A 144,179-nucleotide genomic window follows, 5' to 3' on the forward strand; every position below is an offset into this window, starting at 1 on the left:
CAAATAACCTAATAACCAGCTGCTGTGATGTCTGTTAATCAAAAAACAAAAGAAAAAGAAAAAAAGAGGAAATCGATAACATTTGATCGATAAATATAGATGAATCTTTAAAGCCGCAAAAGTTATCGATTTCCTCTTTTATATATATTTAGTTTAGAATTTAGTGTTTGATAACTTTATTCAATTTCTGTAGCTAGGGCACAGGTAGCTAAATATGACTTTTATTATAATGGGTTTATGTGAAGATTGTTAAATTAAAAGTTGTTAAAATTTACAGCTTTTGTTTATACTGTAATGTTGAATGGTTATAATCAATGGTTAAATATTAGAGAAAAAAATCTGTTTCATAGAGACATCAGTATTAGTATCAGTGATACTTGCTTTTAGTTATAAAGAAGGTGCCACTAAACAAATATTAAAGAATATACTGTCTTTATGTTGTTTCTACATAAATTTGAAGATTGCATGTGAAATTATTGGAATATAAAAGTATATTTAAAAACTTTAATGTTAGGTGAGATTTCAGAAATAAATTGTACGAGTAATTCGTTTTTTTTTTTTTTTTTTTTTTTTTTATCGATTGACAGCTCTACTAAATACATTTTAAATAGAGTAACTTCCAAAGTAACCTTCCTAACACTGTAAACATAAATAATTTTGCAAAATTCAGACTGATAATGGAGCCCAAAACAAGTGTTTATGAAATACTCACCTCAACCACAGCAGTATGGGACTCCTGCAACCTCTGTGAACCTCGCTGAGCTGACAGGGCCATGAAGAATTGAAAACAGTCACGATACAAGATGAAAGCAATTATAATCAGGATGGAATGAACCTCACAGTCATGGCAGGCAACAGCTGGAGAAAGCAGGCCAAACCCCGCCACAATTTCACCATCATGGACGGCACAAGAATTATTAAAAACCTCTCAACTTTGACAAGCCTTTCCAGGAATCAGACGTTAGACACATTGGAAGTGTGTCGTTTACGAAAGAATGACGTTATTTTGATCTGAAGAGCTTTTTGGGTTCATTTTGATACTATAAGTGACCCCTTAGCATTAGTGCACTTGCTTTATCCTCCTTATTTCTTCTTCAGCTTCATATGTTTATACCTTTCAGAGTAGGTCTGCCGCAGAAACCACACTGGCTTCGGTCCTGCCATCCGACTCTCTCCACATCGAGACTCCAGCTCATCAGAGCGTTTAGACAGCATCGAAACAGACAAGAAAACTGTAAGACAAGAACCACAGTGTCATTGCTGGAACATCCAAAGTGTTTTTTGAAGACGAATAGGGTTTCCATTTGCATGTCAGGTACCAATCTTTGCAATTAATAGTTTTAAATGAATACGCTTTTAATCAGAGTCTTGATATTGTGGGTTTGCTCTTGAGATCTCTCGAGACCACATTAATGTGACCGTGGTGTGGCTCTCATTACTCAGTGTCTTGGTCTGGATCTGGGTCTCGGCTTATGGTCTCGGACAAGACCGCAGTCTAATTCCAGCGTATTAAAGGTGAAAATGACCTCAACCGCAAGTCAGCAGGGTATCTTCATCATTCAGCAGGAGTCACTGAAGGTGTCTGGCACGCGGCCGTCCATTGTGAAACCTAAAATCCTCTTGATTTAAATCAGTGATTCTCCATATTTTTTTTAACTTTGTGACCCAGTTTTAGGCTCCAAAATTCTTGCACCTCTTCTACTTTAAGCTGCACACTTCAGGAACTCACAGGCAGCAAATTACATCCTTAAGAAGATTATTATTTATGAATTAAAAAAAAAAAAAAAAATTTGTAAACTTTTTATTACAATTTACTAATATAGCTAAAATAAAAAAAAGTATTTTAAATAAATAACTTAATTAAAAAAATTAGATAAAAATTTTAAGCAGAAGAGAAGCAGCTAAAAAAAGCAGTTAATACATTTCAGTAATAATAATATTTTCATATTGCAATATTAAATAAAAATACAAGTATGAAAAAAGTATGAGTAAAATAAGAAATATGAACAAAAATATACAACAACATAAAGTTGTCACATGTATGTTCCTGTTTAGTTCCTGTTTGTCCTTATTTGATTTAGTTTATTAGTTTCCACCTGTGTTAATTAATCATCTCGTTTGCTCCTTTGTCTTCCCTGGTCTTTATAAGCCTTCAGTTTCCTTATGTTCTTTGTCCTGGTTTAATGTTAACTAATGGAATATGTGAGTTGATGTTTATGAATTGGAATAAAATAATCTTTATGTTTACACCTTTGTGGAGCACAATTACTACAACCATGTTCAGTGACAGAATCCAGGACCCAAAATAAATCAGTAAGCGGCGTCCCTTTTTCCCGTTTTATTTTCCGTTTGTTGAAAGTTTTTGGTTTTTCCTTTTCCGTGGCTATGGAATCCGCCGCTCAGTTCTCCGCCCTGACCCGCCGAGACCTCCCGCTTGTGGAATATTCGCGGGAGTTCTGCAGGCGCGCTGTGTGTACAGTGCTGGATGATGCGACGCTGAACTGTCTGTTCTGGATCGGGGCCCATTACCATCGCTCCGTGGATCTCCCAGACACCACAAGACTGAGCTGGAGGGAAGGGATCCTCCGGTGTCTGGAGAGTGTCCAGCCCCGATCCAGAACCAGCCCGCTGTCCAGCTCGTCAGCCGTTCCCCAGGCAAGCCCGCCATCTACGGCAAGTCAAGCCTGTCGGCCGCCGCACCTCAAAGCTATCCTGAGTCTCCTTTGTCTCCGCTGGTCCCGTCCAGCCCTCCATTGTCCCCATCGTCTCTGCTGGTTCCGTCCAGCCCTCCATCGTCCCCTGAGTCTCCGCTGGTACCAGCCAGTCCCGCTCCTCCAGATCACCCTCAAGTGCCCGCTCCTCCAAAGCGCCCTCAAGAGGCCACTCCTTCTGAGCTCCCTTTAGACTCTCTCCGGGCATTTAAAGACCTAATTTTCCCCAAGAAAATTGGGGGATATGTCCATTGCCATGGTGGTCGGGCCAAAGGCCAAAGCCAAGGCTGCTCCTCCATGGTCTCCCGAGTCCCCTGATCCGCCATGGCCTACCGAGCTCCCAGATCTGCCCTGGAGGCCCTCCTTGTCTCCACCCTATTCCTGCCCTGCACCAGGGTGCCCGCCCCCCCTCCCCGGTGTAACTGTTACAGCGCAGGACGTGCCTTCCGGGAGTGTATGTTCCCATTTAGTTTCCACCTGTGTTAATTAATCATCTCGTTTGCTCCTTTGTTTTCCCTGGTCTTTATAAGCCTTCAGTTTCATTGTGTTCTTTGTCCTGGATTAATGTTAACTAATGGAATATGTGAGTTGATGATTATGAATTGGAATAAAAGAATCTTTATGTTTATGCCTTTGTGGAGCACAATTACTACAACCACGTTCCGTGACAAAAGTACACTAAAATAAAAATATATACTTTTAGTTTTAAAAATATTAGAAATAACTGTTATTATATATATATATATATATATATATATATATATATATATATATAATATTATTCAGAATTATCCCAGTACCCTATTCCACATATTTTGGGTTTTGAAACATTTGTATTTATAAGCAGATTTGTTATTATTATTATTATTATTATTATTATTATTATTATTATTAATTGGTTATTTTTTTCCATTTCAACCTTTATATTTAATATTTTGCATATGTTTTGTAATGTTCATTTTGCACTGAGTAATATTATTATATTTATAAATATTATTTATAAATTATATTATATTATATTAGTGATTGTGAACATGGATTTTAAGAAATATTTTATTTATTTACATTATTTGGGTAAATTACTTCAATACACTTTCTTAGACTTCTGTAATTTAAATTTGTACAGTTAACAGATTTTTCAGCAGTCCAAAACAAAAATGTTAGTAATTTAATTAAAAAAATTGAGAATAAATAAATAAATTAATTAATTAATTAAACTGCTTCATTTTTCTAACTTACTTTTTGTTTTAAGTTCAGTTAACTAATTAGATTGCACAGTACAGCAGGTTTTGATGTATGAAAAAAAAAAAGAAGCATTAATTGAAAATAAAGCGAACTTGGTTGTTGGATATATGAAATGAACTGCATTTTCTTTTTTCTTTCATTTCAATAAAACTGACAGGTCTTGGTTTGGATCTGGTCCTTCAGTGTTTCAGTTTTGATATGGATCTGGGCCTCAAGGGGTCTAATATTGGTCTGAGTCTTGGAGGCTCCAATTTTGGATCCAACTTTGCTTTTTAGCATATAGATGTCTCCAAAAGCCCCCCAATGCACAGCCCGATGTTATCATACTGGCTTGTGGCTAGTTTTACTCTCCTCAAGCTCTTACGATATCAAAATCCACAGCTGTGTTGAGGTTTGCTGGTAAGTTCATGCTGAAGGTGGTTTACGGTGGTCGGGCTGGCACGGACTTTCTTCTTAAATCCGCGGTTTACCTCAGAAAGCATCGAATGAAGGTCTCAGCAGGGCTTTCTGGCCTCCTTAAAGATGACAAACACACCCTGGGGGATGAATAAAAAGCGAAGGAGGACATCGTTTGAGCAATAGAGGAGTGAAAAACCACCTTTTCCTGTTTGCCGAGATAAATGGCCTGTTGACAGACGGCACTCTGGGAAAAACGTTGAGCTTTTTCTTACAGCATCGGCAAAAACAAACCTCTTTCGGTCCTCATACGACCCTCATAAATACACTGTAAAAAATTATTTTTCGAAGTTGTAAATACAGATTATTGGAGTACGTTTTACAAGAAAATACTATTTCGGGTTTTCTTCTTCAAAACTTCACGTTTAATTCAATGTGTCTTTGTAATTGTTTACGAAATTTACTAGCTGTGTCTGAGTGAAAATTGTTTCTACATCAAATTTTTTACAGTCCCCTCAGATTCAGCTTCATTAGAGCAAACCAAACGCCTCCAAATGTCTGTCATCTTTGTAGAGGTAACAAGCACGAGCCCGTAAAAATAAGAAGGAGCCCATTGAACGCAAACCTCTCCAAAGCCATAAATTAACCAGGCAGATCTCATAAGTCACATCAAATACGTCCCAAACAGCTAAAAAGTACCACCCCTGTTAAAAACAGTGACAAGCACCATAAACAAGTTTATACACTCAATGTTCCTTCGGCCAAACAATACAGACAGCGTTTGCCACACCAGCCTCGTCTAATGGGGCATGCTGAATCAGGCTTTTATTACCAGGAGAAAACCTGGATGAAATATCATGTCCTTTTACCACAGCAATAGGCCTCTGAGACCCACGTAGGCCAAGGTAACAGGAATAAACGTGGGCCTGAGGCTGTCCTGACTCTCCTGGTTTATGAGTACATTACTAGCTTGGCCTCAGACCCCATTCAAAAGTCCTATAAATGAACAAACTGCTGCTATAACTTCATATGACTTGAACACCACCAACGCCTCAAAATACAAAACCCCAAACGCTGGTTTTGTAATCGACATGTGATTTGCTGTCGGAGATTTTAGGTGCTTAATCAGTGACATAAATGGACAATTTTTCAGTTAAGGAGAACTTTTCTGTCCTCCTGGAATGATTCAAAACAAAACAAAACAAAACAAAATAAATTTAAGTTTTTGGATAGGTTAATATGCCTTTTTACTTACAGGCTTTAATACTTTTTTATTTGGTTATTTTAATTTTAAATGGTAAAATTAAATATTTAACTTATTTTAATTTTATTTCTTAAAAACAAATATGTTTGTATATAATATAAAATAAAAGCCATTTAAGTATTTGGATAGATTATTATGGCTTTTTACATACTGGCTTTAATGTTTTGTTTTGTTTTTCTTTAACTGTAAATGGTGTAAACTGTATGATTAAATTAAATATTTTAATGATTCTTCACTAAGGGGACGTTTTAATAAAATAAAATAAAATAAAAAAAACTCATTTACGTTGTTGAATAGATTAAAATAGCTTTATACTTTTAATTGGATCTCATGCGTTTTTAAATGCTAAAATTAAATATTTGAACAAGATATTTTTCAAAGGGTTTTTATTGGGTCACTTTAATTTGAAATGCTGAAATTATTTTTATGAAGATATTTTTATTTTATTTCTTAAAATAAATAATTCAATAAGATAAATATAAAAATATATATAAAAAAATAAATTTTAAAATTTTAAATTGTAATAATATTTTAAGAAATGTTTAATTTGATAAGATATTTTCTAAAGGGCTTTATGCATTTTATTGGGTTTGTTTAATTTTAAATGCTTGAAATTATTTGTATTTTTATATTTTTATAATATATTGTTCTTTTATTTTTTTAATAAAATATTTAATATATATACACGTGTAATGTTATATATTTAATATATAATTAATTATATCTAATTTAAAAATTATATTTGCAATTTTACAACCTTACAAAATAAAAATAAAAAATACTTTATGTATGTATGCAAGAATGTACATGTACTGAAACCCCTGCGGGCTCAGTTTGACAGAAGCAGGATTGCAGTGAGGACCAGGAAATTAAACACCATCACTTGTCAGGTGGTTTTAGCCAAGGAAATCTCTCGGCTTTGGAGCCCTTCTCATCTCGCTGTGTTGATTAATACTCACTGAAGCGTTGGCTGACAAGATGCTAAACCAAACCAGAACACAAACAAAGCTCTAATTCTTCAGCTCCACCTGTAAATATCAGTGAGAACCAAAAGGAAACACTGCAAATGAAGTTAGAGCACTGTGATCCATTACTTTTCAGGAGCAGGAAATGAAATTAATTTCCAAGGCATGGTAAACCTTACACCAGCTGTTACAGACGGGAAATGTCACTGCACGTGATATAATCCAGTGCTTCCCAACCTTTCTTCACTTATGGACCTCACAGCCCCTTCAGTCATGTTTGGGAAAATAAATAAATATATATTTTTTTAAATTATATATAAGTCTCTTCTGCTCACCAAGGCTGCATTTACTGCATTTAAATTACAATTAAAAACAGAAATATACTAAAATATTATTATAATATTATTATTTTAAAATGCAATTTATTCCTGTGATGCGATGCTGAATTTTCAGCATCATTACTCCAGTCTTCAGTGTCACATGATGCTTCAGAAATCATTCTAATATGCTGATTTACCGCTCAAGAAACATTTATTATTAATGTTGAAATGTTGCTTAATGCTGCTTAATGTATTTATTTATTTTTCTGTATTTCTGATGAATAGAAAGTTTAAAAGAACATTTATTTGAAATATAAATAATTTGTAACATCATAAAGGTCCTTATTGTCACTTTTGATCAATTTTATGCGTCCTTTTTAAAGGGGTCATAAACTGAGAAATCAAAATTGCCTTGATCATTTGACATGTAAGAGGTCATTGTACAAACGGTCCTGTAAACTTTCAAAACTTTCTCATTAGTCTAAAAACCACTTATATTGAAGACAGTCTGCCAAAACGACAGCTTGTGGAATGTTCTACTCTATGATGTAATAGTGTGGATAAGCACCGCAGAAGATCAACGCCTGCTTCTACATCGCTGCTTGTTTAGCCCCGCCCACTGCTTCTACATCGCTGCCTGTTTAACCCCGCCCACTGATTCTACATCACTGCCTGTTTAGCCCCGCCCACTGATTCGTGCATGTAGTGATTACGAGAGAGGTGAACGCACAGGTCTACGCAGAAACGAAACTATAAAGATGGCTCTGAAGACAACAAGGCCCTGTACAGTGCCAAGTTGTGGAAAAACAGTCTTTGCATCGCCTTCCTTCTGATGCCAATGTAAGGGAAGAGTGGATGAACTTTATTTTTAATGAACATCTAGACCACGTCAGTAAGAACTTGGTCCTTTGTTCAATTCATTTTACCACAGATTCGTTTACAAACAAGGCACAATTCGATGTGGGATTTTCAAAAAGATTGAAACTAAAAGACAATGCTGTACCGACTATATTGGATCTGACAGTAATGTCGCACCACAAGTGAGAGTAACTGTTTTTATTATGTGAACACTGTTGCTTTGTCTCTTCTTACCGATTGGTTGATATGTATTGAGTTTTTTATGCGTTTTTGACCTAAACCACAGCAGTGTTCATCTAAGAGGAATGAATGTACGCTGTTAGCCAATCAAAGCAGTGGGTGTTTATTTCTGAGTCTACAATCTGCCACGCCTATTCCAACAGATCGTTCTGATGAGGGGGGTTAAAAGCAAGATAGAAAATAGACTATTACTTCTAAATAATGATGTTTTTTTTATGTAACATTATAACATTATAAGTGGACCACTGAGAACAGTACAAAAAACAAAACAAAAACAAAGGCAGTTCATGACCCCTATAAATAAAATGAATTTCTTTCAAAATTTCTTTAAAACTTTTGAATGGTTGTGTGTGTGTATATACTGTGGGGAAAATAATTATTTGATCCCCTGCTGATTTTGTAAATTTGCCCACTTAAAAAAAAAAAAAAAAAAAAAGAAGGGTTTATCATTTTTATGGTAGGTTTATTTTAACTGATAGAGACAGAATATCAAACAAAAAATCCAGAAAAAAAAAAAAACAGTATACAAATGTTAAAAAAGATTTGCATTTTAGTAAGTATTTGATCCCCTACCAACCAGCAAGAATTTTGGCTCCCACAGATTGGTTATGTGCACATGTGGAACGCAGATTAGTCCTGTCACTTTAAGAAGATACTCTTAATTTCAGATCGTTGTGTGTATAAAAGACTCCTGTCCATAGAATATGTATCTTCCATTCCAAGCTCTTCCAACCACTACCATAGGCAAGACCAAAGAGCTGTCAAAGGACATCAGGGACAAGATTGTATACCTGCACAAGGCTGGAATGGGCTACAAGACCATCAGCAAGAAGCTTGGTGAGAAGGAGACAACTGTTGGTGCGTTTAATCGGAAATGGAAGAAATACAAAACAACCATCTATCGCCCTCGGTCTGGAGCTCCGTGCAAGATCTTGCCTCATGGGGTAAGGATGATCATGAGAAAGGTGAGGGATCAGCCCTGAACCACACGGAAGGAACTTGTTAATGATCTCAAGGCAGCTGGGACCATAGTCACCAAGCAAAACTTTGGTAACACACTACGCCGCAATGGACTGAAATCCTGCAGCGCCCGCAAAGTTCCTCTGCTCAAGAAGTCACATGTACAGGCCCGTCTGAAGTTTGCCAACGAACATCTAAAGATTCAGAGAAGGCTTGGGAGAATGTGCTGTGGTCTGATGAGACCAAAATTGAGCTCTTTGGCATCAACTCAACTCGTCGTGTTTGGAGGAAGAGAAATGCTGATTATCACCCCAAGAACACTATCCCTACAGTCAAGCATGGAGGTGGAAACATTATGCTTTGGGGCTGTTTCTCTGCTAAGGGTACAGGACGACTTTAAATGGATGGGGCCATGTACTGTAAAATACTGGACAAGAACCTCACCCAGAACACTGAAGATGGGTCGTGGATGGGTATTCCAGCATGACAATAACCCGAAACATACCGCCAAGGTAACAAAGGAGTGCACATTAAAGTCATGGAGTGGCCTAGCCAGTCTCCAGACCTTAATCCCATAGAAAATCTGTGGAGGGAGCTGAAACTTTCCTCTAATTCTAAATCCTCCTGAGATGTGTGCAAACCTGTGTACTAAGTCATGTTTTGCTTGGGGATCAAATACTTATTTGACTTTCTAAAATGTAAATATATATTTTTTAACATTTGTATACTGCTTTTTTTCTGGATTTTTTGTTTGATATTCTGTCTCTATCAAATAAAATAAACCCTTCTTTTTTTTCTTTTTTTTTTTAAGTGGGCAAACTTACAAAATCATCAGGGGATCAAATAATTATTTACCCCACTGTATGTACATGTACGCTATATTTTGTTATATATTATAATGTTATATATTGTTATATTATGTATTTTATAAAATAAATATAAAATACTTAAAAACAAATATTATTAATAAAAATATTTAAAATATTAAATTTACAATTTAAAATATTATTAAAATATTTAAAATATTTAATTTTAATTTATAACTGCATTTAGTTATACTATTGTTTAATTTGCTGAGACATTGTCATGAATTGTCACTGTGCATGTACAGTAAATCAAAGCAAATGCTTAAGGCCAAAGATCTATAAGACTTAATTAACAGCCTAAAGAAACCAATATCTGGAGAATATGATGACAAACACTGACCAGTACTTGATGTTATAGCCGAATTTTCACTGCCACCGAGAAGAACCCCTGATCAGAGATGATTGATGGCGTTTCCCTGTGTTTAAACAGCACAAAAACAGTCCTGGAGAACAGCTGTGCGCAATTACAGCAAATTGCACTGTATCTACAGACTGATTCCTAGAATCACCTCAAACGTCCTTCAAGCTCACAGGCACTACAAGAAAACAAGCAAACAACATATATTACATTTTAATCTCTGACTTTCCCATCTCATTGCTTTACGAAGAAATCAAAGTGAAATCTTGCATTCAGTCCAAGAAAACAGAATGATTGTGTTGGTTTCCAAAAGGGAAAAACTGAGAGAGAGGTTTATCATTAAGCTGAGCTAAGGAAACCTTCAGAGAGAAGAAGTATTGCTGCACTCGGTTGATGGAGGAAGCAGAAAAGCTGGCGGTGGGACAGTGTTGTGTGGTCTCGACTGCGGAGAAGAGCTTCGGAGCAAAGGGTGGCGTAGCATTACATCACATCCATAGGGGCCTCATTCGCATCACATCATGAACAGAAGTGCTGACTTTGTTTTGGAATTAGGAAGATGAGCCGCATGACGCCATAGTCGCCTGTTTTTGTCCAAACAATGGAAGTCAATGGGGTCCAAAACAACACTGAACTCTACTGACCTAAAAAAAAAAAAAAAAACACAGAGAAATTTTCCAAAATCTCTTCTTTTTAAGTTCCACAGAAGAAAGTAAGTGAGGTTTGTAATGACATTAGGGTTAGTAAAGTATTGTACATGATTATTTTCTCAAGTACTGTACATATGTATAGTTTAAGGCAAGACATTATGCACAAAAACCTTTTCATGCACTGGTCAATTTTGATATTTGGAGTTGTTTGGCTTTTGATAACTTGTTTTCAAATTTGTGAAATAAAAACATGCAAAATACACTATTAAAGGTTTATTTATTTATTTTATTTATTTTGCACTTTTTCTATTTACGTCTTTGGATTTCAATTACAATATATATTTTAAAGGCCATTTTTACCAAATAAGTTTTTTTTTTGTCCACTTCAGTAGCACATATTTTTATTTTATTTATGTTATTTTATTTTATTTCTTTAATTATTATTATTATTTTTTTTATTACTGTCTATATTCTGAAGGTTATTACTATTGTTTTTATTTATGGACTGATAAAAATATGTTAACAAAATGAAACAAGAATTTTGAACTAGGCTTTATCCAATGTTCAGATTTCCATTTTGAAAATGTATGCAAATTTATGCAAAAATGCATATTTAATTATATAATGCCCCATTTGATAATTGAAACCTAATGTTTCAGAAAACTTGTCATTCTTAATATAATCAATCAACTGGGTAAGTATGGTGATATCTGTTAGTTACTTTCTAATTAAATTCTTTTAGTAATTCATTTTTAGCCTTTTTAAAAGTTGTTTTAATACTTAAAATTTAAATTTATTTATATATTTTAAAATTTAATTTGACCCTATTCACATGGGGTGTCTTTCCGTAAGGATGTTTGGGGAAAAAAACACCAATGAACAGAATGATTTTTGTGCAACCTCATTACAAAGAAATGCGCTATGAGAGAACATGTGTTTTGCAAACCCAGGTTTTGCGATCACATTTCATCATGTGGAATGCAGACAGAGAAATAATTACCTCCAAATAAATTTTACTTCTTCCCGTGACAAAGTACAACATAACATTTAGCTTAGGGCACAGGTGACCTCGTCTGTTCCTGTCAGCAGAAACCAGATGAAAGAGTGGACTAAACGTAGCCCTGCCAACAGATAAACAGGGGATAACCTGCACACAATGCTATAGTTTTCACGTGAACACAAACAGGTGGCTAATAACACATGCTAACTTGATTTTACAACGTGAATGGACGGGCAGAACAATCCCACCTGCTGCCCATCTGGTAGAAAAGGACTGAAGAATTAAACAAGGCCATTTTGCTGTCTAAATTGTATATATAACTGCATGGCTTCCAGAATATGATTGTTTTTTGGGTTATTATAGTTGTTTCTCATGAAAAGATTCTGGAGAGACATTTGTAATATGCAGCTGGGTCTTTGCACACGGAGAACCACCAAGAGAGACGCCAAATTTCTGTAGGAAAAAAACAACAACAAACGCTACAATGCTACAATGCTACAATGCTAGCAATTCCATGCTGATTTCAAATACTTAACAGGTTGCACAGCGTGTCTGCTAATGTGTCACACAAATTTCACTTCGAAAACTCTTCTGACTCATCCTTACTGCCCGCCAAACTAGTCTTTAGAGGCTTTCTGAGCTGAAGAGCAGAAAACACAACCAGAGGTCTTATCAAGTGCACACGCACATGTAGCGACAACGTGAGCTTTGTATTTTTGTTTTTCCTCTCGCATTGCCGTTAATATACACACAACTGAAGTAACAGAAAAGAAAAAGAAACACAAAACAGAAATCATGTAGCTTGATTCTAGCATTTAAGGCAAATAGCTGGAGTCTTGTAAGGCATTAAATGTTACACAGTGTATCTGGATTAATGCTGCCTTCATGTGCTATACTTCCCACTTCTTTAGTTTTAATTACGAGTTTGTCGCGTTCAAATGATCTGTTGTTGGAAAGAACAGAAATCATAGTGGACAGTCTTGCCTGTTTCTTGGGAAAATGTTATTAAAGCCAAAAGTTATAGATTAGAAGACATTTAGTCAATATCCAACAGGATTTGAATGAAATGTAGCATCCCATTCATTGATAAGCATATAAACATTCACAGCTCTCTCTAGTTATTCACCAGCTGACAATTCCTAAATATCGGTCAAATAAATGCTGCTTTTTAGTACTACAGCTATGTTTCTCTCCTCTGCCATATTTAAAGTTTATGGCTCGCCCAACTTGAAAACTCGGATATCAGAACTATCTCTGAGTTTCCCAGTTGTGGAGAGGCCATTCATGTCCAATTTCTGACTAGGAAAATTATATTTACGATAAGTCCGATAGCACGCAAAGGCAGCATAATATACATAGATTTCTGCGATTTCTGCGAAAACGCGGACAGAATTGCGGAATCCAGTCATAAAAAAGGTATTTACTATATCACGGAATTTGACAAATTTTGGATGAATACATCAAAAATAGGTCAGTATACTTAAATCAATTTAAATTTGAATCCTACATGTTCTGCGTGTCTCTGTGTGACTGAATGGCGCAAACGTGCAGTTTTGTTTACTACACACATACTTAAGCACATGTGACGCTCGCAGTGCTTTCAGCCTCTACCATCTCAATATACTGTAAGTATATAAACATAATAAATAACAAAGTATATAATCCAGAACTGCTGAGAGTCACTTCATGAGCATTTTACCATTCTTTTGAGAAATAGATATCGTCATATCATATACAAACAGAAACCTCTTCACAGATAGGTCTTCACAGCAACCAAAATAAAAGTTTGGTCATGAGAGTACTACTATAATAATAATAATAATACAATTATTAAAACATTATTCTATAAGAATTATTTACCAGAAAATATATAAATAAATAAATAAACTTTCAATAAAATCCATTAATTAGAGATGGAATCCAGAAAATAATGGAAAACACTGAATTCGGTAAAAAATAAAACTGAATTTGACAGGGCATTAAAAAAGTAATCGTTGTTAAATTTTGATGAATTGCTGTTAAATTGCGCAAGTTTCATGATTTCAATTAATTAGACATTCTTTTTGATGAATAAATGTTTTATTTAACCATTAAAACAGGGCCTAGAAAAATTAAAACAGGAAAAAAAAATTTTTTTAAGTTAAATAAAAATAAAACAGAATTTGGAAAAAAAAATTAAACTGATTTCATAAGGCCCTACATACAGAACACAGAGAGGACAACCGCACAATTATCTGTGAAAACCGCAACTCTGAGGTAATTCAGATGAATGAAAAGCATTTGTTCTACCGAAAAAGCTATGAAGAAAGCTATCCGTTAGCATTCCCATCCATCTCTATGGCAGCTGCATGGCTGTTAATCAGCCATTTTTGCTTGTAGGACAACAAACCTTTGAGACAATCACCTGAGCTGTAAATCCCATGTGATCATTCTGAAACTGGAGAAAAATTACCTCATGACATTGGCTGTGTTTGAAATGGCGTACTTACTTACTGCTTACTGGCCAGTTCACAGTGCATACTGCCTACTATTTTTTTAAAGAATAGTGTGTGAAACAGTATACAATAAGCAACAAATGTTTCAGAATAGTATGCTTAATTGTCACATGACAAACACAAACACAAACATTAATTCAGCACAGCTGTCAAGGTTGTTACCTTACAAACAAATGAGCTAACCATTCTTTTTACAATGGCTTGTTAATAAGGCTTCATATTAGTAAACAATTCTATATTGCCCAATTGACCTATCGGTAAGCCCCTCCCCTCGATCACAGACTAGCCAATGGCAGTCGAGTATCAGTTGCACGGGGAGCGGAACTCGGACATCTTTAGGTTTCAGCGCCATAGAGAAACATTGGAAGATCCGAAGCTCGCATCGGTTTTATGGGGTTTATGCTTCAAAAATGGAAAAACGATGTGCCTGGGGTACTTGTAACACTGATATCCTGAGAGGATGGGCGATATAATTAATTTTATTACATTTCCTGAATCCAAACAAAACAGAGCAAAATGTCCCTAAGTATTCACCCCAATTCAAATGAAGACAAAAACGTTCATTTTCTGGTTGTCATACACTCATTTACAATTTTCATCTACTCAAGCAGAACGTTAATGTTATCTCTGGCTAAAACTAGCTAACATTAAAGTTAGTGAGTCCATGCTAACGTACAAACATAAATAGCGGACTGTTCTTGCTTCTTGTACAGAGTAGGTCAAAAACACATAAAAGAAGGTCTACATTTCAGTGCCTCTCCATATTAAACTGGTTAAATGTGCATTAATTTAATCGTACCCTGCGATACATGAACAGTGTTGATCCTGCATGTTGTCATCTGCGATCGTGATGACCGACCGTAATAGGAGACTTCTCCCGCTTGCATTGTGATCTGTAAACCCTCGCTTCGAGTTACCCACCGTATTTATTTTAAAATATTTTATAAATCCCTCAATATTGAATTCCCATTTGGTGGCCTTCTGTGTCCAAAATTGTGCAAAAACATTGCGGGACAAGGTTTTCACACTGCAGCTCTCATTGAAAGACAGTGAGCAACTCGATTTGTTTGTCCGAGGGAGCAACAGTAACTAAGGGGGCTTACCGATAGGTCAATTGAACTCATTTCATAAGTGTCTTTTGCAGTGCTGTTTATCGCAACCAGGCATTGGTGGGCGGAGTTAATGTAAATAGCCTCTGCTAACAAATTGGTCTATTTGTCCTTGGAGTAAATACACTCCGTTTCTTTTTAGAGCTGCTTGACAGCGGAATTTAATTCTGTTTGCATAATTGAAATATTAATTTTATTTATATATTTTATTTATATATTATATTACTGCAATATGAATATTTAATATCTTTGAAACAATGTATAAAGTGCTAGAGATAAAGGTGACGTAATTTGACTTGATCGGAAAAGTACCGTAGAGATTAAAGTACAATTTATGTCCTAATGATATTGTTTTTAGATGCACAGTGATAGATTGTAGTTTACATGTATACGTACAGTGGGGCAAAAAAGTATTTAGTCAGCCACCAATTGTGCAAGTTCTCCCACTTAAAAAGATGAGAGAGGCCTGTAATTTTCATCATAGGTATACCTCGACTATGAGAGACAAAATGAGAAAAAAAAAATCCAGAAAATCACATTGTAGGATTTTTAAAGAATTTATTTGCAAATTATGGTGGAAAATAAGTATTTGGTCAATAACAAAATTTCATCTCAGTACTTTGTTATATACACTTTGTTGGCAATGACAGAGGTCAAACATTTTCTGTAAGTCTTCACAAGGTTTTCACACACTGTTGCTGATATTTTGGCCCATTCCTCCATGCAGATCTCCTCTAGAGCAGTAATGTTTTGGGGCTGTCAAAAAGATTCCCTCCAAAGATTTTCGATGGGGTTGAGATCTGGAGACCGGCTAGGCCACTCCAGGACCTTGAAATGCTTCTTACGAAGCCACTCCTTCGTTGCCCGGGCGGTGTGTTTAGGATCATTGTCATGCTGAAAGACCCAGCCACGTTTCATCTTCAATGCCCTTGCTGATGGAAGGAGGTTTTCACTCAAAATCTCACGATACATGGCCCCATTCATTCTTTCGTTTACACGGATCAGTCGTCCTGGTCCCTTTGCAGAAAAACAGCCCCAAAGCATGATGTTTCCACCCCCATGCTTCACAGTAGGTATGGTGTTCTTTGGATGCAACTCGGCATTCTTTCTCCTCCAAACACGACAAGTTGAGTTTTTACCAAAAAGTTATATTTTGGTTTCATCTGACCATATGATCATCCAAATGCTCTCTAGTAAACTTCAGACGGGCCGGACATGTACTGGCTTAAGCAGGGGGACACGTCTGGCACTGCAGGATTTGAGTCCCTGGCGGCGCAGTGTGTTACTGATGGTAGCCTTTGTTACTTTGGTCCCAGCTCTCTGCAGGTCATTCACTAGGTCCCCGTGTGGTTCTGGGATTTTGCTCACAGTTCTTGTGATCAATTTGACCCCACGGGTGAGATCTTATGGAGCCCCAGATCGAGGGAGATTATCAGTGGTCTTGTAAGTCTTCCATTTTCTAATAATTGCTCCCACAGTTGATTTCTTCACACCAAGCTGCTTACCTACTGCAGATTCAGTCTTCCCAGCCCGGTGCAGGTCTACAATTTTGTTTCTGGTGTCCTTTGACAGCTCTTTGGTCTTGGCCATGGTGGAGTTTGGAGTTGGACTGTTTGAGGTTGTGGACAGGTGTCTTTTATACTGATAACAAGTTGAAACAGATGCCATTAATACAGGTAACGAGTGGAGGACAGAGGAGCCTCTTAAAGAAGAAGTTACAGGTCTGTGAGAGCCAGAAATCTTGCTTGTTTGTAGGTGACCAAATACTTATTTTACAGAGGAATTTACCAATTAATTCTTTAAAAATCCTACAATGTGATTTTATGGATTTTATTTTCTCATTTTGTCTCTCATAGTTGAGGTATACCTATGATGAAAATTACAGGCCTCTCTCATCTTTTTAAGTGGGAGAACTTGCACAATTGGTGGCTGACTAAATACTTTTTTGCCCCACTGTATATACGTACATACACGTCTTACATTTATAATTACTATTCCTCGCCTCCAGTTCACTCACGCATTTGAAGATGAAACGTCACATGGAGCGCGTTGCTTTCTGGGAAACAGTATCCCACGCAGTGTCTTCAGATGCATACATCAAATGTCAGCAAATGTAGCAGGTAATCCGGGCATTCCATGCATACAGAAAATTCACATACTATTCACAGTATTCACACAGCATACTGCAATATAGTAGGAATGGTATGATAGTATGCCATTCGGAACACAGCTTCTGTACTGATTTCAGTGTACTTGAGTTATATTTAGCAGATTCTGGCAAATATAGTAGGTCATCCGGGTATTCCATGCATACAGAAAATTTGCATACTATGCACAGCATACATACTGGATGCTGCAGAAATAGTCAGAGTTGTATGATAGTATGGCATTTCGAACAGAGCCATTGACTTGCTGATGAGTACTAGATAATATACTTTTACTTTCTGACACACAGCTTTTCAGTTTCACATTTTTTCCCTGTCTGACTGAAATACATTCACATAAATATATGTGAATTAATACAAATTTGCCTGATATTTAGGCCTACATAAAGTTGTATCCCCATTGCATATATTAGTTTTGCTGTTCGAAAACAGCCCATGCTAAGGAAAAGTTAATGCCAGATTATTTAGGATTTATTATTGTGACTTTTAGAAAGCAATTTTGTTGCCAACTTGGAAATTCACAATGATTATTCCCAAAATGCACATTCACTTAAGTCATATTAGCTTCTGAAACAACTTGAAAAGTTATGATTGTCTGGAAAGGAAATGTAGAAACTGAAGAATTGAATACTCTTGCTTTATGGGATGCTCAAGATAAAATAAACCTCAGAGATACTGTGCTCACCTCAAAATTACTGGCGAGCAAGCGATAAGGACAAAATCCAGAAGCAGCTATGCAAATCACATGCTGAAGCTCCCTTGTGTCTTTTTCTACTTGTTCATCCATCTATATTTCCAGCGCAATCTGCGGCTCTCCCCTGATGAATGATATGAACACATAAATATTACACAAACATCTGCTTTTCTGTGTCTGACTTCGACATAACCAGCTAAAGCTTGGAAAATCTGCATAGTCCTTAGGTCGACAGGAAAAGACGTCTGTGTTATATCAAGGTTAGTAGTTTAATCCTCCCCTACATCATTTAACTAGAGCAAAATTGAATGGAAAACCTATTTCTGTTCTGGAGGCTTAAAGATAAAGTTAGAAGTAATATGGATATATTATAGCCTATATGTGTCCATTCTGGACAACATTTGTAGACTCGCTCAGTTTGCCAATCTATGTACTACACAGCTTTTTAAACAACTAAGCAGAAGAAAATAGCAGTCAATAGCAGCATTAAACTAAATATTAATTCAGCTATTCAACAGAAGACCTAAAACACAGAGTGTCTGAATCATTTTTTGAATCGTTTGAATGAATTGATTCGCGAATTTCCAGTGCGACATATGAGGAAAAAGATGACAGTTTAGGTTTCATACAACCAAGTCTAAAACATGAACAGCAGAATTTAACTAAACATAGGCATACACCTCTATAAAAGGCCTTTTTTCATTTATTCAATTCTTTATTTAGCTGGTTTATATTAAAGATTCAAGGCCCCAATATACTTCAAACGAAATCGAAGAACGAACTGATATGACATCATTTCGAACAAAATCAGGCCGAAACGAAGTTCGTTTGAGTTTGAGTTCGAAACAGCTCACCAAAGTGAACTTTCTGGGGGAGTTTGCTTTGGCTGCTAAACACCTTTGAGCTACCATTGGTCCATGGTGATTACACAATCGGTGGGTGTGTTCTGGAGCTCCACCTTCTTTTACGCACGTTTTTTTTGTCCCGGTTCGTTTCTCATTCAACAAAGGTCAGGCAAGGGAACAACATCTCCAAGTCACTAGCAACATAAATACACTGTGTAGAATAGCTGAGCTGCCACAAATTTTTTGCACACCTGTACGATCGCGTGTAGAGAGACTTTAAAGATTCAGAGAAAGTATTTAATTCCTAGAAAGAAATTGCAACGAAGCTTGGTGTCGACGACCCGGAGTTATGCAAAAAGCGACGTAGAGAAACATCAGATGCAAGTTTTCCAAAGCCATGAAAAGAATTAAACGAAAGAGTAAAGATATAAGGTAGAAAGTACCAAATTTACGTGTTTCAAATAAATGTTACACTGTATTGCTGCTGCTGCTGTTGTTCTTTCAATAAGCGAATTTCAAAGGTATACAATAAATGAAATGCCAAAAGAACATACAATAATAAACCTTTGTTTTTATCAAATTATGACAGCACATAAAATATAAAAACGTGTAATCATTTATCCAGTTTAATAAAAGACCTAGATACACCTTCATAGCCTCGTTGTTGTGCTTACATTAATCTAGACCCCGCCTCCAGCAGTGCGGGGGTGTTGGAATGTTCGAAAACAGTATACCGTCGCTCAGCCTTTTCAAACTTATTTTTGCCCCCAAACAAAGAACGAAAACGAACTTCGTTTGAAGTATATCGGGGCCTTAAAACAGGCAAGAGTTGAAAATAATCAGCAAAAAATTATTTCATATCACTTTTTTATATCATCTGGAGTAAAACATGTTCAAAAGAATTTTTGTAATATTTGATATATTTTGGATTTCATGAGTTGCATCTCCCAAGTCACGTTGTCTGTTTAGGGTATAAAAAACAGCCCAAGTCATCAATAATTCTATGATTTATTTAATGCAAACAAATATGGATTATTCAAAATATACTGCATGTATGACATGTCTAAGGCTCCTAAAATAGACATTTTTTGTATTTTTACATTTTTTAACTGTCTCATCTTTATCCTCAGGGGTGGGCCCTCCAACCCTTGAGGTCCACTGTCCTGCACGGTTTAGCGCCATCCCTAAACAATCATATGATGTAATTTATGTAACAAAATATAATTTTTTATGTAATCCTGAAGACTTTTGTAAGATTTTTTCAGATGTGTTTGATCAGGGTTGGAGCTAAACACCGCAGGATGGTGGCCCTCTAGGAGCAGGGTTGGACACCCCTGTTCTACCATAAAATTAGCTGTGTGAAACCCTGCAAGAGAAAAATCTTGTTAAAAATGCAAAGATGTAGTCAACTAAATGTAATATTATCCATTTTACATGAAAATATTAACATTTGCACAATTTTATAACTCAAAATGAATAGAAAAGGGAATGTGTATATAAGGCTTCCACTGTCATCTCTACAATTTTGAGCGTGTTCAAGTTGTTGTGACTGCACCAGACAGCCAGTTGCTCAACCTCTTGTCTGTAAGCAGGCTTGTCGCTGTCCTGGATGAGGCTGATGACTGTGGTGTCATCTGCAAACTTCAGGAGTTTTACAGAGGAGTCTTTAGAGGTGCAGTCATTTGTGTAGAGGGAGAATAGCAGAGGGGAGAGCACACACCCCTGAGGAGTTCCAGTGCTGATGGTGTGTGTTCTGAATGTGAGTTCTCCCAGCCTCACTAGCTAATGCCTGTCTGTCAGGATGCTGGTGATCCACTGACAGATGGAGGTGGGTACAGAGAGCTGGGTCAGTTTATTCTGAAGGGTATCCAGGATGATGGTGTTGAAAGCGGAGCTGAAGTCCACAAACAGGATCCTTGCATAAGTCCCTGATTTGTCCAGATGCTGCAGGATGAAATGCAGTCCCATGTTGACTGCATCATCCACAGACCTGTTTGCTCTGTATGCAAAAGGGTCCAGTAGTGTCCTTCAGGTGGACCAATACGAGCCTCTCAAATGACTTCATGACCACAGACTCCTGAAGACTTTGCTTACATCATCTTCACAGATCTTGAGTACAGGTTGAGAAACAGCAGGGGGGCAGGGAGGGTGTTGATGGCTGTGCTGTGAGACGGTCAGAGTGGGTGTGGGGTGTCAGACCAGGCTTTCGCTTTTCAAACCAGCAGTAAAACTCATTCAGGTCTTCAACCAGTTGTTGATTGGCCTCAGTGCTGGGGGATGGGGTCTTGTAGCTGGTGATGGCTTTCAGGCCTTTCCACACTGAGGTAGGGTCGTTGCTTGAGAGCTGTTTTTTTAGCTTTCCAGAGTAGTTTTTCTTTGCCACTCTTATCTCCCTATTTAGTGTGTATTTGGCCTGTTTGTACAATGCTTTGTCCCCACTCCTGTAGGCGTCCTCTTTGGCCTGGCGAAGCTGTTTGACTTTTGTACTGAACTAAGGTTTGTCGTTGTTAAATGTTAAATAAGTCCTGGTGGGTACACACATGTCCTCACAGAAGCTGATGTAGGACGTCACAGTGTCGGTGAGCTCATCCAGATCAATTGCTGCAGCCTCAAAAACACTCCAATCAGTAAGTTCGAAGCAGGCCTGTAAATCCTGCTCTGCTTCAACAGTCCATCTCTTTACAGTTCTTACTACAGGCTTAGCAGATTTAAGTTTCTGCCTGTAGGCTGGTAGAAGATGAACCAAACAGTGATCAGAGAGACCCAGCGCTGCACGGGGGACAGAGTGGTATGCATCCTTTAAAACAGTGTAGCAATGGTCCAGTATATTGCTGTCTCTGGTGGGACATGTGATGTGTTGTCGGTATTTAGGCAGTTCGCGGGTGAGATTAGCTTTATTAAAATCACAGAAAATGATAATGAAAAAGTCCAGGTAATGCTGCTCTGTGTGTGTGATCTGATCGGCCAACAGTTCTAGCGCAGTGCTCACACGCGCATCAGGAGGAATGTACGCACTCACCAGAATAAACGAGGAAAACTCCCGCCGCGAATAAAATGTCTTAAAGTCAATAAAGAGAGTTTCCAAATTTGGGTAGCAGATCTTCTTTAAAACTGTCACGTCTGTACACCAGCCTTCATTGATATAAAAACATAATCCACTGCCTCTCATTTTCCCCGACGACTTGGTGATGCGGTCCGCTCTGAGCGGCTAGAAGCCCGTTAGATGAAGCACCCTTCAACCAGGTTTCCGTGAAGCAAAGCGCAGCAGAGTTTAAAAAGTCCTTTTTTGTGCGGGTGAGGAGTTGTAGTTCGTCTGATTTATTTGCAAGGGAGCGGAGATTCGCCAGATGAATACTCGGCAGCAGAGTCCTAAAACCGCGCTGTCGCATTGACCTGAATATAAGACAATGTTTTTTTTCTTGGAAATACATCTGATAAACCGTGGTCGTGTTATATTCAGGGTCTAGACTTTAACATGTCAATAATACACCCACAACAATAGGTGGCGCTAAATACATGTAAAATGAGTGTGTCATGAAATACGTAATGTAAAGCGTGTTATAAAGATCGCGAGTGAAAACAAAAGAAAAAGAAAAGCTTACAGCTGCATGAGTCGTGACTGTCATGTTAGCCTGATGGGACCAAACTTCCTTTTTAAGTGATTTTAAAACGTAAGACAGTACCCAGATTTGAAGACTACAATAAGATTTTACTTCTACTGTTAATAAAATTTTGGTTTGCTACTATGAGATGGATAGACTAAATGTCCTAATTCAGATGGGCTACCTGTTTTTTTTTTTGTTTTTTTTATGGTCTATCAAAAAGTGTATATTTTTAAATGTGATTGTTGGTACATTTTGCCAGTATTTACCATACTTTCAAAACAAAAATTAAAATAATTTAAGACAAATGTGTTTTACTGAGAAAAAAAAAAAACAGATTTGGTTTTCAAAAAGCCTTATTCCAAAAGGTTCATCTGGAAAAAGGGGGGTCGTCTTATAATCAGGGTTGTCTTATATTCGGCTCAATACAGTATATGAAATATATATGTCAGGATTGGACCTGTTTAGTCATGCGTTTCAGTTTCTGTTTTGCCTTATTTGGTCTTCTTCCCGTCCTTGTTTAGTTTGATTATTAGTTGATTACCTGCACCTGTCTGCCCCTCGTTATCCTGTGTTTTTAAGCCCCAGTTTGTTCAGTTTGTGTTTGTCGGCTCTACTTGTTTCTATGTGTGTTTGCTCAAGCTCCTGTTGTGATTATTCCCAGTGTTTCCTTGATTAAAGACTGTTAAACATTTCCTCAACTCCTGCGTTCTCCCTGCAGCAGCGTTACGTGACAGAAGACCCGACCAAAACAGTTATCGCCGTGTTTTCCCCTCCGTTTGTTTTCTCGTTTTATTCAGTGTCTTTTTTTTCCCATTGTTCCCTGGATGGATGCCCTTCTTCGCCCTGAATACTCCAGAATACTGCTGGAGCAGGGGGACAAAGCTCTCGAGGACCATACAAGACTGTTCCTGCTCTTAGCAAACACCACCAGCTACCTGGACGATGCGCTCTGTGCGTTCTACGACGTCAGTCTAAACATCGCGTAAAGTCTTAACATCGCGCCGTCGTCTGAAGATTCGCTGCCTTTGTAGAGTGGACATCAAACATCACGGACACGGATCCCCATTCACCGTCAGTTCCAAGGGGGATCTCGCCAGTGCCACACCCAGTACCCAGCCCACCATCTCCCCGCGTAGCCCACTGCTGACGGAGAGCCAAAGCACGCCGCGACAGACGAGCCATCGCCGCATGGAGAGATGGAGCCATGGATCGCCGCTGAGCCAGAGCAGCTAGTGACGTCAGCCGGCAACAACGCCTGCCTCGAGGGAGAATGCCACAGACAGGAGCTCTGCCCCCTGCACCGTGGCTGAGGGTAAGCTTGTTATGGACCTGGGTAGAGGAGAGGCAGTAAAGGACCTGATAGACTGGGAAGATGATCCTGCTCCATCTGGATCCCCTTCTCTGCCTTGGTCGCCGGCACCATCTGCTCCGCCTTGGTCCCCCGGATACTCCCCGTCGCCCTGGCTCATCGGCGCTCCGCCTCGGGCTCCTCCGCCACCTGCTCCGCCACCGTTGGTCGGCCCCCTGGAGTCGTCAGCCATTCCTCCTCCATGGCTCCTCCCTCCGTCGGCTCCACCATGAGCCGTCATCATGGCTGTGGTCTGGGTTCTACTTTGCTCCTCCTGTTCCGGCTCCCTCCTGTCGTCTCCCTGGCTCCTCCCTCCGTCGTCACCTCCCTAGTCTCTGCACATCGTCCTCCTCCCGGATATCCATCCTCCTCCTGAGCCTCCTCCCAAGCTCCTACCTATATCTCCCCTCTGTTGTCTACAGCGCGTGGACACGCCTTCCGGGAGGGGGGCGAAATGTCAGGATTGGACCTGTTTAGTCATGCAGAACAGGAACTGAAACGCCTCATTTGGTCTTCTTCCTGTCCTTGTGTAGTTTGATTATTAGTTGACTCCCCGCACCTGTCTGTCCCTTGTTATCCTGTGTTTTTAAGCCCCAGTCTGTTCAGTTTGTTTTTGTCGGGTCTACTTGTTTCTACGTGTGTTTGCTCAAGCTCCTGTTGTGATTTATTCCCAGTGTTTCCTTGATTTAAAGACTGTTAAACGTTTCCTCAACTTCTGCATTCTCCCTGCAGCAGCGTTGCGTGACAATATGTATACATGCATGTATGCATGCATGAATGAGAATTTTTTTTTTGTCCTCCAGATTGCAATTATTTTTTTTCACAATTCTGAGGTAATTTCACAATATTTTGAGTTTATGCAATTCTGAGTTTATATCTTGTAATTCTGAGTTAATTGAGTAACTCAGTATTGTGAAAGTCTGAATTGTGGGATAAAAAGCTGCAATTACCCATGGCTGAAACAAGCTTTAACATTCGGCAACACTGTAGTTTTAAGATTTCTTTTTTTTTTTTTTCACTGATTTATCAAATCGATCAAACCAGCTGAAGCTAATTTGCTACATTTTTCCAGTCATTATAATTATTAAGATTCCTGGTAAAGATTGTGATGTGATGGTGGTTATTATCTGTTGATGATGTATACCTGTTCTGCAAGTCTTGGATTAGACCATCAGCCATCCATCATCTGTAAGACCGTCTGCCTCCGATCTTCATAGATGCCAAAAAAGCGAGAGAAATTATGTTTCTGGCCACCTCATCTATTTAAGTGAATACAATAAGACTCTGTGCCAATTCATTGAAGCTTTCAGCAGTATCATACAGAATATGAGAATGAGGGGAAGAGACTAGAGGGCATGTGTATGAGAAAACGAGAGAGATAAACAATACATGCCAAGAATACTTTAACTGTTAGGAATCTTTTCCTTTAACCACAGAGAGCGGAGAGGACAGATTAATGGGCTTTATTTATGACTTAAATTAACAAGCACACTTTTTCTTCTCATTGCCAAGAGCACAGTACATCATTATTTATCCCTTCCATCTCTCTTGTCGCTCTGTAGATGTCATACAGAACCTGAATATATTTTTCTCCACTACACACCTGGATTATCTGCGAATGTTGACCTACTTCTGCTGGATGTCTCACATGATGCATCAAGATTCAGTCTTCTGAAGGCCAAGCTGGGTGTAAGTACAATGGTTTGACTCTTTTGAAAGAATATTCTGGGTCGTGTTATTTTAGTACCACTAAGATACTGTTCCAGTGTTCATTAATATTTTGAAATATTAAATTTTTTTAGGATTTTTTTGTTTGTGTGTGTGTGTGTGTGTTTAACTTTTATTAGCTTTTTAGGTCTAGTTTTATTATTTTTTTATTTGATTAAAACTACATTTAAAAAAAAAAATACAATTTTAGAAAACGTTTTATTTCAAATATTTTTTTGGTTAGATTTGGTTAACTAAAAACCCTGATTCTGGGTTTATCACAAAGTCAGCTCAAATCAACAGCATTTGTGGCATAATGTTGATTACTATAACAAAAATAATTTCCAAAAAAGCAAGCCAAAAATCTGGGTTACAGTGAATCATTTACAATGGAAGTGAATGGGGTCAATGTGTAAACATTAAAATACTCACAGTTTCATGAGTGAAAGTCATAAACCATATACACTAGCATGATTTTAGTTAGAAAAACTAAACCTTTTTACTAACCTTTTCTGTATAAAGTTCTATGCAATTATTACAACTTTGTTATCATGCCAATGCCATAAAACAACTAAAACTTATGCTTTTAGAAAATCATATGCTTCACATTTATGTTTTTTAAATCATTCAACAACTGGCCCCATTCACTTCCACTGAAAATGCCTCAATGTAACACCATTTTTGCTTGAAAGAAAATGAGGGGTGAGTCAATTTTTATTATTGTATTTTTTTTTTTTTTGCGGTAATCAATATTGTGGCACAAATGTCACCTGAGCTTAACCTGTATTGAACACAGAGAATTATTTTAAGAAATCCATCATCTGAACAGCATTTTCATTTATACCAGGACCACAGTCTCAGATATAGATCTTGGGAATGCTGGGACAGCAATGTTTTGTCGGATACAGATGTTCTTTCACCTCTGCCACTTGACATAACTCAGACCTTGAATATACACCCCCAGCCTCAGGAGGAGACCACCGTGAGGAGGAAGACAAAGTTTATGGAGAATTTTATTCCATCAGATTCACCAGTTCTGCTTCCCTTCAGCTTTCAGTCTTGAGATTACAAAGGCAGGAAAGATCTATATTTCCTGTGGAATTGCATTCAGGTCTTACTACACTGTAAGTCAGAAGAAAAAGAAAAAAAAAAATTACATTTTATCCCACATATGGTCTGTATGAGTCACAGATACTAAGAAAAGTGACTTTGAATCTACATCAAAACACATGTTAGAGCAACAATATCCCTCCAAATGTTGTCAAAGCATAACAATGTTGTCTGAATAGTTTCATATTGAGAGATGGTGTTGATTTGTAAAGGGTTTGCATGTTTCCAACACGCACTGCAGCTAAATTATGCAGTTAGTGTTTTAAGAATATTGTTTTGTTGTTTGCTGTCTTCATGTTCAGCTATGCAGATCATCTTTTTGTCATCACTGTTAGTTGTTTGTTGTGGTCATGTTAAGAGTCTTTTTACTTCATAAAATTTGTTAGTAAAATGTTTATTTGCATCTATATAATATTATTGCATGCAATGCCTTTGCTTTCTTCAGAGACAAACATTGGGAAGTTCATTTCATAATTACTATGGAATTTCTTGCGTAGTTAATAGTTTTTGTACAAGAAATATTTGCTCCGGCAAAAAAAAATAATAATTTAACCAATTTCAGATTGATAGTATTACTGGGGACAATAGTCAGGATTGTTGTTGAAATGACTCAAAAACTTTTGGGATCAGTTAATTTTACATTGAGGTCAATAGTAATGGTGCAATGGAGAATCACAAAAGATGGCTTGCACCGGATAAATTAGCACTGGATTTAATGGGGACATCAGACGCCCCTTTTTCCACAAGTTGTTATGATTCTTTTGGGTCTTCATGAAATGTCTGCTGGTTAAAATTCCTCAATGGTCTTGTAAAACAACACCCTTTTACCTTGTCAAAAACAGCTCTGTTCACAGCAACCTGTTTCGGTGCATGTCTCTTTAACCCCTTAACTGTCACTCACAGTTTTGAACAGACATTATATATTACATTTTGTAACGTGATTTTGATGTACCATTTCCATGGTAATGCAATGTCTGATTTTAAAATGGGTTTCAAAGGATGAATTTTGAGATTTTAAGTTTTCAACTGATATATAATTTCTTATGATTTCTAAAGCGTGATAGAGAAAAAGGCAACTAAGAAGACTTTCTGTGACAAAGGTCAGAACTCCTGTTATGACGTAGATTTTTCAGGTCCACTCTTGTGATAAATTAATCTATTACTTTTCCTACATAATTTTTTAACCAAAAAAGTGGTAAAATACCTATTTAGGAGTCTTAGACCTTTCCAACGATATATAGTTTGTCATGATTAGATTAGGATTTAATTGTAAAATAGTGAAGTAAACGTAGGTGTCCCACAGAGGGGACGGTGACAGTTAAGAGGTTAAATGATAATGAGCTACTGCTCACCCCACCCCTTCCCGTGTTTTTGGTAGAGCATTACCATCTAAAAAAACGAACCCACTGCATCCTTAGTGGTTCTGATGTCAGGAGAAAAATGAAGACTCTTATGTTTACTTTGCACCTGCATTGCTTACAAGACATTGTTGTCGCTATAGCTGCTTGAGTGCAGAGAAAATGGCACAGAAATAAGCTAATATGGGACAGTCCGTCAGTGGCCGTGGGCGGGGCTTGAGTAGTATGACACCATATTGTTTAGAAAATCAAAACGGCTTGATAATTGAGATTGTTTAGGGTTATTGATTAAAAAAAGGAGTGAATGGATTTTTATCATTTATCATTGACAATGTATAATTTTAACACCACGTAAAAGTGAATTTTGCATCCGATGTCCCCTTTAAGGTCTTACTGGAAAGAAAATGTCTCAGTTGTTTCCGAGCAATTTAACTGTACTGTAAAACTGAGAAAGGTAAACGGAAAATGTTGCAACCTAATGCATTCAACTCTCGTCAAACTATCAATATAGAAATTTTAATTTGCGACCTTTCTTTTTTTTTTTTTTTATCAAAGTAATATTTGTGGACAGAGACACTGTTCAAATGAAAAATATTACGAGAGTGCCAAGGAGGATCTCAATATTGCAATCTGAGCTGCTATCCACATTCACTGTACAGTAAGTCATCATTTGCGTCTATTTTTATATATTCTATGAAATGTAAGGAGAAACATCTAAAATTAAGTCACCTCTGAACAGTAAAATGTTCCTCTGGGCAACTCTTGTTGCAACTGTATCTTACTCTTCATTAAACACACTATATATTTCACCAGCAACCACAAATACACACTCTAACTATCGATCGCATTTCATCACGGCTCAACACGACAAAGACGAAGCCATTAATCTACATCACAGTGATGAAGCTCCTGTCGTCCAGCCCTTCCTTTGTCATGCACCCAACACAGTGACCAGCCAAGTATGCGTTCACCTCATACCATATAATACATTCATGTCTAAAATAGCTTAACCAAACACATAAAAATAAACCTAAGCTTTAACCACAAAAGATGAGCTCAAGCAGGTGCAACAGAGTATCTGTGGCAACACATATATCTCTTCGCATAAACTAGCTTCTCGAATGTCTACAAGGCATTGAATAATGGAATATATTTTAAGAGACGTAGCATTTTTACTGAGCCAGAGCTTGTCTTTCACTGCACTGCACATGGCGTACTGAGTCCCAAAGGCTTTAATGTCAAATCAAGAGATGAAAATAAAGCGAGGGATGATCTATCATCTCAACAGTACACAATGAAAGCACACCAAAAGGGCTTAGAGAAGGCTAATATATGAAAACGGGCAGCAGTCGTTATCCGAAATACAACTGTCACACATTTCCACTTCTTTGGCCTTATGAGGTACTGTAAACCATGAGATTATGCTTTTCTTAAACAGACCTTGTTGAAGCTCACTGATCCTCAAAGCGGGATTGGAGGAGAGTCGCTCCTTCTACAGCCAGAGATGGAGATTTCTTTTGTGTGTGGATTTGAATCATAGGTCAAAGATGGAGAATTAGCAGACTGTGAGAATGAACATTTTTGGTTATTTATCCTGCTAATGCAAGTCAGTTGAGCAGTCATCCATTTCACAATGAGAAGAACCCAACCAATGAGACTGTGCCAAAAAAAACAGGAAAGGTTTGGTTGCGTTATTCCTATTCACGCTTGCACATCTTGGGGTATCCATCATTTTTCAATACTCTTTGATTTCCACTGTTACATCCTGTGTAGCTCAAAATCCAAGACGACTCGATTATTGTGGCTATTTTTGTGTAATATTACTGTAACTACCTGGGGTCCCATGGAAAAATGTGCCTATACAAGCATTTTGTGAAATGTTAAATGCAGCATGTTTTAAGTCCACCAAGTGGTGCTAAAACTACAACTTCTAGTTTTATCTGAATGTCAAATAATCACTGTGTTGTGGATCTACCATTGTTCTCGCAAAATCAAAAACATGGGTTTGAATCCCAGTACCATCACGTATTGAGTGCCCTAAATATTCTAAATCTGGATTTAAAATTTAAATTTAGTATCAAGACAGTTAGAATAGAGTTAGGGGGGTTAGTTGTTAAAGGGATAGTTCGCTCAAAAATAAAAATTTGTTAACATTTACTCACACTCAAGAACAAAATAAATTTTGAAGAATTTTGGTAACCAAGCAGCTGATGGTATAGCCACTGACTTTGTTGTTTTTTGTTTTTTTTTCTCCATGGAAGTCAACTGTTTGGTTGCCAACATTTTTCAAAATATCTCTTTTTGTGTTCAACAGAAGAAAGAAACTCATACAGTTTTGCAACAACTTTAGGGTGAGTAAATGATGACAGAATTTTCGTTTTGGGGTGATATATCTCTTCGACTGTAATAAAACAAATTTAAATAAAACATTTTTTGGAAAAAATGTTTTACAGTAACTCCACCCTGTTTATATGCAGTGGACTGCAGTAAAATGCTAATGTTTTGCAAAAAAAATATGGTCACGTTTTTTTGTCATGAGATCACACTGGAGACTGAATAACTACTCATGTAGTGCTTTTTGCACCGGATAATCATTGTAACCAATCACAGCAATGTCTGTTTTTGAGCATGAATGTGGCAATATAACATCTATAACAGTCTATACACAATCTGTAAAACCCAAAACATGCATGTTTTGTTTCACATCTGAGTGAATTAGAGTGAATTAGTGCCAAAGAAACATCACAACACTCAAAATAACTTTTAGAACCACAGCAAAAAGCATTGTCGGTAATATGGAATTAATTTAAATTTGTTACATCGCACTGTTCACACTGGCCATCTTGCAATACAGATGGTAAAAAAACAGCAAATGGTTAATGCGACAAAGCTACAACGCTCATGGGAGGTCAGTGAATTTTCAGTACCAGAGTAAGCTCACATTGTCATGTTTCATTCCAATTATCATGGCTTTCAGGGAATTGTTATCAGTATTCAGACTCAAAGACTCCTGAGTCATATGGTTAATATCACTCCTCACTAGGCTGAGAGATCCGAGCAGTTTCTGTCTCTATCTTTCACTTTCTCCATTCCCTAACGTTTGTCCATGACATGCCATTCATCAGCCAATGCTCCGAGTGGAGGTCCATTGGGACGGAAGCTCCAAACAGACCAAATGTATCACTATCTGGGACGAAGCAGGAGGACGTGTCAATCAGACCGTGGCCAATTGGGAATCAGCATGTGCTTGGCAACAGCATCCAATAATAACAAATCCAACACTTCATCATCTCTATTATTTTTAACATTTTGTGTTTATGCGCAGAACAGCTGGTAAAACCGCAGTAAGCCCGGGTGGTCTAATTTCAACGCGTGCAAAAATGAAAGTAGCAAACCCTACATAAGTTGTGTTTTGTGTGTTGCATAAGATGCTAATGTTCTGTCGTCTCCACCAAGCAAGTTCGACCAAGTTCTTCCTCAACCGATCAGCTTTGTCAAAAAAGTATAAACCAGTCTGAAAATGCATATTTGTCTAAGAAAGGAGTCCTTAATAACTGGATAAAACATTAGCATTAGCATTGCCATTCAGTTGAAGTTTCGCTCCAGGCCAACAATGCAGTCCAAATCAAACTTTCATGAATATCTTATCAGTTCAAATCTCTCCCTCTCCCAGTGTCCAGACAGAGGTATGGTGGTCTCGCTCAGGCACACACGTTTTGTCTCCTTGAGCACACGTGAGGTCATCTTTCCTCCACGTGCCGTCAACCTTTAACAAAGCTGTGTGCTACAGAGCGCTAAATGTCTGGGTCAAACCAAATTCCTTGGTAAATGTTTTCCTTTGCTATTTTACCACTTTTATTCTAATTTTAGCAAGAGGATAGAAGTTGGTTGAAAGTAGAGAAAAGTACTGACAGATCAGGAAGTGGCAAGCAGTTGGGCTGACAGCCCGAGGTAGGCCGCTTTTACAGTGAGGTAAACACACTTTGCCTGCTTAAATTACTCTAATATCAACTGTTAGCCACAGTTGAGACCTTTGCTTAGATTTCACTTGTACTACAATCTCGGGTCCATAACTTTGAGGTAAGAACCAAAGAGGGTGCAGAAATTAAATAACCCAGGTCAACCAAAATGATGCTCGTTTTAACGTCTGGATATGTTCATTTATGCAAAAGTGCATAAAAAGGCAAACTTGTTTTTTTTTTTTATGATGAACATGTTTTAAGAAACATGAACCAACAAACGGACACTCTTTATTCTTTATCTTAGATACTCTTATTTTGTCCTGATACTACAGTCGAGTAGGAATGTCTCAAAACAATGAGGAACATTGAGGAGATGTGGTCTGCTTCATCTAACTCTATGCAGGCTGATGTCAAACAGTATTTGGCCGTTCTGGCCTGTCATGAATTGTGGCATGGGAAAAAGTGCACTGAATCATGGCTTGTCAAACTTGCGGTTAACATACATTGCTTATTGGATAATTTATCAGATGGGAACGGAGAAGAACAACTAGGAAAAGAAAGACAACAAAGGTAGAGAACCTGAATAAATGCCAACATGGAACACAGCAGGAGAGTGTCTTCCCATACCTTCCCACTGATTCACAAGCTCGGTGGGCCACAAATCTCAGCAACAACATGCTGAACAACAGCCAAAACCACAAATGCATACATGCACGCAAACATATAGATCCGGACATTCCTGTAAACCCTAAATCTTACGATCTGGTTCTGAGCCCAGAACTGAACCCCCTGCTGAGCAACCAAAACAAACACTGGGATATTTGGCGAAGATGACTGAGTGACTCAGTTATGAAGAGGCTTTGCATTATCAAAACTTGTTTATGCTTCACATGTGAACCACTGCAGACAAACTTGACATTATTTACCCAGGTAAAGGTAGTTCATGTACCTGAGGTTGCCAAAACAAGAATCTGAACTTCGATTAAATCCGCTGATTCATGAAGCATATGAATGAGTTAATTTGAAAGTGAATAATGACTTAAAATAAAGCCATAAAATAAGCCATAAAATAAACCAAGTTTCACTCATCCCCTCCGTTTCTATTAATGGGCTGAAACAAACTAATGTATTTTGACAAGTTGAGAGACTCCAAACGCAGTTTGCTTGTTTTGAGGAATTGACAGAAAGATAGATTAAAGACTGTCAAAGCATCTCTGAACAAAACAGGCCTAAAACAGACGTTTCCATCAATAATTCAATAATAATTGAATTCGCATGACGATACAGAGGCCATAAGGACTTTAATAAAGAACATGCAGATCATTATGTAACCGCACTGGAAGTGAAAAATTAAAATCATCTGCAACTTCTGATCATCTGTGAAGATTTTAAAATAACATAATACATCACATCAAAATTGAGCTAATTTTTAGTATTGTGGTTCATTTGGTTTTATTGTTAGAATAGGCTACTTTCTCTTCGTATTTTCTTAGTTTAATATGTAAACCATCTGTAGGCTGATTTCCCCTCTAAAAGTGGTCTATTTTGTTTGATACGACCAGTCTAGCATAGCAGCACTGGCACAGCCAATGATGTGCATTTGAGGCTGTTTCACTGACCAATGGCAGATGAAGGGAGTGTTTAGGAAACCTGTTTGAAAGCAGTCCTTGTCTTTGAAATTACACAGAGTGCTAATGTACAAATTGCACACTTACCTTTCAAATAATGCACTAAGCTTTAAAAAAAAAAAAAAAAAAAACAAGTTGTATAATGATAAAACCACGATTAGTTGTAAATAACTGCTCAAATGTTACTAATATCTAAAAAAATACAGTCAAAATACCAGTCTTGTGACCCTGATCCAAGTCAGAATCATTAAAAAGAACCACCATACTGACAGGAAATCCTCTGCCCTCTCATAAGCTGTCAAAATGTGCGCCAACACAAATCCCTCACACTGACAGAGGCCAGTATTTTTTTGTACGAGCCGCACATTTGACTGTTGAGCGTGACGCTAACAGGTCACTTACCGGCATCAATTGAGATCCCAGAGACACACGATAGCCAGAAATTCCCAGAACACGGTGCTCTCTTTCTGAGACACGTAAGTTCAGGAACAACATAGGACACAGAAATCTAATTACCTTTGCAGTAAATCGTGAAGTGTGAACAAAACAGGCCAAAAGTGTGTTGTCAGCTGTTTCTGGAAGCCTTTTGGCAATACATAGGCTACCCCAAAAGTGGTAAAACCAGTGGACCAGAAAGGAGAACCGGTACTTTGTACTCACATCCAGTCATCCTAAGCAGGATTTAATGCTACACAAGTAGTTCACATACAGTAATTGCCATTCTTAGCCAGTTGGCTCTTCAAAAACAATCCTAAACACGACAGGCTCCAAACTTGTGTGGTAGAAAAAAAGGTCTGTTATTTGTACTCAATTTGTGTTTACCTGTTTGTTCAGCATCACATCTGTGATGAATGTGTTTAAGAAGTTTGTTGATATTAATATTTCTTGTTGAAATAGGTGCTGACTGAAACAGAATGTGTGCGCCCTCTTGCGGCAAACGAGGGAATTATGAGTGTCTATAAATCCCTATTCGGACCGTAATTGTTTCTCATGGGGACGTAAGTGATTTTCACCATTTACAGGGGGTAGTCGGTGATTTAATTGCCGTCCGAATCCAAAATGTCGGTGTTATCTCTCACCGCCCCCGTAAAAATCCCCGGCCGAATTACCTATTTTTTAACAAACACCAAGGTCGTGTGGTAATTCAATTGCCGTCCGAATCCACATCTTTAGAGTTTACGAGAAGAAATCGATTAAAAATTCGGTGTTTAAACCCTTTTTGAGCACTCCCGAACACCGTAACTGTTGTAGGCTACTCCGGTGTAATTTGCGTATATTTATTTTTGAAATGCTGGAAAGTATTTAAAAGAACAATACTTCATAACTGCTCCACCACAGCGACTGGGAGCAGAAGAGAACAGAAGAAAAGTACGTAAACATTCGAAATGGGTCTTTATTATGGCAGCAGGTATGCAATACAATTTTAAAATGTCTATTATAAACAGATATATACATAATATTGCGTATATACAACTATAGCGCGTCTATTTTCCCATTTTTAAAAAGGAGGTTTAAATGATGAAATAATAAATATTATTAGATATATTATAAAATATGCTCGGAATAATAAGAAATTTTACATAAGTATTTTTCAATACATTTTACTCAATAATAAGAATAATTTTGTAAGTAAAATTCATTTTAATTACAACAGACAAGCATGTGGCTGGTCACGTGAGCAGCGCGTTCCCGGGTTGGTTGGATCACAGAACTCGCTCCTCCACTGTGAATAAATCGCCATCTGAATCCATGAGTTTTATCACTGAGGTGATATGTAAATTTATTTTTACAGACGTCCATATGAGAAACAATTACCGTCCGAATCGGGCTACAGAGTGACATTGTGACCAGGTAATTTTACTATTCACATTTTAGCATTCACATGCACATGCACAAGTGCCTGAAGAGGTCAGAACCGCTATGACGGCGGCCATGAGGTAATTGTCTACAAAGGAAGAGAAAACGCCTTAGTCTGTGTGGACTACCAGTATAAATAGTGAATTATGAGTTGAACAGAACTGTTTTATTTAAATGCTGAACTGTAGGGCCGAGTAATGTTCCAACTTGTGTCTATGTGAGGACAGAAAATAACAACCAGAGTGGTCTGGCACCTGCTCCAAAACCTCGCCACTTGCTAATAACAAGAATAACCTCACCATGTTTTTCACTAGTGTATAATATTTGCATTTGGTAACGTAATTATGAATTTCTTTAGAACAGGGATATAAGGTCATCTCTTGTTTTGCATTTCTGTGGTCTCATGTGCCTTCAATCTAATCTAACTTGTTTGGCAGCTACATTGGTTAAGTAAAAACATGTTGCAGGGCTAAAAGATTAATGTTATATGTTTGACAGATTCTGGATTTCTCTGGACCAGCAGTTTTTATTTGTTTGTTTAGCTTGTCTTTCCTCAGTGCAAAACTGAACAGCATCAGACACTGATTTGAATCAAAGCAAAACGAAGAGAAAATAAATATCCAATGTACAGGTATGTATTTAATGCAAACTACAATGAATTACTGTCAAATGTGCACATATCATACCTGTACATTCATAATTGTCTATATTATATATTGTGTTTTTGCTATTTTGTACATTGTATATTTGTATATTATTCTTTTTATTATCGGTGTCCTATCCTGTCGCTGTCATTCTGTTGCACTGTGGAGCTTCTGTCACTATAACAAATTCCTCGTATGTGTAAACATACCTGGCAATAAAGCTCATTCTCTTCATGTATCTTCTACATATCACAAATGTATTTTCGTGTAAATGGTTCCCCCTGGTGGAGATGCTCTCCTGACTTGACTTTAGAAGTCTGGGGCCTTATTACAGAAATGAACTTAAAACGACATGGTTACTAAACACACAGTTAATAACACAGGATTCTGGATTTCATTTCAAAATCAATCAGTTTTTATTTGGTAAGGAAAACACATACATGACATCTAGAAAATAAATTCAGACCCAGCGGTCTACATTTAATTTCATCAATGTTTAACATACTTCAACAGTCAATTAGTAAAAAAAAAAATCAAATAAAAAAAATAAGCCAAACTCTTACGATTGCTGTGTTTATAATTCATTTATATTATTTTACAATAGAGCACATCAATCAGACATGGCAAAACTGGCAGCTGACAATGCGTTTGCTGTGCCAAACCTTAGCTGTCAAGCTTTGTTTAGATGGGCAATTGTTTAGACTGGCATTTCCATCTCAAATGCTTTTAGTTTCTTTAGTATGACCAGCAAATAAAATCAGGTGCCTGTACCATGATGGTGGCTGAACAAACTCAGGGTTACAGGATTAGTTTTGAGTTGACAAACCAGTCCAATCCAGCTTTGTTGGTACCATGAAACTGATCATAAACTTTCTCTGTCGACTCAGGCTTGATCCTGAGTTAATGGAGCGTGTGCACATGAATGTGTGACATCAGTAATGAGCAGCCAATCACATGCCTTAAAACTGTGATTCACTTCTTGTGAGAGTCGGTGCGATTCACTACCAAAGATTAAAATATTGAACAATATGAAGAATTTAAACACTTACACAGTGTGACGGTTCCCGTTACTGAATTCGTGAGCGCTTTGTGATTGGCGGCTCCACTTATGATTCACTTCAATTGGCGTCTTATTGAGTGCACCTGCTGCTGCGGTTCAGATGCCCTTTAAAAGGGATTACTAGCGGAGACAACGGCGCACTCGGATTTTGGACTTGGGATTTTTGGGTTGTGTTTGGTTTGATTCTTATTGTTTGAGCACTTTTATATCGCTACAACAGCACATTACATTAACAGCCAAGCACCCCGCTTTACACACTGATGCTGATGCGTGTGTCACTCCTTTTGTTGCTTCCCTTTTGAGCCAGGGGTTGTAACAAATTGGGGGCTCGTCCTCGTTTGGTTTTGTAAAAAATACAAATTTAAAATGATACTTTGGTAATTGGTTTTGGATGTTTTTTTTGGGGACGCATGCATATTAGCTCATATCCGAGATTAAGTCGTCGTGTAAAATCACCAGTTGGTAAGTACATATGTGCAATATTGTTTTGAACGATGAGTTTCCCTGTTAGGTATAGCGGCATGTTTCCTTTTGAGATGTGTCGAGTTTGTTGTTTTGTGTAGTGTTGCAGTGAACTTTTTTTGAAATCCGATATGGATGAATCTGTAACGGGTGTATCTAATTTGCAATCGACTTTGTCTTTTGAGCAGCAAAAAGAGCTACTACTTTTACAGATGGAGCATGAGAAATTAAAGCAACGTTCCGAAGGGAGTAAGCTGGAGTTGGAAAGAGCAAGACTTGAAGTAGAAACCCTCAAATTGAAACTTGCGAAAGAGGGTAAGTTGTCTAATTTTGGTGAGGGACAAACCATGTCTTTTTTTTTAAGTGAGGAACAAACCATGTCTTTTTCGCTAACTTCAAATATAAAACTGGTTCCAAAGTTCAATGAAGAAGACCCTGATATTTTCTTTACTTTGTTTGAACGCATGGCAGAAATGAGGGACTGGTCAAATGATAATTGTGTTGCTTTGCTACAATGTGTTTTAACTGGAAGAGCACAAGTAGTTTTTTCTTCAATGTCGGTTGATGACTGTAGGGATTATGATAAAGTTAAATCGGTGATTTTAAAGGCTTACGAATGTGTACCGGAAGCATACAGACAGCGTTTTCGTTTGCAGGAAAAAGAGGAAATACAAACACATTTAGAATTTGTCAGAGATTTGAGGAGAAATTTTAATCGTTGGTGTACAGCACTGGATATTACGACATTTGATGATTTAACTCATTTGATGGTGTTAGAACAATTTAAGAACACAGTTCCGAATCGTCTTGCCGTATATATTAATGAGCACAATGTTAAAACTCCTGAAGAAGCGGCGATGTTAGCCGACGACTTTGTACTGACACATAAATCTGCATTTGTTCTTTTCTTCATCTAAAAATGACCGTGCGTTCACGGGGAAATTTGACCCGAGTAAGGTATGCAATTACTGCCGGGAGAAAGGACACTGGAAACTGGATTGTCCAGTCCTTAAGAATAAATCCAACCGAACTATTTCACGTTCACCTGTTAAGTCTGCTGCTTTAGTGGCACCAGCTCTGTCTGAGGGGATTGGAAGGTTTGAAAATCAGAAACCCGATTTTGAATCTGTCTTCTTACACTCCTTTCATTACAGAAGGTCGTGTATGTTTAGTAGGAGAGGAGGAAATCCCTGTTAAAATACTAAGGGATACTGGATCGATGGATTCGTTCATATTGGAGTCTGTCCTGCCGTTTTCTTCGCAATCACATACTGGTGAGAGCGTGTTAATTAGGGGAATAGGACTGAATGTTCTGTCTGTGCCTCTTCATAAGGTGAGCCTTCAGTCGGAGTTGATTCAAGGTGAAGTTGTAATGGGAGTACGACCAGCCTTGCCAATTGAGGGAGTTCATATTATTCTAGGAAATGGACTTGTAGGTGAGCGTGTATGGGCTGACAGTTCTGTGTTCCCTATAGTTACTAATAATAAAAACTAAACGGAACCTAGCCACGATGCCACCTGTGTAGTGACTCGTGCAATGAAGCAGCGAGAGGATGAATTGATTAATCAAAAAACTCAGTTTAATAAAGCTTGCACTGATTTGTTTGTTCCTGATTTGTCTGCGTTGTCTTTTCCTGTGTCAGCAGAGGAATTCGGAAAAGAACAGCGAGCCGATTCCTCGTTGGATGCGCTCTTCCAGTGTGCTGTCACTCCAGCAGAGATGAGTAACCTTGCTCGTGGGTATGTTGTTAGTGATGGAGTGTTGTTGAGGAAATGGATTCCTCACAAAGGGGATTTTGTTGGAGATCCTGTTTTCCAGGTGGTGGTTCCTGTTAAGTTTCGCTGCAAAATGATCGAAATTGCACATGATCAATCAGGTCATCAGGGCGTACGTAAAACTTATGATCGCTTGTTGCGATATTACTTTTGGCCGCGTCTAAAATCTCGGTTTATATTAAGAAATGTAAGACGTGTCAGCTCACTAGTAAGCCGAATCAAGTGTTGAAACCTGCACCTTTGAAACCAATTCAAGCTGCTGGTGAACCTTTTGAACACATTCTTGTTGATTGTGTCGGACCACTTCCTCGTTCTAAATCAGGAAGCAACTATTTGTTTACTGTAATGTGCTTGAACACGCGTTTTCCGGCAGCATATCCATTACGTACTATTACGTCGCGTTCTATTGTGAGAGCATTAACTCAATTTATATCTGTCTTTGGTATTCCAAAAATCATCCAAAGTGATCAGGGTTCAAATCTGACTTCTCATCTTTTTCAGCAAGTTCTGAAACAATTGCACATTAAGCATAATCAGTCTACTGTTTACCACGCACAAAGTCAGGGTGCGTTGGAGAGATTTCATCAGTCCTTAAAATCGCTTCTTCGAGCATATTGTGTACAATTAGATCAAGATTGGGAGGAAGGTTTACCCTGGATGATGTTAGCTGCTCGCGAAGTAGTGCAGGAAAGTACTGGTTTTAGCCCTAATGATTTAGTCTTTGGCCATAAAGTGCAAGGTCTCTTATCTGTTTTTCAAGGGGTTGGGAAAGTTGCAGAGCCTCCAAAAAAATTGATGGCCTATGTTTTGGGATTCAAAAACCGACTTATGCAGGCCAGAGAATTTGCCAAAGTAAACCTTGAAAAACATCAACGAAATATGAAGCGACTTTCTGATCGGACAGTTGAACGTCGAGAGTTTGAACCAGGAGATCAAGTTTTGGTACTCCGGCCAATAGTATCTTCTCCTTTTGAAGCCAAATTCGATGGCCCGTTTGTTGTGCAACGTAAGTTAAGTGATGAGAATTATGAGGTTATAACTTCGTCACGGAAAAAGTCAGTCAAACGGTACCATGTAAATTCGTTAAAACCTTACTATGAAAATGAGACTAAAGCTGTACCGAATAAGATATCTGCGCATTCTGTACTTTCTTCTGTATCTGTTGGTGAGGGGAAGATGAGTTTAGTGGGGGAGGAAGAGGAGACCATTTCTCCTGATGATTGCGTGTTCAGTGGCTTTTTAAAAATTCTGAATCTTTGCAGAACTTGGAGTCGACTCTCCGTTATTTACCTCATGAGAAATGTCAGGAGTTGTGCCAATTGTTACATGGTTTTCCTGAATTATTTGGAGATGCTCCTTCGTACTGATTGGGTGCAGCATGATATCGATGTGGGGGACGCAAAGCCTATCAAACAGCGTTTTTATCGTGTTTCACCTGAGAAACGGGGAATAATGGAGAAGGAAATAAAGTATATGCTAGATCACAATATTGCTGTACATTCATCTTCTGACTGGGCTTCCCCATGTTTATTAGTAGGGAAATCAGATGGAACGGTTAGATTTTGTACAGATTTCCGAAAAGTCAATAGCTTAACTAGGCCAGACTGTTTCCCTTTGCCCCGTATTGAAGATTGCGTTGACCAGGTTGGGTCCGCCAAGTTTGTCAGCAAGTTTGATTTGCTGAAGGGCTATTGGCAAGTGCCTCTAACAAAAAGAGCCCAAGAAATATCATCTTTTGTCACTCCGTCCGGGCTTTTTTCTTATCAGGTTATGAGTTTTGGACTTCGAAATGCTCCGGCTACGTTTCAACGCCTTATGAACACAGTAATTTCGGGTCTTGAGGGCTGTGCTGTTTATTTGGATGATTTGGTTGTTTTTAGTGACAGTTGGGAATCTCACTTAAAGCGCCTTCGCAGTGTTACAACGTCTATCTGATGCGCGGCTTACCGTAAATTTAGCAAAATGTGAGTTTGCTAAAGCGACCGTGACGTACCTCGGTAAGGTGGTGGGGAATGGTAAAGTGTGTCTGGTTCAGGCTAAAGTACAAGCCATTCAGGATTTTCCTCCGACGACAAAGAAAGAGCTCATGCGGTTTTTAGGATTAGTAGGATATTACCGATCGTTCTGTTGTAATTTCTCCACAGTAGTGGCACCTCTTACTGATTTATTGAAAGGTAAGACAAAGTTTATCTGGTCCTCTAGCTGTCAACTGGCTTTTGAAAATGTCAAGTCCTTGTTGTGCTCAGCACCCGTGCTTTTGGCTCCATGTTTCGATAAAACGTTCACTTTGCACGTCGATGCCAGTAACGTGGGAGCTGGGGCTGTTCTTCAGCAGTCTGATGAGAAGGGAGTCGAACATCCTGTCAGTTTCTTTTCGAGGAAGTTTAATTCTTATCAGCGTCACTACTCTACCGTTGAGAAAGAAGCATTAGGTCTTATTTGGGCATTGCAGCATTTCTCTGTTTATCTTAATTCTAGTGCACCAATTGTTATATATACAGATCACAATCCTTTGACTTTTTTGAATTCTCTACAGTGTCCGAACCAGAGGCTGATCCGGTGGTCCCTGTTTTTGCAGTCTTTCTGCTTGGATATTCGTCATGTTCAAGGATCTGAAAACGTGGTAGCGGATGCGCTATCGCGCGTTCCAAATACACCATAATGTATTGACTGTTTTTGGTATATTATGTGATTTTGTGTCCCATTATGTTTTGTTACAGGTCTCTTTGTAGGAGTCCCTGTCTTATGGGGAGGGGTGTGACTGTTCCCGTTACTGAATTCTTGAGCGCTTTGTGATTGGCGGCTCCACTTATGATTCACTTCAATTGGCGTCTTATTGAGTGCACCTGCTGCTGCGGTTCAGACGCCCTTTAAAAGGGATTACTAGCGGAGACAACGGCGCGCTCGGATTTTGGACTTGGGATTTTTGGGTTGTGTTTGGTTTGATTCTTATTGTTTGAGCACTTTTATATCGCTACAACAGCACATTACATTAACAGCCAAGCACCCCGCTTTACACACTGATGCTGATGTTTTCAGAAATATTGTTAGTTGTTTTGTTGTGTTTTGTTTTACTGTAGTGGTTTATTTTTGAGCTTAATAAAGCCTTTTCTTCTTGAGCTTTACGTTTGCGTGCGTCCCTCCTTTTGTTGCTTCCCTTTTGAGCCAGGGGTCGTAACAACAGCAAGATGAAACGATTTATCTATGAAAGAGGAAAACATAAAGAATTATCTATGTTTATATTAATTTCAAATAAAAGCTTAATTATTACTATTAAACTAAATTGGCTTGTGTAATTGATTAAGGATTAATTTATATAATGATTATATAAATAATATAAAAAAATTATAAAAAATAATCATCTCTAAAAATCAGATGATTTTATCTTTAAAAATGTTTTACTACGTAGCGTCCTTTCATTTGGAGTAAGAGAAACTGGAGGAGTGGCTTTATTGCGTCAGAGATGTCACTTTTCTTGAAGCTGATTGGTCAAATTTCGGTTTGAGATCTCTAAACCAGAACATAACCTGCCCCGGAGCAGGTTAGCTGTGGAGCGTAAGTTACTATGGCGATGAACACTGCTAAAAGCCAAAGCACTTTCATGGTACCTAAAACCCAGAGTTGTCACAAACTAAACTGAAACTTACCTGGCTAGCCAGTAAACCGACTTCATGGTACAGGCCCCAGGTGTTAACAAAGCTGTACCTATTGTTTTTTTGCTGTTTATTGGAATGCAAGTCACCATTAGATCAGATTTCAAGCAGTTTTTCTCATCATTTGGGATGATGAAATATGATCATATGGGAAACAGCACATTTTTGTATATCCTTGAAAGGAATAGTTAACCCAAAAAATGAAAATTTGCTGAAAAATGCACTCAGGCCATCCAAGGTTATTTTTGGAACAGATCATTGGAAAAGATTTGAATAAATTTAGCATTACATCATTTGCTCACCAATGGATCCTCTGCAGTGAATGGGTGCCATCAGAATGAGAGTCTGAACAGCTGATAAAAACATAACAGTAATCCACACCACTCCAGTGCATCAATTAACATCTTGCGGAGTGAAAAGCTTTGTGTTTGTTAAAAAACAAATCAAACTTCAAACCATTGTTTTTGTACAAAATACGAGTCTTCTATTGTGAAAAGTCATCTTGTCTGAATCAGGAGAGAAATATGCACAGATTATGCCCCGTTTACAAGCGGAAAATAAAAAGTCCAAAATGGTTCTAAACAGACATGCCAGTGGATTTTGACGTAAGAGGACAACAGGGAATGGACTTTTTCACTGGAGAAAGCGTTATTATTGATTATGGACTCATATTTTATTCAGAAGCGACAGTTTAGAGTTTGCAAACATGCATCTTTTTCACTTTATAAGATGTTAACTGATGGACTGGAGTGGTGTGGATTACTTGTGGATTATTGAGATGTTTTTATCAGTTGTTTAGACTCTAATTCTGACGGCACCCATTCACTGCAAATGATCCATTGGTGAGCAAGTGATGTAATGCTAATTTCTCCAAATCTGTTTTGATGAAGAAACAAACTCATTTTGATCTTGGATGGCCTAGGGCAAGTAAAAATTCTGCAAATGTAAATTTTTGGGTGAACTCAAACTATGTAACATTAATTATAGTGAATAGTAATACTTTTGGAATAAACAGGTCAGATTGCATAACCTGAGAAATGTGTCGACAGTCAGAACTATAAAAAGTAAAAAGTAAAACCAAATCAGATTTGTGTGCATTGTGAACAAAGTCCAAGAAGCTCCTAATGGCATGCAGAGAATATAAAATTGAGCTGCTAACTGAATACTGAATCAGGATACAACTGTACAAATTAAAATATCTGACTCAAGATGATATTCCTCCTTGACTTCACTGCATGATGTACCTCTTTGCTGAGGTCAAGGCAACAGTCTCACCAACTATCTACGCCGGCTCTAAAGAAGCAGAGTTTGTATATTGTATTATATATTGTGATTTATGTATCATTACCTTTGATGTATTATCATTACCTTTGATGGCCTGTCAGGCTGATTCATCATATGTGGATTTGTAGCTTTCTTTGTTTTCTGGCATCTTATTTTTCCATAAAAAAAATGATTTCTTGTGAAAGCCTATTTCTGGTGCACGCAGAGAGTTGAGAATAGCTGGGTTTGAGTTTAAAAAAGGCCTCAGAGCGAATAAAATTAATATCTGAATACCCTTTGGAAATGGAAATGGAAAACTTAATGAATAAAGAAGCATTGACGATTCCATTTTTAATCCATTATAAGCTTTTTGTGCATTTTGGTGTAATGTGCATTAACCCACCTGTGTTGTGTTTAAGAGACAGAAAACCACACTGAGAATTAATCTGAGATTTTTTTCTTGGGTGATGAGCAAAATGTAGCCCAAAACCCAAGACAAGCCAAGCATCACTGCAAGAGAGAAGCTACTCAAAATCTTCTTCTTCAGAGGAGTTCTACGTGTACTAAATAGCAAAATTGTGTTATTGGTGAAATATATTGTCATAAATCTGTTTTGGTTGATAACTGATAGTGCTTTTCTGGTACTTACCTGTTTAAGTTAGGGTTGGTCCTGCAGATGTTGTAAGAGAAGTGCAGCAGTATTGCTGTGCTTGAGATCAGCATGAACAGTAATGGGAGCACGAATCCCCAAAACATGGGTTTCTTTATACTGAACTTCTGTTTGTGGTCCATTGAAGCCAGCCAGCAACTGCAGCAAAGAAGAGTGACAACTGAACCAACATTTCCAAAATCAATGTAATAATATTAAATAAAAAAATAAAGAAGTGAACTGTGAAGTTAAAAGTTAAAGAATATCTGTTACTTACAACTCTTCTTGTCGATAACCTAAAGGCTCATCCACATGGTAGGTGGAACCCAATGAGATACCAACAATTACAGCAGGCACACCTAAACAGGAAATGCTTTATAGATACTGATGGCATTGCATATTGGAGACATTATTTCATGGTTAGGGTTTAGTCATATGTTTGTGCAATTAATACCCAGGATGTATGGGAGGACAAACTAAGCAATAGTTTGCAATATTCCTAAAAAATATTGTTTAATAACAATTCACATTGTGGTATACACATTTTTATATAAAAGTGCTGAAAATGTCCTCTTTTTTTCAATTTTAAAAGCAATGCACACTGCATTAAAAAAAATTGGATCAATTTTTAAATGATTATTTAAAATACTGTTTTATCTATTATGTCTGCTCACTGATCTAGGTAACGTTCAAAAATAACTAAGGTAATTGGTTGGTTGGTTATGTTTCTTTACGCTGGTAGGAAAACACAATTGACCTATCGGTAAGCCCCTCCCCTTGAACACAGATGAGCCAATGGCAGTTGAGTATCAGTTGCACGTGGGCCAGAACTCGGACATATTTAGGTTTCAATGCCATAGAGAACCAGCACTCTGGTTGTCATAATCTGTTTACACTGTTCAAGCAGAACGTTAAATGATGTTTTATTAACAAGTTTCGCGAGGAGCACGATCAGATAATTAACCAATTTGGCACAGGTGCAACTCATTTAGTTAACCATTCTAACTAGCACAATACGTATATATATATATATGCAGCCTACCTACCTCTGTACTACGACAGTTTTCCGGCATCCCTCCTCCACCCCAACTCCTCACTCCTAATCTATTTTCATCCCATATTAGAGATAGGGGGAGTTCTCTGGGTTTGTGCCATATTCCAGGCTCGGAGCCCTCCCCCAGGACAGCACACCAAAATATGCTTACTATTTGCTATCAGATTAGATGTAAGGGTGAACTCGTGAATGTCATTTTATGTGTTTCAGCAAGGTATGTCTGGCTAAAACTAGCTAACGTTAAAGTTAGTGAGTCCATGCTAACGTACAAACCTAAATGGCTAACTGTTCTCACGTCATGTACGTTGTAGGTCAAAAACACATAAATGAAGGTCTACATTTAAGTGCATCTCCATATTAAAATGATTAAATGTAAATTAATTTAATCGTGCCCTGTGGTACTTGAACAGCGTTGATCCTGGAAGCCATCATCTGCGATCATGACGACCGTAACATGAGGCTTCTCCCACTTGCACTGTGATCTGTAAACCCTCGCTTAATCTTAAATTAATCTTTTATATATCCCTCCGTGGCATGTTTAAGACCCACTTGAATGCTCCTCAATGAGAGGTGGTCCTTCTGTGTCCAAAAATCAAAAAACGAAAACATCTTGGGACAAGGTTTTCACACTGACGGCTGTAATTGTAAGACAGTGAGCAACTTCGTTTGTTTGTCCGAGTTATAGGTCAATTAAATGGTACATGTATATTAATTTAACCCATAGCCTGTATGCCCACCTTTACCAAGAAGTTGGTCATAAATTAAACAATACATCAGTGTTTTGTGTTCAATGTCTCCTACCCCATCCAACCGGCATGGAGACCTTTGGAAACCATGAAGGTGTTCCAGACACTGAGTTTTTGAAGAGTAGGAACACATTAAGGCCGTACAGAGAGTTCCATGTGAACGTGGCCAACAGGAAGTACTGAAGCAGAGCTGTGAACGCCGTACAGGGTCCCTCATCTTGGTACTTGTGGTGGTCAGACTCAGGAACTATATTCTGGCCAGACTTCTTTGCTACATGCACATGTTGGATGGGGTTGTTTATGCCGAAGATGAAGAGAAGGTAGAAAACCGTCATGCTTATGCAGATGTTCACCACTAGCAGAGTAGGACTGCCTCCTCTTGACTTCCTGTGGCAAGTGCATGAATATAAAAACTGCTTCACCACTGCAGAAAGCTGTATGCTTAACAGTGTAAACTATAAACTTTTACCTGGTTATGATTTGGTACAATGCTGTGACACACAGTCCCACTACAGACATAGCACAGCCGGAGATGCTGATCCAATGCAAGGCTTCAGAATATTGATAGTTGATATCATATGCCTGCAGAAAATGACACCTGCATTAAATTCTAGTGGAAATGGGCTTTTAATCTACTGATACATTTAACTCAAATAAATCTTACCATCAGAATAGCAAAGTTTCCATTTTTGTGTCTTTCACACTTGCAAACTAAACCTCCCGAGGGGCTCTCAGTTTTGGTGCAACCGTCTGTGATCCAGTCCTGTTTTTCGTAACTCCAAAACACGCATGCAAAGTCATTGATGGACAATGTGGAATCGGCCTGAAGGATCAACAATGTATTAATTTATCAACACCATACTTGTACGGACCTCAATGTCAATGTATTTGATAACGAGGAACATCACAATGTAGTTCTTAAAGCGGTCATGAAATGCAGTTTCAGATTTTTATGTTTTGATGTTTCTCAAGGTTAATTTAAGTTTGAAAGTACATCAAAAAAGATTCAATATTTGTGAAAATGATCATTTTTCCATCTTCTGTTACCTCTTGCAGAAATAGAAGCAAGCACTGGCATGTCATGTGTTTTGATACTCGAGATGGCAAGCGCTGTTATTGAGCTCTATATGTTTGGCCCAAGGCAGATAAAATTGAAACATTGCCATCACAGTGACAATAAATGGCATTGTGTGAAGGGTTAATGATAGCAACAGTAACATAAACAGTAAAAAAATGTTCAACTCACATAATAAAAATATTCAACTCATGCAAACATTCTGATCTGGATATGTACTGAGCTTATTAACAACACCACGCTTTGTGTCTTTAGCCATTTCAGCCATGCATTTCTAATACTCAGACCTTCAGAAAGGCTATGCCAATCTCAGTTTGACTGCCTTCCTAAACATCTTTATCTAACAGCATATCACTCTTATGATTGATGAACAAACATGAGCTGGTCTCATGAGAACCAAGCAAAGAAAACCGGTCCCCTCTTGGCTTATATCGAAATCTACATTATCCGCTCGAACGCCACTGTCTCGTGAGTATGCATACAACAGTTAAAGGAAGCTAGAAATTGCGGGTTTATAAAGTTTTAAATATGGACATTTTTCACACAGAAATGCATTGATTCGCTGCAGAAGCCCTTTATTCATCTGAAAGAAGAAAGTCATATACGCCAAGGATGGCTTGAGGGTGAGTAAATCATGGCGTCATTTTCATATTTGGGTGAACTATCCTTTAAGGGGTGACAAATCCGGGTGTATCAGAAAGGTTGATTTATATTTTTAAACTGGGAAGTTAGTTATGAATTCTGAAACTTGCAGTGTGTGTTTATTGTAGAGTAACCTCCTATAATATACAGTATATGCAAATATTGATTTCATGACCCCTTTAAAAATAAAAGTTCTTTATTGGCATTGATGGTTCCATGAAGGACCTTTAACATCCTTGCAATCGTTCCATCCCACAAAAGGTATTTTATGGTGGGAAAAATTTCTTTAGATTAAAAAAAAAAAAAAAAATGTTATTCACATTTCACTTTGTGTACTTTCTAATTTAATTAAAACCATGCTGAGAGGGAAGTGTGATGTTGGACTTGCTGCTCACCGAAGATGTGACTGCAAACCAAACTTCAATTTCAGAATTGTCTTGAAGATTAGCGGATATCACTCTTCTCTTGGTATCCAGAGAAGGTCGAAAGCTTTTTGACTTGAAGAACTGATCGTTATTATAGAGGACAAACCCAACATCTTTACTAAAATCTACAGAAAAAAATGAAATATTAAAATATCATTCTAAACAGATCATTTCATGTGGAAGAATTACAAAGTACAAGAAGAGGAGAAGTAGTTATAAAGCAGAGTTTGAATCTAGCTTTACCTTTGAATGTGACATTCATTTGAAGGTCAACTTTATCGTTGTAAATCTCACTCTCTGTTGTATACAGTTTTATTCTGTCTGGTAAAAAGGCATCATTCAGCCCTAGAAAAATGAAGATAAGTATCAAACATATAGTTAAAACAGTAATATTGTAGATGTTTTCTATTTTAAAATATTTTAAAATGCAATTTAATCCTATAATGCAAAGCTGAATTCTCAGCATCATTATCACATGATCCTTCAGAAATCATTAATATCCTGATTTGCTGCTCAAGAAACATCAATGTTGAAACTGTTGTGCTGCTTAATATTTGTGTGAAAAGATCAAACACTTGCCTTTATAAGAGGTTAATTGCACTTTTTTTATTGTCGTTTCTCCCTTCAGTGACTGCACTGCCATATTCGGTTGCACTAACAATGGATTTGGTTTCTCACGCAGAGAGAGTGTCTGTAGAGTCTGTGTTAGTCTGAACAAACACAATCTGAAGTCAGACAAAAATAGTGCTCATGTTCTGCATAATATACTGTTAGATGGTACTGTATGTCAGTGGTGAAGCAGCGAGTGTGAAATGTTTTGTTACTGAGAAATTGCTTCATGGTCGACAGAAGAGTACTTCTCATGACTTGCGCTCAGGAGCTGACTGACTGTGGCGACTGCTGATACTGCAATATCCTGCACAATGAAGAAGAAAATGTCTCTCAAGGCAACTGTGGACGGTATTTAGTATTAAATGAAGTTATAGTGTGCGTGCTGTACCTAGATTAGTCAAATTAGTGTATCTGTCTATTTCATGTGAAGACTGAAAGATCTGACACTGACATGCAATGTTTACACTGCATATGGAAATGACAACATGCAAATTAAGAAAAAAACATTTGGATATACAAGTTGTGTAAACAGAGTGAAGAGAGAATGAAGAGTAAATAACGACTTACTATATTTTCCAACTAATCATTTGCATTTGAAACTTAACCAATTCAGCAATTACTATTTACTTTGAAGGCATATTAGTGTTGTTTGGAGATATACGAAGATATAATGTTGCAACAAGTCTGCTTGATCAATTACTAAATAAGCTTTTTTGTTTTTGTTTTTTGCACCCGTGGGATTGGCGCCTATAATAATGACTACTTTATATGCATTCCTCCGAGGTGAATAACCTTCTGTGGACAAGTGTTTAAGTTGAGCAAAACTTCCCATTAAAGATCAGGGTGTTAAGGAGGTCAGACAGTTAAAGATGATGCCAAGAAAGGTCAGAGTAGTATACTTAAAGTTATACTAAGTACTAGAATATTACATATTTGTTGAATGTAATCAAGGGTGTACATTTTTGCAACTGTTCTTTTAAACTGACTAATTGTACAGCTATTATGACACCTTTTTATGTTTTGTTAAGAATATATTTAATGCATTTGAATTGTTCCATCTTTTAGTTAATTGTATTAGTGATCATTAAGAAAATACTAATAATACACCTTAAACACTTCATTTATGGCCATGCAGATGGTGAGAATAAAGGCGTTCTGTGTTTAAGGTGTAACTACAGTAGTATTAGGTTAGTTATACAGTACAGTGCTGGGTAAAATAATGACAAGTAACTTTGAATTCTAATATCTGATTAAGGCTTATTAAGTACCGTAGTTTGTGGGTCAGAGAGAAGGGCCTGGGTTATTTTAGCTGCATTTGTGATGTTGTGGGGTGTTAGCCGTTCTGGTATAGATGTGAGGATTTGGGTACTGGAGGATAAGTCCTGTTTTTTTTTCAGAGTAGCTCCAGAAATCTTGATTTAAAAAAATAAAAATATGTTATGAAATCAGACTGTTTCTGCATTCATTTGAGGAAAATATGTTTTATATATTACAATCATTAGGCATAGATTACATACCCATGTATGAATGGTGTCCAGGGTCAAACTACAATTTAGAATTTTTGGAGTACTGAATAAGCGAGTAATTAGATTACAAAGGGCTGAAGCATGGTGCATGCCAGCTGAAGAAAAAAAAATCATACATGCATACTTTGAGTACATATTGTAATAAAAAGGAAGCAAGTAGAGAGACTTATTTACCATTTGTTGTTTCTGATGGACATCGCTCTACGGAGGAAGCAAACTGGCCTAAGACAGTTTTTGGAAAGGTTAATTTCATAGTTGCTGTGAAGGTGTTTTCAGGGCAGAAATTTGCTTTAAAAAAAGGAACAAGTCTGTTAGTAACCTTGAGACCTTTTACACGATTATTATACAGTATGTCATGCAATGTTTTAAATGGGTTTTACGAATGTTGCAGGTAGTTCCAGTCCAATCATCTGGGCAGAAGCAGATCCCGTTTTGTGTGATACCCTTGTTTTCACACAATAGACTCTGTGTGGTCACTGTTGTGGGCAGGGGACTGAATGTTGTACTGATGCTGTTGTTGGAATTATTGAGACACCATGTCTGCTCAAAAACGGCTGTTTACAGAGACAAAACGTCAGACAAAAGTATCAAACTGTGACAACTTGCCTTTAGTCTTGCTAAATCTGGTCCAGCATGCCAACTTATATTTTAGCCAAGAACCGACTGCTTAAACAGGAAAACCCATGATCCATTGTTGATCCATTATTTAATTTCAGTGATATGAGTGACAGTGATTGGCGACAGGTTGTAGGCGACATATGTTTAGCTTTTTGCAAATGCTGAGCAACTTTTGGGAATAACAACCAATAGGAGTGAAGACTGTCAGTGGAGCTCATGTCACTGTCTCGAATGCAAGCAAGACAGGTCAGAGAATTTATGGCACAATTTCACTTTTCTAAATGTTTTGTGTGTAAACACATACTGTAGAAAAGAAAGTGTTGGCAGTCTCGGTGAGTTTGATTCATATGTAGATAGTTATTGTTGATCAGTTAAATACTGCTGCATTTCATACTATAAGAGTTTCTTATGCATAATGTTCATTATTAGGAACAAGGAGACTGATAATTTTTCAAATTTGAATGACATTTTGGAATTTTTTTTTTTTTTTTTTAGTATGAGTGAGTTTATTAAAGCAATAAGCCCCAAGATGTTTATAATGAATTTATAACAGCAAAGGAGCATTGTTAGGCATGTGAACCATGTGCTTTATCAGAAGCAGCTCAAATAAAAATAGAGATTGGAACTGTTCTCATGTGCTGTGTTATTTACTTTTTAACACAATATGATATTTCCTCATATATAGGCTTATCTCTCAGTGGAGTACTCTTTTATAGTTTAACACTCTGGTGCTGCTTGCATTGCAGTCAAAAGTGACCAAACTCTTTTTATTTCAATGAATGAAATGAATGTACATTATTTAAGTTTGATATTGTTTTTTTATTGTTTAATATTTTGTATTGTATTGGGATTTTATGGCCCTAAATTATTACACCATTACACCAAAAGTCATTTCTATGGGTCAGATCAGATAGTAACTGTGTTTTTTTTGTGTTTTTTTTTAGCACTGTATATACAAATATATTACAGAGTACCCTACATGCAATTTGTTTTTATTTGTTTATATTGTTTGGTATTGTACATTATGTAGTCAAATTAGTAGGGGAGAGAAGAGCACATACACACACACACACACATATATATATATATATATATATATATATATACACACAACCTGAATTCCGGAAATGTTGGGACGTTTTTTTAAATTTTAATAAAATGAAAACTAAAAGACTTTCAAATCACATGGAACAATAGAACATAGAGAACATAACAAATGTTTAAACTGAGAAATTTTACACTTTTATCCACTAAATGAGTTCATTTCAAATTTGATGCGTGCTACAGTTCTCAAAAAAGTTGGCACGGGGGCAACAAAGGGCTGAAAATGCAAGACATTTTGAAAAGATTCAGCTGGGAGAACATCTAGCAACTAATTAAGTAAATTGACATCAGGTCTGTAACATGATTATCTATAAAAGGGATGTCTTAGAGAGGCAGAGTAAAGATGAGCAGAGGCTCTCCAATCTGTGAAAGAGTGCGTAAAAATATTGTGGAATACTTTAAAAACAACGTTCCTCAACGTCAATTGCAAAGGATTTGCAAATCTCATCATCTACAGTGCATAACATCATCAAAAGACTCAGAGAAACTGGAGAAATCTCTGTGCGTAAGGGACAAGGCCGAAGACCTTTGTTGGATGACCGTGGTCTTCGGGCCCTCAGACGACACTGCATCATTCATCAGCATGATTCTGTCATTGACATTACTAAATGGGCCCAGGAATACTTCCAGAAACCACTGTCGGTAAACACAATCAGCTGTGCCATCTGCAGATGCCTACTAAAGCTCTATCATGCAAAAAGGAAGCCATATGTGAACATGGCCCAGAAGTGCTGTCGTGTCCAGTGGGCCAAGGCTAATTTAAAATGGACTGTTTCAAAGTGAAAAAATGTTCTATGGTCAGATGAGTCTAAATTTGACATTCTTGTTAGAAATCATGGATGCCGTGTCCTCCGGGCTAAAGAGGAGGGAGACCTTCCGGCGTGTTAGCAGAGTTCAGTTCAAAAGCCAGCATCTCTGATGGTATGGGGGTGCATAAGTGCATACGGTATGGGCAGCTCGCATGTTTTGGAAGGCACTATGAATGCTGAAAGGTATATAAAAATTTTTGAGCAACATATGTTCCCCTCCAGACTACGTGTATTTCAGCAGGACAATGCAAAACCACATACTGCAGCTATTACAACAGCATGGCTTCGTAGTAGAAGAGCATATTCAGCATATGTTGCTGAATTGGCCTGCCTGCAGTCCAGATCTTTCACCTATAGAGAACATTTGGCGCATCATTAAATGAAAAATCTGTCAAAGCTGACCACGAACTCTTCAGCAGCTGGAAACCTATACCAGACAAGAATGGGACCAAATTCAACACCAAAACTCCATAAACTCATAACCTTGATGCCCAGACGTCTTCAAACTGTTTTGAAAAGAAGAGATGCTGCACCATGGTAAACATGTCCCCGTCCCAACTATTTTGAGGCCTGTAGCAGGCATCAAATTTGAAATGAGCTCATTTTGTGCATAAAATTGTAAAATTTCTTAAAAAATTGTTATGTTATCTGTGTTCTATTGTGAATAAAATATTGGCTCATGTGATTTGAAATTATTTTTTGAAATTCAATATTTCCAGAATTCGGATATATATACACACACACACGCAAAACTACCTTCAATATACATATATACACAAAAACTACCTTCAGTAAGAAGTTTACGTATATGGTTAAATGTTCAGTGATATTTTACAAATACTTTTTTTAAATGTTGGCGCACATTTTCCCCCATATAATGCCAATATGACAGCTAGTAACACAATGGTTGCACACCACTGTGATATGCAAATAGGAATGCAAGTGGTGCAAACAGGGTAGAGAGAGAAACAAAACATAGCAAGTGTTTTGCATTACTGTACAAACTCAGATAAAGCACCAAACATTTACAATCATGAAAGAGAAACAATATCCTGATCATTTTTAAATAATAATAATTACAAGATATTGTTTAAAATATACTCATTATTAATTATAATTAATATACTCAAAACTTTATTCAAATTATTTCAAGAAATTTTCAAGAAAATATTATTTTCTACTTCAAAATTGATAAAAGTGTGCTACACTTCGTATTTATTTGAGAAAGTCACTAGCAGTTTCTGAGTGAAAATTGTTTAAATTAAACAAATCCATATAAATCCACATCAAATTTTACACCTTACCTGAGGTAAAGATTAAGAGCAGCAGAGAGTAGTCCATTTCACATGTATTTGATATGACATTCATAAAATGAACTCTTGATGTTGTCTGGTTTATAAAGCAGAGGCAGGGCTGGATCATTGCTGGAGTGGGAAGTCCATCAGTCATGGAAACAACCATCCATTTACAATCAAATTAACGGTAATGAGAAGCTAAATAGACAACAGCACTACACAGTAATAGCATATTACATATTACTCAGTGTTATTCACACAGCACATACAGGGTTTGACAAAATAATGTGAAGACCCATTATTATGGGATTAATAAAATTTAGTAGAATACAGTGAAAAAGCACTATTGCTATTATATTTAATGTTTCCATTGTCTATATTCTCTAGTTTGTATAACAATGTAATATAAGTTGTGTTCAGCAGTGTTTAGCTCAAGCCGAGGGTGAATGTGTGACTTATCAGACTTCCAAAAAGGAACAATCATGGGAGCCCGTTTAGCAGGAGCACTTGTAACCTTAACAGTCCAATTGTTTGATGTTTTAAGAACAACAGTCTTTATGATTATGACAAAGCATGGCAAGACTTCATCTGCAAAAAAAAAAAAAAAGAGGTTGAAAACTGAAAGTGGATGACAAGGACCATCCAACACGAAGAAGGATTGGGTCCAAACAACACAGAACTACTGCAGTTAAGTGACAGCAAACCTCAATATTCATCTTGAAGACCTCTTTTACACACACACACACACAAAAAAACAACAACCACAGAGAACCTCACAAAGCCAACATCCATGAAAGAGCTGCAACTGCTAAAACTTTAATCACAGACACCAGTGCTAAAATGCATGAAGGCTGGTGTCAAAATCTGGAGCACCAAGATGAACTTCAACATCTGCCCTGGCCAGACAAATCACCTGGCGTTTATATTATCAAACCACTGTGGACAGTTTTGGAAAGAAGAGCGAGAAGCCAATCCCCTGTTCAATTTTGTTAAAGCAACAGCTGTTTTTAAAGACAACATTCAACTGAAAACTATTCAAAAGTTGTATGAATCTAAGAAAGGTTGAATTAAATATTGCCTATTTCTCAGGTGTTCACATTTATTTTGTCCAACCCCTGCATATCTTACCATCAGGATAGATTTTTTTTATTTTTTTTATATAGCCTACTGCTGTTTAGTTTACAGCTGCAATTCAAGATTTATATGAGTTATGTGTGTTCATTGTCTTTTATATTGCTATTATTTTCATCCTGTTCTATGTGAGTTCCTTGTTCCTGGTTTCCTACACTCTAAAAAAAATTGTTATTTGCATGCAGTAACATGCAATGATTATTTACCATGCTTATTTTCGTCTGTTTCTTTACTGTATTTTGAAGAATGTTGGTAATCAAACAGTTGCTGATAGCCATTGGCTTCCATAGCATGAAAAAAAAAAAAAAAAAACCTCTATGGATGTCAATGGCTCTTCGGTTACCAACATTCTTCAAAATATCTTCTTTTGTGTTCAACAGAGGAATTGGAACAAATGAGGGTGAGTAAATGATGGCAGGTTTTTCATTTTTGGATGAACTATCCTTTTAACTATCTTCATTAAATCTTAACAAATCACCTGGTTTGTTAAGATCTTGTCTATGTTTGGGGTTGGTTTGTCCTGTTACTTCTATGTTGCTCTCCTGTGCCTTTTTGTTTTCTTTTTAAAAAATACTGTTAGATTTTATTAGATTACATCTTCTACTTGCCTTTGTGGAACCTGCCGACAATGTGTTAATAATAACAAATTTTACTTTAAACTGTAGTTATGTGATGTTTCACATTGGCTGAACCTTGAAAGCAATAAAGAATAAATAAAACAAACCACACACATTTACAGATAATATTTTTTTATGAATAGAAAGAAAGTTTAAATCCATAATTTGTCCTAAAGCAAGTTCAATATTAATCAAAAGCTAAAGGTTAAAGGACTGTCTGCATTATAATATCTGACATTTTCTATCTAATTTACTTGTACAATATGAGTATGAGACTATGCATTTGATATTAAATTTTATTAAAATAAATGTCACCAGACAAATGGCTATCACTAAAAAATACAGTAATTTAAATTAAAATAAATAAATAAAATAATAATAAGAAAGAAAGAAAGAATTGACTATGATCTTGTCTGTTGTCCTCTGCTTTTTGTGTCCATTTTTAAGGCTCCCCCTTTGATTCAGTCTTAGAATCCAGTTTATATCGAGATCTTGTCTTTAGAAAAGACTGCAGTGTGAATAAAATGAAAATCTGAACACCCTTTGAAGGAGAGAAAATGTAGTGGTCAGTCACCAATCAGTGCTAGACATAGATACATAATATCTTAAAAAATCAGCTTGAATAAATCTAACAAAAATCTTTTCTGACTATGTAATATTGTCCTTAGTGCCAGTTTGTCAATAATAATAATAAATGTAATAACGCACCTGTGTGGTGTTGCAGAGACAGAAGACCACACTGAGAACGATGTAAAGTGTTTTCTCATGAGTGATGAGCACAAAGTAACCAACGACCCAGGACAAACCGAGCACCACAGCCAGAGAGAAACTACTCAAAATCTTCTTCTTCATAGGTGTCCCTCTTGAGCTAAACAATCAAAATCAACATTTAAATCATATAGAAAATAATAACTATTACGGAATTGCAAATATTTTGTTTGCCATGAAACATCAGAGATTTACACCTCAAATAGGCTGGTTACATGAAAGAATTCCCACTATTTTAAAACCAAAACTGATTATGTTGTATTAAGGAATGTTATTAACAGCATCAAAGTTTACATTAACCCTGAGCTTGTTTTAAACCCGGAGCATTACTTGTCGGTTCGGTTATGTACCTCTTGAGGTTGGGATTCGCACAGCAGATGGTTTGAGAGAAGTAGACAAGCAGAGATGTGTTAAAAATCAACATGACCGCTAGAGGGAGCAAGAAACCCCACAACATCGGCCGCTTCGGATCAAACCTTCCCGCCTTGTCCAGAGACGCCAACCAACAACTACAACAATAAACAGAGGAACGTGAAATACAGCGGAATGCGTAAGTAATGTTCTACATGACCAATGTTGTGTTACATTTTCATCTGGGGTATTTTAAACTTGAATGTGCAAGACTTGAATGTGTCAAAAACAGTTTAAAAGTATGATAACAGCCCTTTATATGCAACAGACTGAAATGTCATCAAATTATTTTTGTAATTAAAAACACTATGGTTTGTAGTGTAAGTAGTTTTACCATTTACTGAACGTTTTTCTTCTAGTTATTTCAGTCTCGCACATTCACAGGAAATAGCTTTCTGATGTGGTGAAATATAAGGTGGATAAAATGATAAAAGCAATTTTTCACTTACAACTCCTCTTGTCGATATCCTAAAGGGTCCCTAAAGCTGTAGGTGGCGGACAGCGAGATGCCGACAATAACAGCAGGCAGACCTAGACATATTATATGATTTATCAGAAAGATTGTTATAAATGAAATTATCATCCTCATGCTCATTTCTAATTTTTTATTTTAGGATTAGGCTTTTCATCTTTAATAATAACAATAAATGAATAACAGTAAAATGTCATCTTTAGCAAATCTCAAAAAGAATATCCTTTTCCATACTGAAGTACATGATATAATGTTGTGAAGCCTAAATTCACATATAGCATTTAAAATGATCATTTATTTACTGTTATATTAATATATTAACTAAATAGCATAGATTTTTAATATTGACATACTATAACATGACATCAGTGTCAGTCAGAATTTTACTATTAAATATAAAATACCATATATTCTTTATTTACAAGTTATACAAACAGAATCAAATCATGACTAATATCCGTGTGTTTAAATGTACCCCAGCCGACGGTCATGGCGATGGTGCGGAAAGCTCGGGGCGGACCGTTGAGGGCGTTTCTAATGAGGAAAAACACATGAGCCGCATACAGGATGTTCCAGGCGAACGTGGACAGCAGGAAGTACTGCAGCAGGGCCGTGATTGCCGTACAAGGACCCTGATCGATCTTCTCCTGCACATCTGAAGAAGGAATAACGTTCTGCTCTGAAACAGATGTCTTTGAGCTCTGGACAGGGTTGTTGATCCCAAAAATGAAGAGCAGGTAGTAGGTGGTCATGCACAAACAGATGTTCACCAAGAGCATGGTAGAGTTAGCTCCTCTCTGTTTCCTAAAAAAATAAATCAAGAGGATTAACCTTAAAATCAATTCACTTAAATTGTGCCTGTTCCGCAAACCAGTTCTATGGAATTATCATTAGTTGCAGTACATCACACAATAGAAATACGTGATCTGCAAGAAATGTTGCAGGAAAAAAAAAGAAAAAAAAAAAGTTAAATCTGTATTTTTGTCTATACTATTTTGTATAGATATACTATATTCTATACTATTTTGTCCAAATAAAATAAAAATAAAACCCAAAAAAAGGGAAATGATTTTAAATGCAAAAGGTAAATTTAAGCATCGCAACATTATATTGTATAGTATGATGAATAATTAACATTCATTGATTTGCTAAAGATTACATTTAACAGTGGAAGAATGAGTGTTAAGTTATCTAATATAGATATGCCCCCCCCCAAAAAAAATTAATAAATAAATAAAATAAAGATAATATGGTTAGAATATAGAATGAATTTGAATTTTATTATTTAATTTGATCTTACATTGACAAAATGGGATTTTTAAGCACACATATCACTTAAAATTGCTAGAATTATGCTTGAAAATATAAATAAATAAAGTATGAAGAAATATACTTATTTCAATATATATTCTATGTCAACAAATTAGCATTTTTTTCTAAATACATTAACACATTGATTAAGAATGTTTTAATATTTTTACTGGAAAATAAGACAAAAAATACTGATTAAGAAAGGCTTATTATTAAAGAATTTTCTGATCTTCTATCGGAGTTAGTGCTGACTGCAGATAAAGTCCTAATCGTTGGTGATTTTAATATCCATGTTGATAATGAAAAAGATTAGTTGGGATCAGCATTTATAGACATTCTAAACTCTATTGGTGTTAAACAACACGTGTCAGGACCTACTCATTGTCGAAATCATACTCTAGATTTAATACTGTCACATGGAATTGATGTCAGTGGCGTTGAAATTTGGCAGCAGAGCGATGATATCTCAGATCATTATCTAGTCTCCTGTATATTCCATATAGCTAAAGCTGTAAAGCCAACTCCTTGTTACAAATATGGTAGAACCATTACCTCTACCACAAAAGACTGCTTTATAAATAATCTTCCTGATTTATCTCAGTTCCTCAGCATATCCAATAGCTCAGAACAACTTGATGATGTAACAGGAACTATGGACTCTCTCTTTTCTAGCACTTTAGATGCGGTTGCTTAAGATTAAGGATAAGAGTCCAACACCGTGGTATAATGAGCACACTCGCGCCCTAAAGAGAGCAGCCCGGAAAATGGAGCGCAGCTGGAGGAAAACTAAATTAGAGGTATTTCGTTTAGCTTGGCGGGAAAGTACCCTATCCTACAGAAAAGCATTAAAACCTGCTAGATCTGATTACTTTTCGTCTCTTCTAGAAGAAAACAAACATAACCCTCGGTATTTATTCAATACAGTGACTAAATTAACGAAAAATAAAGCATCAACAGGTGTTGGCATTTTCCAAGAGCATAGCAGTAATGACTTTATGAACTACTTCACTTCCAAGATCGATACTATCAGAGATAAAATTGTATCCTTGCAGCTGTCAGCTACAGTATCGCATCATATAGTGCACTATAGATCCCCTGAGGAACAATTCCACTCATTCTCTACTGTGGGACAGGAAGAATTCTATAAACTTGTTAAATCATCTAAACCAACAACATGTATGTTAGACCCGATTCCATCTAAACTACTAAAAGAGCTGCTTCCAGAAGTCATAGATCCTCTTTTGGCTATTATTAATTCATCATTGTCATTAGGATATGTCCCCAAAACCTTCAAATTGGCTGTTATTAAGCCTCTCATTAAAAAAACACAACTTGACCCCAAAGATCTAGTTAATTACAGACCGACCTCAAATCTACCTTTTCTGTCAAAGATACTAGAACAGGTAGTATCCTCACAATTATATTCCTTCCTAGAGAAAAATAATATCTGTGAGGAATTCCAGTCAGGATTTAGATCGTATCATAGTACTGAGACTGCTCTCATTAGAGTTACAAATGACCTGCTTCTATCATCTGATCGTGGTTGTATCTCTTTATTAGTTCTACTGGATCTTAGCGCTGCGTTCGACACTATCAACCACAACATTCCTTTGAATAGACTACAAAACTTTGTTGGCATTAGTGGAAGCGCCTTAGCATGGTTCAAATCGTACTTATCTGACCGCCATCAGTTCGTAGCAGTGAATGAAGAGGTATCATATCGATCACAAGTGCAGTATGGAGTACCTCAAAGCTCAGTACTAGGGCCGTTACTTTTGACGCTTTACATGTTACCCTTGGGAGATATTATCAGGAGACATGGTGTTAGCTTTCACTGTTATGCTGATGATACTCAGCTCTATATTTCTTCGCGGCCCGGTGAAAAACACCAAATTGAGAAACTAACGGAATGCACAGTTGATATAAAAAACTGGATGACGAGTAATTTTTTACTGCTAAATTCTGAAAAAACAGAGGTGTTAATTATCGGACCTAAAAACCCCACATGTAATAACCTAGAACATTATCTAACACTTGATGGCTGCTCTGTCAATTCTTCTTCATCAGTCAGGAACCTAGGTGTGCTGTTTGATAGCAATCTTTCATTTGAAAGCCATGTTTCTAGCATCTGTAAAACTGTGTTTTTTTCATCTCAAAAGCATATCTAAATTGCGACCAATGCTCTCAACGTCAAATGCAGAAATGTTAATTCATGCGTTTATGACCTCAAGGTTAGACTATTGTAATGCTTTATCGGGATGTTGTTCTGCACGCTTGATCAACAAACTACAGTTGGTCCAAAATGCAGCAGCTAGAGTCCTTACTAGAACCAGGAAATATGACCATATAGTTCTGTCAACACTGCACTGGCTCCCTATCAAACATCGGATAGATTTTAAAATCTTGTTAATTACTTATAAAGCCCTGAATGGCTTAGCTCCTCAGTACTTGAGCGAGCTCTTATCACGCTATAGTCCTCCATGTCCACTGCATTCTCAAAACTCTGGCCGTTTGATAATACCTAGAATATCAAAATCGACTGTGGGCGGCAGATCCTATTCCTATTTAGCACCCAAACTCTGGAACAATCTACCTAACACTGTTCGGGAGGCAGACACACTCTGTCAGTTTAAATCTAGATTAAAGACCCATCTCTTTAGCCTGGCTTACACATAACACACTAATACGCTTCTATTATTCAAACCCGTTAAAGGATCCGTTTAAAGATCCATTAAAGGCTGCATTAATTAGATCAACCGGAACCGGGAACACTCCCCATAACACACAATGTACTCGTTACATCGTAAGTAGAATGGCATCTACGCTAATATTTGTCTGTTTCTTTCCTATTCTGTTTCTCAGTCCGTATCCGATCAGATGGTGGATCAGCACCAAGAGATGATGTCTACAGCCCTGATCGTCAGCGGAGACCAGGACACCTAGATGAGCCCCAGAGACATATCCCCAGTGAAGACCTCGACTAAAATACAATAAAACTAAAAATATAACAAAACAACTAAAAATATAATAAAATACCTAACTACATAATACTACTATTGTTAGAAATTGCAACAAAATAAAAAATAGAAATATAAACTTTTGAACTGCAGGTTTCGTCTGGTCAGAGGAGAACTGGCCCCCCGACTGAGCCTGGTTTCTCCCAAAGTTTTTTTTTTCTCCATTCTGTCACAGAGGGAGTCTTGGTTCCTTGCCGCTGTCGCTTCTGGCTTGCTCAGTTGGGGACACTTAATTTCTAGCGATTATCGCCGATTTGATTTCACAGATACTTTTTAAACTAAACTGAGCTAGACAATGACATCTCTGAATTCAATAATGAAATGCCTTTAACTGAAAATTGAGTGTTTAATCTTATCATTATACATTACTGACACGCTATCCTCCAATTTGATACTGTTAAGTGCTTTGACACAATCTGTATTGTTAAAAGCGCTATATAAATAAAGGTGACTTGACTTGACTTATTTTCCTCAGTGTAGCATGGTAATACCATGGTATTCTATGAAGTAGACGGGAATATTGCAAGGTTCATTCAATAGTATAAAATCAAAGTATTGTACTATAATGACATAGTATTATTTTACCATGCTACAGTACAGTAAAGGTCCATTTATTCTGTTCAGTGCATTCAGTGCTCTTACCTGGTCTTAATTTGATAAACTGCAGTGAGGACCAAACCCACAATAGACAGACTGCATCCCACAATGCTGATCCAGTTTAAAGCCTCAGAATAAGTGTAGTCTGCTCTAAAGCTCTACAAAGATAGAGAGAAATCTCAATAGATTCACCAAACATAAAAGTGTGCTGTGTATTTTTACTACAACATTATAAGCTAATATAACAAATGAAGTTAGCTTAGCATCATGCTAACAGCAGATTCTCTTGAAATCAGTTACGAGACATGTGTCCTGTGCCCTTTACACAAGGAGCATTATTTACTGCATATATAGAAAGTTTTTATAGGAAATAATGTCCCATGTCTATCTAGGCAGCTCACTAGCTTTTAAAGTAGTTCATTTAAAACATGTATGTGAAACTAACCACAAGAACTGCAAAGTTGGTGGTGTGGTTACATTTACATTGCACTCCATTGGGATCGTGTATTTTGACGCAACCCTCTGTTCTCCAGTCTCTATGAGCATAGTCCCAAAACACACATGCAAAGTCATAAGAAGTCGAGCCGGATATATTCTGAAAACATAAAGACATAACACACTAGTCAACATTTGAAGTGGATCAAAACCTTTCATCAAAGTTGTCCTAAAACTAAAATGCATTCTTGTCTTAGGACAACTGTGATACATTTTTTTGATCCACTTCAAATGTTGACTACTGTATATCACATACATAGAGCTGTGGAAAGTCCTGAACATATGGGACTACAGATAAAATACACACAGGAAAGGTAAACACATATCCATCCTAACAGAAAATAAATAAATTAATTAAAAGTTATTTATTAGTTTAGTTATTTATTCCTACATAAAATCCTTAACTAAGTCTATATATGAAAACAAAAAATTGCAACATACGAAAATAATAAATTATTATACTACAATAAAATTTTTATTAAAATTAATTAGAAATGCACTCAGCAATTTTAGCTAGTTGACTAAATATATTGTTTTATTCCTAATTTATTAAATAATTATTACATATTAATTTATTAAAATTAGGATTTTAAATATGTTTGTGTATCATTTTTTTCATTATTATATATGAATTTATTGAAATATTCATATATATATATATATATATATAGTATCTCACAGAAGTGAGTACACCCCTCACATTTTTGTAAATATCTTTTCATGTGACAACACTGAAGAACTGACACTTTGCTACAATGTAAAGTAGTGAGTGTACAGCTTGTATAACAGTGTAAATTTGCTGTCCCTTCAAAATAACTCAGCACACAGCCATTAATGTCTAAACCGCTGGCCACAAAAGTGAGTACACCCCTAAGTGAAAATGTCCAAATTGGGCCCAAAGTGTCAATATTTTGTGTGGCCACCATTATTTTCCAGCACTGCCTTAACCATCTTGGGCATGAAGTTCACCAGAGCTTCACAGGTTGCCACTGGAGTCCTCTTCCACTCCTCCATGACGACATCTCGGAGCTGGTGGATGTTAGAGACCTTGCGCTCCTCCACCTTCCGTTTGAGGATGCCCCACAGATGCTCAATAGGGTTTAGGTCTGGAGACATGCTTGGCCAGTCCATCACCTTTACACCTTTACCCTCGGCTACATTAGTAAGGCAGTGGTCGTCTTGGAGGTGTGTTTGGGGTCGTTGTCATGTTGGAATACTGCCCTGCAGCCCAGTCTCTGAAGGGAGGGGATCATGCTCTGCTTCAGTATGTCACAGTACATGTTGGCATTCATGGTTCCCTCAATGAACTGTAGCTCCCCAGTGCCGGCAGCACTCATGCAGCCCCAGACCATGACACTCCCACCACCATGCTTGACTGTAGGCAAGACACACTTGTGGCTGTGTGTCAAGTTATTTTGAGGGGACAGCAAATTTACATTATTTTACACAAGCTGTACACTCACTACTTTACATTGTAGCAAAGTGTCATTTCTTCAGTGTTGTCACATGAAAATATATAATAAAATATTTACAAAAATGTGAAGGGTGTACTCACTTCTGTGAGATACTGTATGTATGTACAGTATTGTTCAAAATAATAGCAATACAATGTGACTAACCAGAATAATCAAGGTTTTTAGTATATTTTTTATTGCTACGTGGCAAACAAGTTACCAGTAGGTGCAGTAGATTCTCAGAAAACAAACAAGACCCAGCATTCATGATATGGACCCTCTTAAGGCTGTGCAATTGGGCAATTAGTTGAAAGGGGTGTGTTCAAAAAAATAGCAGTGTGGCATTCAATCACTGAGGTCATCAATTTTGTGAAGAAACAGGTGTGAATCAGGTGGCCCCTATTTAAGGATGAAGCCAGCACTTGCTAAACATGCATTTGAAAGCCTGAGGAAAATGGGTCGTTCAAGACATTGTTCAGAAGAACAGCGTACTTTGATTAAAAAGTTGATTGGAGAGGGGAAAACCTATAAAGAGGTGCAAAAACTTATAGGCTGTTCAGCTAAAATGATCTCCAATGCCTTAAAATGGAGAGCAAAACCAGAGAAACGTGGAAGAAAACGGAAGAAAACCATCAAAATGGATCGAAGAATAACCAGAATGGCAAAGGCTCAGCCAATGATCACCTCCAGGATGATCAAAGACAGTCTGGAGTTACCTGTAAGTACTGTGACAGTTAGAAGACGTCTGTGTGAAGCTAATCTATTTTCAAGAATCCCCCACAAAGTCCCTCTGTTAAAAAAAAGGCATGTGCAGAAGAGGTTACAATTTGCCAAAGAACACATCAACTGGCCTAAAGAGAAATGGAGGAACATTTTGTGGACCGATGAGAGTAAAATTGTTCTTTTTGGGTCCAAGGGCCACAGGCAGTTTGTGAGACGACCCCCAAACTCTGAATTCAAGCCACAGTACACAGTGAAGACAGTGAAGCATGGTGGTGCAAGCATCATGATATGGGCATGTTTCTCCTACTATGGTGTTGGGCCTATTTATCGCATACCAGGGATCATGGATCAGTTTGCATATGTTAAAATACTTGAAGAGGTCATGTTGCCCTATGCTGAAGAGGACATGCCCTTGAAATGGTTGTTTCAACAAGACAATGACCCCAAACACACTAGTAAACGAGCAAAGTCTTGGTTCCAAACCAACAAAATTAATGTTATGGAGTGGCCAGCCCAATCTCCGGACCTTAATCCAATCGAGAACTTGTGGGGTGATATCAAAATGCTGTTTCTGAAGCAAAACCAAGAAATGTGAATGAATTGTGGAATGTTGTTAAAGAATCATGGAGTGGAATAACAGCTGAGAGGTGCCACAAGTTGGTTGACTCCATGCCACACAGATGTGAAGCAGTTTTAAAAACTGTGGTCATACAACTAAATATTAGTTTAGTGATTCACAGGATTGCTAAATCCTAGAAACAAAAACGTTTGTACAAAATAGTTTTGAGTTTGTACAGTCAAAGGCAGACACTGCTATTTTTTTGAAGACACCCCTTTCAACTAATTGCCCAATTGCACAGCCTTAAGAGCGTGCATATCATGAATGCTGGGTCTTGTTTGTTTTCTGAGAATCTACTGCACCTACTGGTAACTTGTTTGCCACGTAGCAATAAAAAATATACTAAAAACCTTGATTATTCTGGTTAGTCACATTGTACTGCTATTATTTTGAACAATACTGTATGTATGTATATACAGTATATATATACTGTATGATTGGGGGCAAGTTGCTGCAAATGAGCAGGATAATATAACAACCAGTCATACCTGATCCTCATCACCTTGATAGGGTTTATTTTGTGGTAACAACTGACTGTACGTTAATTTGTATGTAGGTGTTTTATTGACTAATAACAAAAGTGATTCAGAAGCTGCTATATTTTAATCATTATGAGTTTACAATTATTTACCTTGGGCCTGATGGTGAACTCCACGTAATCAAGCAAGCTTTTGTCTGTGAGGCTGGCAGACACCACCCTTCTCTTGGTATCGAGTTCACTTTTAAATTGTTTTGAGTTGAAAAACCGATCATTTTCATAAAGCACCACTCCAATACTGGGATTTCTGTTCCCTATGGGAAAAGAGAGGGAAAATCATATTCAAAAGTTTGACTTTTAATTACATCCCTCAAAATGAGATCAGAAACATAAATGGTACCCCAGTCTTTCTGGGAATCATTCTGCAGTTTGATATCTAACAGGAGATCAGTGGGATGTCCTGAAGAAGATGCCATGTTAGCAGCGTCTGCAACCAAACCGATTCTTTCGGGAGAATAGTCTGACAGTCCTAGTGAAATGCAGCTCAGTTTAGTTTAAGATTTAGAAATGTCTTTCTTACAGTGGCCGAGAGAGCTCAACCCGCTGCAAATAAAAAAATAAAATAAAAAACACATGCAAATAGAAAAAAACACCTGCAAATCAAGAAAACATCTTCATCAATTTGACAACACGCGTGCTGCAAATGCTCGAGCAAATAAAAAAACGTGCTGCAAATACTCACAATACAAACAAAAACAGGAAGGTGCTGCAAATACTCACAAAAACAGAAATACGCTGCAAATACTAACAACACAAACAAATAGACATACACGCTGCAAATACTCACAACACAAACAAAAACAGGAAGGTGCTGCAAATTGGTGCAGAGCACATCGGAAATGTTTAAGGGAACAGCAAAGTGATGAACATGGCTTGGATATATCTATCAATGCTTGCTCTAAAAGGTGAGATTTTTGTTTATTTTAACATCCTGATCATACAATTCCTTAGATTTTTTTTTTTTTTGGACATTATTAACCTAAATAAGCTAACAAAATACACAATTACTGTCTGTAACTGTGAAAGGTTATGTAAGCGGGCTAACTTTTACAACTTCCCTTAAAAAAATTAACCATAGCCTATGCATTAAAATTAATTACTTCACTAGATCCTTCTATTCTGAATTACTTCCATCTCATTTCTGTTTTATCATTTATCTCAAAGGTTTTAGAAAAAATTGTGTTTGACCAACTGCAGGTTCTTTCTAAATCGTAAATGTATTTCTGAAATTTTTCAATCTGGTTTCAAATCTGCTCATAGTACTGAAACGGCCCTTCTCAGAGTGTTAAAGGACATCCTTTTAGCTACCGACTCTGGTGATTCTGTGGTCCTGTTTTTTTTTTTAGATTTATCAGCAGCATTTGATACTGTGGACTACTCTATTCTGATATCTAGATTAGAGTCAGACGTGGGCCTAAAAGGTCGTTAAGTCGTTTCAGTCATTTTTATCTGACAGAATTTTTTTTGTCAAATTAGGTAACTTCTCTTCCTTTGTTGCTTATCTCACCCGTGGCCTCCCTCAAGGCTCGATACTGGCACCCTCCCTTTTTTCCCTGTACATGCTTCCTCTGGGTTCCATTCAAAGATGGCATGGGGTGTCTCTTCATTTTTACAATTGATTCATTCTTTGAGTCAATTCTGTTCAAAGGCTTGATCAAACCAGTGAATTGGTTCGCGAATCAGTTTGAATGATTCATTCAGTGCCGCACGCGCGGAGTCGTCTGAAGCGGTTCTCACTCAGAGTTGTAACATCAAGAGCGTTGAAGGCATGGCTTTGGATCTACAGTCAATTGAAAGCAAATCTGCAAACACTATTGTTTCCTTGCTATGAAGATCTTTATTAGATGAACACCGCATGTACTGTCTATGGTTCCACAGGTATAGATAGTCTACATTCGATTACAGTAGCTTACACGATACCACTATGCCATTACCAGTTTGTTGAACAGAGTATTAAATGAACACCCACCAAACCCGCGTTAGCTCTGCGCAGCGGCACGCAACCTGTTCCAGGATGAATGCTTTTGCCTAGACACAATTAATATTGATATTTTCACAATATACATTTGTTTACATTTTGCAGCACATACGGAAGAAGATCCATCAATGTGCATTTGCTTCGTTATGTTCGGTAGCGGTCATGTGAGGAGTTTTCACTCTTCTCCATGTCATATATATATACACATATATAATACATAATTAATATACTTTAAAATATAATTTAATTCAGTGATGCAAATCTGAATTTTCATCAGCTGTTACTCCAGTTTTCAGAGTCATGCAATCCTTCAGAAATCATTCTAATGTATTGATTTATTACCAGTGTTGGAAACAGTTTTGCTGCTTAATATTTTTTGGAACCTGTTACATTTTGTTCAGAATGCTTTGATGAATAGAAATAAACGACATTAAAAAACATTAAAAATCTGTATATATATATATATATATATATATATATATATATATATATATATATATATATACACATAAGAAATGTGTATATATATATATATACACACACACACACACTACATACATTTTATCTATATATCTAAATAAAAATAGACTATAGATATACAGTACAGTAGTATATGATCCGAAATAACTATTAACTAACTATTTGAGTAGTTTTTTTTTTTTTATCCGATACTTTTTTACTCTTACTCAAGTTAACTATTCAGACTATTACTTTTACTTGAGTAAATATTTATATAAGTACTTTTACTTGAGTACAGTTTTGGGGTACTCTACCCACCTCTTCTGACGATACCCAGATTTATTTACCTAGTAAGAGAAGTGATTCTTCAGCACTTAGTACTTTAGTAAGGTGCCTAGACGAGGTCAAAATCTGGCCAGCCCAAAATTGTTTAATGTTAAATGAAGATAAAACAGAGGTGACTGTTTTCAGTCCTACTGATCATTCTCAGGTTACCAGCCTAGATCTGGGCAGTTTATCAGCCTTCAGACCTTCTCGTGTGCGAAATCTGGGTGTCCATTTTGAGTCATTAAAATTGGATAAACATATCTCTTCTGGAATTAGTTCTAGGTTTTACCTCCGCTTGCTGTCTAAAATCAAACACTTTTTAAATGTTACAACGTTAGAGATGGCTGTCCATGCTTTTATTACTTCACGCTTAGATTACTGCAACTCACCATATTGCGGTATTTCAAAGTCAATGCATTCAGTTGCCTATTCAATTTAGAATCTATTTTAAAGTTCTCTTACTGGTGTATAAATCTTTACATAGCCAAGCCCCTAGTTATCTCTCAGAGCTGCTGCATTTTTATACTCCCACTAGAAGTCTAAGATCCAGTGATCAGAATCTCCTTTTAGTCCCACAGTCCAGACTTAAACGTAGAGGGGATCGAGCTTTTTCTGTGGTTGGGCCTCGGTTATGGAACCATCTGCCGATTGAGATTAGAGTGGCACCTTCCCTATCCATTTTCTAGTCACTTTTAAAAACACACTTGTTCGATCTGGCCTACTAATATTCTCATTACATTGATTATTACTCTGACTTCAGAATGTTTATCTGTCATTCCTTTTGGTCTTTAAATTAAAATGTTTTATTATTTCTGTTTTATGTGTTTATGGTTTGATTTTTATGTACAGCATTTGGTCAGTCTTGTGGCTGTTTTTAAATGTGCTTCATAAATAAATGAACTTGAACGTGAACTAATTCATTAATAAATACATTTATTATATAAATAAATAAATGGTTACTATAGTTTCGGCATGGTAACCATGCACAAATTAACCATGGATTTACTACCCTAACCATGGTATGGCATTGTACAACTGTGGTTATACAAATGGTAATCAATACGCCACAAAAAAAAAAACCCTGGTTATTTTTCATTGTGTTGAGGTAATTTTGTTGTCCTGTATTTGGTTGTGTTGTGAGTATTTGCAGTGCATTTCTTTGGTTGTGTTGTGAGTATCTGCAGCGCATGTGCTGTCAAACTGATAAAGAAGATTTCTTAATTTGCTGGTGCTTTTTCTATTTGCATTTGTTTTCTGAAGTTGCAGCGAGTTGAGCTCTCTCAGCCACTGTACTTTGTGATATCAACACAGATGTATAATAATTACACTTGAAGCTTTGTGAGGTTTTGGCACTGACCTGTTACAGCGTAGAATTGCGCTTTTGGGGTCCATTTGGACAACCTGATGCTTTGAACCGCTAGGTTTGGTTGCACCAGTACACTACAGTTAATGTTACTCATGTTCAAAGCAAAACCCTCCAAAGTCTTTGTGAGACTAGAGAAATAATACACATGCAAAGGTTAAACACATATGCATCCTAACAATGATAATAATAATAATAATAATAACAATAAAAGCAATAATAATAATACAAATCTTAATCATTTTCTTCAGTATTTTTAATGTTTTACACATCTGGTACCTTCAAGACTGGTACCTATTTTTTCCGAAGTTTTGTTGAGTAATTAACATATCTAAATGTAAATGTGGGACAAATAAATAAATAATGCACTTAGTAATTTTTTTAGTGTAATAATATTTATTTATTTATTTTTCAAAGAGCACTTAAAGTTTTTTTGTTTATTTGTTTTTGTATAGATAAAAATATACACACAATGTTACACAAAAATAAATTAATATTAGCATGGAAACTATTGTCTCCGAAGCTTATTAGTAATATTGTAATTTTGAAGTAACTTAAAATACTGAGTTTTTGTTCGATTTATTTCATGTATTAAAAAGATTTACACAAAAACTAAAAAAATACAAATAAAAAATACCATGGTAACTATTGATTCAGTAATTTAATTTAAAATTAAATAATATGAATAAAAATTAAGTTAAATTACATAAATTACATTTTGTCCACACAAGGGGGAAAAAATTATTAAAAATAGTAAATGATGTTTATCTGAAAGTGTAACATTGCAAACAGGTTTTATATATATATTGGTGACAAATTTGACATTCTAATTTCATTTCATTTGCCATTATATTTAAATTTATATATAATTAAACATTAATGCTTTGCACAGAAATGTGTGGTTTTGTTATTATAAGACATTCAAAGTGTGTTGTGTTTGTGTGGGACAGGTATGTGTGGAGTGTAAATACCTCTCAAAAGCATTGTAAGTGTCTTCAGAGTGTTGGTCTTTAACAGTGTGCATGAGCTGACTGATGGTGGCCACCACTGACTCTGCAACTGACTGAATAAAAGATATATTATTAAAATTAATTAAAATATTATTATATTTCTACATAATGATTTGGTCTAGTCACACTCTCATACAAACATGCTAACATATTTTATTGTTTCTACATTCTTACTTCATTTAACATGGTAGCAGACAGCAGGTTAGTGACAATCGTAGCAGCTGAGGTGATGTTGTGGGACGTCAGCTGCTTGGGTTTGGACGTGAGCATCTGGACACTGGAGGAAATATACATATTCTCTTCCAGAGTCCCCTAAACAAAACAATCAAAGCTAAAACCATTGTGCCAATCTGTTGTCTAATCAAAAGCACTTTAAAATACACTCCGAATGCCAAAGTTCAAACCATTGACTATTAATTTTACTTTGAAGTCTACTACAAATATATGAACTATATATATATATATATATATATATATTTCTTTTTTTGCATAAAAAATGTAATTAAACTCTTAAGTTGCCATGAACTATAAGAAATGTATAGAATGGGCAGCAATTTTAACATTAAAAATGGATAATATAATATAATGAATATAACAATTAACAGTGCTAAATACAAAAATGAAAATGTAATAATAAAAATTCATTTAAAATAAATAAAACTAATGACACTAAAACAACACTCGCATCAACATTTGTCATTCAAAATAAATGTGAATTTGTTAAAAATTGTCAACCATTGCCCCTATTAAATTTCAAAGATGTAAATACAGACGTTGACTTTGCTTTCGAACACCTCCAGGTTCAAGCCACAGTCCAGAAGTTTAAGTCCACCAAATGTGTGGAAAGGTGTTGAATACAAACACTGAGCGGAGGCCATAGGAATACCAGCTGCAAAAGACACAAAAGACACACAAGACTGGTTAAACATGCTAATTTACAAAATACAAACCAAAAAAAAAAATGACATACCCAAACTCAAATACTTGCAGTTTAGCATATTTAGATATGTACCTCTGCAAATCTGCCAACCTTGAAAAAATATTTTGAGTACCATCAGTGTTGGGGGGGTGCGGTTAAATATTTTTCCAGTAAACTGTAGGGATGCAACAATACAGTTAGCCCATGGTTCAATAAATACCTCAGTTTTTTAACCACAGTTTTCGGTTTGGTTCTGATGGTTTGGCACATCAAAGTTCTTTTTTGCAATTTTTAAATACTATTTTAAATAAAACTGCAGTACACTTCTGCACACTGTATAAAACATGGATTATCATATGTATACTTCAAATTTCTTTTGAGAGAAGTATTATTTTTATGGATTGGCCACTATTTAGTGCTATAGACATGTAATGTACTGGAAGCCAGAGGGCACCCTCGTGCAGAAAATCCACATATGCATCACAGAAGTAATAGAACTCATGAAGCTCCAGGAAATCCCTAACGGTACGTTCACAGGGGGTGTCGGCGTCAACGCCTCTCGTTTACTTTGAAGTGACGTCAAGCATTGCCGAACTAAATGACAGTCTATGACGGTCATCTTATTTACAGTATATTTATTTACAGTAAAAAAATATATATATTTCTGCGTCATTCTGTGATAAGAAGCCACATCAGATCAGGGCTGAAGTTATTTCTCTAACATTCCTCTGATGTTGTGGGGGAAATTGCAAAACACGGGGAAATAACACTCTAATTGGTTGAACTCTTCATCTTTTTCTGTTGTTTGTTTTGAGTACCACGTGCGGATAGACGCATCACCAGGTTTTTGCATAGTTTAGACTCTGGAGTAAACTTTAGAGTGGCAAATTGTACCAATGTACTTTGAGGTCAAAATGCGTACCCGTTGCAAAATGCGAATAGGTTGGCAGATCTGCTTATGACACAAATTAAATTACTGTACTGTAAATTACTGCTTCACTTATTTATTTATTTTTTGTATAGTTTATCTGAGATCTGATGGCTGAGATCTGATCTTCTTTTCTTTTTTTTTAAGTTCCTTCCAGTAATGCTTATATATCATGTTTTTTGTATTTATTACTGTTTCATTTGTAATACTACATACCACTGGCTGTTCCTGGAGGGCAAAGCTGTGTTGAATAACTAATCTGATCGATCACAGTGAGTGGGAAGGTCAGACCATTGAGTGTTTCCTCTGGACAGGTATTACCTGCAACGAAACTAATAAGTCATCCTCAGCCAAAACTTGAAATGGTCTTAATTCTATTGCAGGCCAGAATTTAAGAGAACTCTTCTGAAATTCATACCTGTAGGTTGAGAAGTGGTTAAAAGTGGGTTAGGCCTGGTAGTTGATGTTGATGAAGTGGTTGAAATGGTAGTTGTAGGTGACCTGGTGGTCTTAGTACTTAATGTGTTGGTAGTCAGGATGGTAGTAGAATGGGTAGTAGTGGTAATAGAGGTGGACAAAGACTGGGTAGAAGTGGTAATAGGGGTGGACGTGGACTGGGTAATAGTGGTAATAGGGGTGGACGTGGACTGTGTAGTAGTGGTAATAGGGGTGGACATGGACTGGGTAATAGTGGTAATAGGGGTGGACGTGGACTGTGTAGTAGTGGTAATAGGGGTGGACGTGGACTGGGTAATAGTGGTAATATGGGTGGACGTAGACTTGGTAATAGGGGTGGACGTGGACTGGGTAGTAGTGGTAAAAGGGGTGGACCTGGACTGGGTAGTAGTGGTAATAGGGGTGGACCTGGACTGGGTGCCAAATATTATCTCCTCATGTATTGTGGAATATGGAAACGCTGTTCAAATAGAAGAAAACAATTCAGTTTAGATATGCACTATCTACCACAGCCATATCACCCTGCAGCCCAAGACTGGTTGCCCATGGAAGCTAAGCAGGGCTGAGCCTGGTCAGTACCTGGATGGGAGAACTCCTGGGAAAAACTAGGTTGCTGTTGGAAGAGGTGTTAGTGAGGCCAGCAGGGGGTGCTCACCCTGCAGTCTGTGTGGGTCCTAATGCCCCAGTATAGTGACGGGGACACTATACTGTAAAAAGCACCGCCTTCGGATGAGACGTTAAACCGAGGTCCTGACTCTCTGTGGTCATTAAAAATCCCATGACACTCATCGTAAAGAGTAGGGGTGTAACCCCGGTGTCCTGGCCAAATTCCCTCCACTGGCCCTTGTCTATCATGGCTTCCCAATAATCCCCATCCACTTGATTGGCTCTACGACACTCTCTCCTCTCCACCTGTAGCTGGTGTGTGGTGAGCGTACTGGCGCCGTTGTCCTGTGGCTGCCGTCGCATCATCCAAGTGGATGCTGCACACTGGTGGTGGTTGAGGAGAGACCCCCCACATGATTGTAAAGCGCTTTGGGTGTATTGCAATACACATTAAAAGCGCTATATAAATGCCTCATTCATTCATTCATTCATTCATATGCACTATATTTTTTGGTACAATATGATTTTGTATATTGTTTTTTAAACCACTTTAAATAATGGGAACCCTGTCCTATTAGGTGCTTTCGCACTGGAGGAACCTTTTCATAGTTCCTAGAACTATTGGTGGAAGTGTACGCTTTTTGGCGTGTTCGCACCACAGCAACTAGGAACTACATTTGGGAGAACTAAATTAGCTCCTACTTCAGAGTAGGGTCTACAACATTTCTACAGAAACTACCAGTGATGTAAGCGTACGCTGATTGGCTACCCGGCATTTTTGAAAAGCCATGTAAAAATAATTTCTCCACGAACATGGAAAACAGCGATAACGGCATTAACCTGTTGTCTGCAGCATTGTGTTATTTTCTCAGCCTCGATGATAACACTGCAAGTTGTCATAGGAGATTTTGTCAGATTGTCATGCTCTTTCAATCAATTTTGCATTTATATTCAATCAAAAACAGCTCCGATCATGGCGTCCTCCGTTAACCGGTTGTTGATATTTGTAAATTCTGCGAATAAAGATGTAGCTGTTGGCCGCTTCAGAGTTCCTGCTGCCGGTGTGAATACAACCAGGAAAATGGCCCGAGGAAGAAAATGGTTTTCTAGGAACGACCCTGCTGTCTAGTTCCTAGAACAAAGTTCCTAGAACTACACGGTGTGAAAGTGCCTATTGACAGCTACACTCTGAAAAGTAAAGATTCTTTATTGATGCATTGATGGTTCCATGAAGAACTTTTAACATCCATGAAACCTTTTCATTGCAGAAAAGGTTCTTTATACTGAAAAATAAAGGATTTTTACACTGTTTTCACAGTGATGCCATTGAAGAACCAATTTGGGTTTCGCAACCTTTCAGAGAACATTTTTGAACCCTTTTTTCCTTGTTGTTGTAGTTGTTCCCAAAAGAACCTTTCAGTGAACAGTCCTTAGAAGCACAATCTTTTTTTCTTAGTGTAAGGAACTTTTTAATATTCTAAAGAACCTTTTCCACTTCGAAGAACATTTTGTGCAATGGAAAGATTCCAGATTAAAGGCTCTTCATGGAACCAAAGATGTCAATAAAGTACTTATATTTTTAAGAGTGTAGATTATAAAATAGTTTTTCACACTATATAAAAAAAAGGTTCTTTGGGAAACCAAAGTGAGTTTATCTGCAGTTTCAGACAGTATTATTATGGGTGGGCCTCCTATACCAGAATCTAAAGTAGGATGATATATATAAATGATATTGATATTTAATTAATATATTGTTCAGGATGGCTGAAAGTCTGAATGGGGGGATTAGATCTGTATAAATGTATAACTTAAAATAATAATGCCCTACATTTATTTTCCTGAAAGTTAACCTGTAATGTTACAAGAATCCCTTACCTGAAAGAAATATGAGCAGCAGCATGAAGTGATCCATCATCGTCCCATTAATGATCCAGATCTTGTTCTCAAAAATGTCTGTTTATGACTTATGTAGGAGGATCTCAGGTGTTGAGTTTGACATGATATATTTGCATTTTCAAGGGGGAAAAAAAAGATTTGTGGACACGGTAACGTGCAATGTTTTGCAAAAACCAAAAATCACAAGAAACATGTTGGGTCGGGCAGGTCGTATTAATTTTCCTACATGGCAGACCTGATAAGTATACATATCTAGGCTTTAGTAACTAGTCTCAATAAAACTGTAGTTGTAATTATAAAAATATAGGCTATCTTAAATGGATAGTCCACCCTAAAATTACAATTGTCTCATCATTTACTCAAACTCATGGCATCCCAGATATAAATGACCTCTTTATTTAGAAGAAAACATCCTAAAAAACAAAAAAGTCAGTCTGTACATCTGGGGATGTCATGCGAGTGAGTAAATGATGATATCATGTGAATAATTTGACATTTGTATACACAACCTAACATCGGTTTACATAGGAACAAATCTTTGTTTAATATTCTGGAGAGATTCAAAGCAGGCGCGCACACGTTATTAATATCACAATACGACTATGCGTGCGTTGTGCCATTGCCAAACAAACTGATTTCAAGTGAAAATAAACACTGCATTGTTTAAAAGATTGGCATGTGTCAAACGTTTAAAAATAAATTACTTTTTTCTCAACTTCATTTTGTTATTCAAAGTGAGCCTTGTATGCAAATCACTGTCATTCATGCATTTCAGATACACCATTGAACAACAGGCAAATTAACGGCGCAGCTCTACACTGGTAACACAAACTAATGACCAAAAGCCCAAACCCCAAAAAGCAGAAAACCATTATGATAAAGAAACGCTTCTGAATTTATAGTATGTAAATATTTAGTAGCCTGCAGCTGAGCTCTTGCTGGACACCTGTTTACTACAATTATTATTATTATGTCTCAATGATTCTTCTAAATAACTGACAACAACTATGGCTTCTTATAAAAAGAGTTGAACACAAAATAAGATTTGCAACATATTCATTTACTTTTTTTTTATTCTCATTACTTGACATTTATTTTTGCTGTTTAGAATTGTTACATATTATTACAGCCTCAAAAAAAAAAAGCATTAGTTGATTTCAATGTATTTATTTAAAGGGTCAGTTAACCCAAAAATGACAATTAGCTTGTGTTTTGCTCACCCTCGAGGCATCCTAGGTGTATATTACTTTCTTCTTTCAGACGAATCCAATCAGTTATATTAAAGAGTTATATTAAAAACTCTCCTGGCACTTCTAAGGTCTATCATTGCACCCACAACAATTCCCCCTGTTGCACAATTATACATTTAAGCTTTCTAATATATATATAAAAAAAATGTACTACTCCTCTGAGATAACTGAGGGCTCCATCTTCTTTATGTGATCTAAAACAGGTTGCCAAGTAATATAAAACATATTGGTACAGCCTCTTATAGTGTGCCGTATTTTTTCTAAGGCCATATAATGTAGTAGGTCCTTAAGCCATTGCTTAAAGGTTGGAGGGGATTTTTCTTTCCATTTCAGCAGTATTAACCTCCGGGCTAAAAGCATAGTGAAAGTGATCAGATTTTTCTTACTTTAATTAAAACAAATATGAACACATTTTGATTTTGATGGCTCCAAAAACGTTGGGACAGAGGCAAAATAAAAGTGAAAGGTTATTGAATATCCAGAAAGCAGGTGAATTGGTAATAGGTCAAGGTATCATGTTTGGGTATAAAAGGAGCATCTCAGTCTTTGCAAGCAAAGCTGGATCATGGCTCATCACTTTGTGCCAAATTTCATGAGAGAAGTGTCAAACAAATCAAAAATCACATTTCGCAATGCAAAATTGCAAAGAATTTAGGTCTTTCACCAACTTCCATACGTAATATTGTGAAAAGATTCAGGCAATTCAGAGAAATTACTGTACATGTAGGACAAGGCAGGAAACTTCAGTTGAATGTGTTTGGGCTTTGGGCCCTCAGATGACATTGCATAAGAAACCGTCAAGCTGTGGAGTTAAATATAGCCACATGGGCTCAGGAGTACTTCAGAAAACTAATGTCAAGAAATGCAACTTGAATCTGTTACTCTAGGAGAAAGCTATACATCAATTCTATGCAGCGATGCTGCCAGGTTCTCTGGGCCAGAGCTCATCTCAGATAGTCAAAAAGACAGTGGAAATGTGTGCTGTTCTCAGATGAGTCAACATTTCAACTTGTTTTTGGGAAAAATGGATTTTGAGTTCTCAGTCCCAAAGACCAAAGGGATCATCCAGACTTTCATCAGCGACAGAAGCAAAAGCAAATGTCTGTCATGGTATGGGGGTGCAGCAGAGCAAAGAGCATGGGTGACTGGAATATGTGCGAAGGTACCATTGACATGGAGGCATATATTGGAATTGTACAGAGATATATACTGCCATCAAGATGATGTCTTTCATGGGAAGTCCTTGGTTATTAGATCAAGACAATGCCAGCTCTAATTCTGCATGTGCTACAACAGCGGGGTTTCGTAGAGACAGAGTGAATGTGTTTGACTGGCCTGCCTGCAGTCCAGATCTGACTCCTATTGAAAATGTATGACCAGTCATGAAAAGGAGAATCAGACAACAACAATCACAGACTTCTTAGCATCTGAAGTCTTTCATCAACTGAGATTGGACAAAGATTTAGCTTGCAAAACATTAACTATTAGTATCCTCAATTCCCAAACAATGAAACATCGTAATTATAAGGGAAGTTGATGGGACGAAGAGTTAAACATGCCTCTGTCCCAACTTTTTTGGAGTGTGTTGCAGCCATCAAAATCAAAATTTGTTTATATTTAAAAGTTGGTCAGTGAAAACATTGGAAATGTTTTCTTTGTACTACAGTCAAATAAATAAAGGTTGAAGAGAATGAATAGATAGCATATTCTTGATTTTATGGCATTTCACAAAACATCCCAACTTTTCTGGAATTGGGGTTGTACACAATTTTAGTAAATGGACTTTACTGGTTACTTTACTGGTTCCTCATCATTGAGATTACATTTCCTAGATGTGCTTAGACCCAATGAATCCCTTATGAATACAACTTTAGGGTAAACAGCACGTTGAATTGTGGTGGGAACAGACAGAGATTACAAAGCTAGCAATTCAAATTATATCAATTATAATTGTATAAATTATAGCCAATGCGAATGTTATAAACCTCTATCAGTCCAATAGAGAAGCGAGACGTCACGAGTGGGGTGGCGTGAGCAACCAGGAAGCATAAAAGCACATCCAGCAAATGCATCTGTTAGCTTCTGCGGAAGCGAGCGCCTGCAGGGATGCAGGTAGTATGGCAGGGAGACGCAGCGTCTCGTTCCCTTCGGGGAACCATGGTTACATTCGTTACCTCGAGACGTTCCCCTTCAGGAACTCAAGCTGCGTCGAACACTTTGGGAACGAGAATTCCCACTGCGCTATATGAGCAAGTCACTGTCTGGTGGGTATCTGGCGAGCACATCAAGACGAGAGAACTTGGGAACCGACTCATGGCTTACTTGGTCGCTGGACCCCCTTTCTTAGGCCAAAGCAAACGAATAACTGATCTGCCTAACGCCACTGCTATGTGAACATAAGTGTCCAGTGCTCACACTGAACAAAGCAGATTGAGTCTTTTCCTGGCCTGCTTCCTGGAAGGGAGGAGGGCAAAAGGCTTGCAATACTACAGAACCTGGCAAAGAAGTGGGCACCTGAGGGACATACCCGGGTCTCAGGTAAACGCCCTAACCATGCCCGGGGCAAACTCCAGGCACGATACAGCGAGTGCCTGAAGATCCCCTATCCTCTTCAGAGAGGATATGAGAGTAAGAAGATTGTCTTCAGTGTGAGGAGCTTGTCCGAGACATCTTCAATGGGTTCGAAGGAGCATTGCACAAAGCCTCCAGAACCACTGCCAGTTCCCAGGAGGGCACCTTGGTGCGCTGTACTGGCCTCAGCCTCCTGGTGCCATGGAGGAAACGTGTAACTAACATCAAATTCTCCAAAACTGTTCGCCAAGCTTACGATTAAATTTCATATGTGAAATCACAGATGAAATCTGACAACACCTGTATCATAAATGTTGTTTATTTTGCTCAAATAGCGTTTAAAAAAGCAAGCTTATTTCTCAGGCTAGACCAGCCAATGCGCATAACCAGTCCTAGGCGCACATCTCAGAGCACTTACTGTTTCTATAGCAACCGGCACATCTAGCTGCAGTGACGCGCTGACTTTACCGATTAAGGATTGGCTCTTTTACTCATAAACACAATGCATGCAAGTAGACCAATCTTATACACTTCACAAATTTTAATTTTAACTGTAGTTTAACATTGGCTGAACCTTGCAAGCAATAAAGAATAAATAAAACAAACCACATACATTTGCAGATAATATTTTTTATGACTAGAAAGAAAATTTAAATACATAATTTGTCCCAAAGCAAGTCCAATTTGAAGACTAAAGTAAATGTTAAAGGACTGTGCATTATAATATCTGAAATGTTCTATCAACTTTACTTGTATAATATGCATTTGATATGAAACTGAATTAAAATAAATGTCACCAGACAAATGGTTTTCTATCACTAAAAATACAGTAATTTAAAATAAAATAAATAAATAAAATAATAGTAATAAAAAGAATTGACTATGATCTTGTCTGTTGTCCTCTGCTTTTTGTGTCCATTTTTTAAGGCTCCCCCTTTGATTCAGTCTTAGAATCCAGTTTATATCGAGATCTTGTCTTTAGAAAAGACTGCAGTGTGAATAAAATGAAAATCTGAACACCCTTTGAAGGAGAGAAAATGTAGTGGTCAGTCACCAATCAGTGCTAGACATAGATACATAATATCTTAAAAAATCAGCTTGAATAAATCTAACAAAAATCTTTTCTGAATATATAATAGCCTACTCTCCTTAGTGCCAGTTTGTCAATAATAATAATAAATGTAATAACGCACCTGTGTGGTGTTGCAGAGACAGAAGACCACACTGAGAACGATGTAAAGTGTTTTCTCGTGAGTGATGAGCACAAAGTAACCAACGACCCAGGACAAACCGAGCACCACAGCCAGAGAGAAACTACTCAAAATCTTCTTCTTCATAGGTGTCCCTCTTGAGCTAAACAATCAAAATCAACATTTAAATCATATAGAAAATAATAACTATTACGGAATTGCAAATATTTTGTTTGCCATGAAACATCAGAGATTTACACCTCAAATAGGCTGGTTACATGAAAGAATTCCCACTATTTTAAAACCAAAACTGATTATGTTGTATAAAGAAATATTATTAACAGCATGCAATTAAATTTTCATTAACCTTATGCTTGTTTTAAGGTTTTCACTGTTTACTTATGTACCTCTTGAGGTTGGGATTCGCACAGCAGATGGTTTGAGAGAAGTAGACAAGCAAAGATGTGTTAAAAATCAACATGACCGCTAGAGGGAGCAAGAAACCCCACAACATCGGCCGCTTCGGATCAAACCTTCCCGCCTTGTCCAGAGACGCCAACCAACAACTACAACAATAAACAGAGGAACGTGAAATACAGCGGAATGCGTAAGTAATGTTCTACATGACCAATGTTGTGTTACATTTTCATCTGGGGTATTTTAAACTTGAATGTGCAAAACTTGAATGTGTCAAAAACAGTTTAAAAGTATGATAACAGCCCTTTATATGCAACAGACTGAAATGTTATCAAATTATTTTTGTAATTATAAACACTATGGTTTGTAGTGTAAGTAGTTTTACCATTTACTGAACGTTTTTCTTCTAGTTATTTCAGTCTCGCACATTCACAGGAAATAGCTTTCTGATGTGGAGAAATATAAGGTGGATAAAATGATAAAAGCAATTTTTCACTTACAACTCCTCTTGTCGATATCCTAAAGGGTCCCTAAAGCTGTAGGTGGCGGACAGCGAGATGCCGACAATAACAGCAGGCAGACCTAGACATATTATATGATTTATCAGAAAGATTGTTATAAATGAAATTATCATCCTCATGCTCATTTCTAATTTTTTATTTTAGGATTAGGCTTTTCATCTTTAATAATAACAATAAATGAATAACAGTAAAATGTCATCTTTAGCAAATCTCAAAAAGAATATCCTTTTCCATACTGAAGTACATGATATAATGTTGTGAAGCCTAAATTCACATATAGCATTTAAAATGATCATTTATTTACTGTTATATTAATATATTAACTAAATAGCATAGATTTTTAATATTGACATACTATAACATGACATCAGTGTCAGTCAGAATTTTATTATTAAATATAAAATACCATATATTCTTTATTTACAAGTTATACAAACAGAATCAAATCATGACTAATATCCGTGTGTTTAAATGTACCCCAGCCGACGGTCATGGCGATGGTGCGGAAAGCTCGGGGCGGACCGTTGAGGGCGTTTCTAATGAGGAAAAACACATGAGCCGCATACAGGATGTTCCAGGCGAACGTGGACAGCAGGAAGTACTGCAGCAGGGCCGTGATTGCCGTACAAGGACCCTGATCGATCTTCTCCTGCACATCTGAAGAAGGAATAACGTTCTGCTCTGAAACAGATGTCTTTGAGCTCTGGACAGGGTTGTTGATCCCAAAAATGAAGAGCAGGTAGTAGGTGGTCATGCACAAACAGATGTTCACCAAGAGCATGGTAGAGTTAGCTCCTCTCTGTTTCCTAAAAAAATAAATCAAGAGGATTAACCTTAAAATCAATTCACTTAAATTGTGCCTGTTCCGCAAACCAGTTCTATGGAATTATCATTAGTTTGAATCGACATTATACAATAGAAATACATGATCTTCCAAGAAATGTTGCAAAAAAATAAAAAAATCTGTATTTTATCTTGTTTTCCAGTAAAAATATACAGATGCACCGACTATAAATTATGGCCAGTATGCTTGATAATTATTTTCTTTTTCTGGTTAATAAAACCAGAAAAATAAAACACTAAAAAGTTAAATAATTTTCATAACAGTAAATTTAAGCATCACAATATTATATTGTATAGTATGAAAAATTAACATTCATTGATTTGCTGAAGATTACATTTAACAGTGTTGTAAAATAATATTTAAAAAAAATGAATGTTCAATTATCCAGTATAGATACGGTCCCAATATATTGGATACCCCTAAAAATAAAATAAAATGACTAGAATATAGAATGTATTTGAATTTTATTCATTAATTTTTTACACTATTGGCAAAATGTGTTTTTCAGCACACATCACTATACAAATTGCTACAATTATGCTTAAAAATATAAATGTCTCTCTTTATCTCATTGCATTGGCTACCAATCGCAGCTCGCATCAAGTTCAAGACACTGATGCTTGCTTACAGAACAACCACAGGCTCAGCACCCGCCTACATGCACTCACTATTAAGAATCTACATCCCCTCCAGAAGTCTGAGATCTGCTAGTGAGCGACGCCTCGTGGTACCATCACAAAGAGGCTCAAAATCACTCTCCAGAACATTCTCGGTCACCATTCCTGGCTGGTGGAATGATCTTCCCACCCATATTCGGAGTACTGGATCCCTGTCAATCTTCAAGCAACAGCTGAAAACTCATCTCTTTCGACACTACTTGACTTCAACCTACACATAAAAAAAAAAAAAAAAATTCCTTCCCTTGCTAGCTAGTACTTATTTAAACAATGTCTGAGACTTGGTGTTGCAAGCACTTCGTCTGTCTGATTGCCTCTTCAAGATGAATCGCTTTATGTATTCCCCAAATTGTAAGTCGCTTTGGATAAAAGCGTCTGCAAAATGACTAAATGTAAAATGTAAATGTATGGGAAAATATGCTTAACATATCAATATATATTCTGTTTAAAGAAATTTTGTTTCTAAATACATTTACCGTGATTGAGAATGTTTCAATATTTTTACTGGAAAATAAGGCAAAAAGTACTGATTAAGAAATGCTTATTTTGCTCAGTGTAGCATGGTAACACCATGGTATTCTTTGAAGACGGAAGTTCCTTCTAAATTAAAAAAAAGTAATGCGTTACTTTACTAGTTACTTAAAAAAAGTAATCTGATTATGTAACTTGCATCCTACCTAAATTTTGCAATATATGAATATGGTTCATTCAGTAGTTTGAAATCAAAGTAAACTGTATAATGACATAGTATTATTTTACCCTGATACAGTACAGTATAATAAAGGGATAGTTCACCTTCAGTTGGTCCCCACTGACTTGCATAGTGTTTGTTTTGTTTTTCTTTTCTTTTTTCCATACTATGGAAAATGGGGACCAGCAACTGAGGGTGAACTCTCCCTTTAATATCCATTTATTCTTAAATATATTCAGTGCTTTTACCTGGTCTTAATTTGATAAACTGCAGTGAGGACCAAACCCACAATAGACAGACTGCATCCCACAATGCTGATCCAGTTTAAAGCCTCAGAATAAGTGTAGTCTGCTCTAAAGCTCTACAAAGAAAGAGAAATCTTGATAATAAATATATGTAGATGACCAAGATTAACCAAAGATTAAAGTGCGCTGTATTTTTACTAACTACCAGGTAAGCTAACATAACAAATGGAGTTAATTTAGTGGCAGATTCTCTTGAAATCAGTTACGAGTTGTGTCTCCTTTGCTCTTTAAGTGTAAGGAAATAACGAGAAGAATAACAAAGTGTGTTCATAATTAAAGGGATAGTTCACCCAAAAATTAAAATGATATCATTAATTACTCACCCTCATGTTGTTCCAAACCCGTGAGACCTTCGTTCATCTTCGGAACACAAATCAAAATATTTTTGATATCATATGGACCATTTTAACGATGTCCTTACTACCTTTCTGTGCCTTGATTGTGGGAGTGTCAGAAAGCTCTCAGATTTCATCAAAAATATCTTAACTTGTTTTCTGAAGATGAACGGAGGTCTTACAGGTTTGGAACGACATGAGGCTGAGTAATTAATGCTATAATTTTCATTTTTGGGTGAACTATCCCTTTAAAATAATAGATTAAAATAATATGGTAAGACCAGTTTGAAAAAAATAGCTGGAAGCGAATGACACCGGAAGCCAGACACATTAAATTTACAAATGGATGTGCCTGCTCTTACGGGAAAAATAAGGTGGATAGGAAATAATGTCCCATGTCTATCTAGACAGCTCACTAGCTTTTAAAGTAGTTTGTTTCAAACATGTATGTGAAACTAACCACAAGAACTGCAAAGTTGGTGGTGTGGTTACATTTACATTGCACTCCATTGGGATCGTGTATTTTGACGCAACCCTCTGTTCTCCAGTCTCTATGAGCATAGTCCCAAAACACACATGCAAAGTCATAAGAAGTCGAGCCGGATATATTCTGAAAACATAAAGACACCATGTATAGGTGTGTGTATATCCATGTATGTTATTTATACATATTATATCACAGTTTCGGTACAGTTCGAAATGTGCTATGTTTAGGGGAAAAGTACTATACTGTCAAATAAAAATAAAGAAAATAAGAACAAATAATCTAACTACAAGCAACAACACAAATAAATACAATAGAGCAAAGATACAAATAAAATAAACAGTGCTTTTAGGTAGGTCTAACATTAGTTTTTAGGTACAGAAACTGAATAAAGTAATCAAATGGTAAATATCATTGTATATTTGACTGCATAAATTGAAGATTAATCGTTATTAAATTTACAAAAGCTATTCAATAAAGAGCAGTGAGTGTTTGTTTTTTGTAGTTTGATTAACAATAAAAAAAAAAAAGTGCTGTCACTTTAAGACAATGCACAGATCCAGTACACTGATACTGTACATTCAACCGACTATGTCTCCTAGAATACTTACCAAAATAGGCATCTTGACATCATTTTTGTGTGAATTTGTCCATTCAAAGACAAGACTTAAAAACGAGACGTAGGTTTGCGCGCTTCAGATGAGTGCGCAGATCTTCTTGCACGTGCCAAACCGTGGTTGGAGAACGGTACAGTTCGATTTTTTACAGAGAACCATAACATCATCAAGTTTTAACTTGTCTATTACTTGGCAAATGACCATGGAATAAGCGGGATAATCAACGGATTATCCGTTCGCGTCGGTCGGTTCTTTGCCTCCACGTCGTGCATTAAAATCGTTTAATGCACGGCTAGCCGTTGATTATCCCTTACATATATGAATACAAAAATACACAAAATTGTAAATTATAATTAACTTGTTTTAGGCACAGTTAGATTCTGTTAGTCAATTAGATGCTATTTACACTAAGTGCAAATAGCAATGGATTCTATTTACACTAAGTGAAGATAGCAGTATTTTTAGCGATATGCTACCTTATTGGTACAATAAAGCCCTCCTACACCTATCCTAACACTTCCCGATACTTTCAACTTTTTGGTTATTTCCTTAATTTTTATTAAAAATAAATGCCTTTACGATGTGATATGAGATTTGAAAAGGGAGGGGAAAAAAGTTTGGCAAAAGGCAGGTTCTCTGGTTGATCGTGTCAAAAAGACCACGGCACGTGCTTCACCATCTGTGCCACTGGAGCTGCTGATTCATAGCCGTTTTTTATAATGTTGACTATCACACGTTGGTGGGCAGAGTTAGTGTAAATAGCCTCTGCCAACAAGGCGAGCTATTTGCACTAAGTGTAAATAGATACTCCGCTTGTTTTATTCCTCATTTATTGTATCCTAAATATTAATTTATTACAATTATGATTTTAAATACATGTGTGTAGAATTGTTTTTAATTATTATATATTAATTTATTAAAATATTCAGAAAACTATATATGAAAAATAAATATATGAATAAATAAATTACATATAATTCATTTTTCTGTTTTTCTGATATTTGTTTATTTATTTACAGTATATTTATTTGGCCAGTTATTTTGTGGTAACGACTGACTGTACGTTAATTCATATGTAGGTGTTTTATTGACTAATAACACAAGTGATTCATAAACTGCTGTATGTTATGTAATCATTACGAGATGATCATTTACCTTGGGCCTGATGGTGAACTCCACGTTATCAAGCAAGCTTTTGTCTGTGAGGCTGGCAGACACCACCCTTCTCTTGGTATCGAGTTCACTTTTAAATTGTTTTGAGTTGAAAAAACGATCATTTTCATAAAGCACCACTCCAATACTGGGATTTCTGTTCCCTATGGGAAAAGAGAAGGAATAAGTTATTCAAAAATTTGACTATTAATTATGTACCTCAAAATGAGATCAGAAACATAAATGGTACCCCAGTCTTTCTGGGAATCATTCTGCAGTTTGATATCTAACAGGAGATCAATGGGACGTCCTGAAGAAAATGCCATATCAGCATCATTTGCAACCAAACCGATTCTTTCGGGGGAATTTTCTGACAGTCCTAGTGAAATGCAGCTTAGTTTAGTTAAAGAAGTAGAAATGTATAATAATTACACTTGAAGCCTTATATGAGGTTTTGGTACTGACCTGTTACAGCGTAGAACTGCACTTGTGGGGTCCATTTGGACAACCTGATGCTTTGCACCGCTAGGTTTGGTTGCACCAGTACACTACAGTTAATGTTACTCATGTTCAAAGCAAAACCCTCCAAAGTCTTTGTAAGACTGCAGAAATAATACACATGCAATAGTTAAACATATCCATCCTAACGATGATCATAATAATAATGATAATGATAGTAATAATAATTATATACAGTGAGGAAAATAAGTATTTGAACACCCTGCTATTTTGCAAGTTCTCCCACTTAGAAATCATGGAGGGGTCTGAAATTGTCATCGTAGGTGCATGTCCACTGTGAGAGACATAATCTAAAAAAAAAAATCCAGAAATCACAATGTATGATTTTTTAACTATTTATTTGTATGATACAGCTGCAAATAAGTATTTGAACACCTGTCTATCAGCTAGAATTCTGACCCTCAAAGACCTGTTAGTCCGCCTTTAAAATGTCCACCTCCACTCCATTTATTATCCTAAATTAGATGCACCTGTTTGAGGTCATTAGCTGCATAAAGACACCTGTCCACTCCATACAATCAGTAAGAATCCAACTACTAACATGGCCAAGACCAAAGAGCTGTCCAAAGAGACAAAATTGTACACCTCCACAAGGCTGGAAAGGGCTACGGGGAAATTTCCAAGCAGCTTGGTGAAAAAAGGTCCACTGTTGGAGCAATCATTAGAAAATGGAAGAAGCTAAACATGACTGTCAATCTCCCTCGGACTGGGGCTCCATGCAAGATCTCACCTCGTGGGGTCTCAATGATCCTAAGAAAGGTGAGAAATCAGCCCAGAACTACACGGGAGGAGCTGGTCAATGACCTGAAAAGAGCTGGGACCACCGTTTCCAAGGTTACTGTTGGTAATACACTAAGACGTCATGGTTTGAAATCATGCATGGCACGGAAGGTTCCCCTGCTTAAACCAGCACATGTCCAGGCCCGACTTAAGTTTGCCAATGACCATTCGGATGATCCAGAGGAGTCATGGGAGAAAGTCATGTGGTCAGATGAGACCAAAATATAACTTTTGGTCATAATTCCACTAAACGTGTTTGGAGGAAGAAGAATGATGAGTACCATCCCAAGAACACCATCCCTACTGTGAAGCATGGGGTGGTAGCATCATCTTTGGGGTGTTTTTCTGCACATGGGACAGGGCGACTGCACTGTATTAAGGAGAGGATGACCGGGGCCATGTATTGCGAGATTTTGGGGAACAACCTCCTTCCCTCAGTTAGAGCATTGAAGATGGGTCGAGGCTGGGTCTTCCAACATGACAATGACCAAGCACACAGCCAGGATAACCAAGGAGTGGCTCTGTAAGAAGCATATCAAGGTTCTGGCGTGGCCTAGCCAGTCTCCAGACCTAAACCCAATAGAGAATCTTTGGAGGAGCTCAAACTCCGTGTTTCTCAGCGACAGGCCAGAAACCTGACTGATCTAGAGAAGATCTGTGTGGAGGAGTGGGCCAAAATCCCTCCTGCAGTGTGTGCAAACCTGGTGAAAAACTACAGGAAACGTTTGACCTCTGTAATTGCAAACAAAGGCTACTGTACCAAATATTAACATTGATTTTCTCAGGTGTTCAAATACTTATTTGCAGCTGTATCATACAAATAAATAGTTAAAAAATCATACATTGTGATTTCTGGATTTTTTTTTTAGATTATGTCTCTCACAGTGGACATGCACCTACGATGACAATTTCAGACCCCTCCATGATTTCTAAGTGGGAGAACTTGCAAAATAGCAGGGTGTTCAAATACTTATTTTCCTCACTATATATAATGCAAATATAAAGTATATATATATATATATATATATATATATATAATGCAATTAGTTGAGTAATTAATATATCTAAATGTAAATGTTGTAAAGGGACACATAAATAATGCACTCAGTAATATTTTCTGTGTAATAATATTTTATTTTATTTTAAATTTTATTTTTCCCCAATGAGCACACAAAGTATTTTTTGTATAAATAAAAACTGTACACAAAACGTTACACAAAAATAAAGGAATTTTATCACGGTAACTATTGTTTACAAAGTGTATTTGTAATTTTATCATTTCAAAGTATATATATAAATCATCTCAGTATTTTTTGTCTAAAAAAAACAACAACAAAGTAACTATTGGTAACTTTTTTTGTATAATAACATTTAATATACATTTTTTTCACAAGGAGAAACAAAATCGTATTTGTATCTTAATAAAAAATGTTTTGCACAAAAAATAAATACATTTTACCATGGTAACTATAGTTTTTCCAAAGCTTTGGTGAGTAATTTGAACATTAAATTCAATTAGCCACTATAATTAAATTAACTTTTTACATTTGTTTAAAAAAAAGTTTTATAATTAAACATTTATTTATTTACTTGTAATTGCTTTACAGAGAAATGTGTGGTTTTGTTATTATAACACATTATAATGTGTGTTGTGTTTGTGTGGAACAGGTATGTGTGGAGTGTAAATACCTCTCAAGAGCAACATAAGTGTCTTCAGAGTGTTGGTCTTTAACAGTGTGCATGAGCTGACTGATGGTGGCCACCATTGACTCTGCAACTGACTGCAATAAAGATATATTATTAATATTATTACATTTCTACATAATGAGTTTGGTCTATTCACACTGTCAGATAAACATTCTAACATATTTTGTTTTCTGTACATTCTTACCTCATTTAACATGGTGGCGGACAGAAGATTAGTGACAGTCGTAGCAGCTGAGGTGATGTTGTGGGACGTCAGCTGCTTGGGTTTGGACGTGAGCATCTGGACACTGTAGGCAACGTAAATATTCTCTTCCAGAGTCCCCTAAACAAAACAATCAAAGCTAAAGCCATTGTGCCAGTCAGTTGTCTAGTCACAAGCACTCAAAATGCCAGAGTTCAAATCATTGACTATATAATGACTACAGTAAACTGGATGCAGTTGATATATACAGTATTATACATTTTACATCAGACAGTTTTTTGGAAATGTATTTGCCGACAGTAATTAAACTCTTAATTACACCATTAAACTGCCAAGAACTTAAAATATTAATATACAAATAATAAAGTTTTGTGCAAGAAATGTATAGAATGGTCAGCAATTTTAACATTAAAAATTGATAACATCATAAAATAATTAACAGTGCTAAATGTGAAAATGAAAATTGAATAATAAAAACATTAAATATTCAAAATATTAATAAAAACTAATGATACTAAAATTACACTTGCATCAACTTTTATCATTCAAAATGAATGTGAATTTGTTCAAATTGTCAACCATTGCCCCCTTTTAAATGTCAAAGATGTAAATACAGACGTTGACTTTGCTTTCGAACACCTCCAGGTTTAAGCCACAGTCCAGAAGTTTAAGTCCACCAAATGTGTGGAAAGGTGTTGAATACAAACACTGAGCTGAGGCCATAGGAATACCAGCTGCAAAAGACACAAAAGACACACAAGACTGGTTAAACATGTTAACTTACGAAACACAAACCAAAAAAATTACATACCCAAACTCAAATAGTTACAGTTTAGCATATTTAGATATGTACTTCTGACATAAATTAATGCATAAATTACTATAATTTATTAATTAATTAAATTATTCTTTTTTTTTTCTTCTTCTTTTTTTTTTTTTGTATAGTTTGTCAAGATATTTTTTTTACAATCTAGTTCCTCCCATTAATGCTTATATATCATGTTTTTGTATTTATGAATGTTTTATTTGCAATACTACATACCACTGGCTGTTCCTGGAGGGCAAAGCTGTGTTGAATAACTAATCTGACCGATCTCAGTGAGTGGGAAGGTCAAACCGTTGAGTGTTTCCTCTGAACAGGTATTACCTGCAACAAAACCATTTTGGGAACCGTCATATCGGCAAGTCATCCTTGACCAAATCATAAAATGGTTTTACTTATATTACAAGCTATAATTTAAGAGAACTCTTCAGTAATGCATACCTGTAGGTTGAGAAGTGGTTAAAAGCTTGTGAGGGCTGGTACTTGATGTTGACGAAGTGGTTGAAGCACTTAATTTAGTGGTAGTGGAATTGGTAGTAGTGATAATTGTGGTGGTAATAGAATTGGTAGTAATAATAGGGGTGGTAGTGGTAACTGGGGTGGTAGTAGTAATAGGAGTGGTAGTAGAATTGGTGGTAGTGGTAATTGGGTTGGTAGTAGAAATAGGGGTGGTAGTGGTAATAGGGGTCGTAGTAGAATGGGTCGTAGTAGAATTGGTGGTAGTGGTAATTGGGTTGGTAGTAGAAATAGGGGTGGTAGTGGTAATAGGGGTCGTAGTAGAATGGGTCGTAGTAGAATTGGTAGTAGTAATTGGTGGTAGTGGTAATTGGGGTGGTAGTAGTAATAGGGGTGGTAGTGGTAATAGGGGTCGTAGTAGAATTGGTGGTAGTGGTAATTGGGGTGGTAGTAGTAATAGGGGTCGTAGTAGAATTGGTGGTAGTGGTAATTAAATTAGTAGTAGTAATTGGTGGTAGTAGTAATAAATTAGTAGTAGTAATAAATTAGTAGTAGAATTGGTGGTAGTGGTAATTGGGGTGGTAGTAGTAATAGGGGTAGTAGTAATAGTGGTAGTGGTAATTAAATTAGTAGTAGTAATTGGTGGTAGTAGTAGTAATTGGGGTGGTAGTAATAATAAAATTAGTAGTAGTAATTAAATTGGTAGTAGTAATAGTGGTAGTGGTAATTAAATTGGTAGTAGTAATAATAAATTAGTAGTAGTAATTGGTGGTAGTAATTGGGGTGGTAGTAGTAATTGGGGTGGCAGTAGTAATAGGGGTGGTAGTGGTAATAGGGGTGGTAGTAGAATTTGCAGTGGTAATAGGGTTGGTAATGGAGGTGGCAGCGGTCCAAGTGGAAAGATTGTCAGATGTTGTTTGTAGTAGCCCCTCATTTATAAATGCTGGTCAAACAGAAGAAAACAGTTCCATTTAGATCAGTGCTATTTTTTAACCACTTTAAATAACAAAAGTGCTGTCCCAACAGCTACACTCTTAGAAATAGTTTTTTTTTTTTGTTTTTTTTATTATTTGTATTATTATTATTGGTATTGATGGTTTAACATCCTTTAACATCCATAAAATATTTCCTTTTCAAAGGTCCTTTATACTGGAAAAAAAAATAATAATAATAATAATAAAGTTCCAAAAGGGGATTTTCATAAAATAACCTCTTTTTTAAGTATGAGGAGCATCTAAAAAACTTGATTCCACTATAAAGAATACTCTTAAAATTAAAGGTTCCAAGATTTTTTTGAGCTATTTTGTTTTCCCCAAAGAACCTTCAAGTGAACAGTTCTTAAAATAACTTTTTTTTTCTTAGTGTGAGGAACATTTTAATAATCTAAAGAACCTTTTAAGAACCTTTTGTGCAATGGAAAGATTCCATGGATGTTGAAGGTTCTTCAATGAACCAAAAATATCAATAAAACCCATACATTTCTAAGACTGTAGATTCTAAAACATCCTTTACACTAGAAAAATAAAAATAAAAAATACACATTTTTCTCAGTCCTGTTACCAAAACCGATATAATGAGATTTAAATCTAGTGGTCTGCAGAGGTTTTTGTTAGGGTTATGTTTAGGGGTAGAGGACGGTTGATTAAAATAAGATATAAATAACAAAAAAAAAAAAAAAAATCAATATTAAAATAAAATTGATATTAAAAATAATAAACTTAACAAATAATATCTTTTCAGTTTTTCTGTGGATATTGTTTTCCAATAGCACAGCTCACACTCAAACGCCATTCCATATATGAGACTAATACATAATTGCCACAGGACAGAAATTTCAAGTACATTTTCTGTCATACTTGCAGGAATGTAATATAAAACAACAATGCAGAAACAACCATAGGTATTCTGTGGGCAAAAGCATTGTCTCAGTGTGGATCGAAGGCCAAAACGTTGAGAAAAAGATGCATTTTCAAATTTATCTAGGATAAATCTATGGATCTATGGATGTAGTCTAATATTTACATTAATAAATCTGATGACACTACTCACTCCTGATACTTTTACTCTATATATAAGTATAGGATATATGAGTATATGAGTAACAGGACTGAAAGTAACAGGATTGAGATTTTAGGATAAAATTAGCAAATGCATATAATCTAGCCACATGGAGTACATGCTAATATTATGAGAATACTCAGCAAATAGTGATTCACCAAAGATTTGTATTTTTAAAATAAACAAGTAACTTCTAAGAAATAATTTAGGTAACAGGACGGCATATTTATAATTACGCTCCCAGCCACCGTTACAATATCATCAAATATAAAGAAAATGAGACCACATGCTTTCGGTCATTTCAGAAGATCCAGATGTTGCAATATTATGTTGAAAATGTGTCTTGTGGAATTTTCTCAGTTTTTTTAGAGGGGGGAATGTGTTAGGGTAACAGGACTGAGTGAAAACCTGGGGACACGACTAAAATTTGAAATAAATGTATTTAAAGCACAGATGGGATATGGAGGTACACAAAAATGCTAAATAAAATGATTTCTGAAGGATTTTAAACATTATTTTTCATGTTAAAATGTAGCGTTAGACACTGGGGACATGGACAAATGCTATATTTTCAGTGTTTTAGATAATTTTTAAATGATATATTTTAAATTTGCAGTTAGATTAATGTGCAGGACACTTTGCTTCATAATAAAATGTATTTTATAGTTCATTTTTATGCATGTTTGTACCTATAAGAAATGGCACCCATTAGGTGGAATGGCCCCTTCATCAATTTGACAACACACGCGCTGCAAATGCTTACAACACAACCAAATAAAGAAACGCGCTGCAAATAGGCACAGACCACAGAAATGTTTAAGGGAACCGCAAAGTGACAATCATGGCTGGGACATATTTATCAATGTTTGCTCTGAAAGCTGAGATTTTTGTTTATTTTAACATCCTGATCATAAGATTCCTTAGTCTTTTTTTTTTTTCTTTGGATATTTTTAGCCTAAATGCGTTGAGGAAATACTACTGTGAAAGCTGGCTAACATACTACCACTTCCCTTACAAAAATACCCATAGCCTATGGTTTTACTATTAAAATAAATAAATTAATAAATACATTTATTATATAAAAAATAAATAAAAACAAAAAATGGTTACTATTAAACCGTAACCATGGACAAATTAGCCATGGATTTACTACACTAACCATAGCTTAACCATGATATGTGTACAACTGTGGTTATACAAATGGTAATCAATACACCCAAAAAAAAAAAAAAAGGGTTAATTTTCATTTTGTTGGGGTAATTTTGTTGTCGTCTGTGCTACTTGCACGTTTCTTTATTTGTTTGTGTTGTGAACATTTGCAGCACCTTTCTGTTTGTGCAGCACATTTCTTTATATGTTTTTGTTGTGAGTATTTGCAGTGTTTTTTTTTTTGTTTTGTTTTTTTGCAGTGCTTTCTTCATTTGTTTGTGTTGTAACTATTTGCAGTGCATTTCTTTGTTTGAGTTGTGAGTATTTGCAGCAAGTTTCTTTTTTTTGCAGCATGTTTCTTTATTTGTTTGTGTTGTGAGCATTTGCAGCTTGTTTTTGTATTTGTTTGTGTTGCGAGTATTTGCAGCACGTGCTGTCAACCTGATGAAGATGTTTTCTTAATTTACTGGTGCTTTTTCTATTTGCATGTGCTTTCTGAAGTTGCAGTGCATTGAGCTCTTTCTGCCACCGTAGGGCCCTTTATCATTTCATATCAAAGTGCAAAAGAAACTACGAGCATGCAAAGGTCATCAGTTAAGTCATGAAGTTACCAAAAAAGCGATTAAAGCTGCCTTAAATCTGTGCATGCATGTAGTTTTTGTTATATATGGCTCACATTTAAGAACATGTTTCTAAAATGGTTTTCAAAACTGTCCTGGAGCAGCCCAGCACTGTCTCCCTCATCTTACACACCCGATTCAACTCGTCAGTTCATTAACAGAGACTTTAAGATCTGAAGTGGGTCAGAAAAGGTAAAGAGAGTTGTGAGAAAATATGATGTGTGTCAGATCTGGGTCACGTTTATCAGCAGCTGCTCTTAAAGTAATAGCAGGCAAATAACCTAATAACCAGCTGCTGTGATGTCTGTTAATCAAAGAACAAAAAAGAGGGAAAAAAGAAGGGAGGGGGGATACTAGACTTCAGTCATTAAAAAAATTCCATTAAACAAATATTACAAATATACTGTATTTGTGTTTGTACATTTATTTGAAGATTGAATGAAATTATCAAAATATAAAACTATATTTTATAACTTTAATGTTAGGTGGGATTAAGTGCAATTAATCACAATCAATTTTTTTTAATCGATTGACAGCACTAATTTAATGTATTAGTAATTAATAAAATAATGAATTCAAATAAATAGAGAGAGAGAGAAGAGAGAGAGATTTTCGTTGTAGTGTTAAGAGATTTATGAAGGTCTGGATGTGGGGGGGGGGGGGGGGGGTCACTGGAACTGTATAAAAGTATAGATTTAAAAAAAAATAAAAATAAAAAAAAAACACCTGCCCTACATCTATTTTTCTGAAGGTTAATCTGTAATAATCTCTTACCTGAAAGAAATATGAGCAGCAGCATGAAGCGATCCATCATCATCCCATTAATGATCCAGATCTGGTTCTCAGAAATGTCTGCTTATGACTTATGTATGGTCTCAGATGTTGAGTTTGACATGATATTTGCATTTTCAAGGGGAAAAAGAGCTATGGACACGGTAATGCACAATGTTTTGCAAAAACCAAAAATGAAAAGAAACATGATGGGTCAGGCAGGTCATATAATTTCCCTACTGGGCAGACCTGACAAATACACATCTGCAGGTGAAAAACAAGTACATTTCCATAATGTACTTAAAGTGCTCTATTTTCACACACTAATTTTGTACTTAATATACTAAAAATGATCCTTTAGTACTTCTTAAGGTCAATTTAAGATCATCTAAGCGTACTCAACTGTGCTATTTTGAGACACCATGAATATGAACTAAAATGCACTTTTAACATACTTTGTATTTAAAAAAATTTATTTAGTCACCACTTGTAGTACACTTGAACCCATCTTTCATTCACTAGTACACTCAAGTAGTGGTATTTAGTGGTAGCTAAATACATTTTTTAAATACAAAGATAGTATGTTAAAAGCGTATTTTAGTCAAAATAGCACAGTTGAGTACACTTAGATGATCTTAAGTTGACTTTAAGAAGTACTAAAGGATAATTTTTAGTATATTAAGTACAAAATTAGTGTGCGAAAATAGAGCACTTTAGTACATTATGGAAGTGTACTTGTTTTTCACCTGGGTAGGCTTTAGTAACTAGTCTAAATAAAAGTGTAATCGTAATTATGAAATAGGCTATTTTAAATGGATAGTCCACCCCAAAATTAAAATAATTTACTCAAACTCATGCCATTCCAGATATGAATTACTATATTTATTTAGAAGAAAAACACCATCATCCTAAGGTCAGTCTACATCTGGGGATGGCAAGAGAGTGAGTAAATGATTTTCATTTTGGGGTGTTATCCCTTTAATAATAATAAAAGAAAATACTTCAAGTCCAAATAAACACTGCATTGTGTAAAAGATTGGCGGTGTCACAAGTTTAAAGATAAATTACTTTTTTTTGTCAATTTTATTTTGTTATTCAAAGTGAGCCTTTTATTAGATGCAAATCGCTGTCATTCACGCATTTCACGCATTACACCATTGAACAACAGGCAAATTAACGGCGCAGCTCTACACTGGTAACGCAAACAAATGGCCAAAATTCCAAAAAGCAGAAAACCATTATGAAAACCATTATAGAAACACTTCTGCCTTTATAGTATATTAATATTTAGTAGCCTATATGTAGCTGTGCATGTGTTGGACACCTGTTTCCAGTACGTGCACATTCAGAAAGCGAGACAAGAATTTCCATCTCTCTCTCTTTTTTATATATATATATATATTTTTTTGTAACTTGGCCATTAACATTGATATACACTGGATGCTACCAACATCATATGGTGATGATGGTTTAACGTTAAAAACACACTGTGAGATTATTACTGACAGTGTTTTTGGAATGAGAATAGAAACGTGTTGCACAAGAACTTCTATAGGAGCGGAATAAAGCTGAACAAGGTGCAAAGGTTAAACACGTAAATCTGTGTAAGCTAATAAAGCTTTGGAACCCGTGCATCCATTAGAGTATGGAGGATATGCACTTACCAAGAAACCTCCACATATACTCTGCTACCTTGTTGGCTACTTGTGTACTGGGCACTTGTCTACTGGCGAGACCTAAACAGTTTTGAACTACTGTGTAATACAGTTTTAATATCTCAAACTCACATTTTTATGAGTTTCTTCTTAGTATTATTTTCTTGAAATGAGTACACTAGAATGTTAAGAAGTGTCTTAATGATTCTGCTAAATAACTGACAACATCTATACAGTTACAGATTATGACTTTTTATAAGATTGTTGTCATCATTTACTTCACCCTCATGTTGTTTCAAACCTGTATGAATTTCTTTCTTTTGTTGAACACAAAATAATATATTTGGAAGAATTGTGGTAACCTAACAGTTGCCGGTAACCACTGACTTCCATACAATTTTCCCCCCATACTATGGGAGTCAATGGCTACCATCAACTGTTTGGTTACCAACATTCTTCAGATTTTCTTCTTTTGTGTTCAACAGAAGAAACTCTTTTTTTGGGTGAGCTTTTGCTTTAAGCAACTCACCAACCTTAGTTAATTATCTGCTGAGCATTTCTGTAAAACAATACCCTTGGTTGTTTGATTCAGAGAAAGAAAAAAGGAGGGGCATTATTACAAGCTTAAAAAACTGTAATGCTCATATGTATTAACTTTTTTTTTTTTTTTCTCAATCTTTATATTAAGCCAAACCAGAGAACAAATCCAAAGCAAATACAAAGTTACCATCTATAAATAACTGTGTAATTTCAACAGCCATCTAGAATCTCACAAACTACAATGTTACAACATATTAATTTACTTTTTTATTCTTATTACTTAAAAATTATTTTTGTTGTTTAGATTTGTTACATATTATTACAACCTCAAACAAAAGCATGTTGATTTCAGTCCGTTTATTCAAAACTGACAAAAAATAATTTCTGATAATTTTATTGAAAGCTGATTAGTGAAAAAGAGCAGAATATCTGACACACACTGTTTTAGTAAATGGACTTTTGCTGTGGCTCTTCACACATCGTTACATTTCCCAGATGTGCCTAGATCCCAATGAATCCCATATGAATACAACTTGAGGTGTTAAACAGCATGTTGTATTGTGGTGGAAACAGAGAGAGATTAAAAAGCCCGCAGTTCAAACCTAAGCAGAAAAGGAGATCAGTGACGTCTTGATCTGGGCCGAGAGCCAGTGGATGAGATGATTGACACCGAACATCCTTTAACGAATCTGATCTCCTCTTAGGCTCAAATTACTTAGTCAGGTAATCATAAAAACATGTGATCGAAGAGCCCTCAGGAAGAGAAAATAAAGACAAATAAGCATCTGACAAACTATTATTCTCCAGAAGTCTCTTATTTCTTCTTTTTATCTTGTGTGCTGGTGAACCAGGCATCCAGCAGCTTTTTGCTATAGTAGATCTGCCAGCCATGCACTTGAAGTGAAATAATCAAAACTAAGTACATTATAGAGACAGCAGAAAAACCAAAGATGAACCTATAAGCTTTGCCGTGTCGATAAAGCTGCTGAGCCACAGGGAACATCTCCATCCCTCCATAAAGAATAGGACCGACACAAAAAAGCCCAGCGCTGATCATTGAGATGACCAGGTAACTGATGTTGTTTTTTGGCATAGCCATGAAGCTGAAGACTGTAGGTATGATGCTCAGAAGATACGGGTATTCCCATTGGTACGGAGAGGCCACCACTTTATGGGATACCAAGCTCAGCTGACTGACCACCACCTGTGCTGCTACAAGCAACCAGACCACTGCATGAGCGATGTTCAGCTTCTTGATCTCAGACTTCAGGGCCACACTGAGGGGATTGAGAAGGGTCAGTTCAACAGGATCAGAGTTACTGCGTTTTTAAAGTATTTTTAGGGGGTTGTTCCCCATGTATACCCCATCCTGTCTTAGTAGATAACATGTGATCATACTGTGCATACTTGAAAGATCATACTGTCAATTATCATTGATTTTTATTTTTCATTTATTTTAAAGCATTTCACTACTTGGGTTTGTACTGCAAGTGCATTATTTTCATTTCGAAAATGAAAAACTGGATTTTCTTTGTATTCGTTTTTATTATTTAAAGTTTAAGTACTGTACAACCGAAATAAGCAATGTTGCTCAAGGGACACTGTAAATACAAGACACAAATATTACGAATCTCATTTTTACAACATTGACATCAACACACATACCTCATCTGATAGTGTGATGCCACGCGCTCGCGGTGCTGATAGTCACTTCCGTCTGTTCCTGTAGCTCGCGGTCCTGATCGTGATGCCATGGCAACCCTCCAACGTCGAAAACCTGAGGTAAAAGTAAACCTGAGGTAAATTACCTCACTGTATAAATTTATGAGGCAAACGGTAGCCTACACTCGCGTTATGGTTTAACAGTTTAGTATACAAATTATCGCATACGTTAATTACGTTTTTTAAGTTTATTATCCTGTCGGAAATTATTTTTGTATCTGTGGCAACTCCTCAGTGATCAACAAAAATGATAAACAAAACATCAACAGATTACAAAATACAAATGAATAGCACCCGCATCAAACAACATCCCTTTCACAACAACAGAGTCACTGCCATAGATGTAAAACTGTGATATCACAAAAAATAAATTTTAACAGAGCTATACTGGAGGATATAAAATATCTCTGTGCACGGGCAGTCCGTAAAGATACCCTGTACCTTCGACCAGATGGTAATAACTCATATTCACCATAAAGAGGCTGTGATGCATCCCGAAGAATTGCATGGCTTTTCCTCACAGCTCGAAATTCACATAGTTTTATCATACTATGTTTACCTGCAATCTTACTGGCCATATTAACAATTTTGAAAGCAGAAGAGTTATCCTAAAACGAAAAATACGCCACAAATGACTCTCTGTTGTTCAAAAAAACTGCTTTTTTCCGAGGAACACAAATGGCAAAATGCTGGAGGTTGACAGGCTCAGTCACCAATCTTTTTTAATTGCATTTTCCATAATGAAAGTGAATGGACCGTGTATCATTCAAAAATCCCATTTGTGTTCTACGAGAAAAGACATGGAATGTAGATAAACGTATTTAGATAAAAAAAAAAAAAAAAAAAAAAATGTAAAAGCCATTCACCACAGATTATATTGCAAACTATTTCCACAGTGATACTTTGCAATATTTGTTGCTTTTGACCAAGTTGCACAAATTAATACATCTCAATAGCGTGTAATGACAAAGCATGCAAATAATGTCGAACAATCTTATAAGCTTCCGTAAATACTCTCCATTCTGTCTAAAATACTGACTTCATCCAAACTATACCAAGCAAAACTGTAAAGCCGCCATTTCCGCAATCGAAGTTGCCTACTGTTTATACTATTTTAGTTAAGTACAAAAGTTTTTTTTTTTTTTTTATATATAAATGTTAAACTTCACTGTAGTTTTTGTTTGTTCACGACCTTGTACTGAACTGTAAAACAGCAGGTTGATACTATATTCACCCATCCCTAGCACGATTTAACTTTTAGTTTTTAGTTAATAATTAGTTAACAAATAATTATTGACAATATTTTTATTCTAATGCAATTAATTTTCAGATCACAATAGCCACTCAATCCAACTTCCACGGCTTTTGCTGACGCTTCCTACCAGTATAGTAACTATATGATTTCTACGAGACACAATACACGTTCATTCACAGTCATAATCGGTGTTACAAATAAGAAGACGCGCATCATTATATATCATACTTATGAACATCCATACTTTATACCTACCTTATTTCACCATAAACCAGCAAGCAACTTAACACACACAGTAGAAACGTGAGCAAAAGTAGCTCTTCTTCTACATGTGCATTCGCCTGGACATAATGCAATATCGCCCTCACTGGCGCGGAGTGGGAACAATGATTTGGAAAAGAGTTGCATCGTAACGGATGAACATACTTGGTTATTAAATTATGCATTATGTTAATTAAATCATTTTTAAATCATTATTAATCATTTGGCATTGCAGTGGTTTCCAGAAATTACACACTATTTAAAAGCAGCAGCTCAGTGTCTGGCTAAGTGTAAAACATCCAAAATTCCATAAATCATGGTCAAGATTGAAAGCAGGGATTTTATTTTTTATTTTATTTTTTATTGTTTGTGAAATTCCCTAATTACAAATCCACACAATTTTAGACGATTCAATTTATTTAAAAAAACAACATTATGACATTAAATCTTTACTCCATATTTGTTTAACAGTTTAGCAAACATTGTCAAAAATAACAAAGGATAAATTCCTTCTTTTTTGAGTCCCACCATCTTTTTGCACATATACAAATTTAGTCTTTCAGTAGTAAAACTAAAAATAAATTATAGAGGTTACTAAGACTATTTGAATTTAACTTAGAGTGTCCATGTGGCCTTATCAACTTGTATATACTGATATTGTACTTATTAACAATTATTCAGTACCCTTGAGTTTGTTTTGATAAACAATGATCTGATGTACTCGAATCAGTTGGGTGTGAAAGAACCTAAATGTGAGGTTCAAAACATTTCAGATATGTATTTTACTGAAGTTTTTAGTTAATAAGATCACTGAAAAGCAAAATCTAAAAAACATAACACTTATGTGCTCACACACTTTCTTGAAGTTCATTGAGATGGCACAATGAGAATCTAAGACAGCAGAAAAATAGTGCATATCCAACAATCTGAACATTCTTCATTATGTCAATATCACATCATTTTGCATCGATATGTAGTCAGTGTGACCCCATCTATATACAATCAATATACTGTCAAACAATAGGAAATATGCAAATAAATTATGTGATAAGAGTTCTAACAAAGTGCTAACCATATGGATGAACGGATAATGTCAGATGCTGTAAGACTGTTTCAAATTATGTAATTACTTTAGAAAAATGTAGCATTTATTTTATATGAGTGACTTTTTTCACAAATTCACATGGGATATAACAAATATCCAGAGAATGATGAGTGGACATATGGACCAGCATAAAGTCCTGCAGCTTGGTCTGATGGTAACTGGATATGAACAGTGTCTCCAACTTGTAAGGGCAGCACTGCACTTCCTGATGCCTGATCCAGGTAACTCTTTTTGTATTCATCATATGTATACATAACTGGCTCATTGTTCCTGTACAATGCCACCCATACATTGTTTCCTTTGCAATTAACATGATAGACAAAGTAGTAAATTCCAGGTATTTTGCAAGTGAAGATGCCAGTTTGAGAGTTGTAATTCTGGTTGCCATTATATAAAATCTTGTTGAAGACAACAGGTTGCCCAAATGGAGGAAATGGTGTTGTCAGCTGAGCTGTAAAAGCAGGCATGTCTATGCCATTCCTACCAATAATGGCTCCTCCAGGCTTTTCTTTCTTATAACCACCTTTTGCCCCATCTAGCCCAGGACCTGTCTCAGGAAGGATTTGCCCAATAAATGGAGATTGAGCAGGAGGTCCTGGTAGGCCAGGTGGGCCAGGAGGACCAGGTATTCCAGATTGACCTGGGGGCCCACCAGGTCCAGGTACACCAGGTGGCCCTATTGGGCCTGGAAGCCCAGGTTTTCCCTCACCTGGCATCCCAGGTTTCCCTGGTGGTCCATATTCCCCTTTTGGGCCTGGTAGACCAGGTGGGCCTATCGGTCCTGTTGGACCCATTAATCCTGGGATTCCCATGGACCCTGGATGACCTTTCTGTCCTGGTAATCCAACTTCTCCTTTTGCGCCAGGCTTTCCAGGGGCTCCAGGTAGGCCAGGTAAGCCTTTATGTCCATTTTCACCTTTAGGTCCCATGGGACCTGGTAAGCCTCTAGGTCCTGGTTGCCCAAATTCTCCTGGGAATCCTGACTTGCCTGGAAGTCCTGGAGGCCCGGGTTCACCTTTTGGACCAAGTTGGCCCTTAGGTCCTATTGCACCACCCTCTCCTTTTGGACCAGGGAAACCAATGCCTCCAGGTGGTCCCAAGTGACCTGGAGGGCCTGGAAGGCCACTTGGCCCTGGTGGTCCAATCATTCCAGGAAGACCACCATGACCCTTTTCACCTTTTGGGCCTTGGGGGCCAGGCAAACCACCATGCCCTTTTTCACCTTTAGGGCCAGGATATCCAGGTTTGCCAAAACCAGGCATGCCTGGGTTGCCAGGTAAACCAGAGGGACCTTGCTCACCCCTTCCGCCTGTAAGACCTGGTTTCCCTGGCAAGCCATCCAAACCAGGTTTGCCAAAGCCTGGTAGTCCTTGTGACCCTGGTGGTCCTCTCTCCCCTGGGACTCCAGCCAGTCCTGGTTCTCCAGGTGCACCAGGTTTACCTTGGCCTCCAGGAGCCCCAGGTAGTCCATTCAGTCCTGGTTTGCCAACTCCTGGAAGTCCTACTTGTCCTGGTGGTCCTGGAGGTCCAGAAGGTCCCTTTACTCCTGGCAGTCCTGGGAGGCCATTCCCATTCCCACCTTTTTGCCCTGGGACACCAGGGATCCCAGGGAAGCCCTTCTGTCCAGGTTCTCCGCGATGTCCAGGTTGTCCTGGAAGTCCTTGTGCACCCGGTTTTGACACACCTGGTAAGCCATGTGGCCCAGGAAGACCTGGAGGTCCTGGCATTCCTATTGGCCCTTCACCACCAATTGGTCCCAACTCACCCTTTGGTCCTGGTAAACCTATAACTCCAGGTTTTCCTGGTAAACCTGGCATTCCTGGCTTTCCAAATCCGGGGAGTCCTGGTGGACCCTGAGGACCAGGTTTACCTGTAGGTCCTGGGATACCATGACCAGGAAGTCCTGGAGGGCCCTGAGGCCCTGGAAGTCCCATTGGACCAGGCTCACCAGGAGGACCTTTCTCTCCTCTTGGAATGGTTTCACCTGAAAAAATATATAAGAGTCATGGTCACAGTAACATCTACACTTGTTCATAAACTACACATTATTTGCATATCTGAAATGAATAGATAAAAAGCAAATTAATGTATTTCCAGATTCTTGGACAAATTATTCAATATGAATCAACTGTATTAATTTAACCTTTTGAGTGAATGCAGCAGAGCTAAAATGAGATTAAATAAAAATGAACTACAAATAAACCACACAAACACACAAAACGCTCTCCCAAACCTCATTAAAATCTGGTGGCAGGTGTTTTCAAGAGTTAGCAGAACGATAACTGATAACCTATCAGAAAGATTAAAAATGCTTTCTATCAGCTAGCTTTTGTCAACATTGGAGCTTTAAGCACAGTGTATACTTTGGCCATCCGCATTCTGCGACAGTCTGCGCACTGTCAGTGTGATGCTATTTCCATTATCAGAAGTGTCTGAAGATGCACACACTGTCCATGTCCAGCCCAATTTTTGTGATCGCGTGGACGGTCCACATACAGCAGCACAGGCGTGAACTGAATGTTGACATATAATGAGTCTACTAGGTGGTACTGCACGTGTCAAACTCGTCCATCCACGCTCATCTGTGGTTGAGTATACTTTAAAAGCTGCGCAGACACAGCTGTGCACAAGACGGAATGCAGAAAGTGAAGCACACCCAGGCATTTACCTTTCATTTTAAATGATCCTGTGGAGTGAATTTTGCAAGCAAAGTAATTATTAAAGAATTTGCTAAATCACAAACCTTTTCCTACAATAGGTTTACCCATGTGCATGGGTATCTTTGGACGTTCTTTTGCATACTGTGGAAGCAAAGGCATCTCATTTCCATATGGTAAGTGTGGTGTTTCCTTTCCATGGTAATGGTGTTGGGTTATTTGTTGGGGTATCCCCTCATTGCCATGTGACATTAGAGGTAACTGTGGCAGAGGCTGGTGCTGTTGGGGTAGTGGCTTGTGACCATAAAATGCCCCTGCATGGATATGATGTAGCAGACAGAGGTGCTCCACCAGTACAAACAAGCAGGCGGAGAGGAGAGGCCCAGCCATGTCCTGTGAAATGGAGCACAGGAAAGAAGGTTAGTTGTCTTGTAAAAAGACAGGAAACTTAGCAGTACCCTTACGCCAAAGTGTAGTGAAAGCAGTTCTATGCCTTCCACATTGTTTTAGAGAAGACAGTGTAAGGAGTTGACACCCATAAGGACATTGTCCATTCCATGACTGACCAATTAACTATTGGTTCTCATTGCTGAATAATTTTATTGATTCTAGAGTGCTTAAAATGTCAATACACCCCATCGTCAATGTTTAATTCAGGAAAATTTATGTTACTACATGGCTGTATAATAGTGTTAAGAACAAAATTCTAAATATGCCTTTTCAGAAAATCATTGTTTGCAACAAAAACAACCATGAATTAGGAATGTTACACCATTTTCTAATGCCAGTAGCCTTCAAATTAACAAGGAACAGAGCAAGGTTTAGTTAACTTGTTTAATATACAGTGGGGCAAAAAAGTATTTAGTCAGCCACCAATTGTGCAAGTTCTCCCACTTAAAAAGATGAGAGAGGCCTGTAATTTTCATCATAGGTATACCTCAAGTATGAGAGACAAAATGAGAAAAAAAATCCAGAAAATCACATTGTAGGATTTTTAAAGAATTTATTTGCAAATTATGGTGGAAAATAAGTATTTGGTCAATAACAAAATTTCATCTCAATACTTTGTTATATACCCTTTGTTGGCAATGACAGAGGTTAAAAGTTTTCTGTAAGTCTTCACAAGGTTTTCACACACTGTTGCTGGTATTTTGGCCCATTCCTCCATGCAAATCTCCTCTAGAGCAGTAATGTTTTGGGGCTGTCGCTGGGCAACACAGACTCCAAAGATTTTCGATGGGGTTGAGATCTGGAGACTGGCTAGGCCACTCCAGGACCTTGAAATGCTTCTTACGAAGCCACTCCTTCGTTGCCCGGGCGGTGTGTTTGGGATCATTGTCATGCTGAAAGACCCAGCCACGTTTCATCTTCAATGCCCTTGCTGATGGAAGGAGGTTTTCACTCAAAATCTCACGATACATGGCCCCATTCATTCTTTCGTTTACACGGATCAGTCGTCCTGGTCCCTTTGCAGAAAAACAGCCCCAAAGCATGATGTTTCCACCCCCATGCTTCACAGTAGGTATGGTGTTCTTTGGATGCAACTCAGCATTCTTTCTCCTCCAAACACGACAAGTTGAGTTTTTACCAAAAAGTTCTATTTTGGTTTCATCTGACCATATGATCATCCAAATGCTCTCTAGCAAACTTCAGACGGGCCGGACATGTACTGGCTTAAGCAGGGGAACACGTCTGGCACTGCAGGATTTGAGTCCCTGGCGGCGCAGTGTGTTACTGATGGTACCTTTGTTACTTTGGTCCCAGCTCTCTGCAGGTCATTCACTAGGTCCCCCCGTGTGGTTCTGGGATTTTTGCTCACAGTTCTTGTGATCATTTTGACCCCACAGGGTGAGATCTTGCGTGGAGCCCCAGATCGAGGGAGATTATCAGTGGTCTTGTATGTCTTCCATTTTCTAATAATTGCTCCCACAGTTGCAGATTCAGTCTTCCCAGCCTGGTGCAGGTCTGCAATTTTGTTTCTGGTGTCCTTTGACAGCTCTTTGGTCTTGGCCATGGTGGAGTTTGGAGTTGGACTGTTTGAGGTTATGGACAGGTGTCTTTTATACTGATAACAAGTTCAAACAGATGCCATTAATACAGGTAACGAGTGGAGGACAGATAAGCCTCTTAAAGAAGAAGTTACAGGTCTGTGAGAGCCAGAAATCTTGCTTGTTTGTAGGTGACCAAATACTTATTTTACCGAGGAATTTACCAATTAATTCTTTAAAAATCTTTTTTGTCTCTCATAGTTGAGGTATACCTATGATGAAAATTACAGGCCTCTCTCATCTTTTTAAGTGGGAGAACTTGCACAATTGGTGGCTGACTAAATACTTTTTTGCCCCATTGTATATATATATATATATATATATATATTTATATATATAGTGTTGGGCAGTAACTAGTTACTAGTAATTTAGCTACTGTAATAATATTACTTTTTGCAGTAACTAGTAGTGTAACTAATTACTAAAAAGGTTTCAGTAATACTATTACAGTTACTTTCCATAAAACAGCTTAGTTACTTAGTTACTTTTGATGCCTCAACCCCACTGATTTAAAATCTAACAATCAAATAATTCCTAGATTTATTTTCATAACTTTCATGACTCACACATGCATGTGATGTCCCCAGTGCAGCAGGCAAGCTTGGAATATGGAAAAGCTTACATTCAGCATATAGAAATATTGCATTATATTGATTTTGTCAGGAAAAAAGATCTGTTGTGTAAGTTGTGGCTTTACTTTACTCTGGCATTACATCCCTCTGATCAGCATGTGGTACATTATATTAATATAATGAAAAATATTTTTGGAAAATTAAACAGTTTCTTACAAATTCATGTAATTGGATAAAATACATAATTAAATTTAATCGCATATGGGTAACGGAAAAATTACTTCAAGCTACACATGACAATTAATGAGATCAATACAACACTTCTACTTGAATGTCACTATCAATCACTGTTGAGTGTTTGTAATAACTTCTGACTGCGATCCGATGTGGATTTTCGTCAAATGATGAGGCAGAAATATGTTGTTAGTAACATTCTAGAAGAATTTTATCTGGAAGATACACAGTTACAGCTTCTGTGGGGCGTGAAGAAAAAGTAATGTAACTAATAGTGTAACTAATTACTGTTGCCAGAAAGTAATAAGTAAAGTAACAATATTACTTTTGAAAGGAGTAACTAGTAATGAGTAATATATTACATTCTTTGAGTAACTAGCCCAACACTGTATGTATATATATATATATATATATGTGTGTGTGTGTGTGTGTGTGTTTTAGTACTAATAGCATCTATCCTACTTCTAGCTGCTATTGACTGGTCAGCAGAAGTTTCCAAACAGCTAGTAGGTGTTGTATTAATTTCAAATCAAGTTATGGAAGAACAAGCGGTTTTTGCAGCTGTTTTTCAATAAATGGTATTTTTGAACTGATGTGGACACCTTAGCATCTAAAGATATATGTTTTTTATAGTAAATAAAGTTTCATAACAACCATTTATTTCTGAAAACAAGGGAAATTGTATTATTTATGGCATGACCCCCTTTACAATGCTCTTTCAACTCAATCTTTTTACTGAATCTTTTTCCAAGTTATTTTATTGCCATCTGCATTATACAGTATAGAATATGCTGCCCTTACAAAGTCTGCATTGTCCCTTCAATTCACAGCAGTACAAGGAAAATCTCAAAAATTTGTAATTGAATAAATACATCATGAAACAAAACCCACCATGTACGAAAACATAATTTATAAATATTAGTTCTGATTTTTATTATTATTATTATTATTAAAAGGGCTTGTCAAATGTTTATTAGTCTAGTCAGTGACAGGAGAAATTACCCCAAAATCAGCATCAAATTAACCACATTAGAACCTTCTAACAGTATATTCACTGTTACTTTTACTTTGAACAACGAGATATAAATATATTAACTTACTGATGACTTGAAATATCCATTTTCAGGTCTAGATAGCATATTTTCATAATGACCAACTGATTGCACATTATCCCATATTTTAAGCAAAAAGCTCAATGGAAAAAAAAGCACATTGAAGTTAATAATATTTGAAGTTTCTTAAATCAATTATGCATTAAAAATAGTGAGTTTGTTTGCATTAACATAGACCATATTTGTTATACTTAAACATGACCATTAGAGGTCAGTAACTGCTCACATATGAATTCTATTTGGAAGTGTGTGTGTGGATCAAGGGGTCTTAACTACACATACACCATCTGACTGCAAATAATCCTAAGCAACTGCCTTTGAAATCAATCGGAAAGCTAACAGTTTGCTTTCTCCAAAACAGAAGAAAAGGCAAGTTACAAAGTGTTGGCTTTTTAGCACCCAGCCGACAGCTGTGCTAAAATCCAAAACGTGAGCATAAACCAAAGCCGACCCCAGAATGGAGGGGGCATCCTGCTTTGATTGAGCGTGGAAAAATCTTAAAAGCTGGAATGCTTTTTAGGGAGTCAGTTTTTGATTCTAATACATGCAGACATATTGGGATCAGTGTGTGGGTGGGATGCCAGAGCTTTGATTTCCTTTTGTGAGCTACTGTAAACGGAGATCTTGACTGATCTAGCATGAATAGAACAAAAAGACAAAGAAACACATAAACCATTTTTCTTGGGATGCTGCCAGCCAGGTCGACTGTAACTACAAAGATACTTTCCACCTTTTTCACATTTCGAAAACCTACTCCAGTATCATCTGTTCAAACCTTATTCTGTATTCAGTTCATCTAACGGAGAGCGTATACCTTTTTTAAGGTATTAATGTATGCATTTAAATAATAATAACAATAAAAATAATGATGAATTAGAAAAATATACATTATCATGAATGACAATTCACAGAAAAAAAAGCAATTTATAAATTGATTTTTTTTTTTTTTATTATTGTATTTATTTAAAAAAAAAAAAAATGAATAAAGACAAATAAATGGATTAAGCAAGCAACTGGCCTTGCAAAATGCATTTATTAATGTATTATTTATTGTTAAATTTGAACCTTTCTCTCTCTTGCTCTCTCTCTCTCTCTCTATATATATATAAGTATTTGTCATAAGTGATTATTTACATTTTTATTTTTTTAAATGATAAATAATTTATTTATTCAATAGTTATTTTAAGGTGCATTCTTATACTATATCACATCCTTTGACATTCATTCATTCATTAGTTCCCTCATTCATTGAGCACTGAAGACAAACCAAACATTTCATTCCTCAGAAATGAATTTCATTCCTCAGGCCTCCCTAATTTATGACTCCACCCAGTGATTTGTTTTCAGAGGATCTTGTGTCATTCTTAGTGCTGACTATGTTCAGTCTAGAACTCTCACTTTGGAAAAACAACTCTTTCTCTGTGTTCAACTAGACTGGCAAGCCAAAGTGAACCTCCATCCAATGTTCTATATCCAAAAATGTTGTGGGCATCAAAACAGCCTCATTCCATTGGAACATTTCTCAATTACTGCTGGCCATGTCTGAAAAATATTAAGTGATACAGAATACCATAATCAATAGCTCTTATTTGCATTCATGGTACACACCCAGCATAAATCACCAAGGAGATGCCAAAACAATCTCAAGTGAAGCAGTACAGGAGAAGTCATGGGGGAAAAAAAACACATGGCTCCTAAAAGCTTCCGTTCATTCTGAACCCAACAACTCACAACCTGGCCTGGTTGAATTTCCATGCTTATTTATCAGATTCACAAGGCTGAAACAAGCTTCTCACGTTGTTCCCTCCAGCCAACATTTGGATGTTCAAGCATGCCAAAAAAAAAAAAACATAGTACACATGTTGGCACTGAAGGCAAAGGTCAAACAAGAAATATGTTGACAGGCGAGGGTCAAAACCACAAGGACAAGCAACCGGCACAACAGCAACCCAACACATCCACTGCAGAGAGTAGGAACCAATGTTTTCCTCTGCTCTCTTGGCCAAAATTTATAACCGCAGCGTTTGTCTGCTTGGTTTCATGCCACAGCTCTGTTATCGCCCTGCCCCGATTCTAATCAAATTTCCATTCCTGCTTTTCTGACTGCTTCCAGATGTTTCACTTCAATTCACAATAAACAAATAAAGAAGAGCATGCGGGGTGTCAACCATATAATCAATGTTGGCAGGATAAGGTTACATGTTCATCCCTACATTATTTTGGAGCCTTTCTATGATTTTTGCCAGTAGTGTCTATTTATTTTTAAAAAAGCATTAATTATAATAATTTAAAAAAAAAAAAATTAATAAAGCATAATTTACCTAATTTGTTTCCAAATGCCATTTAGTTAGATTTGTCATGAAATTTAAACATTTTAAGTGTAACTTAAATTATTTGTTTCCAAAAATTAAACATAAATCGGGGGTTCGTCCGGGATCTGAAGCCAGTACTTTTTGCATTGAGACACTTTCAGGGTTTCCATGTTTTAAAAAAAACTGTAAACATAAATATATGAAAACATACCAGGTCTGGTAAATGAATGAACAAGTTAATCAATAAAATTTTGTATATCATGAACGTGTCTATAGAACATAACATTAATCAACTTGCCATGCTGTAAAATACTGAATCGGCTAAATATTGCTTATTGTAAAATGTGAAGAGTGTCAAACCCAAAAGCAAGCCAGCATGATCAAATTCATTGTTTGCAACTGCCGGTATGACTCACTGGGTAGTAAATGTTCCTAGCTAATAACTGGAGGATAAAAAGAACTGTCCATTAAGGCCCATTTCAATATCAAGATGGTTGTCATATTTTTGGAGAGAAATATACGATTGGAAATCACTTTATAACGATCCAGTAAATTACAAATGAATAGAAAGGCCATGGAAAAGTCATGTGAAATCATGCCAAAAGGGAACCCTGCACTTTTTCCCTAGGTTGCTCATGGGTGATAGTCAATTCAATTAAATTACCAGAAGACACTTTGGATAAAAAGCATCTGCAACGTGCCAAGTGAAACCCAATGAGATGGAACGGACACAAAAGAGGCTCCTTTTTTAAGTAGTACTGATAATTTTGTACAGATGCATTCCTGTAGTTCAAACTGTAGATCATTGAAGAAGCTAAACAAAGGTCACGGGTTCGATTCCCAGGCAATGCATGAACTGATAAAATACACTGAATGCAATGTAAATTACTTTCGAAAAAAGTGTCTGTAAAATGAATAAATAGTTTAAAAAAAATAAGAAAGGTTCAGCTTAGGGTGTTGCTTTCCATAACACTGACAAATGGATTCATGATGCAGTATTTTGGAGCTGCTGTTTCAGATTTGGCTACTGAATTTGAAGAACTTTACGGTTCTTTACAGTCAGCATGACGGTGATAATGACGTGCCGACAGTAAACAGCGTAAGATGCCAAAAGACACACACTCACCCACACACCGCTCTGTGTTCCCACCCTACCAATTACTACAGGTCATGCTTTCTCTGGAAATGGGAAGAGTGAGAGAAAGTTTCAAGACATTTCTCCCATGAAACAGATGTAAGTACAATTCTCACACACAGATTCCAAGAACCTTTAACATCTACGGAACCTTTCAAATGCACAAAAGTTTCTATATAGTGGAAAAATGTTCTTTAGACATAAAATGGTTCTTTTAAGAACTGTTCATTGAACGGATCCTTAATGGCACAAAAAAAATGGTGCATCGCTGTGAAAAGCCCTTTCCAGAACCTTCAACCTCCCTTTTCCTCTCTGAGGAAATGAGCTGTCAATCTCCACCTGAAGTGCTGAGACCATCTTTCAAAAAGCAGCTCAAGACACACCTCTTCTGGAGGCAATTCACCACCAAAAAAAACACTCTGCATTTCTCCTCTTCTCTAGATTACTTCCTAATCTAGTCAATTTAGATAAAAGCATCTGGTAAATGCACAAATGTAAATGTTTTGGAATTCAGTGTGGTGGCGTTCTTGCTGGTCGCTATTGCTGGAATACACTGAGGTTGAGTTGCAGTTATTCCGCAGGACAGTGGAATGCAGAATCAGCTGACAGAACACACCGTGAGCCAGAACTGCTGTAAAACACATTCTCTCACTCACTCAGTAACTCACACACTCGCTTTTCTCTCTCAGGTCGAAAGGAAGTTTTTCATGTAACCATATGTTTTTGTCTATGGGGAATAAGAGATTTTGGGCAGTATATAAACCATGATGAGGTAGCAGAAAGCCTTTCTGTCTTCTGTATAAAAATGGAATAGGTGTCATTTGTGCCTGAAAAGGTCAGGAAAAATACTTACATTTTGAAACTTTTTTTTTTGTATCATTTCATTTGGAAAGGTTATGGCTGACGTTTCAAGATAATCATTGTTTCCATCTCGGGCCACTTGGTACTAAAATGTCTTTTCATACAAGAAAGACTCAGGTAGAATCTTTAAGATTATTGTGTGCATTGTGATAAATAAAACACTATAATATAAATAAACAAATAAAATATAAGATATATCTACTGTATATCAGTGATGTTTGGGTATCAATAATACACTACTATAGGTTTTATTAACATGGTTTTATTTATAACATGGTTAAAAGGTTTTTGTTTTTATATATTCCATTTTCATTTTAGTTTTTTAATGTCTAATGTTATTATTCATTTTATTTATTTGTTTATTTATTGGCATTTTATTATACAGCGGAGATCAAAATTAGAGAACAACCTACAATCTCCTAAATTTCAAGGTCATTGTTTAATCTTATTTGAATTTATCCTAACAGGAGTAGAAAGGCAGTTTTTTATTTATTTTATTTTTATTTTTTTATGCATATTTCATAAATTAATTGTATTCTGAAGCACAGTATAAAAAACTTAAATGAGATATTTGAAAAAGAACTGGTGTTATTCTGGCACCTGGTGCTAATTTCTTTAATAATAATAATAATTAATTACATTTATATAGTGCTTTTCTAGGTACTCAAAGCATTTTACATTGTGAGGGGGGGATCTCCTCATTCACCACCAGTGTGCAGCATCCAACTGTACGACGTGACTGCAGCCATAGTGCTCCAGAACGCCCACCACACACACCAGCTTATTGGGGGAGAGTGATGAAGCAAATCAGTAGATGTGGGGATGGTGGCCATGACAGTCAGAGGCCAATGGGCAAATTTGGCCAGGAAGCCGAGGTCACACCTCTACTCTTTTCAAAAGACATCCTGGGATTTTTAATGACCATGGAGAGTCAGGACCTCGGTTTAATCTCACATCCGAAGAACAGTGCTTTTTGGCAGTATGGTGTCCCTGTCAGACCACAGGGTGAGCACCCCCTGCTGGCCTCAATAACACCTCTTCCAGCAGCAACCTAGTTTTCCCAGGAGGTCTCCCACCCTGGTACTGACCAGCTCAACCCTGCTTAGCTTCAGTGGGCAACCAGTCTTGGGCTGCAGAGTGATATGGCTGTGGCTTTAATTATATGACAAACCCTATTTAACTGGCAGCATTCCTCTAATTTTCATTGAAACTGCAAGATGTTTCAGATTGTCCTGACGAAGGCCAATAGCTGCCATAGCAAGAGAAGTTGGTTATTCCAAATCTGATTTCTAGAATATTGCAGCTTTACTATGACACATTTAAATCCCCTAAAAAGGCTGGTTGTCCATAAGACAAATGCACAAGAAGACAGGATAATGAGGAGAATCTCAATGGGAAAACGGTTCAACACCGCAGCTGGAATTGCTTGCCAGTTCAGCGATGAACAGGATTTGTCTTGGCACATTTAAGAGAAGTCAGACTGGAAATGCATGTGTATAATAAAATTAAACATACATAACATTTCCAAATAAAATTATATATATATGTATGTATGTATAATGATATTATTTCAGTTAGCATTTGTTTCAAGTAACCTTTCTTTTTTATGAATTTATTCAGAAAACATAAAAAAAAAAAAAAAAAAACAGTAAAAGAATATAAAAGCAAAACTGGCATAATTTAATTTTGCTTCACATACTGTGCATATTTAGCAGTTTTGTTTTTTTTATGGATGTTTTTGTTATAATTTTGATTAAAACATAAATTAAACAAATACAATTAAACAAAATAAAAATAAAATATTAGTTTGCTCTGAAAGGGCAACAAAAATCCAGGCAATGGGTTACTGCACTCCATTTCGGTGTTCAAAAACAAAGCCAAATATGCACCAATGAAATCTCTGCAGTCCTTCATGTCCAGTCAATTTCCCAATCTCTAATTATTGTCTGAATACTTTATCAGCACTAATAGATGGCCTCATCATTGTTCCAGTTGGACACTCATGCTGGTGATTTATATGACTGCAAACACTGGCCAGGACCCGAGGTACGCTGGTGCATTTGTGAGCGTATGTGTCAGATTCCAAGCCCACATCCTCTAGTTCTGGACGCGCTCAGAAGTGAGTGGCTTTCAGTCTTCACACCATCCCTATACCTTGATTCTGTGAGAGAGCTCTGGGCTTTTCCAGAGAAATAGATGCATAAATTTTTGATCAGCCCTGAGTCTTGTCAGCCTTTCAGATATCTGGCGTCTTCGAAACCGAATCTAAGTGGCGAGCCAAACCTCTTTTTAAACAGAGGTTCGTTGGTCCGCCACATTTTGGTGTTCTCGTTTCAGTACGATGCTGATTTGACATGAGAAACTATACTGCCAGGGAAGACCTGTAATTCTAGTCTACGATTAGGAGATTTGTACGGTACACAGCGTTTGGCCTTCAGATAGAGGTCAGGACAATAGTTGCATTCATGATCCAAACAAACTACGGTACGTGCTATTAAATAAAAAAAAAAAAAGTTTACTTTTTCCAAATAATATATGTCACAAAACATTTCTAGGGAATGAAGCAAGCCAATCCACCCAGAAACCAACAAAACAGAGACAGCAGTTGCCAGGTTCATAAGGTTGTTGCATGGAGATAAAAGATGCTCCACAGCAAAACAACTCAGAGAACAGAGAACTAGTTCTAATTTTGAACTGGGTCCATTTGATTTCAAAATGGAAAACAACAACAACAAAGAACCATCAGAAGTTAATGGGTCTAATGATTTATTCACTGGAAGAATCAGAATCGGTTAGAACGATTCTTCACTGTAATTCAGAATGTATTGAATTGTGTATTTAAGGCCTTCTTATTTACATTGATGTTCATGTGACAGTGTTAAAGTAATGTTTGTTAAATGTACATGTTCAGAACAGTACATACAATAAATTATACTTTTATTATTATTATTTTTTTTTACATTTAATAATATAATTTTGCTTTTAATAACAAAAGAATAATAATAATTATTCACAACAGAAATTTCCATAATTCCTGTTATTTTTTTATTAAAAACCCTAGCTTTTTCCAGGCCTTGAAATTACAATTTTAAAATATTTAATAAAATAATATGTAACATTAATTTACCAAAATACTGTACAATAACAAAGTATAGTTTTTGTCCAAAAATCACAAAAATGTGTATATATAATGTTTAATATATTATTAAATACTAACCTTTTTTGCAATTTTAAGATAATTAATGTAACAGTTATGTCATTTATCTTTACGTGTGTGTATGTGTGTGGGTTTATTTATTTATTGTAGTATGTTTATTAAGTATACAGTTAGGACCAATTAATGTCCAAATACTAAAAGTAATCATTGAGGATTTGGAATTCGAATTACAATATGAAATGGAGTTATTAATTTCCTTAATATTATTATGAAGCTTGGGGGGGGGGGGGGGTAAAAAGAACTTGTTGAAAATGAGAGTTTGAAGAATATCAATACAGTGCAGTAATAAGTATTATTAATAATAATCATTATTGCAAACACAACCCCTTCTGATACCAAAACATCACCAAAATGTCTCTGGTCGAATTGCATTGAAAATGTAATCAATTTAGTTATCGATGTCAGGCCCAAAGTGGAAAGACATGCATTTTTTCAATCCACCTGGACTAGAGAAATTAATCAAGAGGGGAAAAGAAAGAAGAGAGTATGCCAAGCACCACAGTTTTGCCTCAGTGTCCAGAGCTGTTCATGTGCCAAAATATCCAGCCCTGAACGCTGTAGGAAGCTGGGAAAATCACGCACAGCTGCCCTCTGGCTCACAGCGATGCCCAGTGCCAGGAAAATCAAAGTGAAACTAAAGTGAATGTGGCTGGAGAAATATACAAAGCGAGCTGGATAAAGACCCTTGCACAACAGCAGCAGGTGTGGTAAGCACCAGGGTATGAATCAGCATATCCAAAAATTGTTTAAAGGATTGGACAGCCACTTGAGTTTGTTATCATTGCATGTTAAAATAAATTAGAATTTGACTAAATAAAATTTTAAATAAACTAACTATAATAACTAATTATCTAGTTTCACAACCTTTTGAATATTGAATTTCCATTAATTATACCAAACTTTTTTTGTGACTGGAAAAATAATGTAATGCTGATAAAATATGTTACACCCAAGGGGGGGTCCTGAAGTGTCCATAATAACCATATTTTATATTTCATATTTTATTAAATACCTAATCACAATAGAATTACCATCATTTGTAATATTTTATTAAATACCTTTTTTTTTTTTTTCAGGCCAGGAAATTACATTTGGAAAATTCCTTAATATTTACATGTGTTTTCAAATAATGGGAACCCTGAAACAATGTACTCCACAATATAGGCAAAAAAAGAAAGAAAGAAAGAAACAGGCTTCAGACAAGAAACGTCTATCATTAACTCACATGATGTTCCTTTGCATGTACACGCCTATTCAGATCAATATCAATACTTAAAGCAATATTTCAAGTGCCTCGTCATTTTATTTCTTTTTTCCTCCTGCAGCATGCATTATATATGTACAGCACTCACCTCTCTCTCTCCTGGCCTCTCTCTGTCTCTGTCTTCGGTTTATCTCTCTCTGAGTGAGAAGTGAGGGAAGAAGATCCAGAAGACCAGAAGGAGAAATGTAGTTAAAGGCTTTAGGCAGCATGGTTTCCACTTTTATGGGCAGGTAGGAGGGGCATAGCAACTCCTCAAAGGAGGTGGGCAGAAGGAAAAGAAAGAAAGGGAGAGAGAAAAGCGATCACGTAAGCCTCCACCCAGGGCATTGATGCAGTAGTTGTTAGGTTCCGTTATGACACTTACCCACAGTAGCCTACATTTAACTATTCAAGCCTTTTAAAAACTTTGAAAAACTACATGTTAAATAAATTAAAATAACTTGACAAACAAGGACTGTTATTGACATTTAATTTAAGCTGACTTGCGTCAGTTTGTTTACTACCATAATTCACAAAATAACAGACTAAAATATTTACAAAAATATTTATATTTATTTAAAAAACTGACTAAAACCATAGTCAAGTTAGAAGCTACAAAATGCAAATCATTTACTTATTTACAAGTTGTTTCAATCCTGTATGAGTTTGTTTCTTCTGTTGAACACAAAAGAAGATATTTTGAAGAATGTTAGTCAAACAGTTGCTCGTAGCCATTGACTTTCATAGTATTTTTTCCCATAGTATGGAAGTCAATGGCTACCAGTAACTGTTCAATTCTATACAACAGACAGTTGCATGTAGAACTTTTTAGAAAAAGGATCGTCTCTTAATTTGTCTATTTCTGCTCCATCAGTAACGATAATATTTTTCCACTTACTCACCTCCATACAAGTGTTGTTTTGAATGGTGTTTTGAACAAATCGTTTGAGTAAATGATTCAACGACTCACTCTTACGCTCTGAATGAATTAGTCGGTGCGTCCAAAATCAAGTACTATATTTGAATTTTAACTTACTTCATGACTCTTAAAAAAGTATGTTCCATATAGTATGAACAAAGTTGGGGATTAACGGAATGCTTGTAACTACGAATTTAAAATACAAAATATGAGTAATTGTATTTCATTACACTTATATTTTGATCTGTACATTTTTCTTAGGTTTTTTTTTTTTCCATTTAATTCTGTTTCCCAGAAGACAAAATAAGTATAATTTCATTATTGTGTGACATTGTATAATATATATATATATATATATATATATGCAGAGGAAAACCAAGTGCTATGCTTTGGTGGATGTCATTTTTCTCTAGAGGACCTTTTGTGTTACACACCTTATTATAAGTTGCAAAACTTGTGTAATCTAACAAAATACATTACAAATTATTTTTTAAATCTGTAGTGAAATAGGTTTTAAAAGTAACCTTCCCAACCCTGAGTATGAATATGAGTAGTATGAATGAAATCCGGACATACTATCATACTGTTACTATCATGTGACTTACCACATGAGTTGCGTCACTTCACTGCCATTTATAAATCCTCTCCTGTGGCCTCATGGGATAGTAAAGTGTCCATTGACTGCGCACTTAAGAATCCGGGAGGAATTAGTAGGTCATCCGGGTACTTTTTTACCTATTGTTTTTCAAATACTATAACTGCGTCCCAAATGAAGTATATACTATACACTATGCACTTACACATTATGTACTTAGGCACTATGTACTCAACCATGTAGTGTATGAATTATATAAGGTTATTTTGTCATTCATAAATGGAGTGTGATAGCCCCTCCCCCTTCGCTACGTAATTAAAGCTGAAACAGTTGAGTGCATGAAGTGTTCAATGTTCCACACTTCGTTTTTTTTTTCCGGTTATTTAAGTGCATCATCTGGGTATTTAAAGTGCACTTTTTCTTTTTGGAATTTTCAGTATGAACACCATAGATATGTTATAGAATCCCTATTCGACCACTCCAGATACGTTGACGCGTCCGCCATTTTGGAACGGTCAACTTGACGTCATTCACAATAATAATCAATGCATATTCAAAGATATACATGCGTATAACTTGCTGTTGTAGACGCACACAGTCAACTTGCACTCGAGGGTTCGCAGACCATTCCAAAAATGGTGGATGGCTTACGTATGCCCAAAGAAACAGTCGCTAATGAGGCATCTACGTATATTCATCTATGGTGAACACACTACTCGTACTATTTATACTACAAAACGTCATAGAATAGTGCATAAGTATGCGATTTGGGATGCACCTCATGAATTTGGACATACTGTTTTTCGCATCTAAAGGGATGTATTTAATTTCAAATGCAGCGCGTGTTTTTATAAACAAGTCATTTCATGATTTGGTTTAATTCGAACTAACATAGTACCATATTTCTGCCATATAAAGATATGACAGAAATAGAAAGAGTAATACACTATTACGAATTCAGTCAGTAATTATTATTTTTATGGTTCCTGAACGAATCAGTATTTTAAATGATTCGTTTACATGATTGGCGACTCACTCATAAAGACCAAGGTCCCTTGTCGCCACCTACTGGTGTAGCTAAAGATGTGCCCTAACAAAGCGTCATTCCAAAATGCCCATATCCTTATGTACTAATCTAAACATTACAGTTCTTACCAATATGTGCGTGCACGTTAATGCAGGTCTTGCGTGATCAGAGCTTCAGAGATTATACTGATATTAATGTTCTGTTTCCTGCTGTGCGATGAAATTACTTTAATCTGTGAGACTGGCAGTTGAATCCGGTGACTCACACTAGCAGGTGAATGTAAACCTCCGGTTATTCCTCTGTTCTTGTGCTGTTGGACAATGTCAACGGACTGCTATGAGGACGTCTGGACTATTTCTTCCACACAGCGGAAAACGCAAACTTTTTAAGAGGTCAGGGACAATTTGTGAGGCAAGAAATCTTGACATTTGTTCAAAAACAACTCAAAAATATTTGACTGAAATTAAGCTTATTTATTTATCATTGCAAGAGTTAGACTGCTGTTCATTCTGGTAATTTTTTCCCCCTCCATTCCTAAGACAAGAGAACACTGTCAAACGCCAAACCATGTGTTTTCCAAAGCGTGGCAAAAATCTTCTTTCTGGCAAAACATAGTGCCAGATTCACAAGCAACAACATTCCTTTTAAGCGGCTTATGCTATTGTGTTTTGGAATGTTGCCTTGTATGGCGGGATATTATTCTGTGTTGCCGCACACCGCCATACACATCCAAACACCCACCGCATTTAATCGTGTTGTTTGGATTCACAGTGGCATAAACGACGCAGTCTTGCACAGTGCTTCCATTAATACTCAAATGAACAAGTCATGAATCATTCTTATGTGGTGGAACCATTTTATACTGACGTACAGTAAAAGTAGTTCACATTCTCAGAATCCATAGAGAGCGCTGGCAATATGACAAAACATGAAAAAAGTTTAACAGAAAAATTATACATAGAAACCCATGTCAGATATTGTTGGAATTCAAGATACGATACTATGCAGCTCTGCAATTTGTATATAAACTCTTTCCCGCACAGAATGTTGATGACACATTTTAGACACGTCAGTTAATTTGTTTGTTTTGTCTATATTTTCCAGTTACTCATCTCCATGCAAGCATTGTTTTTTTGTTCATGAAGGAATCTAGTGTTCTGAGTAAATGAGAAAAGTTGAGAGAAAACCATGTCAGAAATTGTTGGACAGAATGTTGATTTTTAGAGGTGGGTAAAAATGATTCCTTGTAGAATTAGAATGATATCTTGTTTTTACCATACATCTCATTTGACTGTCAAAAGCTATGGGCAGTTGTGTAGTCCACCAATAATGCAAACTGTTTTCATGTTTCTGATTGGTCCCTGTTGGATCTGAACAGATGTTCACCTGCAATGGTACATTTAAAATATGAAAAAAAAGAGTAGCTATTGCATATCAAAACTGTAAAATGAAGGAATAGTTCCTAAGGAATCGTCTATGCAGGTGTTCAGGCAAAGGCTGTTTATTAGAGTCTTGGAGGACCAGCTAGGAGCCTCTGCCTGTGTTTTCATTCCAGTCTCACTCACTCATTTCCTTTCTGTCTTTTCATTGGTGATTCTTCATTTGTACACTTTTGACTACTTGAGGACTTCAACTTGAAAATAAACTGTTTCAGTTATCACATGAGCTGGAATATATATCTGATCATGTCTTTTATCTACTATCAAGTGGATTTCAAGCATTCTTCAATAAAAACTGGTTTCACAATAACATCTAATAAAGCTATGATGAAAGAATAGAAATAATGACAGTATTGGGTACAGCGATTCTTTATAATATTTAGTTATGCTATGTCCTCGGTAGAGGACATCGGGAATCAATTTCTTTAAAAAAAAATAATAAAAAGACATGAATGAACATGCATAGGCAAAAACAATTGATTTTTTTAAATCACCAATACGTTTTTAGTTTTCATGATTTTTTTTTTTTTTTTACAAAACTTTGTATAAAGATGATTCTCAACTATGTTATAACAAAATGATTCAATATACCATTTTTCTTTCTGCAAAATGTGTGTAAAATAGCCATAAATGGGTTTTCTCATTATATACAATGTATCTATAAACTAAATCTAATTTGCATATTAATGTGTTTTTGGGGCAACATGTAATTAAAAAAAGAAATGTAATAATGGGAGTAATAATTGACAAGATTTTCATAATAATACATGATATTTCATAGAATACTGAAATATAATTTCTATCCCTATTCATTTGTTATGTCTCCTAAAATGTGTAATAAACATGCTTTTAGTCCCGGTGTCCTCATATGAGGACATGTATGAAATCAACGTCCTGTTTCATAACAGAAAGTCATATTTTGATTTGAAACCCCATAACATTTTCCTGAGATGTTGATTTATGACACACAATTTAAAAATTAGACAGATTTAAATGATAATTACTAAATATTATCACATTCCCATAAGAGTGTCACTAAATTAATTTCAGACATTTTTGAAGACCAAGGAGAGGGAGTGGTCATGGTGAAACATCCAATCATTTGCTATCTCTGAAAAGCCCTGAATGTGCTTAAAACTGTGTCATGTATAGTCTCAGAGAATTCACTAAAATATAATGTCCTCATATGAGGCCGCAGGGTCTTAAGAGGATAAAATCTGGAAAAGGGAGAAGCCCACAACATTACAACACTCTTAATAAGAGGGTATAATCACATATAATCAGTGTTGGGCACGTTACTTTAAGTTACTTAAAAGTAATTAGTTATAGTTACTAGTTACTTCTCACAAATAGTAACTGAGTTAGTAAATGAGTTACATCATTATAAAAGTAACTAATTAACAGGGAAAGTAACTATTGCTTTTTTTAAATGTTCAAATATGTCAAATAACTTGGATGCCCCCAATATTATATATGTTAAATGAATGAAATGGACACTAAATAGAATAAATTATTATTATAAAACATTGTACACTACTCTACACTATTTTAATATTTATGTGGGACAATGTGAGAGACACCTATCAAATTCAATATATTATTGTAAAAATAAATATATATATATATATATATATATATATTTTAATATCTGACATTTAGCATCAGCCAGTCAAGCATTATATGATATCATGATAATTTAGCATTATATGATGATAGAACTTAAGATAGTGCTTAAGATATTGTTTGTCATTTAGTGTTTTGATAAAAAAAGGAGAAAAAAAATGATACTGATAAGATAACAAAACTACTACGAATTCTACTAACAATATAAAATGTACTAAGGATTAATGAGCTGCTGGGTTCATGAATATTAATCAGGTTGTGTGCGTTCGCTTGAATTTATTTGCTGAAATCAAAAACAGGGACGATAATAGGTGAGTGCCAGCCAATGAGATTGCCGTTTGCGCATTAGCTCCGCCTACTACCGGTGAACAGTTCTTAAAAGCTGAAGAATTCCAAAGGAACTCCATTATTTTGACAGGAAAATACAACAAAGAATATCGTTTAAATGCAGTGTGTCAATTCTGCATGTTATCTAAGACTCTCTCGCTCTGTATCTTTCTTTGCGTGTATGAGACAAAGCGAGTCATGCGCCTTCACACTAGAGATTACGGTATGTCAAATACAGGTACACTGTGCATCCATTCAGATAAACTGAAAAATAATATGATAATAATATTATAATAAATTATAGTAACGCTACATTTTATTATCAGTAACGGTAACGACGTTGTAACGGGGGAAACAAAAAATAACTGAAAAAAAAAAATAACGCCGTTATTGCCATCACTGCATATAATCACCAAAATATTATAATCTATCATTTGAAAGAATAATAAAAAAAAAACATACATAAAATAATCCTAATCGAAGAATAACCCATCTACAGAGCCCCCTGCTGTCAACCAACAATAATGCATCTTTACAATTTGGCTGACCTACTGTACAGACACATTCAGTTTGCTGGCAAGTACATTTTATAAATTAAAACCGATTCCTGACCCTGCATAGAGGCACATATTAGTCATATTTCCCAAACACAGTCTCTTTCAGCTCAAAGGTTTTGGGATCAGAGTAAAAAATACAAGTTTAAACAAATACATAAAACCAGACAGGAATAGTGTTCAGGAAACCTGTTTAAAACAATGTAAGATTGTAATAATTTTCAACGGCTCACTCCCACTATTTTACATTTTACCTGCATTATGAAAAGAATTACTCAATGTGGTAACACAAAAAAACATGTTGTTTTCTGTATAGAGTCTCATTTCTGTTGAAAGGCTGTTGGTGTGAAAGCACAATGTGAGCCTGCTGTTGAAGTTACGCTGCAGGCCTTACTTTGGATACAGTGCAGCTGTGGAAATATTTGAGGTAATTTCCTAGTTCTAATTCTCGCAATTCTTGCTTTCTCAGCACAAACACAGCACCTGAAGAAAGTCCATAAAACAGGCTCAGATAAAAACATCATGACACACTCAACTGGCTTTTCTGAAATATTGAGCCATATGTCTGAGAAGGCAGTGGACTTTTCCAAGTTTGCAAGGTATTTGAATCTTTTCAAATCGACTGTGAGAGTCGCTCGTTCAAGACTTGGAGAAGTAAACAGAGAGCTATGAATGAGTAAGCTTAGCAGAAGAACAGCTGCTAGCAACAACACACTATTACTCTAAACAGCCCCCTCATACAGTCTTTTCCCATTATTTCACTGCTTTGTTGTTTTTTTTCGTGCTAGGACAGACTACATGAAAATGGAAAGAAACACTTTGTTTTGTCTGTATTCAACAAATGATCAAGGTTTCGCTAGTTAGCGTGGTCCAGTTAGCTTTTAAAGGGGTCATTGGATGCCCATTTTGCGCAACTTGATATGATTCTTTAGGGTCTTAATGAAAAGTCTATAACATACTTTGGTTAAAATTTCTCAATGGTAGTGTAAAAAACACCTTTTTTACCCTGTCAAAATCAGCTCTGTTTTCAGCAAGCCGTTTTTAGTCTATGTTGCTTTAAATGCTAATGAGCTTTGCTGACCCTGCCCCTCTCTTCCGTGGGGTGACGAGCAGTACTGTTTACTTTAGGCGCGAAACTGGCTAACTAGCACATTATTAGGAAAGGTGATTTGCAAAGATTCATAAAAAACCCTTATACTCACTTCTTCTGTAGATGAAGATGGATCACGAATGATTCGCACGAACATAGAAGCATTTAGGCAGATTGGGATCGGCACATTCCCTTCAAAGCGAAAGTAACGTTAATCCTCTGCGTCTTCAGCGGCTCAGATGTCGGGAGTAAATGACGCCTGCTATATTCATTATTACATCAACAACTAAACACCTCAATTGCTTAATTGGTGACATCTTGTCTTCCCCTGCACCAGAGTCGACACAATGGCAGACTGATGACAGCTCACTCAGAGCAGGTCTAAGGTAAGTTGGTCTTGTCCCCGTCCCCATTTTACAGTACGTCCAAAACAACATGCAAATACACTGTAAAAGTCCGACCAAAATAGCCAACTGCAATCATGTAGTGATTATTTTCACCAACAGATGGTGCTGCGAGCTACATTGATTGTTGGTCACGCACCTTTACTTTAGTCGTGAAGAAGGACGAGAGCAGAGCTAATCAATTATTAAAAAAATGTAAAAATAGGTACCGTTATCGGTTTCAAGGTAGTCACATACTAACTATACATGTTAAATTAAAGTAATACTGTTTGCAATATAACAAGGTATTAAAGGGTGCAGGATTGTTTTGTACATATTAAACGTTAATAAAACAGCCGTCACAACTCCGATATGAATGAATGATATAGCCTAAAAATACCTAAACACTTACATTTGCACAATTACATTTGCAGAAAGCAAATATTTTGTGGTCAAAAATGCAAAATAAGAAAGCTAATTAGGGATAGTAAAGATTGATTTCCATAAACATAAAATTAAGTTGAAAAGTTGTAATTACTGTAAACTACACTCATAGTTTGTGATAATAAAAATGTTAAATACATTTAGAAAATGTTAAAAATATTTGTTTTCGTAAGTTCTCATCATATGTTTTCATATTTACTGTTTTATTATTATTCATTTTTTTGTAGAGTCATAATTTTGTTGTAACTGTTTTAATCTGCTTGCTATTTGCGGTTACCATTTACTGTTTTTCGTAGTGTGATTTTTCAGTAATTGTATTAAAACTGGGTCAGTTTGGTCCTCAAACATGATTATAATTATTATTTATAGTATTAGTATAATTAATATTTATTACAATTTATAATTGTAATTAATTGTTATTATTACAGTAATGTAACGTGCAACAAGGACACCTTAAAATAAAGTGTTATCTTTTTTCTCTCAGTTTATATCTTGCACTTGTTAAGTTTTTTCTGAGCTAACCTAATGCCTCTATAGCACACTCAGGCTAGCATGCTAATGTCTTCATGTGACTTGTTATGTGAAGCCAAATGTGTCACCCCTTTGCAATTCTGCAATCCACCACTTTTTATTTTAATCCAGTATATATTTCACAATTAACAGCATAATGTTTTTTTAAACAGCTTCAAATTACACCGCCGAAGCAAAAGAGAATGACAAAGTAGGCTGAAATGGTAGCATTGCATGACAAAGTGAGCAAAAGATGTAAAACAGGTCTCGCTTTGTGAATGTGAAAAACTCATTTAGGCTTAATGTAACAAAGACAAGCTTTCATGCAGGTTTCCCTAAATAGCCCAAGTCTGCAATTCTCCGAAGGCTAGTATTCGTTTTGTGGTGTTTGCTATCACGGTCAGCCTCTGGTTTATGTCCCAGCAGAGGATAAATCATGTGGAACATATTCAGGGGGTAATTTTAGTTTGAAAGGATGTGCCTGTCATCACCCTCTTACACGCGATTCACGCTATATGCTTATGATGTCATAGAAATGATTGACGGCTCTAAAAATCATACCGTGGACTACTGAACAAACATGACAGCATCAGTTCTTGATTTGGGAAAATAAATCAAATGCAAGATTTGATAGTAATTACATTTAAAACATTTATGTTTATACATTATATTTTCGTAGATATTTGTGCTATATTCCAAGTCTTGTAAAATAATTGAAGTGTGAAGAAAATCAGTTATGAGTTACTATAAAATATTAAATAGTATAGAAAATTAAATATTACAAGAAAAACTAAAACAAAATAAATAAAACTGAAATAAAAATAAAGCTACATAGAAATACTAAAAATAAAATCACAATAAAATTAATTAAAATAAAACATTAAAAACATTAATACTATATATTATATATAATTAACTTTTATATATATATACCCACTATATTATGTATATTATTATCTACAACACACACACACACATTTATAAATATACACAAACTCATATACATGCATACATAACGTGTGTGTGTTGTCATTGTTAAAAATATAAAATAAAATATTATATGATAAATAATAAAATAATAAAACTAATATAAAAATGTTATCTGAGTAGTACAATTGCTAATTGAAATAAAGTTAAATTAAATCTAAAAAGAAATATTAAAAGTAATAAATAAAATGCTAAAACTAGTAAATAAAAAGTAAAAGGTAAATCAAACCATTAATAAGTACTAAATATATATATATTATGTATTAATATATATTAGTATATAAATAATACTACTTCACTATGCAAACATTAAGTAACATTTAAGTTTGTTATTTGATTTTCTTTTTGAGGAACAAAATTTGGACTCCATGCAACGCCAAAGACTGTGAATAATCACATTCTCATGGCAGACAGATTAGTTTGTTATTTTTTTGTCCACTTATTCAGGTTCCAAAATGCTCCTCCGAGACGAGCAATGTTGTGGGTGGACAATTTATGCTAGCAAAGCCTTAAGAATAATTCCATCTCGAATGCAAAATGACACCCCAACTCTCCTGAACACAAAACATGATGAGCAAACCTATTCTTCTTCTCTCTGGGAAGTGATTCATCTCAGAAGGAGTTTAAACAGAGCAGCAGTATTTTATCAAACCAAACACCGCACCTCCCTTGATGTCTAGAAAGAAGTTTCCACACTATCCAGAGCAAGCGGAGCATTCTTCCAGTGAAAAGACAGCCAGTAAACCACTAGGGGAGTCTTGGACAAGACTGTCTGTGATGGAACAGGATCAGGGTCAGGTTGGGTTTGTCTGGGTCGGGCTGCACCTGACCGAACTTTCTTTATAAAAACACTATTTTATTTCTCTTTGTGGTAGAGCACACACAAATAAAGCTGCATCAGTTGACTACTGAAATTAAAAGTACAGTATGTAAAATCGACAGCTATTGGTTTAAATGGGTACTGCAGTCCAAGTTCAAAATATTAGAGAGAGTTGTTTCTCCCGTCCCCTCCCCCTCAGACTCAACTTTCATGCAGGTTGCCAGATTGCAAAAGGAACAATCGCAACTGACAACGGAAAGCAACGAGCTTTACACAATGTGAGCTGATTAATTATTTAATCTGCATTTTAATATGTCATCTTTGATCCAGTTTGTTTGCTGGCTCCCATGGCTGCAAAATGCTGTGTTTTCCACCAACTGGCAACCTAGGGTGTCAAAATATTACTGGGTAAACTGGCAGTGGGCGGAGTCACACAGCCCAAAACAAAAGCAGACATTCTGACATGAAATGCACATTTTCTAAGTAGAATAACTGGCTTTAGCTTTGTTTTTCAGAGAAACAAGTATGTGAGCTTAGCATGTTTCCTAGATATCTGCAAATATATTATAGTATTTGTATACCTTAGTACAGTCAAAAAATACATACAGCACCTTTAATTATAGGTTTCTATGGGCATGGAAGCCTGGAAATATCAGGGAAAGTTAAAGTCAGCAAAATTTCTATGATGAATATAGACTTTAATCAGGTTAGATGCAATAATGAATTTAACACAAATGAACTAATCACTGAGTCAATTAATCACTGCCCTGACTAAGCTTTCTTCAACTTCAAACATCTCTATGTCCCAGCAATTGATTTAAAAAAAAATATATGATGACAAAAAAATGTAATTTTCATCATCATTTTTATTGCAAAATACTATTAAACACAATTGAGAACAGTTCGTCCATCTATGTTTCATTGTTAAAAAAGTTTTTGACCTCAAAATTACTTAATCAAAATCAAACTCAATCTTCAGGTAAAGAGGGCAGACGTCTCTCTGGTGATGTTTGCAGGACTTGTTCAATCATTTTCTTCATTTAAGCTCCACCCATGCAAAATATTGTTTATTTGCCTCCTCTTTTGAGTGCCACGCCCACATCTCAAAATCAAATCAACAACCGATGCATAGAACCAAGTTATTTTTCTTTGTCAATAATGCATTACACTTGGATCTATATCACAATACAGAAGAACAGATTTGTCACTGCTTACACTTCATTGTGACTTTAATTGGCTAGAAATCTGCAATTGCTATAATATATATATATATATATATATATATTTTTTTTTTTTTTTTTTTCAATCAGATGACTGGAAAAGTCACAGAATAACTTCCCAATTGCATTATGAGGTATGTAACTTATGTACAACGAACATGAAAGTCTCTTTGAGTAATGCTAACCATGAACTTAATAAATGCTGTAAATCATTATTCTGAAATCCCATTCGAAATTCCCCAAGAAAGCATGTCTCTTTTCCAGATTTCACAGCTGTATTGAACAGATGAAGCAGCAGCCTTGGAGAACACTGAATTATGTTCAGACGTCATCAAACTGCAAAAATGTAATGCTTCCACACAACCACCCAGTATGAAATTGCTGTTTCAAATACCTCTCTTCTGAGATCGAAGACCTGTCTGACGGCACAGAAACTCTATAATTTACAGGTCAAATAAATCACAGAGGCGTTCACACATTCTGAAATCCTATAAATGCTCCCTTCCAGATGGCCACAACAAACATTAACGTGTCGGCGACAAGCCGTGTTTTTGTGAAAATGAGCCTAACTGCTTTCACAACATCCTTGTTTATTCTCTGTCGACTTGTCCGGCCTCTGAATCACTCAGAGTAATAAAAGTCGTCACCACAGACCATTTCTGCTGAACTCATGAGCCAGTGCACGTGATGATAGACACGGAGGGTTTAAAAACATTGCGAGATCACTGTGTTCAATTCATTAGCCACTGGAACACCCTCGCTGCGGTGGATGAGGTTAGGATCAGTTGCAGGAAAGAATAAAATGGCATTTAAATCAAAGGAAACAGACTATTATCTTGCTATCAGAGGCAAACCGCGAATCTGTGGGGCCCCGCCCCCCTTTCGCATACTTTGAGACAGACTCCGCCCACAAGTAGCAACATTACAGTGATAGTTCACCTAAAAAATTAAAATTTTGTTATCATTTACTCTCCCTTATGTCATTCTAAACCTGAATGACTTACTGTGGAACACAAAAGAAGATATTTTATAAGATGTTTTCCCTTTTTTGTTCATACAATGACAAAACGACTTTGGACCCCATTGACTTTTATTGCATGGGCACATTTTTCTAAATATATTTTGTATATGGACATTGTATTTGGACATTTTGGTCCTTTCATTAATGTTTTTGCATGTCAGTTTACCCAAACGTGACAATTCTGTCATCATTTGCCATTCCAAACTTTTGAGAAATTATACAATAATACAATGGTAAAAAATGGTCGCCAAAACTGATTGGTTACCAACATTTCTCAAAATGTCATTTGTGTTCTGCAGAATGTATAAATTTGAAAAGAAACAGGTTTGGAATGACATGAGAGTGAATAAATGATGATAGAATTTCATTTTTGGGTGAACTGTCTCTTTAATGTCGCCTCTGTGCCAGTTTTTGCAAAGACGTAAATTTCCACATTTGCTGGAGCTACTTCAAATTTTGGAGTTAATTGACAGATTGACCGGTTAAAGAGGTATGGCTCTGTAAAATGAATGTTTGTGCAGTAATTTGCGAAAGAAAATAAGCTTAAAAACAAACGCTTGCACAGCCTTTTCCTAGTCATGTAAAGATTCCAGAGTAACTGCTTCTGGAGTCATTTAATTTTTAGCTGTATTATATATATATATCACTTACAAAAAAAGTACTGAGGTTTTTGGACATGTACCATTCTAAATATTATAGTATATGAATATAGTAATGTATTGTGGTACTATGGTATATACAGTATCAATTACCACCTGATTTCATCACTGTATCATAATACCACCAAATTACTTTTTGTAAGTGATAGCCATGCATCAGTTGCAGATTTTGTTGTGCATACCATTACTGTTGGAATTGTCTGGGCAATGGGACGTGTAAAATCATGCTTATTTACAGAGGGAGAGTATTAAAACTGTTTTTGTTCAAAACCTCAATGAATCAAACTTTGCCAATTTTCTTGTCAGACATGCTTCAATGGTTTTTGTCGGGAACAAATTTTGGCCTGTTCCCCTCTGCTGTCATCCAATGTATAGTGCTCTGTTTGTAATCCAAAACAGGAAAACCTTTGGAAAACTACCGGTGACACATAATGTATTTTTAGAGAAGGTTCTCAATGGGCCATTATAAAAGTGAGTTGTAGCTTTCTTAGCATGAGGCCGCATGGAGAAAACATGCAAGCCATGTTCACAATGGCTCTGGTCCAAAATTGCATGAGGTACCTAAATATGATGCCTTCTAAAGGCCTTTCCACACTGAGCGCGATGCGAATCGCAGACAAACGTTGCTTTCACACCGAGTGCGAAACGATTGTTCGCCTTCTGCTAATTCACACCTGCATGCTAGGTGGCGCCGACCAACAATGCATTTTTCCTCAGATATGTAATTTCATTTAGCTGTTAAACATGATTATTTAAAATGTAAGTTAAAACACAATTATGAACTGATGACTTCAACAAAAGCATACATTCGATTAATCTCGTAGCTCACAGTGGGTCTGTCTTTAAAGGTTTATAAGTTCATGTTGCTAAGCTAACAACATGACACTCTAATAAGCACAATTCCGCTTTCAATTCCAACTCAATTTCAATCTCAAATTCAAATTCAATGCTGCCTTCAAATGTGGCCAAAAAAGGTACCTTAGAAGTTATAATGCAACTACACTCCCTACGTAGGCAGCTCACCGGGTTTTGAAACAGAGCCTATTTATGAGAGTGCATATTTGTCTTCACATATTTTTTTAGCATATTTTCAGAGACTCTAGAAGACAGTCTTGATATCTTTATGAGGTCACAGAATCGTTAAAACAGACCAGTTTACGTCCACATTCACCCACTAGAACATTATAGCTTTCTGTAGGTTTTATCGGTTCCAAAACATGACTCGTAGTAGAGTAAATGTCAACATTTCAGTAGTTTATTTCATAGAGGATTGGAAGTTTGTGAAACAGAAGACATTTTCACTCAAGAAGAAACATGTGCGGTTTCGTTGTAGCACCTGCGGGCCCTTCAAGTTGTTAAGTTAATGATAAAAGCAGACAAGGGCAGCGGGAGTGCAGGCGAATGTCAGCTGTATATGATGAAGGTGAGAAGAAATGAAAAATTATCTGGAAGATACTGTGCTGCATCCAGCCGAAGAAATACAACCAAAGCCGCAACTCGCCTGGCTCGCGGTGAATGTATGGGGGTCAAGAAGAGTCTATTACCGAAATGTACTCCCCTTTGGGCCTTTATATTTGAGATGGAGCAGGCAGTTTAATGGCGGAAAGTCAACACAGATGGTGTTATGAGAGTTGAGGGCAGCATCATTCAGGTCAGCTGACAGTAGAAGACGAGGAAGGGTGATATACAAGGACAAAGATAAAGTCATGAGGTCAGGCTGTCGGTTCAATGTGCTTGATCAAAGCTTATTTATTTGATTTGAGGGTTAAATTATTAATCGCCAGTGTCATGTGTAAATGACATCAACCCGTTCTGTTGCATGTTGCTTTAAATGCTAATGAGCTCTGCTCACCCCGCCCCTCTCTTCTGTGGGGTGACGAGCCGTGCTCGGAGAGACTGTTTACTTTAGCTGCGAAACTTGCTAACTAGCACGTTATTTGGAAAGGCGATTGCAAAGATTCATAAAAAAAAACCTTATACTCACTTCTGCTGTAAGTGAAGCTGGATCACGAATGATTTGTACAACATAGACAAATTTAGGTAGATCGGAGCGCATTCCCTTTACAAACAAAAGTAATCCTCTGCATCTTAAGCTGATCATTATAGGGTAGATATGTACACACACTGCCAACACACATTTATGTTCAAACAACATGTAAAAGTGAATTTAGCCTCCGATGACCCCTTGAAAAGGGATAGTTCACTCAAAAATCACCCTCATGTCATTTCAATACATATACTTTTTCTTTTGTGGAACACAAAAAGAGATATTTAGCAGAATATTCATGCTGCAATGTTCATGTGAAAAGTGCACCATAATTTTATCTTTGAAGTAGTCCACATGATTTATCCAAAAGCCAAAAACAAAACAAAACAAAAAACAGAACAGAACAAAACAAAACAAAATGCACACCAAAAAATTACAAAACAAAACAAACAAAACAGAAAAACACAAAATGAAACAAAATGCAACGCAACACAAAACAAAAACACAGAACACAAAACACAACAAAACAAAGTCAAAACACTAAATAAAAAATTAAATAAGAGATATTTCTAGGTATTTAGCAGAATGTTCAAGCTGCAATTGTCATACAAGGAAAGTTAATTTAGACTGGTATTATCAACCTTCAAAAATTAAATAGCACCATCATTTTAATTTTAGAGTAGTCCACATGACTTGTCTAAAAGCAAACAAACAAATAAAACAAAATGGCAAAACAAAAAACAGAACAAAATAAGACAAACAAAACATAAAAACAAAACAAAAACAGAGAAACACAAAATTAAACATAACAACAACAAAGAAGAAACACAATCAGAAGAAAAATCTACAAAACAAAAACAAAAAAATAATTAAAAATAAATAAATAAAATACAACAAAATAAAATATGGAGTTGCATGAAACGATCTAGGCTCGTAGACCTGTAGTTTGAGACCCATAAAGTAGAAAATCCAGTTATATTTATATGATATTCTTTGCACAAGCCAACTCAATAATGTCAGATTAATTCATATAATTTGACACCTAATTTATATAAATTCTAAGCATAATATGCTCTTATAATAGCTAATAGCTTTGAATGATGCACAAGCCTGAAGGTTAAATCTATACTTCAGAGCACTGCTTGCCTTGGGCAATATATTAGTTCCTCTGATTTGTGTGCTAAGGAAATAATTCATGGCACATATCATGGGAACATTGCCTTCATGTGATAATTACAGTATTTATGCCAGACTACCATGGTATCCGTCAGGACTTTTCTCTATTAAATGCCTCTTATTTGTTTGGCTAGCACATGTAGCTCGTATCTTATTTCGCTGTGGTCTGGAACCTGCAGCGGTGTGGGGCTATTTTGTCTGGAGCCTCTTGTTCGTTTAAATCAAATGAATATTTGGAGGTGTTTGCTCCAGAACCCCATGAGGTCAACAGTCTCTGAGTCACTGTCTGGTCATTTTTTGTGGACTGTCTGGCCAAATGTCCTGAAATCATTTTGACCAACAGATTAAAATGTACAGAGAGTCACTTTTAAAGTGGGAAGAATTATCATATCCCCTTTCCAGTTCTGTTGTTTTTTCCTAAACATGTGTCTATGGTAATGAATAAGCACAGCCACAACATTTCTGAATACAACAGGTTCTGAACTACACGCGCTTCAGCCAAAATCCTTACAAAAAAGATTAAAATTTGCAGTAGGAAGGATGAGGGAGGTCCTGAATAAGCATAGTTGTTTGTTTTCTTTTTCTTCTTATATTACATTTGATTTCAAATAAATGTTGTTGTTTTCTATTCATCAAACAGCACAATTTTTTAACTATTATATATTACAGTTAAAATCTGAGGTCCACAAGTTGTTGTTTTTTTCTTTTAATTAATAGTTATATTCAGCAAGAATGCATAAAATTAAATGTACTTAATTTTTGTATTTTAAATTTCACTTTTTGTATTTTAAAAGTGCGTATATGCTTTTCATTAATCAATTAATCCAAAAAAATATCAACGTCTGCACAAAATATTAAGCAGCACATTTTTTCAACAATGATAATAAGAAATTTCTCGAGACCAAAGTATATTAGTATATTAGAGGAATAAATTACATTTGAACATATATTAAAATAGAAAACAGTTATTTTAAATTGTAATACATTTAATTAATAATAATTAATCATTTAAAATATTTAAATAATATGAAATAATACAAATATTTCAGTTTTTGATCAAATAGATGCATAAGAGATAAAAACACATGGATAAAACTATATATTAGCCTATATTATGTTCTTAAATGTTCTTTCTATTCAGTCTATTCTCTTTGAAAATAAAAAAAAATAAAATAAAATAATAAAATTAAATAAAAAATAAAAAATAAAATAAAATAAAATAATAAAATTTGCTGGTGCTAGAGGCACAGAAATTCAAAACTTCACCTTTAAGTAATTTGAGCCTTAGTCTACTTCATCAATAAGCCATCAGCGAGGATGGCGTTTTCCAACGCTGAACATGAGTTGCAGCCGCACGCAGCTCTTTAATCAGCCTGTAGCTTGCAAATGACCCTGTAAGCACACCTAAAACATCAGGCCCATCTGGAAACTTTCAACAGACCAAATCAGCCGAACCTACAATATCAAAGGTCAAAATATCTATGACGCCACGGACCTGTAAACCTCTGCGATGCATGCTTTTTAACACGTCTCCTTAGTGAAAAGAATTTATCGTGGGTGGAAATGAAAACAAACTGCATCTGGATGAAGAACGTACTGCAGTAGAATTAAAAAAGGGACTTTTATTAGAGAAAAGTAGGGTAGAGATTTGACCATCTACCAGCACCTTAGCGATCACCCAAAACACTGACTTTTCTGGAATATAAGCGCTCACATTGCCATTGGCCTTGACTCAACTCATTTGCTCATAATCACAGGAACTGGCTGTTTAAAGTAGTTTAGTGAAGGCTTGGACTTTTAACATGAGGTTATGCTCAAATTGATGGTGAATTTCAACTGGCAACGACTTCACAGAGATTGATAAGTATTTTCTTACTTCATCTGAATATTGCTGGGACGCGAAACGTTTATTTCTTTTAAGTATTCAGGGCTCTGTGTTTTTACGAACCATGAGCAGGATCCTTATTCTCACGACATTCGCAGACAATTTCAAAAATAAACACAAGCCTAACATTTCCTCCGCAAAAAAACTCACCAACCACATGCCGTCGCAGCTGACTAATAAAAACTGTGCGCAATTATTTCGCTCGTATCGATTACGCAAACAAGCTCTGTTTGAATTGGACAGATACTGACGCTGGAAAGGGTTGTGTGTTTTTATACACGTCAGTTTGTAAACCTCTGTTAAGTATTGGCCTTTTCAGTAAATGCGAGTGTTTAATGGTCCTAACAGATGTTGCTTTGATACCGAACCAAAGTTCTGTCATATTGCCATGTAGCACCGAGTTCTGAATGCCGGCCCAAAACTTCAAGCGTTTTTGCTTCGGTATCACTGCCCGACTCCATCTGAACAAATATAACTCGTCTCGGTCTCAGTTTGAGGATGTGTGTTTACACAAAATATGGAAATTACAGCACTAATGCTCATTTTAGTGGCCGAGAAAGTTTGAGTGTGTTTATGTAGGAGAGAAACAGAGATGGATGGTGAAGAGGGATCGCTGAAGCAAGACATGACACACACACACTTTTCTTGGACTGTTTGCGTCCAAAACATGAAAGATGCCTCAGAATCTGTGTGCTAAGAGGAGTGCTGTTAGTTTTCTAAGAAATCAAACTTGGGATTTTCGGCTCACAAGTGATAAAACAGGTGAAAAAATCCTGCAGACATACATCAACCCAAACCATGTCTAGAGACTTGATTATTATAGAGAATCGGGGGAGGTCTCTTGTGACATGATACAATAAACTACCTAAAAACTGCCCAGAACACCCTAGCAACTGCATAGGAACGTGTTAAAAACCACGCAAAATATCTAAAAATATTAGGTGTATATTTAGTAAAATATATATAAAAATAATATATAAAATCTAAAATTATTTAAATAAAATGTTTAAATATTTTATATATATATATATATATATATATATATATATATATATATATACACACACACACGCACACACATATTACAAAATGTTTACAATACAAAATATACAGAATTTAAAAATGTCTATAAAATATACACAACAGAATATATATGATTCAAGAATATGCATATTATCTGCAATTAAAACCACTCTGAATACATATATATATATATATATATATATATATATATATATATATATACAAACATATATACACACACACACACACACACACACACACACATATACATATATATATATATGATATGTATGAAATAAATAAATAAATCTAATATATAAAATATATAAAAATTATTTAAATATAAAATGATAATATGTCAAATATTTCTTAAATTAAATAGTTTTTATATTAATTTATATGAAACAAAAATAATACACACACACACATACAGCGCTGGGTAGATTACTTAGATTACAAATTACAAGCTGAAAATTGTAGTCAGTAATGCACTAATCAAGATGATTTATTTTAGGTAATGTATGATAATATAATATTATATATATATATATATATATATATATATATATACATATGAAATGATCATTTATATGAAATCATATAAATCATTTTCTTATGTTATATATTTTATATATTTATAATGTTTACTATATAAAATATAAAAATAATAAAATGCAAAAAATATATACAATTTATGAATACATATAAGCCTTAAATCATATTTCTGCATATATAAACTGTATATATATGCACACACACCATATTTTTAACAATAAAATAATAATAAAATAAATAAAAAAACAATACAGTCTCACAGACAGATGTCTTACAATGTGATTTTAGCTGAACTGTAAAGGCTGTTGGTCGTCTTCTGTGGTCTCCAGGAGGAAATGCTTTAGAATCAGACAGTATACGAAGCATGTGATGAATTAGTTTTTTTTCCTCCACGACCTCTCAATGCAACACGTTTATCCTGGCAGTTTGAACAGGACAGCGTGTGTTTCTCTCAGAAAGCCTCAACTATGAGATCACACTCACTGTAAGCGAAAGCAGACGCTCACAGACAATGTCAAACGCATTTTATTTCGAGTTCCCCTTTAAGACATGGAACTAAATAACGTCCTGATTATTCCGAAATGATTAATGCTCGCTCCTTCAATCAAGCTGTGAACAATGTAAACACTGTTTGATTATTTCTAAATCAGCCAAACGTATCAAAAGAGGAATTACAGTTTCTGACAAGTTTCCGATAGAAGCTAAATGGTGGTTAAGGCTCAGATTTTGGACAGCTGGATCACAGAGGGTCACAATCCGGACAAGTCAAACCTCCAGCCACATCAGTCAGCAGACTTGAAAGTACTCGAGGATCTTTGGTGGGCTTTCCAGACATGTCGTAGTCTGTCACAAATACAAATATTCCTTCGCCCCTATCAACTCGCTAAAACACTAGCGGCCTCTTCACTCTGTCGCTTTCTGACGATGGTTTATTTTTGAATACCGAGGCCAAGAGTGTCTCAGACAGCTCCACAAATATTCCAAACACATTGCACAAATACTCGTACAGCCGCGTGCCAGTGTACACACCGTGTGGCTCCTTACTATCTGTCAACCCTGGCAGGAGCGCTACGCTGCAGGCTGGGAGATTTACGATAATCAAAGCTCGTCTGGGATGGGGAAGGATCCCGATGATGGAAGACGAGTCCCTGGGGTGTCGTAGAGCTTCCTAGGCAGAAGCTAACATCATCCGTTTTCCCTTCACAATTTCTCAGCTAGCTTCAGAAGAATATGGATTCATTCACACGATGGTGATCATATGTTTACAGTGTTTAATTGCCAGTGCGACATTATTTTCACACAGACATTTATTTGGATTTGCCACTCTGTTTATAGAATTTAAAAGATTAGCATTGTTTAAACGACAATTTTGCCAAATGAGTTTTTCTTAAAGGAGCAGTCAGTCATTTTTTGCTCATTAAACGATATACACTTTTAAAAAATAAAATTTCCAAAAAGTTTTTTTTTTTTCTTTCTTGTTTTGCATTGATGCCATATAGATTAACCATTTTGGGTTGCCTAAAGTTCTTAAAATATCTGTTTTAATGAAGAACTTCTGAAGAACCATTATCCCCAATAAGGAACCTTTTGTGAAATGGAAATATTCCATATATGTGAACCATCAATTCCAATAAAGAACCTTTATTTTTAAGAGTGTACCCAAAGAAATGAAGACCATTTAGAAGAAATATCACATGAAATGAACATATTAGTTATTAGACACATTATCATATATTGTCATGCAATTGGCCGAGTAGGTGGCATTGTTCCCAAATTTGGCAGGTACCCTCAGATTATGATGCTAATTAAGAATACATAGTTTTGTTTCATTAGATCAAAGTATTACCAAGATACAGCTTTTCATCCAATTTTAGGTCAACATCGTTAACTTCATCTCATTATAACTTTTGAACAAATATTCAAAAATTCTGTACTGTATATTCTATGTGGCTTGGTCTAGTGAGTCAATTGAAAGAAATTTGAAATACAGTTATGAAAAACAGTGCATTTTGCAATAGTGGCCACTGTAATGGGTGACTTAACATAAGATATTGAATGTAATCAGCACGTGAAGAGTACGAGAGTTTTGTTTCTAAGACAAAGGGATCAACTGATTTTTGAACTGGTGGTGATGCTATAGCATTGCTACTAGAGATTCCGAAGTCAGTCAGAATATCATTCAAAACCACCACAATCAGGCTGCCAAATTTGATCATTTTCCTCTGTACGGTTCTTAGAGTTGACTTACAATAAGCAAACAAGAAAAGTAAGGCAGTAATTGGTAACTAAACATCCAGGCCATTAGCTATCAGTATAATGTTCAAAAGCCACAGGTCTTATTGGGACGAACACGAGCCAGCTAAACATAAGCTAAGAGTTAATAAGTGCAGCTTAGTTAGCTAATAGTTGAAATAGTTCAAATGTAAAAAGGAGAACTACTGGTTCTTTAGACTTTCAAAACCCAGTGCATCATGGGAGCTCACCTCAAGACCACCAGTGCAGCGTCATCCAATATAGTTGACCACAACTATTGTAATCAAGTCCGCAGTTTACATCTGATACTAGGGTGATAAAGACTGCAGGGTTTGCAGATGATGCTTATTGAGTGTTCATGATCCAATAGCCACCGAGGAACAATGTTTAATACAAACTAGTTTGTGTACCTCTAAAAGGCCAAGTGTTCGAATGTTTAGTCTGATAGCGGGTTTCAGTGCCTGGTATGTTACAATACATTTTTCCGGAATAACTGGGAAGCAAATAGTCCACAACACAACAAAATGCACCTCATGAATTTTCAGACTGAGGATCTGAAGAATGCAGGGTCTCCGAGTTCCTCAGCTGGACCAGTGACCCCCGTCACCCTCTTCCTTCGCTGAACAGAGTGTGTACTTAGACACTGTCCAAATGTTTAGTCTCATGTGCTTTATTCTACTGCCTTCCCTACAAATTGTTGCCAGTGCATATTCGAGACTTCGTTCAACACTCCTGTTTCCCCCTTCCTCCTGAAACCACTCTCTTCCTGAAAGCATTCCTTAAGGAGTAGTAAAACAAATGACTTCAGGCCTTTCCTGCTGCCTCGCTTTTAGGCCTTATATGCAAGCAAGCATAGATGAACATGATTTACTTACAATTTAAGTGGATAATTCACTCAAAAAGACAGTGTTGTCATCATTTACTGTACTCACCCTCAGGTTGTTCCAATTCTGCATTATTTTCTTTCTTTAGTAAAACCCGCAATGAGACGTTTGGGAGAATGTCAGTGTTGCTCTTTTCCAACCAAAAAAGCACAATAAAAGTGATCCATATAAGTCTTCTGAAGCCAAATGGTAGCTGAGAATTAACCCGAAAGAAAAAGGTGAGTAAATGATGACAAAAAGTTTATTTATGGGTGTACTGTTGCTTTAAATAATTCTCACTTAAACTGTTTTACCATATTTTTATGTGGACACAGTGCATTCAATAAATATTCTAAATGAAATGTAATGATTTGTGATGGTGAGGAACATATAAACCTTATTTCACATGTTCTCTAAGGAGTATGTCATCATAAATGTGTTAGCCGGAGTGCTAGCTTCGTAACTCCCTCAGCATAAAAACAGAGCTTATCTTGAAAAAGCAGATCTTTTTGTTGACATATCAGTAGGCTTGTTTCCTGTCATATAAATACTGGAGTAATAAATGTCCCGCAGGCTTACAATCTCCATTATAAACGCCTATTTTGATTTAAAGCAAAAATAAAACTAGCGCATGAGCAGCAATCAGAAGAATGTTTTTCGTCGGTGGACTAGCCTGGATTTAAAGAGATAAGTTAACTTTCTGTTATTATACTCACTCTCGTGTTGTTCCAAACCCGTATTACCGTTTTTTTCCTCAGTGGAACACAAAAGAAGATTTTTTTGAAGAATTTCAAGAATTCAATGCAATGCAAGTGGATGGGGACTGGTTCCAAAATAACAAAAAAAAGCCTCATAAAGGGGTCCAAGCACCATATATTTAAGTCTCAAGAAATTATTCAATACTTTTATGTGAGGAAACCAAACAGTTGCCAGTAGCATTGACTTCTATCCTCTTTTGTGTACAACAGAAGAAAGAAACTCATACAGGTTTGGAACAGCTTGAGACGGCATAAATGATGAGAGTTTTCATTTTTGGGTGAACTATCACTTTAAGATTGTATCATTCAACTCACAACCTCATTGATCTAGTGAAACATCAGTGAAAAGTTTTTAATTTTTAACGTTGCCTCAATGTAACTCCAGCAGTGTTTGGCTAGACTGAGACCATCAGAAGTTCATTCCAGTGGAATATTGCTTAGATTTTGGGGGAGACTTTAGAAGACCATCAAATAACGCTGTCAGACAGCTTTTCAAAACCAGGGCTTTCATTTCTGGGATTGTATGAGGGCTGGCAGGAGCATCTGGGTGGCTGGTTTCGCACTTCGCTTACTCATAGAACCAGCTATGCATGCTTCACGCCGCCTGGCCAGACTTCACGCGACTGCCACCACATTCTGAAGTTAAGCCCCTTCGTCCCGCTAATATGCTTTTATGAGATTGTTCTTGGCTTCGGGAGATGACCATACATCGTCTCCAAACCAAACCAACAAACAGTACATGGGGAGACTGGCAGGCTTTTGCAGTGGTATG

The 144,179-nt window shown here is 36.4% G+C and overlaps 7 protein-coding genes and 1 long non-coding RNA gene across 34 annotated transcripts in view; 1 reads left to right on the top strand and 7 right to left on the bottom strand.

Annotated features, from left to right (window-relative positions):
• Positions 1–1,457, bottom strand: part of LOC131531185 (uncharacterized) — a 3,541-nt gene extending 2,084 nt beyond the window's left edge. Inside the window, exons 1-2 of the long non-coding RNA XR_009268594.1 lie at positions 1,115–1,457; positions 713–762 (exon numbers count right to left, since the gene is read on the bottom strand). This is a non-coding gene — a long non-coding RNA (uncharacterized LOC131531185). The remainder of the gene's footprint in view (positions 1–712; positions 763–1,114) is intronic.
• Positions 1,458–35,101: 33,644 nt separating this feature from the next.
• On the top strand, positions 35,102–43,586 carry LOC131531435 (uncharacterized). 24 transcript variants are annotated; one of them, XM_058762191.1, is made up of 5 exons: positions 35,532–35,707; positions 36,212–36,344; positions 38,068–38,194; positions 39,034–39,315; positions 39,523–43,586. In XM_058762191.1, exons 3-5 carry the CDS (start codon positions 38,092–38,094, stop codon positions 39,882–39,884), a joined length of 747 nt encoding a protein of 248 aa, XP_058618174.1. In that variant the 5' UTR covers positions 35,532–35,707; positions 36,212–36,344; positions 38,068–38,091; the 3' UTR covers positions 39,885–43,586. The 24 variants fall into 24 exon arrangements, 20 of the variants coding, with proteins under 20 accessions (XP_058618167.1, XP_058618174.1, XP_058618175.1 ...); XM_058762192.1 differs by having other exon boundaries at positions 36,256–36,344; XM_058762184.1 differs by adding an exon at positions 35,102–35,224 and having other exon boundaries at positions 35,649–35,707; positions 36,256–36,344; positions 38,068–43,586.
• On the bottom strand, positions 42,768–49,499 carry LOC131531438 (adhesion G-protein coupled receptor G7-like). Of its 2 annotated transcripts, none has more exons than XM_058762200.1 (10): positions 49,406–49,499; positions 49,133–49,287; positions 47,685–47,843; positions 47,490–47,602; positions 47,076–47,407; positions 45,498–45,579; positions 45,221–45,379; positions 44,975–45,134; positions 44,677–44,866; positions 42,768–42,857 (listed from the first exon to the last, which is right to left on the bottom strand). In XM_058762200.1, the coding sequence occupies exons 1-9, from the start codon at positions 49,422–49,424 to the stop codon at positions 44,690–44,692; spliced, it is 1,356 nt and encodes a 451-aa protein (XP_058618183.1). In that variant the 5' UTR covers positions 49,425–49,499; the 3' UTR covers positions 42,768–42,857; positions 44,677–44,689. The 2 variants fall into 2 exon arrangements, with proteins under 2 accessions (XP_058618183.1, XP_058618182.1); XM_058762199.1 differs by lacking the exon at positions 42,768–42,857 and adding an exon at positions 44,133–44,601.
• On the bottom strand, positions 49,498–55,512 carry LOC131531029 (adhesion G-protein coupled receptor G7-like). The gene is made up of 8 exons (XM_058761582.1): positions 55,136–55,512; positions 51,681–51,854; positions 51,475–51,588; positions 51,292–51,395; positions 51,043–51,186; positions 49,987–50,078; positions 49,795–49,872; positions 49,498–49,507 (listed from the first exon to the last, which is right to left on the bottom strand). Exons 1-8 carry the CDS (start codon positions 55,290–55,292, stop codon positions 49,498–49,500), a joined length of 873 nt encoding a protein of 290 aa, XP_058617565.1. The 5' UTR covers positions 55,293–55,512.
• A 665-nt stretch (positions 55,513–56,177) lies between these two features.
• On the bottom strand, positions 56,178–67,750 carry LOC131529774 (adhesion G-protein coupled receptor G7-like). Of its 2 annotated transcripts, XM_058759657.1 has the most exons (9): positions 67,620–67,744; positions 67,373–67,533; positions 63,896–64,045; positions 63,496–63,608; positions 59,001–59,329; positions 58,503–58,584; positions 57,993–58,151; positions 57,583–57,742; positions 56,178–57,415 (listed from the first exon to the last, which is right to left on the bottom strand). In XM_058759657.1, the coding sequence occupies exons 1-9, from the start codon at positions 67,693–67,695 to the stop codon at positions 57,317–57,319; spliced, it is 1,329 nt and encodes a 442-aa protein (XP_058615640.1). In that variant the 5' UTR covers positions 67,696–67,744; the 3' UTR covers positions 56,178–57,316. The 2 variants fall into 2 exon arrangements, with proteins under 2 accessions (XP_058615640.1, XP_058615639.1); XM_058759656.1 differs by lacking the exon at positions 63,496–63,608 and having other exon boundaries at positions 67,620–67,750.
• A 13,962-nt stretch (positions 67,751–81,712) lies between these two features.
• On the bottom strand, positions 81,713–93,090 carry LOC131530763 (adhesion G-protein coupled receptor G7-like). The gene is made up of 15 exons (XM_058761200.1): positions 92,748–93,090; positions 92,526–92,630; positions 92,102–92,217; positions 91,466–91,603; positions 91,264–91,355; positions 88,741–88,877; positions 88,526–88,654; positions 88,279–88,439; positions 86,483–86,632; positions 85,631–85,743; positions 83,648–83,976; positions 83,150–83,231; positions 82,640–82,798; positions 82,236–82,395; positions 81,713–82,063 (listed from the first exon to the last, which is right to left on the bottom strand). Exons 3-15 carry the CDS (start codon positions 92,204–92,206, stop codon positions 81,965–81,967), a joined length of 1,854 nt encoding a protein of 617 aa, XP_058617183.1. The 5' UTR covers positions 92,207–92,217; positions 92,526–92,630; positions 92,748–93,090; the 3' UTR covers positions 81,713–81,964.
• A 6,714-nt stretch (positions 93,091–99,804) lies between these two features.
• jagn1b (jagunal homolog 1b) lies at positions 99,805–102,926 on the bottom strand. Of its 2 annotated transcripts, none has more exons than XM_058761511.1 (3): positions 102,788–102,926; positions 101,221–101,332; positions 99,805–100,832 (listed from the first exon to the last, which is right to left on the bottom strand). In XM_058761511.1, exons 2-3 carry the CDS (start codon positions 101,307–101,309, stop codon positions 100,370–100,372), a joined length of 552 nt encoding a protein of 183 aa, XP_058617494.1. In that variant the 5' UTR covers positions 101,310–101,332; positions 102,788–102,926; the 3' UTR covers positions 99,805–100,369. The 2 variants fall into 2 exon arrangements, with proteins under 2 accessions (XP_058617494.1, XP_058617493.1); XM_058761510.1 differs by lacking the exon at positions 102,788–102,926 and adding an exon at positions 101,750–102,088.
• Positions 102,927–103,108: 182 nt separating this feature from the next.
• col8a1b (collagen, type VIII, alpha 1b) lies at positions 103,109–119,487 on the bottom strand. The gene is made up of 3 exons (XM_058761509.1): positions 119,399–119,487; positions 106,642–106,948; positions 103,109–105,882 (listed from the first exon to the last, which is right to left on the bottom strand). The coding sequence occupies exons 2-3, from the start codon at positions 106,943–106,945 to the stop codon at positions 103,973–103,975; spliced, it is 2,214 nt and encodes a 737-aa protein (XP_058617492.1). The 5' UTR covers positions 106,946–106,948; positions 119,399–119,487; the 3' UTR covers positions 103,109–103,972.
• Positions 119,488–144,179: the final 24,692 nt, after the last annotated feature.

Source organism: Onychostoma macrolepis, chromosome 22 (assembly GCF_012432095.1).
Source record: "Onychostoma macrolepis isolate SWU-2019 chromosome 22, ASM1243209v1, whole genome shotgun sequence".
Taxonomy (NCBI): domain Eukaryota; kingdom Metazoa; phylum Chordata; class Actinopteri; order Cypriniformes; family Cyprinidae; genus Onychostoma; species Onychostoma macrolepis.

Bases quoted from the DNA above. Each gene is read 5' to 3' on its own strand.
- LOC131531435 (XM_058762184.1), top strand. From the start codon at position 40,001: ATGTGCTTGAACACGCGTTTTCCGGCAGCATATCCATTACGTACTATT.
- LOC131531438 (XM_058762200.1), bottom strand. The intron at 47,844-49,132 runs GTGAGCAGCAAG...TTGATCCTTCAG, and splicing joins GGTTTGCAGTCACATCTTCG to GCCGATTCCACATTGTCCAT. The intron at 45,135-45,220 runs GTAAGTACCAGA...TTTGCTATTTAG, and splicing joins ACCAACCCTAACTTAAACAG to TACACGTAGAACTCCTCTGA.
- LOC131531029 (XM_058761582.1), bottom strand. From the start codon at position 55,292: ATGGTTGTTTCCATGACTGATGGACTTCCCACTCCAGCAATGATCCAG. The intron at 51,855-55,135 runs GTAAGGTGTAAA...CTCTGTAAACAG, and splicing joins GCTCTTAATCTTTACCTCAG to CCGTTTTTGAGCAGACATGG. The intron at 51,589-51,680 runs GTAAAACCCATT...CTTTTTTTAAAG, and splicing joins TGGAACTACCTGCAACATTC to CAAATTTCTGCCCTGAAAAC.
- LOC131529774 (XM_058759657.1), bottom strand. From the start codon at position 67,695: ATGGCATCTTCTTCAGGACATCCCACTGATCTCCTGTTAGATATCAAA. The intron at 67,534-67,619 runs GTACCATTTATG...CTTTTCCCATAG, and splicing joins TGATTCCCAGAAAGACTGGG to GGAACAGAAATCCCAGTATT. The intron at 58,152-58,502 runs GTAAGTGAAAAA...TTATTGTTGTAG, and splicing joins GGATATCGACAAGAGGAGTT to TTGTTGGTTGGCGTCTCTGG.
- LOC131530763 (XM_058761200.1), bottom strand. From the start codon at position 92,206: ATGGCCTCAGCTCAGTGTTTGTATTCAACACCTTTCCACACATTTGGT. The intron at 91,604-92,101 runs GTCTGTATTTAC...TGTTTTGTTTAG, and splicing joins TGTTCGAAAGCAAAGTCAAC to GGGACTCTGGAAGAGAATAT. The intron at 88,878-91,263 runs GTATTTACACTC...TTATTTCTGCAG, and splicing joins ACTTATGTTGCTCTTGAGAG to TCTTACAAAGACTTTGGAGG.
- jagn1b (XM_058761510.1), bottom strand. From the start codon at position 101,855: ATGGCCAGTAAGATTGCAGGTAAACATAGTATGATAAAACTATGTGAA. The intron at 101,333-101,749 runs GTGAATATGAGT...CTTTTACCTCAG, and splicing joins TGCATCACAGCCTCTTTATG to GTTTTCGACGTTGGAGGGTT. The intron at 100,833-101,220 runs GTATGTGTGTTG...CAATCCCCTCAG, and splicing joins GCATCACACTATCAGATGAG to TGTGGCCCTGAAGTCTGAGA.
- col8a1b (XM_058761509.1), bottom strand. From the start codon at position 106,945: ATGGCTGGGCCTCTCCTCTCCGCCTGCTTGTTTGTACTGGTGGAGCAC. The intron at 105,883-106,641 runs GTTTGTGATTTA...ATATTTTTTCAG, and splicing joins TAAACCTATTGTAGGAAAAG to GTGAAACCATTCCAAGAGGA.